The sequence below is a fragment of the Nesoenas mayeri genome (assembly GCF_963082525.1).
Source record: "Nesoenas mayeri genome assembly, chromosome: 4".
Lineage (NCBI taxonomy): Eukaryota > Metazoa > Chordata > Aves > Columbiformes > Columbidae > Nesoenas > Nesoenas mayeri.
This window is the reverse complement of record NC_137540.1, coordinates 26,605,721-26,749,899: the sequence shown is the minus strand read 5'-3', so window position 1 is coordinate 26,749,899 and position 144,179 is coordinate 26,605,721. Positions and strand designations below refer to the sequence as shown.

General features: G+C 39.4%; 2 protein-coding genes across 6 annotated transcripts; both read right to left on the bottom strand.

Annotated features, from left to right (window-relative positions):
• Window positions 1–29,245: 29,245 nt before the first annotated feature.
• COX18 (cytochrome c oxidase assembly factor COX18) lies at window positions 29,246–35,372 on the bottom strand. Of its 2 annotated transcripts, XR_013922044.1 has the most exons (7): window positions 35,063–35,372; window positions 33,441–33,541; window positions 32,767–32,930; window positions 31,547–31,659; window positions 30,410–30,517; window positions 29,760–29,828; window positions 29,586–29,640 (listed from the first exon to the last, which is right to left on the bottom strand). XR_013922044.1 is itself a non-coding variant. In XM_080343136.1 (6 exons), exons 1-6 carry the CDS (start codon window positions 35,354–35,356, stop codon window positions 29,467–29,469), a joined length of 954 nt encoding a protein of 317 aa, XP_080199262.1. In that variant the 5' UTR covers window positions 35,357–35,372; the 3' UTR covers window positions 29,246–29,466. The 2 variants fall into 2 exon arrangements, 1 of the variants encoding a protein (XP_080199262.1); XM_080343136.1 differs by lacking the exon at window positions 29,760–29,828 and having other exon boundaries at window positions 29,246–29,640.
• A 1,618-nt stretch (window positions 35,373–36,990) lies between these two features.
• ANKRD17 (ankyrin repeat domain 17) lies at window positions 36,991–134,556 on the bottom strand. 4 transcript variants are annotated; one of them, XM_080343132.1, is made up of 34 exons: window positions 133,986–134,556; window positions 89,463–89,613; window positions 88,696–88,852; window positions 86,237–86,384; window positions 85,801–85,948; window positions 84,476–84,709; window positions 81,213–81,307; window positions 75,843–76,080; window positions 75,233–75,424; window positions 74,692–74,801; window positions 73,784–73,871; window positions 72,053–72,180; window positions 71,450–71,593; window positions 70,775–70,877; window positions 68,507–69,256; window positions 61,552–61,700; window positions 60,240–60,351; window positions 59,918–60,063; window positions 57,816–57,958; window positions 56,792–57,005; window positions 55,455–55,630; window positions 54,494–54,656; window positions 53,647–53,742; window positions 52,344–52,460; window positions 49,907–50,078; window positions 48,690–49,137; window positions 48,128–48,283; window positions 47,767–47,916; window positions 45,625–47,279; window positions 43,666–43,863; window positions 42,293–42,541; window positions 40,227–40,402; window positions 39,727–39,891; window positions 36,991–37,850 (listed from the first exon to the last, which is right to left on the bottom strand). In XM_080343132.1, the coding sequence occupies exons 1-34, from the start codon at window positions 134,343–134,345 to the stop codon at window positions 37,791–37,793; spliced, it is 7,791 nt and encodes a 2,596-aa protein (XP_080199258.1). In that variant the 5' UTR covers window positions 134,346–134,556; the 3' UTR covers window positions 36,991–37,790. The 4 variants fall into 4 exon arrangements, with proteins under 4 accessions (XP_080199258.1, XP_080199260.1, XP_080199259.1 ...); XM_080343134.1 differs by having other exon boundaries at window positions 43,666–43,782; XM_080343133.1 differs by having other exon boundaries at window positions 61,552–61,697.
• Between the last annotated feature and the right edge of the window lie 9,623 nt (window positions 134,557–144,179).

The window sequence follows — 144,179 nt, the reverse complement described above, 5'->3', positions numbered from 1 at the left end:
AATGCCATTTCCATAATCCAGATACAGATTTCAATGTCCTTTTGGAATATCCATTTATTTGAAAATATCATGGAGTGTCAAAAGAGGGAGAAAACCTTTCAGTTAAAGGATGCTGATAACAAAAAAATAAAAGGGTATAAAGTAGCCAGGAATAAAATTCATGCTGAAAGTCAGAACAAAGCGTCGATACTTAAGAGGACTGAGGCTGGGACTCACTCATGTTCCAACACAAGTGGTAAGGGCCAACTTTAATGTTGCCTTAAGGTAGCACTCAATAGACTAGATAGAGAGGATAATGTATGGAAGCCTTAGAACAGACACTATTGACCCTTCCAGTGGTATGTGCCTATGAAAGCTTTCCTGATTTGCACTGTCTTACAGCAGACAATCTCCATTTAACATGGTGTTGGTGTGACGCACTCCAGTTCATCTGCCACATTGCTATTTTGCAGCACATACCAATGTGAACATAGGTAGAAACAGGAAGCAGAGAGCAGGCAGAGGCAGAACTAAGCTGTAAGTATGGCAAATGCACTCACTATTTTCACAGGCTGCCCAGGTAGGGGGGTGGTGGAGTCTCCTGCTCTGGAGACATTCAAAACCTGCCACACATTCCTGTGTAACCTCATCTAGATGTTTCTGCTCCAGCGGGAAGATTGGACTAGATGATCTTTCGAGGTCCCTTCAAATCCCTGTGATTCTGTGATCACTGGTTTGGAAAAGCAACATCAAGAGAAATGAAAAATCAGCTAAAGCTCTGCCTGATGATGGAAATCTTGACTTGACTTGGACCAACCAGAGCAAAAACCAGAACCAGAATACTATTGCTGCTGCCTAAAGAAAGAAAAGGCAACTTCTTTTCCAGGTTGCCTGTGAGTTTCTGATCAGTATAACCAACCCATGTCATAAGATAAATCTTCAATTAAGCACTGATTTTTTTCTCAGTTTTGGCAGTTAATTCTGGTGGGATAAAGGATAGAAGTGGCTGTTCTCTGAGTAGTGACTATGCTGAATATGCATTACTGCTGGCTCAATTTTGGCCAGTGAAAATGGCTAAGCTTCTAATACTACTGAGGTACCCAAGAAGTTGATTCTCGCTACTCTTATCATAAAAATCACACATGGGTAAAAACTACCTCTCCTGAGAAAGAAGCAGCAGAATCACAGAGCTGACCCATCATTTAGAATATTGCTCCATAACTAGTTTCTTAAATCCAGGCATCTTTTTTTTTTTTTTTTTTTGGGGGGGTGGTGGGGAGGAATGGTTCGAGGGGAGTAGGGGACTCTTTGAGATGACCAGCCATATAGTGGTTTTGAACCTTGGCAGGAAAAACAAAGTGCACACACTTGTATGTTCCCAGTCTTGAGTGGCCCCAGTAGTTGTGGTGGACCGTTTGCACCATATAATTTTCCAAAGCAAGGTACCACAGGCTTTGCTCTCATGTTTGAGAGCTCTCTGTTAAGCGATGCCAATTGAAGAAAGAGACCATATAAGCAGACAGAAGACACTTAATATTATTTCAACTGAACTGACAGGCTTCTGTCCCTGTTTACAAATAAAACAGGGACAAGGCTCTGACACAAACACTGCCAGATGATCAGTCATCCTTGTTCCTTCTCACTCCCCACCCCCAATTTTTGCCCATGTCATCTATCACTCTAATCAATAATACCCCAGCATGATTCAGGAAACCTCTACTAACAAGGCAGTTTTGATGCAACCATTCATCTTCTGATGTAGAAGTGTTTAGCTACAGACTGCACAGATGCAAACTAAGCTAGGACATCTGCCCTCTGAGCCAAAGAGCAGTATCTGGCTCATTTTATTTAACTGCATAGACTCAGCTCAAGGGTGTTACCTTCCCAGCTGAAATCACAGTCTGTGGCAAGGCTGGTTTTTGGAGTTTCAGTCCAGGTAATGTAGGATCATCCTGGCAGTAACATAAACTGATAAGTTTTCTGGTTACAGTTCAGTATGAGCTAGATGTTGTAAGTATGCATTTGCATAGAGGGACTGGGTTAGTATTGTTTAAATCCCAGGATCAAAAGAAAAAAAAAAGGCAAATGTACATCAAGCACCTGACTCCATAATGAAACAATCACTTTTGCTCTAAGTTCACTTTTGCAGAGCACAGAATCTGTCAAAAAAAAAAAAAAAAACAACAGCCAATACAATTCTGTCCCAAGGGAAATGGCAAAAAGGAGGAAAATAAAATTAAGAGTAGTGTTCCATCAACCGTTCCTATGATATCCAAAATCCTTCTGGCAGCTAGCAGCTAATGAGGAGGCTGAGGAATCTCATCCTGCTTCTCAGCAATGTGTCCCCAGTCTTCCTCCTCCTTCAGCTTTATATAAACCAAATATTAATTCTGTGCCCATAATATGAAATAACTGCATACGGAAGTGTAACAAAGAATATTTCATGTATAAGAAAACTCTGTGGAGAAACATTTGCTTTTTCTATTGCTTGAAGTCCCACAAGTCAGCTCAGGTAAATCACCCTTGAACCCACTTTGCTGCATGTGACAGATGAGTCTGTCTGCCTTTCTACAGAAAAAAAAAAAATCAGTTCAAATGTTTCCTAACCTGATGCTTTTAATCTGGAATTCACTCAAAAGTGTTTTGGTGTTGTTTGTTTTGTTTATTTGGTTTTTTGTTTTGTTTTGTGGTTTGTTTTGTGGTTTGTTTTTTTTTGTTGTTGTTTTTGGTTTTTTAGTTTTTTTGTTTTTTTAATGGACTTGAGGTAAATGGCTTGAACATTTAGACAGATGGCAAATGTGAAAGAAATACAGAAACACCACAATACTACAGATTCTTCAGTCAAAAAAGACGCAGCTGCACACATAGAATACAAGGCCTTTCACCATACCTGCTACCTCCAGAATGTTTGAATGCATTAAAAATCTTAATAGTAGATAGGTGGACTTAAGCAGGCTTAGACAAATCTTACCTTTTGTATAGTATTTCGGTTGAGAACTCTTAGTGTGCTGGGGTTTAGGTAAACTTTCATTAATAGGGAGGTAGGGAAAACAAACAAACAAAAACCACAATGGAAACTAATTCATAAGGCATGTCTCTCTGCCTTTACATGATGCTGCCTTCAAATTTTAAAAGCAATTCCACTGTTTGGTTGGAAATCAAAAGGATCCATGCAAAAATTTAACACTCAAAGGAGGAGAAAAACTTGCACTGTGATTTTTCAACTTGCCAAGTTAAAGGAATGTTATAGGAGACTCTCTTACATAAATGTTCCTTGACCTCTGAATGAACCAACAGGTCTTAAAAACTGCATTAGCCAAAGCAAATTCCCATAACGAAACATTTAGCCAAGCACATCAGATTTTTCTCTCTGTAGCACAGAGAAAAGTCCACAACCCAAGCTGGCAAGTCAGCATTTCCTGCTTGCGTCTCAATGAGTCCAATAAACTTCTGGTGAGCAGTTGCCAGGATCTAGGTAAGGGAATTGGAATACACTACTCCTCTTGAGTTCTCTGACAGCTGGCTAACAAAATGTTCTACTATTTTGCCTAGTAATAAGGATCAATAGGTTCTTCTTCCTCTTGACAAAGATCTCCTTCTGCATTGTAGCTGAATGGATTCAGAATAGAGTTTTAAAAGGCAAGAAAAAGAAACTCTAGAACTCTGGCCAAAACAACAGCAGGTTGTGCTGTTTTCAGTCAGGCCTCACATACACAACATAAGGATCAGCAACAGGTACCACCGAAGATTGATATGCTTGAGATAAGGAGGCATTATATTTGTGCCATTAGTACAAATTCACTTAGCAGTTGTATGTCTCCAACCTTCCTGTCTGGATCTTGAGTGTTTCCACAAGACTACACAAGTACAGATGGGCATAGCCCTAGAATTGTAAATGCTATCCAATTAGCATGCATACCTTGGTTTTGTTCAAACATTCACATTTTTAATACAAAGTACCATATCGTGGATTAGCCCTGGGGTTTACCCTGGCTGAAACTATATTTGAGGTGTGACAGAGAAGGGAAGCATCATATCAACAGTGATTTGAATGATGCAAGTTCAAATGTTTGCTTCATTCCAGTGAACATCTCACTGGCATTAAATCCAGTTTTTGTCACTTTTGTTAAATTGTGTGGGCAAGATTAAGCTGCAAATGTTAAAACATTATAAAATCATATTGCAATCATACAGTTGCACCAAATTAGGGCAATAGTTACATATCTCAGGGGTCAAATTCATGGCACACGTAACATCAATGAAGTTGTCTGACTAAATTACTTTGAGCAAAACTGTCTTCTGTACTTAAGAAAACAACTCTTTGGAGTCAGATTCTGTTTCCAGTGTTCAGTGGACTCCCATGACATGTAATAGAAAAACTTGCCTTATGGCTGTCCTCGTGGTGTGAAGGAGCACAACTCTCTCTTACCCAAAAGAAACATATTTCAAAATTCCTTAATTTCTTTTGCTTATACTCCCTGCACAAAGCTCTTATGGCATCAGAATCAGGCCATTGACATAGGTTTTTTAATAGTAAATGCAAAAGCCAATTTATTGGTCTCTAGTTTTCATTTATTTGAACAGTTACCTTAATGATGTGAGCAGTATATCAAAATGGTACCAGAAAGGGTTAAGCACCTATGTTACATAGAATCAAATAACTGGAGGGTTGAAATGACTGAACCTATGCAACTAATTTGAAGACTTATATTAGAAAACAGTAACAGGGATAAATGACACACACATCTCATGAGCATGTAGTTCCCACTTGGAAGTCACAAGCATTTTTATTGTCTGTTGCAGAAATATGAAGCTGTGCATCAAACAGTACTCAAAAAGGCAACACTAACTACACACACACACAACTACTGTGCTATAGCCTGCGTGTCTCTTCTCAACACAACATAAATCACATAATGCTATGAGTCAGAAGTTGGGAATCTTGAACTGTCTTTATTTCTTAGAACTGTATCTAAGAACAAAGTGGGACAGGAAGAAAGCAAAACTCCTAGTTTGCTAGCTTATATCAAGCAAACACCGTTTTATTTACTGTTTGTATAAAAAGCTGTGTTAGGGTTATACATCAGAAGTATTCATGCCTGGAAAGTAGACCATTTTAAACTATAAATCAAGCTGCACTTAAATCCCACTGTGAACAAATAAATTGTGATTTTTAACATGGATTAGCTTGTCAAAGTAAAGCATAGGCAGAGATAGACCCTAGTTAGGCAGCTTTACAACCAAAGTAGGCCAGATAAAGGCCAAGAAGGAAAACACAAACCCAAAAAACTTAAGTGACCACTGAACTTAGTGAAGTGATTGCTGAAGGTCACACAGCAGCAGGCTAGAAACAGAATGAAGGTCCCCAGTTCTAAGTCTATGCAGCAAGATTTTTCCTACCTCCTCTCCATTTTGTTATTTCTTGTTCAATAAAGGCATTACTGCATATGCATAAATTCATATTTAATGAACACATGAACTCTGTCAGTTTTACACATCAAAAATTACCCACTTTTCTTTCCAATCACTTGAGGGACTACTACAGATCTTTGCTTGAAACTTCTTTTAAAAAATATCACACACAGAAATAAACTTGAAAATTTGCAGTCTTTCAGCCACACATTTAATTCTAACAAACCTACAGTTTGTCCAGAGAGGACACCCACAAAAAACTAACATACAGTCTATAAAATGCTGCCACTGAAATTTGTTTTCTGATGTGGGATGTTCTGGCAAAGACAGCCCCACACCAAATATGTCATGCTGGTTTAAGTCCAAGAAATAACACTGTTTCACAGTCAGTCAGTCTAATACTTCTCTTTCTAAATAATATAAAGGCATCTCTGACATCAAAGTCACCTGTGTAATATTAATATATTCTGAAACAAAAGTAAGTGCCAGTCATAGCCACTTCACCCGTAACTTTTTTTTGGGTAAGCAGGATTTTTCTTCCCCTGCCCAGTCTACTGTAAGCAGATTAGTAGAAACAAACAAACAAACAAAAATAATAATAATAAAAAAAAATCCTACCAAAGTCTACCTGGGAAACAACACAGCTTGTTTTCGTGTGTGTGTGTATATATATATGTGTGTGTGTAACAAGATATGTTATGTAGGTACACAGTATAATCTTGTTTGAATGCAGTATTCAGTGTTCTTCTCCATTTAATATCTAGCAAAGAGAGGCCTAGTTTGCAATTATGCAGTGAGGAATTGCACTCTTCAGTTCACATTCACATTAATTCATGCTAAAGGGTTAGCAGCAATGTCACATGATCCCTTCTACCATGGTCTTCCAGAACTATTAGACTGCAATTTTTACCTTCTCATATGAAATTATCAAGTTGTTCTCTGCTTTCATTCCAAACACATTTCCCTTTTCTTCTAAACCAAAATGCTTCTAAGGATTCCAGTCCTTTCAAAGAGGCATAGACAGTCTCTGTAGCCAAAGACTTGCCTAAGATGTCACGTAATTTTGTCTTGTTTAATGTAAAGAGGACCAATGGAAAACTGTATTCTGAGACAGTTATTTTTTTATCTCAAGCACACGAAAGTACTACTAGGTGCTAATTACCCAGATTCTTCTGCAAGTCCAAGTGTCAAGCTGTAAAAATCTAGAAGTATCTGTGCACCTATAAATTGTAAGATCTTGAACGACCCTCATGCAATGAAGTACATCTACAGTCCATGAAGCATAGGGAACACATACAGAAGATACTATTCAAAAATGTAGACATAATTGTTGTTGGAGGACTTTCTTTTTCCCAGCAATAATGTAAGCTAATTTGATTTTATGTGACTCAGTTCCAAAATTATTTCAAGCACAATAGTTTGCATGAGTGCCATTATCTAGAATAAATGTAAATTTTATTTTAGCACAAAAGAACTACATGAATTATAATTTGTATTACAGATAGGATCTGCCTGGGAACCCTAGCAGTGGTTAGAGGTACTTAGTAGTAGGTGAAGCACGTACACATACTACAAAATTATGTCCATGGTTAAAAATTTACAATCTGATAAAATCTGAGAATTAAAATGATCAATAAGAAAGAAAACATGTAAAAGTTACAAGGGTTAACTTTTACTTTCTTCAAGTCCACTGCCTTGCACCCTCAATGACTGTGTTGTCAATGCTTGCCCAAGCTTGGAGGGGGCAGAGGAATAGAGAGCACTACCTTAACCAACTGCTATACTTGCCACTGCCTTATACTCCAAATATCAGAAACCACACAAATTTTCCATGAGGACATCACCTTTAGGGCAGGATTTCAAGAGCCACTGTGCCTAATGCCATTAAAGTCTCATATTCCCCACCTGCTGCTTTTGTTGAGGAATGGAGCTGCAGAGCAATATTTTTGTACAGAAGTCACAGAAATGAGGATTAACAAAGCATAGTGCATGTTCAGCCTCCTTGTCACAAGGACAGAGCTAAGAACTCCAACAAGATGGTTGCTGGGCAGGTGGAATTTGGCATGGGTTAGTTAGTGTGTCAAAGATTTCTCTCACAATCCCAGGGTATTGCTTTTCAAGGTGTACAGCTCTTGTAGGCAAGCTAGCTATTATTCACTGCTGCTCTGCTGAGGCAAGACCAATGCCCTAGTTTCACCAGAAACCTCATGCATACATACACCTCTCAACCAAGAGAAACGCATTAAGAAATGGTATTCTTACCTGTATTGAGGGTGAGTGTTGACACTGGCAGTGAGCAGGCAGAAAAGGTACCCTGGATGTAGATATTCCTTCCTAAAGCTCTTCTATAGTGTTCAGGGATAGGGATCCCAGACTGATATCAGAGGTCTCTCTCTTGCTAAGACTCTTCCATGTGACAGTGATGCAACAAAGGATGTGGATGTCAAAGGGGGAGCCAGTACTTGGAGCCTACTGTGGTAAAGGTGGTCTCTCTACTTACAGCTGTGTTTCTTTAATTAAAATCTGTTGATTAACAGTATCTTGTTACGGCTTTGAACTAAGAAAAAATACATCTGATTTCACACTGCCTTGAAAAAAGGACACCATACACGCAAGAAACAGGACAGTAATTCAGAAATAACCGGAAGCAGCGATGCAGTGGCTGGCTGGTAGTTACTGCTAATAGTATCATATTACTCTCATCCAGTGCTGAAATCAAAAGCTCGTATCTTCTGTAAGTCACCTGCTGAATTTAGTGATAGTCAGCCTTCAATGGCTGTGCAAATACCAGCATATCGGAAAAGAGCCTGGGATAACTATACAAAAAGAAATCCCAAACTTTCTGTTATTTCCCATCAGATGTTAAAAAAATAAAAATTCATTATTCTAAGTGTGTTATTACACTCAGGGATATCTCCTGATGTTTGCAAATACAAGGAGTTTCCATGTGTATGGACATACATGCAGGCAGAAATACCAATACATATGTAGTTTCATATTAAGAAACAGTCTTACTGCTGTGAAAATATTATATTTTCCAGGTTTTACTATTTTCAGGTTCTCTTATCCTTGGGTTTACAAAGATATCCAGCATCTCAACATCAAATTTTAGCAATAAAAGATAGCACAGGCTGCAAGTTTGGAATACCAATTCAGGTTAAGCAAAAAAACGGCTGCAACTTCTGTAACTGGCATGACAGTATCTCCAGATAGATTTGGGACAGACATAATAACAGAATGGTCATTGGAGCCTGATGCTAACATTCCTTATAATCCACATTTCTACAGAGAGATCTGAAGAACAGAGGTTCCCAAAACAAGGTAAGAAGCCTTTCTAAAATAAGGTATGAGTTCTGATCTGTGATAAACTTCAGACAAAGCCAATACATTTGACTTCTCAGAGTATTTCCTTTTCATCTTTGAGAGAGCGCTAATGTGACGGGTAGCTCAACTTCCTTTCATAAAACAAATGTATTTAGATAGAAACAGTAAGAAAGAATTCTACCAAGAATGCTGGGCTGGTTAGCCATAAACCTTATGTTACAGAGAAAAGTGTCTGTTGCTAAACCACATCAATGTTTTTGGCAGTCATTACACAGACATAATATAAAATGTTTCTTCTCTGTATACTCTTCCAAGTTGTAGCATAATCAAAAGCAGGAAAAAAGAATCAATCTTTGTAACATTCAAGAGCTTCAGATGCTACATTCAGCCTGTTTACCAGACATTAGTTCAGTTTCTGCATGGAGGGCTTTTTAATACCAGTAAGTATTAAAAAAACAAAGATGTATTAGTAAACGCAATACTTATCTCCAAAGAAAACAGTTCATGTGCTCTATTAGCTTCATGCTGGCTCCTAGCCACTATTAGCATTTCAAACATCTGTCTTCTGCTCCAGATACTGCTTTCCAGACAATTCTCCCTTCCCTTTACACTCAATTGTGTTTTGCTGACCAGTGGGTGGGATATTATTCACATTTGTGTTATTATTATCACCGGGAGCATGTATAGCTTAAAGAGTAGCAACAAGAAAGAAAGGCTTTATTTCTTGTAAGTTTCTTTGATAGAGCAAGTGAGCCAATTACAAGCTTAGTGTATGTTAGAAAAACAGAGCCCAGACACTAGCATAATGTCTGTTATGTTCGCTTACCTGTTTAAAAGTCTTAGTAAGTACAATGGGTATACTCATAGAAGCAAGAATAGCAAAATATTAATTCCACAATTATTGTTTATCCTTCAGAAGTTCCAGACCTCTAAACCTGTTTGTTTGCAGGATTCTTACATAAATGAAGGGCTACCTGGCAGGTTCTCCAAGTTAACAGCTGAACTGGCTTGCTGGGCTTCAGTCCATTCAGTGGCTGTCGTTACAGAAGAATGCTGCTCTTTGTTTACTTACAGACCCACTCACCAGGGGCTGTCTGTGCCTGTCTCAGACCGCTGGAATAGATTCCTTTTCCACTGGAAAACACAATTCACAATGACCATTCAAGATGTTGTTTGAGACCCTCAATCACTTACTAACTTGTAAAACTCCCTCTTCTGAAAATGTATATATTACTGTCCACTGGTTTTGTCTCTACCTCTTCCATCTCTAATGACTTCAAAATAACACAAAATTAACAGCCTAATCTGTGCAAAACTACTCAATAATAACATAATATATAATTATATACACTAAGCATAAATTAAAGTCAATGTTCTAGGTGAATTACCACATATAGTATTGTACAGTTGACAGAAAACTTCATAAATCATCTGCCACTCTCAGTACGTTACCAGTATTGAAGCCTGAAGATATGTTCTCATCGTTCAGTGCACAATTCAGCAAACCACTGTTACAACTTAAAAGACCAGTGCATTGCACAGACAACTACCATCCAAGAGAGTGGCAACTGAATTGGCTTCAACGTGTCTTATTAAAAAGGAGGAAAAAAACCCCAAACATACTTATCCTACTGAAATAGTTCACAAAATTCCTCCTGGTGTCAGCAGTTTCAAGATTTCAGAGTGTCTGGAATTATGATTTCAGTCAAGTGAAGAACAACAAAAAAAAATTAACAGACTTGGCCACCATCCTTTTGGAAGAACTTTGGAATCAGCTCAGGGTTCAATTATGATACACCAGTTTAGCTAAGGAAAAGGTCTGCATTTGTACATGGGGGAACAAGTTTAAGTTAATGCACTTTTACCTTCCTCTTTCACTGCAAGTGAAGCTAAGTTAGATTATATTGCATCTTCTGCCGCCTAAGAGTTACATATCAAACCACACTGCATTTTTACAGTTGAGTTCCTCTAACTCTCACTTCCTTGTTTCCTGACTTAGGAACTTTTTCCATAGTTACGCTCAAGAGGATTTCCAAAAAGGGCCTCAGTTTTAATTTGAACTCTTAAGGGCATTCAAAACTGAATTTCTGCATTTCAACCTTCTTCCATCTGGGATCACACTGGAATACAGCTGCTCTTTTTTTTGGCCACTTGCATTTTCCACAGATGTCAAGTATGAGAGGACTCATGAGCTGGCAGGTGATCATTTACTTTCTCCTTATCAGTAGGCTGGAAGTGGTACCTTAGCATCTCTTGTCCTGAGGCAAATTTCAGTTACCAAAGACAATCAATCCCACCTTATAGACAGAAAACGTATTTGGAATGCAAAAAGCCCCCAAAAGAAGATTCAAATAAACAAATTGCTCTTTGTAACATAATGTGTATGCTCAGCATACAGCAGGATGTTCTGTCAAGTACCTACAAACCAAACCTGCTGTCACAAGACTCATAGCTGCTAACTCTGCCATAGGTTGCTGCTGGAAACATTACAGAATGCTGGTTTGTCCACAAAAATTCAAGCACATAAATAGCATCCACCACCTTAGATAACTTCTCACATTCCTGCCAGGTTTGCTCAATTCAAGCTACTGGAGTCTTAAAACAAACAATATACTTTTCTGTAACATACATTCATATTTAAATGAACAGATCATCTCTTTGAGTATTATTCCATGGGACAATGGGTTGTGCTATCTGCCAGTGTTTCTTGGTCACTCATCTTAAAGGAGCTGAATGATATTTGCAGTCTGCAACACCTTCTGATTCTCTGAAAGGACTCTCTTCTCACTTCTGGCTAGGAGACTGCAATTTCTGCCTTCACCAAGGCCCATAATGCATACTGTATATAGACACATTCAGAATACACTTCTGCTCTGTTTCATTCCAACATATCTAGTTGCAACTGTTCGCTTCTCATGCCACAGCCACTGTCACAGAAACTCCTTTATCGTGCTGTACTACTCAACTGCTCACAGCTGCTGACAATAAATGATCGAGGGCAAATAACTGCACTTTCCTTGAGGCACTAACTATAGAGTAAGGTTGAAAAAAACAAAAACAAAAAACAAAACAGACTACAACTATTTGCAAGGCAGTAATTCCACAAGGACTGAGAGGTATTGTCAATATCTTATATTGACAGAGGTATAATCAATATCTTATCCCATGTATTTACTAATTACACCATTAGTTTTTCAGAGTGTATCATTAAAGTGACTACACAGAGAGTAAAGTTTGGAAAATTTTCTAAAGTGTACATGAACCTATAACACCACTTTTCCTTCTGCTGTCCCTCTCCTCCTCACATCCCACTTAATGAGTACATTTGTGGTGCAGCTGGAAATCTTTGCAAAGAGACTTCAGAATTTATTAGCTTGTATACCAATATTTCAACTTTATCCAGGCTTATCAAAGTACAAATCAGAACATTATCTGCAACATGAAGACATTCTTAAATATAGGGACTAATGACAGGAAAAATACTCTAGAGAATCAAACCACAGAGACTGATCTTTTGGCTCACAAAGACTAAAACCATCCTATGATAGAGTAGAGGAAAACTGCTCAGCTGTTTAGAAACTAGGTCTGCATATCTGCAAATCCTAATTCTATTTGAAAAACTTCTTTACTTGATTTGTACAGCCTTTAAGTGGAATGACATATTGTCACGGAGGCACCCTGAGGTTAGTTGAAAGGACAACAGGGTCCAAAACAACTTTTATTAAACCGGTAAGAAACAGGATTTTAGCACTCCAAAAGTGACTTAATACAGGTTTGGATATCAGTTGAGGAAAATTATTAAGGAGCAGCAACTAATAATTCAGGAGGTCCACAGTGTGCCTGCACGTGGCTTCACCCAAAACAATGCTGGAGCCGCCCCTGAGTCTGGGAAGGGTATACACTTGCCTGAACACGGTGTGGGATTATTTTAAAGGGATACACATACTCGTACTGAGTACGGAAAGTGTAGACTCGCGATTCTGCGAGGGTAAACTTATAATACACTCGCAATCCTGCGAGGAGAAATACACGTATAAATGTGCACGGAAAGTAGATACACTTGCAATCCTGCGAGGGTTAATTTTACATATGCTTGTATTAAGCCTGGAAAGTACACGTGCAAATGTGCACGGGAAGTTACATGTGCTTATGTGGAAGCACGGGAGGAAAATACACCCGTGATTCTGCGAGGATCAATTTTACACGTGCTCATATTGAGTACGGAAAGTAAATACACTCGCCGTCCTATGAGGAGAAATTTTAATCACACACGTGGCGGCAAGGCAAGCGGAGTCTCCGTCCCGGGGAGGGGGGCTCTCGGCAGCAGCATCTGGCTCGTGCTCCAAGAGATTCGCGACAAGGGGTGGAGTCTCGACGAGAGTCATGTTTTTTATTGGCTGATCAGATCTGACTGTAGGCATTCCAGAAGCTTCTCTGCACCCCTACACTGGCTGTGGGGTGCCCCTGAAGCTTCCAAATGTCCCCCATACTGGCCGCGGACACCCAGCAGCTCCCTAGTGCCTCCGCATGCCCTTCTCCTAACGGCTCTGGGGCCAAACAAAAGAAGCTGGTAGCCTCAAGTAGCAGACAGAGAGGGAGATGTGTCTACTCCTTCCATATCGAAGGAAGGGAGGGGGAGAGAGGGGGGTTTGCATCCTGCCACACATATATTTGTACTTCTAGACTATCATTTGAACACATGGTTATTTTGTAATGAAAAAGGGAAATACAAGGCAGTATGAAAGATATGGATGCACACCATATGCAAAGCATTCTTTGGGTTTTATTACAGGTCATCTTAAAATACTGAAGTGGAAAAGCAACTTCTTTGCATGCTCTAACTTGGCTGCAAAAGTACATTTTAGCTATGATCCAAAACTCCTTCTCACCCTCTCGCACTTCCAAGTATCAATTATCTACCATGGTTTTGCATTTTATCCACTCAGGAACAACTGCACACCACTTTTGATCAGCACTGAGAAAGAGTCCCCAGGCAAATTCAAAACGAACAAAGTAAGGCCCAAACTCCTGGATCTGACAGGCCCTTTTCCTCAAAATTGGCTACACTGAAGGCTGGCATTTGTTTCTAATTAACAACGTTCTTCCCACTACAACGTGTGTGGTACCCATCAACATTCCAAATGACTTTTCAACGTTTCTGGCCCCTCCACTGAACACACTTGAGCCTTGGACTCATAAAGCCAAAATCAAGCTTATGATACTATCACAAGCTTTCAGCTGTATGCCAGCAACAAGTACCGAAACCATATTTTTACTCTTCAAGTGCAGATGCAAAAGTATGATTTCTTTGAAATCAATCATATTCACTCACCAGCAAGGTGAAACAGCATAGTCTCTGCTGGGCATAATAATTTTTACTACACTTGCCTACCATCTACTGACAGACAGCTTAATACAAATCCACAACAGCAGTGGCTCTTTCTATTAAAGATCAATTACTGGCCTACAGAAACACTTCTCTGCTGAGTCTCTGAGTGGAGCTCATCAGACCCTGAGAAAGCAGCCACAATAGACTTGGCAAGACACACAATAAGGAAAGGTGAGATTTAGGAGCTGAACTGTGGCAGCTGCATAACAATCTGTTTTTCCTTAGTTTATAAAGTAAATGGCATTCCTTGTCTTTGAACATCCTCAGCAATACTCAAGTAAGTTAATGTACATTCTAGCCTGGGATCATCACTTTCTGAGTGGAAGTAGGTAGGGCTTGCTTTTCTCTCATTCCAGTTGAAATATAGTGCGATCCCAGACTACCTTGTCTTCTCATTTCTCCTGGAACTTAGGATGAAAAACATTTTACAAGTGACACATTTTCAGAAACACTGCTACAAGAATATGCCATCCCATGTGGTGCCTTACAGATATAGAAGACCAATGCAGCAGCGATACGGGCTGCAGCACAGATATCAGTATGAACTAGACCCTGACATCCAAGACAAGTGCTACCAGTGGATTATAGTCTTCTATTGGGAAAACACAACTGTATAGTGTCAAAGGCCTTTCACGAAAATATTGATTACATGATCCTGGTGGAAGAAAAATGGTGCATGCCCACCTTGATTATCTTTGCATGTGGATACAGTTAAAGCAAAACAGCGTGCTCAGACCCTCCCACAGTTGACTCTCTAGGTATGTATGCATGTTTAAAAACACTGACAATGGAATCTAAGCGAATAGCTGTAGAAATAGTTATTTCAGTGAGGAAAAAAAAAAAAAAAATCATTAGCTTCTTACCAGCAATATTTATACTGATACAAATGCTCTGCGTGGATCTAGTCAAATAGCAAAATGGTAGCTTTCCTCCACTTCACGGCTGTAAACTCCTACTAACAGAACTATAAGTGTTTCCCTGCCAACAGGTTTGCTTTTTCTCACACAGGATAAATCTAGGACGAAACTGAAATGGGGCAAATATTTATACTGTTTGCTTCAGGAGTATAGTATTGCATTCGTTACTTGTTTATGTGAAAATGTTTGCCAATCCCCAGAAGCATGTTGGTGTTTTCTAAAAAGATTAATTATCCATCTGAAAATTTGGAATGAACATTATTTGTCTCCCATTTTCCAGGGGCTTCTAAACACATTATTTTAAATAATCTAGGACAAACTATTTTTTGTCCAAGTGATTCATCACAGACCCTGCACACAAGTATATAAACAAATAATAAGATAATGTACTTTAGTGTATTTTATCATGCTACACAGGAAAAAATAATCATCAGAAAACAAATATTGGACATTAGAGTTTGAAGGAAAAAAAGAAAAAAAGAAGGCTCAAACCACAATGTGTTGAATTCAGAGGAAAAGGTTTGGTGAGTTCTAGTAGTTTCTTTAGATTTACACTAGTCTACATGGTCTCTAGCCTCTCCCTATCAGTACTATGTGGAACAGAATTTAACTACTCCAAAGAGATGATGATAGTCTTAATTCTTTAGTCTAACATGAAATTAGATGAAAATCATAGGCTCCAATTTCAGTTCTCATTCATCATAGTTGATAATACTGCTGAGTTTTTACTATTTTCTACCATGGAAATAAGTAGACATCTTTTTTATTATCTACTCTTGGTAAAAAACACAGACCACTGAATAATTTGGTCAATGAAGAATTTGCTAAACAAACTCTAGTTGGGAGGGGCAGCTAGGGAGAGCACGCTTACCAAGTTTATACATATGACTTTACACAAGGCAGCAAATTCATATCTCCTTGCAAGGAGACTCAGACAGGCATCCTCCCCACTGCCAGAAGGGACCCGTCTCCTCTTCCAGTGGAACACTAATTTCCCAAATAAAGGAAGCAGTGGGCAAAAGAAAGCCTTCTGGGTCCTGTGGCTAGCTATTACCCTCACCTAGAAGTCCAGTCCCTATAAATAAAGCAGTGGCAGCCTCTCCTGAAGGAGCCTTACCTTTTTTCTTTGCCACAGAAGTAGAGGAACATATTAAAGTTAAAAAGTTAAGTTTAACAAGTTAAAAAACATTAACTGTTACTTCAATTGCAAAGTTAATTAAGGCATTCAAATTATGAACTGGCAATTAGATAAATGAGTCTATAAAGCTCAACTCTTTCAATATGAGGAACATATGGATGTATGCACTCACCTTAATTTGCACTACAGTTAGGAACCTAATTTATTCAGGTTTCTTTAAAAATCCCTACCCAAACCAAAACCCATAGCACCATAGCATAATGTTGTGCACCAAAAACATTAATACTTTACAGAAAATGTCAAGTGACAGAGACCTTCACAGGCATTTTCACACTAAAGTACACCACATCTCTTCACTGTGTAATCATGTCACAGTACTCTCAGCACTGCAAACAAGGAATAAAAAGCTACTGGGATGGAAACTAGGAGAAAGGTATGGTAGGGAAGTAAAAACCCGATATAGCAAAATCACTTGCTTTTAGAAACCCACAGAGGATCCCTGTTTCACAAAACAGTACACCTCTTAATATATAAAGCTTCAAGGCTCTTCATAATAGATCAAAGATATCACAGCGACATCAATGAAAAGCACCAATCCCTTATTATGAACTCACTTTGTCAATTTACACATGTTCCAACTTTTTTAGCAGGTTAACTTTGTAGCTTCAGGCTTGCTGCATGCATTGTCATTCTGTGACTAACTTTTTGCTAGATCTAGTATCATCTGTCCTCCCATAGCTAACATGATGCTGGCAAGAAAAAGCCCCAATGTTAGCATGAAGTCCATATTTGTGTCCTCTAATGTGACACCAATGCAGTTGTATAGTCCAGCTTGATCTAGACCACACTTGCGCTGCTCAAAGATCCAGCAATGCCTAGTTCTGATATTACGAAATTATGTCTAAAACTAGTCCTCAAACTACAAAGCAGTGCGGAAAAGAAAAAAAAAAAAAGGGATTAAGGACATTCTCACAGCCAGTTTTTATGTGGTGCTAATTCCCCATTGGCCTGTTCCTCTTTCTTTTGAGAAAATACTAACTTGAGGAACAACAACCCTCACTTAGGAGTACAGCAGCTGCTGGTAGTCTGTGCTACGCTGAGCTTCGAAGGAAAGAGTAGTATTTTATTTAACATTAGAAATAAGTCCAATCAAGGAAATACAGGTAGTCCAACAAGTGAAAAAAGAAAGAGGACTTCTCCTCCCAGCTGGCGACATGGCTGCATACACAGATGGCTCTGCAAAGACAACTAGGCAGCAAGAGGGATTGTCCTGACATCTGCTAATTTCCCTTTGGCATTCTCAGACCTCAAAGAGGAAGCAGCTAGCAAGTTCATTTCATTATTTTCAAGATCAGCAGTGCTAAACACTGGGTTACTTCAAAGGGACACAGCAACGAGGTGGAAAAGCGGTGTACACTGCAAAGGGATGGGTTGATTAAGTTCTAAAACAGCATCAAGATGAAAGTCACAGGAAGAAAAATGTTTTTATCTGAGGCCTGCCTGCTTGCCCTAGATTTCAGAACCCTGACAGTCCAAAAGTTACAACATGAACTATAGCTTGAGCACCTCCATGTGTACAGCAGTATATTAAAAAATACTTAAGCACTGTATTTCCAGAAACTGTGGAACTGAACTGTCAAAAGTGACACTTTGCCCTTGAAAAAATTCTTGCACTTCAACTAATCCACTCTGGTAAGTCAGCTTTGAATTGAGAATTTGGATTCCCCAGTAAAACAACCACAAATAACAACTAGGTGGACTGACCAAGTCTCAAATTCTGTGGCAGACAGCAGCACTTCCCTCTAGCACTCTGTAAATAGTGCTAGATTGCACTGACATTTGCACCTCGAATGACCAACTCATCTTCTTTACAGTATTTCAAGTTAATAAGCAGAGGGAAAGTAAGAAGGAAACTCTCTCCTCCTTTCTCAAATACCAAACCTTTTATTTCTAGTGCGTTTTGGTAATTTACTTATTTCATGGTTTTTAGTAAAGCCAGAATGGGAAGCATGCAGAATAGGCAAAGAAACAGTTAAACCAAACACAGCTATATATCACATTACTTATATAACTTGTTATCATTCAGAAAGAATATTATACAGACTTTTTCAAGACACTTAAATTCTGTTTCTCGGAAAACACAGCAACAGTTTTTTTCTGATTCCTCCTCCAGAATTGCACCTCTGCTTATTTGCAAAAGCACACCCTCTAGCATGACACAACCACTTGCAAGGTCGCTCACTCAGAAGGTGGCATAAAGGATATAGTCTCTCACAGGGACTACTTCCTTTCCACAGATGGCAAGCTTGTTGGGCCTGAGACAGATTGTTAGATCTGTCTTTTCTCCAACCTTGTCTCATTAATGCAGACTGAAAGTGAAGGAATTACCTTACCATCATAGGAAGGAAAACAACAAAGCTCTGATCCTTTTCACTAGATAGATTATCAGACAACAAGATGAGGATTTTAGTACAGAGTCATTACCATGGCTGAAAAAGGAGGTAATCTTTTGAGCACACAGCCTTTTTTTGAGGTCAAAATTATTTAAACTAACAAGCAGCACAGCACTATTTCAGCATTTAGGCTGTATTTTCAAGACAGAGAATGAAACATTTATGATGTGTAAAAAACTTATACTTTTAAATTTCATTAACCTTAAACTAAGAAGGGAGTATGCAGCATGTACATAAGTAGGTTCTCCTGGCTATATGCATATACAGGAAATCCACCTGCATGGGCTAAGCAGGGGCAGCCAAGGTGTATTTAAAATGGGGCCTTTTTTCTTTTCATTGTAGATTGAAAGTATTACCAACCATACAAACTATTTTCTATTACCTCTCTCTCATTTTTGCCCTATGTCCTCTTGACTTACGCTTGCAGAATTATCTTCTGTGTTGCATTAGTATTAATGAATGCTTCATAATGGCTTAGAAAGTTTTCATGTGTGCTCTGTCTGCATCATGGGTTGGGAACAGAAAAGCAATATAGACAACGAAGGCTACAACTTCTACTCCATACAGGATTTCTCAGAACTTTTGAACTCTATCAGAACAGAACACATCCAGGGAACTTGTACTTAGTTGAATATGATCTGAGTGATTTAAGTTCCTCAAGTTTAGGAAGAAACTAAAATTAAAAAAACTCACAACAACAAACAAACAACAACAAACCCCAACAAACCAAACCAGACAAACCACCCCCCTCCCCCTCCAAAAAAAAAAAAAAAAAACACAATTAAAAAACCCCTAAAACTAACTAACTGAAACTACCCCCTAGGTAGCTGCACGATTTCAACAACCCTCATCCAGATTCAGGTTTCACCTAAAATAATGCTCCAAGAAATTAACCTCCAAATACATTCAGAGAAACCTTATTCTCACTTGCTGTGGCAGACCTTGGGTGTGATTTCATGAGTCAAGCAGAATTAAAAGGCTGCAAAAAAAATTAATAAGTGAAGATCATTTAGGTTAACAGAATATGGCACCCATATATTGCTAAAATAGCACTGAAGATTTGCTCATATGGTAGAAGCCATCAAACTGACCGTCAAAGTTCATGCTCAAGTTTTAAGTGAGTGAAAATTTTCATTTGTACACAGCTTCTCACATTTATCTACAGTGTACAGTTTGCTCAGACCTGAAAGTGAATATTTGTGATAGATAAAATAGTTCACAAAAGTCACAGACAAAGCTAGGTATAAGCTGGCTTGAGTTCAGCACAGCAATCTTTCTGCTGTAAATGGATGCTCAGGGATTTCAGAAATAAACAAGGACAGTCAAATAGTACCCGATATATCAAATTAATTGTCACAAAGCATATAATCTAAATGTTTATCCCTGCTGACAACAAAGTCCCGCATTTAAACCGGTACCTGACAAATATCTGCTGGGTCAACCAAGGATCTTCTGGTTCTTCAGTAGATACATGATTATACGCATATAGGAAAATAAATTTATGAAAATATATGGTGCAAGTTTATCTATATATCTGTATGTAACTCTACTAAACATGCTGTTTCTCTCTACACATATATGCCACATAGTGCTTGCTCCAGCACAGACATAATCCCAAAGAAAACAAAGATGATACTTCTTCCGAACCCTAGGGTGACTCAAATCTTAGAAAGCAGCACACTTTCAAATACACTGAGAAGAATGGCAAATAAAAAAAAAGCCAATTTCATGTACTGAACACTTGGTCTCCTGACAGATTTGTTGATCTGAGAGGTGTTTTTTCAGCTATCCATTTCAAGACCCTCTTTAAGCTTCCCAAGAAGTTCCATGTAAATTTTTTTACTATCAAAAAGATGTATCTGGTTTAATGCCTTGCCCAGAAGCTTCAGCATGCCTTGTTCCCAAGATGGAAACCTGAACCCATTTAAAATTAACCGTGCTGAAGAAGTGGAAGGCAACTTTGCTTCTTGAACTGCACGGAGAACCGGCTCCACCTACTGCCTTGCTTACCAGCCAAAAACTCGCTCCACCTTTGCAAAACCTTTTCTTCTAACACCTTCAGCAGAGTCAGAATGACAATATGACATTCCAAAAGATCTGCAACACCCTCAAAAAATCTAGAACCTATTTCCTACATCTGACAGAACCCTAGAAAGGGCTTTAGCTATCAGTTCTGACCCTGCACCGTGAGCTCCTTACCTGCAGTTTTTGAGTTCTTAGATATTGTTAGATAAGATGCTTTTTGCTGCCTCATTTAACTTACAGTTTCACACACATGAGGTTTTTCTGGTCTAAGAATTATTCTGGCAGCAGACAGATTTATCAGCTATATCATTGATGTTCTGAGATTCACAACCAGACAGTGAAAACATGTCCACAGGTAAAACAGCCAAATCTGTACAATTATTGGTACGTTATCTGCAGTTTGCTTTTTCTCCAGAATTGTTTTAATCAGTCAGAAACAATACTTCTGCCTACCTGTAAAGTTACAATTGTGTGAGCATAAATATATATAATCTGCAGAGTGTTGCAACATATTGTTAGTGGTACCAATTAGATCAATGTCCTCATATGGAAACTTAACTTTTGATACCCTTTTGAAAGGCTAGATTTGTTTGCCAAGGTTGCCAAAATACAACTATAGGAGAAAAAGGATTCTACAGCTCCATCACACAACAAATGGTGAAGTGGCCGACCCAGGAAAAGAGCAGCAAGATTAAGAAATGCAAGTAACAGAACTGGTGGGGATATGGAGCAATTACTTACCCTTGAGTTTGCTAAGCCACTACCACTATTCGAATAAATGCTTCATATTCTGTATTAAAAATTTTGGTCCCAATATTTTGTTCATTTAGTTTACATCAAAGTAGAAACTTGGAATCCTTTAAAAACCTAAAATAAATACTTAACTCCTTAACCTTCATTTTATCAAAGGAGAAGCTCTAAGTCAAAGCCAGTATTTACACAAAACACACAAGTCTATAATTATTTAAAAATCGTTATCATATTTTAAAATCAAGCAATTGAAATTAAACATGTCAGTTTTCAGGGTAAGGAAGGCACATACTCATAAAATGCCTTAAAAAAATCCATATACACATATTAATCTACACAATTATTATAGTGTTTCTGATCAAGAAAAAAAGCAGACAAAAGAGGTATTCGTAAATCAAAGAGGAAAAAAGGAGCCAAGACATGGATAATGTATAATTAACTAATGCTAATTTAAAGGCTTAGCAAAACAGACTAGGAGAAGTTTTCCTATAAAATGGAACATTCTCCTGTTCCTTCTCCTTAAACAGAGATGAAGTCTACAGAATTTATGTAAAAGGCAATTACTGGTTTTGGATATCATTTCTCTTACCAGTTAAAGAATAATATCCATAATATCCATAGAATTTCATCATGATTTTCAGATATGCTTCAAGATACTTTTAGTAAGCACAGTTATCAGGCTTCAGGGAGAAAGGGACAAAAATTACAGAGCAAGCAAGCTACAGAATAAAATGTTATGTTCAGTCTTGCAATTTCACATGAATATTCCTCACACTGAATGTGTCATGCCTGACATTAACCTATCAATGAGTGCTATGAGCTCATTTCTACTCTTGGCCTGTGTCATTATAAGGATAATGGCCGAAACATTGTGGTAAAACCAGTTCATCCAGCCACAGGAGATGATATATTCAGTATAGGGTGAATTGCAATTGACATACCAACGACAAGCCAATGGGCCACAGACCAGACTGGCTGACTGATACAGGAGGTGGGGGATGTGCCGGAGGGCACCTAGCTCCACCTTCTGATACGCCCAGCATGGCACAAAGGGTAAAGCTGAGACACTTCAACATGGCCCGAGACTTGTCAATCTTTTGCAATCACCCCTTCCCCCTAGACTTTTCTCTCTTTCACAATAACACCTCCACAAAAGAGCAAAAGTTATGCAAGCAGGCAACCCAGAGGGCTATTAAAGCCCACCCTGCACAAGCACTGGCGGTGCCCACCCACCATCCTGAGGACCACTCTGCCCACCACATGAACTGAACAAGACACCAGAGGAAACTGCACATCACTGGACCTGAGATTACAACTCCATCACACATAAAGCAGAGCCATAAGGATGGTGAAATATTTTTATCTCTTTTTTTTTTTTCTTTCCCATACTTCTACATTTTTACTTTCCTTTTTATACGTAACATAAGATTTACAGCCCCACATATGCTGCAAACTTTTAATGTTTATCAATCGAACCTGTAATAACATAAATCCTCCTGCTACTGAATCATATACCATTTGGGCCAAGCTGTGAAATAAAAGCCTTTTGTTTGCGGACCTTAATTACTGTGTGCACTGTTTCCTCGCTAGGGAGGGAGAAGGGGATGACCCACAAACCTGAGTCACTTCTCCCCTCACTCATACCCGAGGGCAGGACATGACAGCCTGTTATCCATTTAAGCAACTGGTGTCTGCAAAGTAAGGCTGTCTACTTGTGACTTACCTACACAAGAAGCCCGGGTTTTGTTTTAGATCTGTCAGTGTGTAGGCCTTACCACTATAGCATGTACCAATTAAACTATCAATCAGTACAGAATTAGACTCAAACTACATGGAACACAATCTCAACATTATTTTCCTTCGTCTCATGAGGTTGAAACAGGAATCATAGCTTTCTATAAGAATCTAAGCACGATTATTCAGCACTCAGTATTAGTGTTACTTTTAACTCAAAAGGAATCCAAAAAAAGTTCACTGACAGCGGGAACAATTTCTTAATTGTGGTCAAGTCACTGAACTGCCGCCACTTTTAATCTTAAAACTATCAGCTAACATTTTTTCTTAAAATCATGGAAGTGGTGGGAAAGGCTAAAAGAAAGATAGGATGGTGTGTGTGTGTGCGTGTGTGTGTATAAATGTATGTAGGAGAGCATAGGAAACAATTATTTTGCAAATATAATAGGCTCAGGCAGAATCTCTCTGTAGGAAACAAATATTTTGCAAATATAATAGGCCCAGGGAGGATCTCTCCGCAAAGCATATTTTAATAATGATTTTGCAAGACCGGGTGTTCTACCTAAAGGCAGGCACACCTAACAGGGGAAAAAGCCCCTGCTTATATCCCTCCAAAATCCCAGCTGCAATTTCCCTCCCCTGTTCTCCATTGGTTGGGTACTTCAGGGCTTACAGACTACCCCAACGCATACAATACCATTCCCTTATCAATATGGATTCCTGGTACTTCGGTTACACTTCCCCCTAAATTAGCTCATAAATACAGGTATCAGTATTTATACAGGTGTCAGTATATATTCTGGGAAGAGACTGTGTTTTACATTAAGGATTCATAAGTCCTATGTCTCTTAGTCCTTCCCCCCTGCTGTGGTCAGGCGCCAGGTCCTCAGTTACGTAAAAACAACAGTTCTTCGTTAAACATTCCTTACAGAAATATATATACTGTTTTCTTAACAAAAGACTTTTCCCTCTTTCCAGTCTTGTGGTATCTATTCTCAGACAAGACTGAAGCATGTATGAGGCGCATGGATCTCTTCAACCCAGGGTGGAACATTTACTTCCTGTCTTACAGCTTATTTTACAATTGACCTGTCTGTTTTCTTCAACAGCTTTGAGGTTGAAATCCATGTATATTTCGTGTCTAATGTTATTTAATAGTCCCTTTTTCCAGATTTTTCATCCAATATGGTGAAGTAGAAATAGTGAAACAGTTACTGAATTTTCCTTATTTCTGCTACTGTTTGAAGATCAGCTTAATGTTCTTAAGAAATTCCTGGCATTTATGGAACTTCTACTTTATTTGGGAGGTGTTGTGTTTCCCCCGCTTTCCCCCCCTAGAAAAAACAGTTTAGACATTCCAGTGCTTCTGATTGTACTTAAAAGTATCTAAAGTATCTGTGGAACAGGGTCTACTGGCTGAAGTTCAGAAACTAAACATAAATTAGAAGCTTGTTTTTATTTTACAGAACTGATTGTTGGGGAGTATGTTGACAGACACCATTAATTTAATCAAATGTAGAAATTTTTGAGATCTGACTCACTGTCTGCTCCAGCAATAAACGGAAAGACTAAGACACTTCTTCCATTGGCACAACATGAAATGAAGTACAGTAGCTACTGTAATGCAAGGGTGTGGCTAGCCATGAAGAACTATAGTCTGTATTTACAGCTAAAGCATGATGTCAACATGCATTATGCCTCAACAATGGCTACGTTTCAGAAATTAAAAACAAACAAAACTAAAACGAAACCAAAACCTGCAAACAAACAAAAAACTGAAACATCTAGTCTTCCTTATTTTTAGAGTCAGGATATTTTAGGAAATAACTCTATGAATTGACAACTTGGAACCACATCAAATTTTCCATTTAACCAGTGTTCTGAAAAACACAATTTCTGCTTTTTCTTCCCCCTCAGATATCCAGGTGCACCTCTTATTTTGCATATTCAGAAAATTAAACTGCAACAAAAGCTAGAAACTTTACTGTGAATGCAGCTACATTTTATAAAACAGAATTCTATCATTTTGGTACCTGGCACAGCCAGAACAAGATACATAGTACAGTTTATTTGTTACCAGGAAACTTGTGAACCTGCAGATAACCAAAACTCAGAGGGCCGCAAAAATTTCTCTCTAGAATTCACCTCAGTTAAACTAGCGCCTTCTCTGAGACACATCTTATGTGCACAAGCACAGGCATGTCGCAAGAAGAGCCAGAGGCCATGAATGCAATTGAAAGAGCAAGTTTTATTTTAGTTATCTCTCTACTGGGGGAATCTCCGTAGCCGCACCTAAGCTCCCAGGCAGAGGCGATGTAAGCAGGGACTCAGCTGCTGATAAGTTTAGCCCTGCTGGAAGATCGTTAGGCTGGCTACGCTCACCTATATTTAAAGGCTTAGAGCAGAGGCAGCCTCTTGCTGTGCTCTGCTCTTTCTCGAAACAAAGCAGGATCACAGACATGATAAGGTACCGTAGGGTTTCTCTCAGGCCTATGTTATCTCACACAGAGGTTCTACTTGTCAAGCACACAAGGTCAGTAAAACAATTAGTGTGATGGATGTGCTTTCTTTATACCCCAGCTGTGGGTCACTTGAGCATGTTTACCTTTCTTCTCCTCGCCCAATCTTCCGCAATTTCCATACATATATCAAAAGAAGTAGAATCCCTCTCATAATAACTCTTACATTAGAGGTACTGAATTGCCAAAAAACCCCAAATTCTTACCTTCACAACAGATATGTTAAAACTAAGTACTCCTACCTGATCCTTCAAAGGAACATAGTTGTCTTCATAAAACTCTATGTTAAGTCAGTTGTATAAACCATGATCTGTGCTATGCTCTCCACAGTGGTGTATCATAGTTCCTCTATTACATTCGGTGTTTCTGAGGAATAGCAGTTTCATTTGTGACAGTATCTGTTCCACAAAAAAGATAATAAGCCATTGTGTGCCTTGCACGTATTTTACCAGGTGTTAGCCAATTTGAAATTCCTTGGCCAAAGTAGTCCAGAATGATGTCTTTCCAAAAGCCAGGTGGTAACCAGTTAAATAGCTGTGCCTCATATTTACTTTAAAAAACAACAACAACAACAACAAAAAAAAAAAAAACAAAAAAAAAAATCACATGTAAACTAATGAGTCTCTCTCTCTCTTTCTTTCTTTCTTTCTTGTTTCAGTCTGAACCATCTGGATTTTAAAGATCTCCCAGCCTTAGTTCCATACGCATTTCTTTTACAACACAGAAACAATAGTAAACACCAGAGCAAAGACTGAATGCCCTTCCAGAGAGGAATAATAATAATATAATCACCAACATAAAACAGCTTCAGCCTTCCTGGACTTCTACCATGTAGATGTGGGATTAAGGATGTACAAATGAGACAAAATAGATCTCCACAGCTGCCTAATATCTCAGACTCTGACTACTCATAAAAGTAAGGAGAAAGGACAAAACCCAGACCATTAATATTTTCCAAACTCAAAAGATCAGCCTGACAACTGCAAATATTTTCTAAACATGAATAAGTCTTCTTGGCCATTTTATCTGAATGAGTAAATGACACAAAAGCAACTGCCCTGTCACAGAGAGCACTGGAGTTGGTCAGAATCAGCACAGAGAATTCCAACTTGCAAAGTCACAAACATGGCACAAATTACAAGCTTTCCATGCTACAAATGGCCCCAGTTGTACCCAAACTGTGTCTGTCAGTCTCCCCTGTGCCTCTAGCAGCAACCAGCAACAGGTACTTCAGAAGAAAGTGCAGCAAACAAGTAAAACAACACACATGTGGATTAAGTCACCTCCTGAGCGCTTCCTTATTAGTCCTAAAAGTCTGAGTCTGCGTTTAGTCTTGCAGATTTTTGTTAGATTTGAAAACATTCCAGACCTTTCTTATGCTTAACTCTAAAAATGCTTACATGTGGGGCAAGTTCCTATTAAATCTAATACCTTAGGGTGCTTCTATATACACTTTTGAGTTTTTATTAATTTTGAGTATTTTGTTGTGTATTTAGCAAATGATATACCTGAATGTTCTACTCAGAAGAAAAACAAAACAACAAAACCAAACCAAATCAAAATAAAAAACAGACAAAACATATATCACACAATCTACCTCAGTGAAATTTATTGTAAAATAATTATAAATCTATTGGAAATAAGAAGGGCGCTCTCCTGACATGTTTAGTTACATAAGACCAACGTAGAGACTCCATGAGACTCCAAGCATAAGAAAATTATCAACTGTGCCCCTGAGGTTTTACCCTGTTGCCATTTTAGAAAAGGAAAAACCTGCCTTTGGCTTCAATAGGAGGATTAATAAAATCACTAAATCATGCTATACTATTTCAGGCCAAAAAGCATACAAAGTCACTCTTTCTATAATTCTGTGAGCAAAATCAAGAGCACTGTATCTCACTGAGCTTCACTGCTTCCTTCCTCCATGCAGCCAGACCTGGTATCAACATTGTGAAGCAAGTCATTCCACAACACTTAAAACATAGTAAGTTCAAATACCAGCCTTCAAAATCTTGCACATGTACCTACTCACTAAAAGATCAAACTATCTTCTTGTATTAAAAAATTGCATACATGTTTGCAAATGAGACTACAACGTCTGACTGAAATGTCAAAAAGAAAGGAAATATCTTTTGAAGAAATAAACCTTATTACAGAACAGCAAGTTTGCCATTAGCCTTATGGAAACAGTAATCAATAGCAACCAAAAGAATTCAGGCCTACATATTCTGGAACAGTGTAACTTTAAACTTCAATTGCTGCTCTTCTCTAAAAATTATAGAGATTAATGCAGTATGTTATTAAACAAACTATGCATAGGGGTGGGAAAAAAAACCCATGCAAGTCAGGGATTTATAAGAAGAAACAGGTAGATAAAAGGATCACTGAGCCCCTGATATGACAGAGCAGGCTACAATCGGTCTGTTGCTTCTTAGGATAGGATGCTGCTGGAAATTCAGCATCACCTGTGTAGGACCACAAATTCACATTCTCATCTTGACCTATATAGTAACTGGCAATACACCGTCCATAATACTGAATATGCTCCCAGTTTTATGCTTTAAAAAGGTTGTTTGTTTGTTTAAGGATTTGTGATTAAGAAAAAATGGAAGTGCAGTATCACAACTGAAAGTTCATAACATGCCAAACTTTGATAAACCCCCATCTTTTGCTAAGAGTCAGGATGACAGGGAACAACCTAACCAAATAAATAAAACAAAGGACTACTTCTTTCCACTATGATAAAGACATGTGACTGTTGACTTGTTACTGTTGTCTACATCTGCCTGGTCTTCTATCTGCTTCTCTCTCCCAGTGCTAAATCATTTTCTCTAGTGACAAAAAAACCACATCATTTAAAAATCACTTCCTATTATCAAAGATTAATGAGCACCAACTTTTAAGAGTTACAGCATGAATCATCCTGACTCTGCATTATGATAACCATTCAACAGCAAAGAATCCACATGATGCTTTGCCCTCTGTCATATTTCTGCTTTTATAAGGGAAAAATGATGACTTCTTAATGAGATCAGACTTGCAGAGACTTCTGTGCATGCAGGAGTTTCACAACAATGCAGTCTGCTGACTTGAGATGTACGCAAAGCAAGGCGAAATGTGAATTGAATACCCTTACAGGAAGTGCCTATATTGAACACAGATCCTTTAAGGCATAAAATATTTGCAATTTAGCTTTAGGACTTAAATAAAAAAAATATTTGATATACAGTTGAATTAAATATTTGGTTTCTTATAATAATTCTTTCTTTTTCAAAGTGCTGCTACTTGCCTCAATAAGCATCTGCCACTCTATTTTATTCACAGAAAAAGAGATCAGGAAAAAACATAATGCTGTCACTCAACAGATGATCACCAGAAATTATAAAAGCAGCCTGTCCACCTAACTCCAAAGCTAATGCACAAAAGATGAAACATCAGTTTACTTTGCAGTCACAGGAAAACAGCTATCAGAACAGTTATGAAGGCTATCACATGAACTACTGTAATATCAAATTATTATACCTGGTTACAAATCAATCTGCACCAGTGTCTAAATTAAATCAACTGATAACTTAAGTTTAGGATATTTCAAGAGACAACCTCATATTACTGAACATTCTAACTGCAGAACCACCAGCCTTGAAACTTCCCAATAAAGACGGATTTGTGTTGAACAATCCTTCTTTACAACCAGATGATCAATGCTTTATTTGGAAAATAAATATAATTCCATTTTACAGTAGATAAGTACATCTCAAATAAAATATCACTACTTAATTATCCATGCAACTTTTGTGGGAGAGCTCTTCCAACATTTCAAATTACATCATTTCTTGAAATTGTATTTGGTAGTGAAGGCAGACACAATATCCCTGTAAGGAGTCTCCGAGTCAGATTTGGTCCTTGGTATGAAACACAGTCGACGAAAGGTTGGAGAACACAGCAACAGGTTGTGTGAGAGTCCCACGAAGCTCGAGGAAAACCAGTACAACGCCATGGACTGCAAAGACAGATAATGAGTTCAGCCTCCTCAGATGCAACGAAAATACTACAATTTTGGGCAGCTCCTCATGAACCACAACCACTGGTTACTGCCAGTTACCAAGAAAAGTAACTCACCTAAAGACACTCCACTTAATAACAATAACGACTTCCATTTCCAATGAATTTTTCACTTTCTCAACAGTTCTGGGGGAAAAAAGTCATCTACACTGAAGTTTGACAACAGTTCATGAATTAATATTAAACTTGTTTAAACATCTATATTTCAGACCAGAAGTTAATGAGCCAAACAGCTAGATGCTGTGTTTTTGCTAACCACTGCAAATATAATCAGAAATAGAACACCTGGTATAACAATGAAAGTGGTTTAAGAAGACTGTGAAAAATTTCCTTATCTAAAAACAATGTTCTTTTCCTCAGAGAGTAAGCAAACACTTAGCAAAGCTTTATTTTTATGTCCTTGTATCAAGTTTTCCTTTCAGTTTTTGAGATCACAAGAAGGATGCTAATCCACTCTGGATTTCATGCCAAGCCCTACTTTGTGAAAATGATGTTTAGAAAGTATGCAGATTCTTTCCTCTTGGACAAAAATGTTTCATATGTGTTAAGAATTTACATGTATGCACAGAGAAAACATCTGATTTAGGGCACACTATGATAGAGAGTATAGTCTATTAAATACATAAGGCATTTGGGCTGCTCTTTAAGCACTACGAACATAACAGAGTCCCAGGTTATGGGATGCACCGTGCAAACACCGTACTCACAGAAGGGACTGTTGCAGCAACAGGGATCATTACTATTGACAGCACTCGAAAGAAATTAGTAGCAAGCTTCTGGAACCTGGAAACTTCCTGCTTTTGCAAAGCAAAGATCTGAAAGAAAGGGGAGAGAGACCCACAATTACAAACAAGTTCTTTTTGAAACAAGTAAAAGGAGAAAAAAGGCAACAGAGGGGTTTCTTGTAACTCAGCACTCTAGTTCATATATTTTCACTTTCTCACCCTCATTTCAATTAATGTACTGCTACAATCTTTCATTTAACATCTTCAATGTTTTATATGTTCAGTCCTTAGTAGAAAATATTGTACCAACTTAGCAGACTACCCAACTAAATCATGAGAAGGCAACATAATTTTACATAGTCACTTTCACATATCTAAAAGTTTCAACGCCTCAGCCTGAAGCACAGCCCTCTGAGAAAGGCCATGAACAGGAAACAGACCAAATCCAGTCGATAGATAATGGAATGAAAGCAGAATCTGGTCTACACATAGTGACTTTTTCCCCCTCTCAGTCTCAGTCAACATAGAAGAAAAAGAAGTAAGAATGAAATCCAGATGATTACAGCTTGATGAGAACATCTAACAGAAAAAAACAAGAGGTATTTCCATTAAATTACCCAAAAATATAGGAAACGAAGACTTTTTTTCCCTTCTGTTTCTGTTGATTAGTCTCCCTGACAATCTTAAAAGTTCTGAATTTTTAAATTTATTAAGAATACATTATATTGTTAGTTTTGACCACAAAGCAGTAACAAATTACTTGGGAGGAACAAACCAATAAAACCCACAAGTGCTTCTGGATGCTTAAACCCCAGGAAGCTCATTAGAATACCATTAGAAGCTTCATATTCAAGACTACATTTTACTGAGCCCCAAGTAAAGGAAATAAAGCATCTGATAAATGTCACATCAGGATTTGTCATCTCTAAACAAGACACCTACACATTCAAATGCACAGAACAATTAAGTTACTTTTCAGTTCTGCCCAATGAATTTAAAGCACTCATAATCCAAAGTTATCACTATGTTAGCATGTTTTATAACCAGGTAATGGTGTCTTTCAATGCTATAAAAAAAATTATCCCTTTACAATCATCCTATTTATTCCACCCAACATACCTCCACTATCAGCAAATTCACGAGCCCGAGGGCAACTGGCAAGATCCATGTGGACTCTGGTGCCGTGAGATCTCTAAACCACAACGCTCCACCTGCTGAAAACTGTTCTTGAACTACAAGAAGAGTTTAAAGAAAAACAGAATTAAGTATGATTTGCTACCTCAAGTTAGTCACACTTGTAGCACATATTACAGTCAAATCATCCAAGTTTCTAGGTACATTTTATCTACAGGAAAAATACTACTAAAGTAGTTGGTTTAACAGATCACATGTCAAGGCAGCGTGCTATCAATGCAAGTGAAAAATGATGGGTGATGCAGGCCAAAGTCCCAGTTAGCTCATGACAACCAGCAATTCATGTAAACCAGTGAGAAAAACTAGCTTGATCTGAAGCACCTTTTTACATGTCAATGAGAAAAATATATAGTGCAGTAACCTACAGTGACTACATATTTTATGTTTTAAAAATAATTTTATTTTTCTTAATAACAAACCGATTTCTCGCATTTTTGTTCAGAAGAACAAACTACAAAATCTTTTCTAAAAGATTAAAATATCTGTACTTTTATTTAAAAATAACCCACACGTTCAACTTGTCTATAGTACTTCACATGAAACAAAAAATACAAATCAATAGAGAATGTACTGTAGCATGGGTAACATCATTTGCTACATATGTTTACCTTGTGAACCTGAAAAATCTCAAGATAGATTTTTCTTTTGCTAGTAACCATCTTCAGAAGACCACTGAACAACTGAGTGCCAGCATGATCCAAGAAAATGTTGCATTGCTTCCCAGAGCTAAGACCCAAATACAGCTTTTAAAGATGCATCTTACAAAGCTCACAACACTATTACGAACACAGAGAGCATGTATGTAGAGATCAGTGACACTTTGCATGCTGTGAATACCTGCTAAAATAGTTCAAACCAAAGAAAAGTAGAGTTGTGGTCCAGACACAAGTTCTTTGATTAACGAACTGTGGTTTAATCTAGTACACATATAATGTATCTAATAAAAATACTTGAAAAACATTTTAATCATATATTTATCTATGCTTAAACTATGCTAAGCATAAAAATCTAGTACTGAAGTAGTAATTTAGATCAGCTTATTTATCAAGCTCAGGAGACTGTGTTATTTAACCAATGAAGTATCTATAAAAATAGTAACTGAAGGAAAAATGGCCCTTAAAAGTATGTCTGTTCAGATTAATTACCTTCTGAGTCCATGGTACCAACACTGCAGTTGCGCAAAGCGAGGGACACGCTAACCCACATAGGAATCTGCACCCACACCAATAAAGTAGCTTTGAAGGGATGACAGTTGTCTCGAATGTAGAGTTCTGTAATAATCCTTCGTAGGTTTCTCTTAAAATGGAACCTTTTAGGAAAAAACAATAACAAACAAAATCAAAAAACATCTTACAATACCTGTAATAGAGTAGCTTCCCAAAATCTGAAATAAGTGTTCTACAGGCATATGAAACTGGCTTATTTATGTGTAACTAGAAAAACTGAAGTTCTTTCCTCTTTATGCGTGCCTCTCTCCTTTGCCAACTCCCAGTCCTGTTCCTTTATAACCATGCAAGCGTCAAGTTCCTAACAACATTTAGATACTCCAATAGATATGGAAACTTTAGTCACAAGAAAAGACCACAAAAGAATCCTGTATTCGGCCCTATAATCATAAGCCCACCACAGATTCAGGACTTTAAAACAGATACACCCTGACAAGCAATACAAACATACACAAACAGGTCAGGGAAGTGGTAGGAAAATCTAAGCTTTGGTCAAGAACATAAGCTATTTATAAAGTTTGTTTTTTGTAGGACTTTCTCTGCCTGCCAAATCTGGAATGGATTTATATGGGATATCCAATCAGTTGTCTTACCTGGCAACCTTTTCAGACCAACCCAATTGCCTTCCACGAACAGAAACTTCATAGCGAAGGTGCTCAGCTAGCTTTTTAATCTCAGGCTGCAAATTTTCCAACTAGCTAAAGAAAAGGAAAAATGTTTATGCATAGTTCCACGTAACAACCGCTTCCTCTCCCCACCCGACACTGTACAGACATGAAAAACAACTGTGAAAGATACAGTGCAAAGCTGAACACCTTTAATCTTTAAACAAAATTAACATATGAAGATACTAGTAAAAAGTACTTGCAATAACAATCCTACTAATTGTGCAGTAATAATCTTATTAAATGAAATAAACACATAATTAGACTTTATATTTAATTCTTAATAAACTTCTTTTAGGAACTGTGACCAGCTGTTTAATAAAAAAACCCCAAACATTTAATGCCACCTCAAAAGATTTGAAGCCCAGCAAGACTGCAATCACCAAAGTCACTATCCTGAAGAACAAGAAGACATCCCACTATACAAGACTATGCTACAATATTAGCTTTTGCAACGAAAAGAAAAAATGAACAAGTATTACCAAGGAGGAAAAACAAAAAAAACAAACACAAGCCACAGAAAAAAAAAAAAAACCCACAAAACCAACAAAACCCAAACCAACAAAGCCACCAAAAGAAACGACAAAAAAACCCTACAACCCCCTCAAAAAAACAACACACACACACAGCCTCAAACACTCTGCAAGAATTAAAATATAACTCTTCTACAGTAATACTTCTTGAACGATAGTCACTAAAGAACACCCATTGTCCAAGGAACAAGCTGCATTTACCAGCTTGACCGTTGCTGCTATTACCCATAGACCGTGCACCCGTGAAGAACAAAGATCCACCTGATTCCAAATCAGACTCAAGTTCTAGCAGCTGTCATGTACCACCCTGAAGTCCCCATAGGTCGATTAAAAAAAAATCACACAAAAAGTTCCTGTTGTCCTGCTTCATACCACTAGTTCCTTTACCACTGTAGGCACAGCATACAACTTCTTTAGTAACTTCAACTGTTTTACTTACTTTTGAAGAAAGACAGGTATTTTAAAACAGCTAGTTCACTTAAATTTTTACTGGAGCAGCTTTAGCAAGAGTTTTAAGTTAATACAGCAAGTCACAGAAAGTCCCTAGCATACACCATTTGACTCTCACACTAAAGCACCTTGCTTTACACATAGCTACTGTAAAGAAACACATCCCCATTTTTTGGTTTTATTTAGACTTAAATGTGTCCAAGGAAAAAACAATACACATTTATAAGCACAGGAAGACCTCTCATGAGTTGCGGTGCCCTGCACCACATGAGGCCAACAGGCGGCACAAGCAGATGCTGGTAAAAGGGGATACTACAGCCATGACCACACAACAGCGGTTTTGTAAAAATACACTAGCACCACACAAGAGAAACCACCCCCCTTTTGTTACAGAATGCCACCCTCACCAGGAGCTACTGTCCTGTCTGCCACAGCAGGCCACCTGCAATTCCGCACAGAGCACACTGAGAGTTGCTGGCGGTGACCGTCGGTCCCTCACACAACACAGCAAACGCACTCCGAGCGATGGGGTGCACCACCACCACCCTCAAGACACAGGGAACCCACCTTGGCCAGGAGCCGGCCCTGGTGCGCGGCGAGCGGCAAGGTGACGGCTGTGCGGAGTAGGGCGGCGCCGCACACGATGGCGGCCCACCAAGGCAGCCCCGTGGCCGCCTGCAGCGCCACCAGTCCATCTTCCGCCCAGTGCACGGGCGCCGACTGCGCCAGCCACTCGTACCCACCGCCGGGGCTCCCGCTCGGCGCTGAGAACAACGCGGCGACCGTTAACCGCCGGCTCTGCGCGCGAGCAACGGCCGCGCCGCACGCCCCCCGCCACAGCGGCAAAGTGAGACGCCACATACCTAACGGCTGCAGCGCGCACACCTCCCTTAGTCATGAGGCGGTAGCCTCACAGTCTCACCCCCTTCCCGCACATGCGCCGACTGCGCAGGCGGAGACGGCCCGCCCCGCGCCGGCCATGATGAGTGAGGGCAGGAAAGGCCCAGCGGCTATTAGCAATCAACAATGCCTCATCAACAAGGAGGGCACTGCAAAGAGCTGCAAATTGAGTCGGAGGTTGTGCCGTGCCTGTGTCTACTTACCTCTTTTCCACAGCTCATAACAGTAGAGAAACTGCTTGGAGCACACACACAACTGCTGGTTGCTGCACGGTGCTGCTGGCTTTGCAGCCTGAGTGATGCTCCATATGCACAGTCCCTCTCTCTTAAAAAAGTTTTTGTTTCTTTGTCTTAAAGACCTGCCAGGTCTCAGCAGAGTGTTTTTTTATTAATTTATTGGTCAAAAAGCATTATATGTAAAATACAAAAAAAAAAAAAAAAGAGTTATAAGGGGGAAAAAAAAGATCCTCATGCAGCCTGCCAAAAATGCCCAGGATCAGTTTTAACATGCGCAATGCCACGAACATAGCATCCTGAAGGATGGCCCCTAGCTGCAGCTTGATTTTTCAAATCAACAAAATATGGATAAGAAACCCCACAGAGTGTTGTAATAAAATACTGAGCAATATTTCTTAGTAGGATTATTTTAGAGTAAGAATGCAGGTCATCCTAAATTGAAGGGTTAAACAAAAAATCCTACTAGAGGGCTAAAAGGTCATACAGAAGCCTTGAAGGACACTCAGAGCAAGGTGCTAAAATAGAGTTTTAACCATTTTTCTTAGCAGTTCTTCAGTCTGGTATCCATTTTGCAACTACATAGTTCTTTACACAATGTATTTCAGATTATCAGAGAGCTGGAAAAAGGAGCTTGCTTTCATTTAGAACATCACCTGTGGGAATGTATATGGACATCAGTACGGACAAACCTGGACACCTCAGAAATGTCACATTAATAAGGAAGGAGGTTTCTTGGACGAGTGGTTTTGTTTCGTTTTCTTCTGCCTTTTAAAGGAGTGCAAAAATAAATACAAAATAGCACTTCCTCAATTCCAGACTTAAAAGCAGACTGTTTAGCTTACATGAGATTGTTTCTTCCCCACATTGTTTCCCTCAGAATATACAACAGAATGGTTGACTCCAAGCAACACAGCAAGGAAAAAAACAAGCCTTCCTCCACACAGAAAAAACAGCAACAGATCACACTGGCCCATACTGTCCTCCACAAAAATACATTAAACTTTTAGACAAACTGTACGGGGATCCTGAACAGAGATTTGTGCTACTGCTGACCAAGTCTGGCCTCACAGGATCCCTGAGCTGACTTCCTGTGACCGCTGTTCACCCCAAGCAACTGCAAGTGAAGAAGGTGACACCTACTGAAGGTGACTCAAAGGAAATTCTCACTTGGACGTTGCAAATTAAATCTTCACAGGACAGTGACCCAGTTCAAACCAAGATACACTCTGCTAAACCTGTGAGTCTTGAACTAACACCAAGTACATATGTATAGAAAGGTCATTGTAAGGCAAAAAAAGGAACCAGCAAACAGAAGCTCTGGGAGCACTCATGGAACAGAACAGACCTTGCTGCATCAACCCAAGTGTAAGAATAATTTTTAATAGACGCTGCAGCGTGATACATTTACCACACAAGTTGGGGAGTTCCATGTGGAGACAACTCTCAATGTGCCAAAAGGCTATTTTCTCAAGCGCTTTTTGCTGAAGAGCCTTCCACAGAAGAAAAATGTAAACTCCTTGTATGTGGTTACAACTGATGTATGCGTTCTCAAAACAATCCAATAGGTATTTGGAAAAAGCCCTCTAATAATGCCCATTTTTTATACTGTACTTAAATTACACAAGTAGAAAAGTTATGCTTATTAATAGTTTAATGTATGAAGGAAACATCCAGATTTCTGAATATGAAGGTACATATCTCACATTAATTTAAGTCTACATAAAGTAGAGCCTCTATACTGACATATTGAAATTTACTTTCTGCTTAGCCATTTGTTATGTAAACAATTGTACATTTATTTGCCATTCTAAAACTTCAGGATCATGTTTACATAATTTTGCTAAATTTCTGTGTTTGCTCAGAAGCAGTTTACAGTACTAAAACCAACCAGCCAAAGAACAGCTTCAACAGAAAGTTATGTCAGGAAAAAAAAAAAGTAAAGGAAAGAATAAAGGCTAACTAAGTTGAAACGTATGATGGTGGGGAATGGGCAGTCACAATGTTCACAGAAAAAAGTCAGTTAGTAAGTTCTTCTGCAAAAAGCCTACACACTTCAGTCAAGCACATCAGTAGAATGATCTGGGAGCACATAAACTGTTTCGGCCATTTGTGGTTTCCTCTGCAAAAAAGGAATCTCAAGGCTAGCAAGTTGATCCCACTCAGCCAAGCTGGTTCATATGCACACTGTTCATGTGAGGTGTCCAGGTTCCAGTCCACACCTGAAAGAGAAAGCTTCATTTAACATTGTACTTTGGGGCTGCTCAAAACAGTTCAGAAGTCAAACTCAAACTGCGGTGCTGACAGTTTTCACTGCACTGAAGTAAAGCCCAGCATCAGACAACACTGGAATCAAACTACACTGATTTACTTCCATCATTTGTGTTTTATCCTTTATTCAGGCGAGAAAAGAGGGAAACTGGGTTTTCATCCTTCTGCCTATACTTGTTCACCTCAGCCAAATGTTCCATCTTACTCTTCCTTTCTACTTAGTGAAAAAAAACCTTTCACCCGGCCCAACTGTTTTCCTTCAACAGTGAAACAAAAGCAATCAGTGCTATTTACACCCACTGGTTCCTCCACCACAGCAACACTGATCTAATATATTTTATAGTATCTTACTGGAAAAATGCTTCCTTTTAGACACAGGGAAAAAGTACAGCCTCCTAATATGTCAGCTCTGCCTTCAAGGAGAATTAACAGGACTCTGCATATGCACAAAATTGTTCGCAAGGACAGTGCCTCAAGACCTCCAGCTGTCAGACCAAGAGACTGACTTTCCCCTCTACCTTAGGAAGCTCACACAACTAAGAACTTATTTCCGGCATCTTTAATTATTTTCCTCCAATGCATAACACCGCCTGCAGCTCCAGGGAAACCCAAGGATAAGTAAAAGCCTTTTCTGGGGGACAAAGTTCTCTCACTAAATCAGAAGTCACATCACAATGGTCACCAGCCACTTTAGAGCGGTACATGAACTCTGGCCAAAAACCAGACTGCTGCTTCTGCACACCTCTGGTCTGCCAGAGCTGGGAGGCCCTGCTTGCAGCCTGGATGATTCTGAAGCAAATTAAGTCCAGAAATACCTTATTTAATAACAGTATAACAAAAGCTCACAATGTAATTCAACATAAATATGGGATATAACATAACAACAGCTATGGATGACCCATTATAATATTGGTGGCTGTCCTGAATATGAACAAGAGGTTTAGGGGAACATAATTGCTGTACCTAAATTATATTTCATGGACAAGCCTACAACCCAGGCAAGATCAGAGCAGTGGACAGAAAAGCTGCTTACTCCCTTCCTATATCAACTCCCAGTGTGAAGACCTCAGACCTTTCAGGGCCTAGCAACAACCCTTTAGACCTAATCACAGAATCATTTCAGTTGGAAGAGACCCTCAGGATCACTGAGTCCAACCATAACCTAATTCTACCACATAACCATAACCTAATTCTAGTTCCTAAGAACCTCATCTATTTGTCTTTTAAACAGACGGCTATTTTTTTCCCTTTTTGGGACAGGAAAGCATACATTAAGGTCAGATAAATGGGCTTTTTCACACAGAAGCAAATCAATTGTGTTTTCCCACGTACAGAAATGCACACACAGAAATCACAATCATTTAGAGTATAATAGACTATGTAAACCAATCTTTTGTATCTAGACTTGCCTGCAACACAATCAAAAAAGCTGATCTACATTAATTAACCAGGTCTCTATTCTGATTAAATAGGCAGCTTCTCTGAGCTTATCTGGGAAGAAAGCTTCCTAGTTCCCAAGGCCAAATATGTTCACAGCAGTACATATAGCACACTCCTTTAAACTACATTAACTCAGTGATGCCGATTTATTTTATTGGGTCAATTAACACTTATTTTGGGGGACGACTCAGGTTTAGAAGTTGTCAGTAAGCACACAGAAGGACTGTGTTGTAGTGAGTATGTGGGCTGTATTAGCTCCTTAGAGACATGACCAAAAGGAGAAACACTACCCTGTATTTTCCTACTTTCTAACAGCTAGGATCTTATCTTCACCACATAGTTTCTTAAGTTAAAACAAAACTGTGAGTATAAAAATGGAAATAGTACCGTCTGAGGCCCATTATTTTCTGTGGAATTTGAAACCATCTTTATCAGTGAGTTCCAAGATGGGTCAGCAGCATGAGGCCCATTAAATATAGGGCCTCCAGTACCATCTGTGATGGGGGCTACAGGAGGAATCATTGCATTCCCATACACAGAAAAAGGCATACCCTGAGGAGAAGGAAAAAAAAAAGCAAGAATTAGTATGTATTCATAAACACTGCTACTATTGCACATACAAAAAGGGATGAATGCTAAAGAAATTATCAGTCTCAAAGCAGTAATGAAACACTAAGAAAAACCTTTCTATGCATGTATTTATTACACCAAGGACAAGTTATTTTTTATTAGATCTAGGCTTGAATAATACTCTGAGGGCCAGTTAGTGCTTAGCTTACACACACTCAACCACACAGTGAACAATATCTCCACGTTGTCCGTCAGCCCCCCAAACTGACAGGGAAATTAAGCAGTACCGTACATATCAAGTCCAAGAAGGTCATTACCCCGACTTTTGGGAAGTCCATGTATCCTGCAGGAATAGGCTGATGGAATGTACCAGAAGGCGTTACGATTCCCGTGCTGTCTCTCTCCATGGCTTGGTGCGAGAACACCCCTGGATCAGACATGGGCCTGTGGATCATGTGGCTCCCCATGCCGCTGTGACACCAGTCCACTTTATCTAACACCACAGACAACACAGGAATAAGCATTAAACCACCACTTTTCCAGGATAAACATTTACACTGTACCATTTCTAAAACTGACATTTGCTCAGCTTACAGTTCTTGTGCATCCACCTGCATTAAAAACAGAGGTGCATGTGGATTGGAGAGCATCAGAAATGGCACCTGTACTTAAGAGTAACACCTGAGCAAGGAGTTATGAACAGTTACATGCAACCAAAGCACCACCTCTACAATTTTCCTTCATTTGAAAGGGAAAGATGGCATTTGTGCTAACTTCTTCCTCCTCCAAAAACCTTGATTCCTTGCCCTTTTGGTGCTGTGAAAGAGGTATGTATGCTATGAAGGCTATTTGCTCTAATTCATTAGAATTCTTTCATGAATGAACTAAGAGACAAAAGTACTTTTGAAAAGCAAAATCAGAAAATGATCAGCTAGAGCCATGTGTTCATGTTCTAATCACAGGAATTCATTAAAGGCAGCTTGGTATTGTTACCACAAGTTCCAACCTCAGACATTCAGCAAGCCAATTTTTGAAATTAAAATGTAAGCAAATTAGTATGGGAGATGACAGTCAGAGAAGGAATACAGAAACATTTATTAAGCCATCCCAATACGCAGCAAGAGCCAATCCATTCCGAACTGCAAAACAACAAAACCGCAAAACAACAAAACCTTGAAGTAATTGAATGAAGTAAAAAGAAAGCAGCATTACAAAAGCAAAGCAAAGACAAAGCACAACTTTTATACCTAGACCATACACATAAAAATACTGAATTTCTAAAGCCTTCATGATGAATAGCTGCTTACTACACAGACTGAAGAAGATTAAGAAGAGGGAGGAAGATGAGGGGAGGAGGAAGAGGGAAGAGGGAGGAGAAAGAAAAAACAACTGTTAGAGGAATTAAAACCAGCTTTGGATACATATTATCTATTTTGTATTTAGGGAAGAAAAACCAAGACAATATACTCATTGCATGCAAAGCATGTGCACAGTCAGTCTACTAAACTCCTAAGCTGTTTGGACTCCTCAGAGAAGCAGTGGAACAGGTTGTTCAAAGAAGCTGAGCAGTTTTAATCCTTGAAAGCTTTCAATAGCAGATAGGTTCAGACCCTGAGCAAGCCCATCTGACCTCATAGCAAATGTTACTTTGTGCAGGAGATTGAGATAACCTCCAGAGGTACGATCCAGCATCATCTCATGATGCCCTCCCCTCCTCATCTCAAGCAAACAAAATACCACATAAAAAAACAACCCCCCAAAACCAACTTGAAACAAATTCAGCCATCTCCTATAAAGTGGATCTAAAACTTCTGAAGTGTTTGCTGAGAAGTGCTGTCCCATCAAGTAACAAAAGTTTTCCATGAGTTCTTAAATACTGAATTCTACAGGAGAGCTGAGAGTCTTGCATTAGTAAAATGCACATGGCATAACTTGAAAGAACAAGGAATACTCACATATTAAATACCACCAATTCAGGAAAACAAATCTCATTCTCATGACAAAAAGTTGCATTTTGGCTATGAACTAAAAGATTAAATACTTTCGTACAATATCATCTATTTATCAACAGAAAGAAAATACACATTACATGATCCTCACTCAGTTCTTCCACGTAAACCCTGTGGTTTCATTTTCCCTGTTATTTCTTGCTTTGAGTAACAAATCTTCACAGCCAGGACCCCTGAGGTTTTCTGAGACCTTGTTAAAACACAATTAACTGAATTGGAAGGCAAACACAAGTCAGTGCTACAACTCCTTCAGAAAAAGCACTCCATTTTAAGGCACTCACTTCTACATCATCCTTCAGCTCCAAAGGCAAGTTAGGAAAACACAATATTGTTGGTTATCTGCAAGCACAGAGACATCTATTAGCACTACATACCTTGACTGCCACCTATACCTTCGAAGGACCAGATACCACTATGTCCCACTGGAGCAGCTAAGTTGCTCCCAATAACAGATGGAGTAGAACTTCCAGTTTGTCTAATACGTGCAGACCGTTCAGTCCCAATAGGAACAGGAACCTTTCTGTCCTGTGAAACATTACTAGATTTTTCTGATCCCAAGGACACTGCCGAAGGGGTGGGAGATGTTGCTCTTACTCCAGAAGACACCGACTGAGCAGGAGATTCTGCAAGAAAAACAATGAGAACACTTAGTAATAACAGCTAGATCTTCTCAAGTCACCATAAACCTATCCTTTAGTATCAAGAAATGCATCAAAAAAATCAAAATGGGGAGTTTGTTAGTGCCAGATTGTTACAGAAAACATTTCAAGATAATTTAGCAGTTTTACTTTCAGACTAGAGACATTCACCATCAATTTAGTCTCTCAGATAAATGATTACCATGCCCTGCCAGCACAGCTACTTGACATACACTGCAGCTGATCACAACAGAAAATTAAAAATATTAACTAAGTGTTACTTCATATTAGCAACAGAGGGTTTAAGAAGTATATCCAAAAGCATCACTGCAACGTGCTGTTGTTTGGTTGGTGGGTTTTTTATTTGTTTTGGGTTTTTTTTGGTGTTGGTTTTTGGTTTTGTTTGTTTTTTGTGTATGTGTGTGTGGTTTTTTTTTTTTAAAAATCTTCTTTCATTCTCTGTGTTTTTTTTTTTGTTTTTTTTTTTTCACTTGTTTAGTATTATCCTTGCCATGAAATCCAACTAACTTGTTCCCTGAATAAGCCATCACTCAACAGTTTATTTTTTTTCTGTCCAAAGAACCATGTAGATGAAACTGCAGGGGGCAACTATGGAGGACGGTATGAGAACTTGCCTTAAGTATCTTCTGCTGGAATACATTACACAGTTCTGTTTTAAGAATGTCAGAAACACTAACCAATCATCACAACAAAGCTAGCTGTAGTAAAAGATCATTACATAGTTGACACAACTCACACTTGGAGTATTACCTTCACAAACCAAAACCCAACATTTCAGTCACCTTGTAAGGTGACTAAAAGAACATAATTTACTTTAACAGTCCAAAGTTAATTACAAAAATAAGGATCTCCCAAATAGCACAACAAAACCATAGCCGTTTAAAAAAAAAAAAAGCAGACTAGAGATCAGAACTTCCACAGCAAAATTTTATGTCAAAAAGCTGTGACTGCATAAAGGTTTAACACATATCTAAACCTCTGAAGTTAAAAATAGCCTAACTAGAGAAGCCAATCTAAAACAGGCAGTACGTGAGTCCACTTGAGTTGTACAAGTATTCTCAACTAGTTTCCCACTGACTAGAACTCACCATTTGATGCTGATGAACATGGAGGCAATAAACTAAGTGGGGAAAAATGCTGTCTGCTAAAATTAGCAGCTGCAGGTGCTCCACCAAGAGGTGTCCCAGGTGCATATATCTGACCTCCTGAAAGGTTTGAAGCAAAATTACCCAAATGTGTAGAAGAAGGTGTTACAGAAGCATAGGGTGAATCCATACTGACAATACCTGTGAGAGAAATTGGAATAAGTGACTTCTCTGTAAAGAGGTGTCCCATAAAGAAGGAAAACTAATCAAATCAATTTTTTTTTTTCCACTTTTTAGCTTTGTGGTTTTTCTTGTTGCCCTTTTTTTTTTAAAGTAACATAAGCAACATTCTTCATTTATGTATCATGCAGGTACCTTGAATGGAAATCAATTAAGGGAATTCAATACATTTTCTGATGTAACTGGACATTGGAAAGTAACAGAGTTAATGAGTAACATTATTAACCTGTTATTTAAATTTTGCAGGTACAGTAAGTATGATTTTTGTACCAGGAACAGTGGAAATAATATTAAAGATGTGAATACTTTCTCCATTTGTTATTTATTTTACAGGAGAATAATCTCTATATACACAATCAACAGTTAAGTGGTTTTTTCCAACCATGGACCCATTTGCTTCAGAAAATTTTATTTTATTAAGACCAACTGGCTCCAGTTCTTAAAGAGCAACTCACATTAGGCAAGGAATTCACAAGAATTACTACCCCCTTAATATTCTCCTCAGTGAAGAAATGAAAAAATAAAATCTTAAAATGTTAAATTCCAAAACTGTTACACAAGCTTGCTACCACCCAACTGCTGTGGCATTTGCATCTTTCTCCGATTCATAAAGCTAATGACAGAAGATTTACAACAACCCTTAAGCAGTGACAGACAGAAGAATCAAACAGCACCTGCCTCCTCTGCATTGTTCTTTATCAAGACACAACCCTTTATTTTTTGTGAAGTTTTTTGGGCTCTCAGGGGCTACTTTCTTATGGACTCATGTAACTCTTCCTGATGCTATGGACATATCGAACTTAATTTATTGTATTTGCAGCTTTCCAAAAGAAAAATTGCTGATACAACAGCAGGAGCATGATAGAGCACTGCTTTTACTCGGGAACCAACAAGTATATGCAAGTGATACACAGCGTCCAAGTGCGCAGATGTCAAAATGCTAAGAAGTATATTAAATTGGCAAAATTCATGGAGGTTGCCTCAAAAGCTACTCAGCACCCCATTGTTCACAAATTACAGAAAATCTGTTACATCTCCAGATTCATATGCAACTTCATAAACAACTCACAGGTCCTACTGAAACAGGCAGAGATAGTACAAATTGTGTGTGTCCTTTCCAGAGGCTACAGAAAAGTTCTATGACAACTCCTTGGCCTCAGCTTGCACAGCAGGCTAAACATCTCACTCCAAATTTCACCAAGTCAAATTAACCTTATTTAATTTAGTATTTAAGACAACACACATGTCTCACAATGAATTCACATCAAAACACAAATTTTTGTCTAAACCTAATGTTTGGAAGAGGTTGTGTATTTTTCTGCAGTCTAAGGACAAAAAGCATGTTATCACGAACTAGAGTAGTTACTAGCTGGTGGTGGGGAAGGGAGGTGGAAACAACACTGAAATGTTTTATTATCTCAGCTGTGACAGAATAATAGAGTGGCATGGCAAAAAAGAATGCCTCAGCTCAACTTTCATCAAATTTATCAGCTGCAAAATAGCAATTAGATTCAACAGGTGGAACTTTAAAACAAAGATGAACTAACTTTGCTTACAGAAACAACAATAAGCTATGCAACAGCACCCTTTTTTTGCAGGTGAGGCAACAATTTACTACATATTACCACAAAAGCTGACAAAAACTGTTATGTGTTCAAAACGAAAACACACAACAGCATAGTTAAATGTTTATTAAGGTATGAACACAAAACACAGACTTACCTGAGGGACCTGGAGGTGGCCTCTGTAATGGCGGCCTAAAACCTGGGGCTTTGGAAGTATCAGACTGATGCAAAGGATCTGAATTTGGCAAAAATGAAGACTTTCCTGATAGCATAGACTCTGGTGTTGTCTGAGATGAAACTACAGAACCACCCCAGAAGGCATGAGCAGATGAAGGACTGTTTTCAAACAATGTACTGAAGGGCCCAAATGGTAAAGTAGCACTGAAATTATTACCCATAGACTTGTTTGCTGGATGGGCTGAATTATGAGAAGCACTTTGTGTACTTAAGGTAGAAGGAAGCTGCACTGAAGAAGGAACACTGTGGGGCCTTTTGATGTGATTAACATTGAGGACTGCGACAGAAGCATTTTGCACATGAGCTGGAGTCTTATGGACACTGCTGTTTCCATGGACAGGTGGTTTGATGGCCGGGGTTTCCATCTTAGCTGCAGGCTGAGAAGACCCTACTGATGTCTGAGACATGGGATAGGTCATCGGGGCATTTGTTGGACCTGCCACAGGAGCAGATGAGCTTGTCACTGCTAAATTTGGAGGCACAACCATTCGAGTATCTGGTGTAGGAACCTGAGGTTGCTGAAGAGGGGCTCTGGCCTCTTGCAGAGGAGCTCCAGGAGGCTGCTGCTGAACAGGGTGCACAGATGAGCTGCTGGTACCAGAACTGGGCTGCCTACTGCTGGTTGAGCTGCTCATTTCCACTGCTGGTGGACTACCCGCTTCTGGATCAGACGAAGGTGCACCTTTATTTGGAGAGGTTGCTGTGCAGTCAGAAGGACTGTTTCTGGAAACACCTGCCAGCTGTGCAGGAGGAGAAGGAGACGATGGGGAAGACGCAGGGTAATGTTCTTTGGCAGTAGGAATTGGATACGTGGCATTCGTAGGTGCTGTACTTGTGTTACTCGCTGTTGTTGTCACCATGGTCGTTGTGGCATTTGATGACTTCACAACTGTGACAAAAAGCTGTCTTTTGACTGAAGGTGAACTTGGACTGCCATTTGCAGAAGAACCAGGCACAGTAGAAGCTACTGAACTTGTACTTGTTGTAGCTGTTGGACTAGCTGTCAAAGAACTTGCTGAATTCACCTGAGAACCGCTGCTGTTCTGATTGTTATGGCGAGGCATCACGTGAGGTTTAGGTGAGTTGGCAGCTCTTGCAGGGCTCAATGGCCGAACAGGAAATGGACCCCATGTGGACTGAGCTGGTGGGAAAGTACCTCCAAAGTGAGTCATGGGCAACCGAGGTGGACGGATTTGCTGGAAAGTCTGAGCAGCGAGTAAAGCATGTGCAAACTGTGGAGGAGGATATGCTAATGGAAGAGAAACTTGGAAGCCAGGCCGCACATTATTCACTGGGTTCTTAATGGTTTTGTGAGTGGATGCAGAAGAAATTGCAGGCACAGTGAGTGCAGAGGCAGTCTGAGATGTTGACGAAGCAGCTACAGTGGTCACTTTGAGGCCCACGAGAGAACTGTTAGCAGCTGTAGAGGCAGCAGGTGTTGACAAGCCTATTTTGGAGTTTGCAGCTGAACTTTTCAAGCGGTTCTTTGGAATAAGTTCATCGATTTCCTTATCTGGATCTTTTATCAGAGCATTGATCAACTGCGTGGCCTGTCTTGTTGATTCCGTGCCACCCCTACAAATGGAAGGGAAAAACAAAAGCGCATCTGTAGCATTTACATTACAGCAAAGTATCTCAAACACAGACTCTGTTAACATGACAGAAGGAAGGCTGGATCCTATCTGAAAACTGCACTGGGCATGTTTTTACAGATGATGATTATTTAAGATCAAGTTGAGAAGCCTAACCCCCTAGAAACCCAAGTGGTTAAGTAGTTTGCTTCCCTATATATTTAGACAGATCTAAACAAGTTTAAACAGAGTCCTGCATTTACACCTCCTCCACTTTATCTCACAAGTCTTCTTTTGTAGAAACACGATGGTACCAACTGGCAGCTGTTCTGTTTCCCCATCCCATTTGTGTCCCCTGCCTCAAAGAACTGACTGTCTCAAAGCCATATTGCAAAAGATAAGGAGGTCAAGCCTTTTCATTTTTCTACACAGAAGCATGTGCTACAATGAAAAAATCCTTGCAGAATATGCAAATCAAGAGGTCTGCTTACCTTATAGTTATTATTCTATCACCAGTTTTGTCCTTCTGTTTGTCAATGTCTATGTGCGCTCCGGTGCACTCACGTATTGCATTGATGTTACATCCTCCTCTGCCAATGACTCTGGAAATTACAGTTGATGGAACAGAAACCTTCTTGGATCTATACAAAAAGCAAACAACATGAACAATGGCATGAAGCTGGTTAGTCAAAACAACTATATAAAGATTCAACCCATGTAGCAGCAGTTTTATGAAACACATTAAGTCTACTAGAAATAAACACATTCAGTAATCTCAGAGAGGGCTACATTAGACAAAACATTTTGAAACATGACATGAACCAGAGGGAGTCAGAGGGATGCCTTGCTCACCTTCTCACAACTTCCTTCCATCCTTCTTCCCTTTTCTGACCACGTTTAGGACTGGCAATGGTGAGCTTTCCATTTGGAGAAGAAAGGGGAGAAGAACCAGATTTTGTGGAAGTAGACAAAGAATTACTCGTCACTTCACTAATAACTTCAGACAACCTTTAAAAGAAACCAAGTGCTGTTAATATGCAGTCACACACACACACACACAAAAAATCATCAAGAAGGTTGACTTGCATTTTGCTCATTATTCATTGCCCACCTACCCATTTTCTCTTTTAGTACAAAAGCAGTATTCTTAAGAAGCTACTTGAATTTAAATGCTTACATCTCAAAACACTCCAACAATTCTCCGATTCCATATTTGTAATGAAGGTTCTTGCCTCAGAACCTACTAAGTTCAAGTTCATACTGCACACTACATACACACTACAGCAGGGACATGTTGCCTCATACACTTCCTAATAACTGATTTAAGAACACATGTCCATGAAGACAAGGGTGCAATTTTCAAACAAAGGGCAACGACCATCTTGGAATTGTATGCATGGTCACAGGAACTTACTTTACAGATGATTTGCCAGTAACTGCTTTTCTCTCATCCTTTGGACAAGTGACAAGAACTGATGGTTGCTTTTTGTTGCTCTGTGTGTTAGGAACAGCTGTGGAAGAATGATTGTCACTTTTGTGGCTGCTGTTGCTATTGCTGCTTTCATCGCTACAGCTGGAAATCCTCATATTGTCACTATCACCACTTTCACTAGTACTGCTGCTCTTGGATTCACCATTCACTTTTTCTGGTTGGCTATAGGAAATTGGAAGTTGATCATCAAATATAATCTGAACATTATCAGGGGTTACTTTGTTTTTCCTGTTTTTCCTTTTGGAACTTGCTGTGGTGATGGTATTATTCCTCTTCCCATGGGAACCTGCTAAAGTTGTCCAAGTTGCAGATATACCAATGGTGGTTGTAGTGGTAGCACTTGGAGGCTCCGTTGGGACCTCAGGATCATCTGATGGAAGAGTAAAAAAAAAAAACCCACATACTAATTTAGCTGGCTCAAGGAAGCTTGTGCAGTTTTGGTTTTCAAATCACACTTGTCCTATCCAATGACTCATTAGTAACTTTACAAAAGACTCCGAGAAACATGCAGAACCATTAACTATGCAAACATCTGTAAAACTATTACATACATAATATCCCATGGAGCCTCTCCCCCTTGTTTATGCTAACTCATAAAATTTCCCTAACATGGAACAAATGCAGCATCAATTTAACAAATGTGAAACTGAATTCAGGGAAAGACAGAGATGCAAACAATTAACAAGCACACAAAACAACAACAAAAAAACCCACTTCTTCCCTGTCTTTCAGAATGGCAGAGGGAACACAGTGAAAACCATTTCACAGTGTACATATGAAATTCATTCCCACAAGATACAAAAGAGCCAGGCTTCAATGGATAAGACAAGGATAGATATGTGCAATTTCCATGTTGCCATTTTTTTCATCTGGTTTTAAGTATTGGGACCTGGAAGCAAAACATTGTAAAGTTAACCTGAAACTCTCACTGGAGCTGATGTTAGCAGCTCCAAGTCACAGCAAGACACCAAAAAAGCCAGCACTCTGATCTACAGGCTTAATAGAAAAGGTAAATAAAAGGAATGCTCAGCAGATCACAAGAAAGGCTGCATTCAAGTTTTGATAAGAAAAAGACATTTATGATACTAGGAGTAAAATCAAGGCCATGTTGCAAAAATAAGGCAAATATTTTCAAGTACCTTCTGCTTTTAGCTTCTCTTTCTCCTGAGCAGCTTGCAGTGCAAAATTCTCTTTATTTTTTGCTTCTATTTCTTCCAGTTTTCGTCTTTGTTCTTCTTTTTTCTTCCTCCTCTTCTCTTTTCTTTTCTCTCTTTTGGCAGCCAAAGCCAGTCTCCTGCTTTCTTCCCTTAGCTACAAAGTCAGGCACACAGAACAGGATTACAATATGCCCCACTCATTTCAAGAAATGCAAATTATTTATATTTCCTAGGAAGCTGAAACTACATTTTACACTAACATTTTTATGGAACAGAAGCTAAATTCTCTATGATCCATATTTTTATGTATTTCACAGAATCACAGAATGTTAGGGATTGGAAGGGAGCTCAAAAGATCATCTAGTCCAATCCCCCTGCTGGAGCAGGAACACCTAGATGAGGTTACACAGGAATGTGCCCAGGCGGGTTTTGAATGTCTCCAGAGAAGGAGACTCCACAACCCCCCTGGGCAGCCTGTTCCAGTGCTCTGATACCCTCACTGTGAAGAAGTTTCTTCTCATATTTAAGTGGAACCTCCTATGTTCCAGTTTGCACCCATTGCACCTTGTCCTATCATTGGTTGTCACCGAGAACAGCGTGGTTCCATCCTCGTGACACTCACCCTTTACATATTTATAAACATTAATGAGGTCACCCCTCAGTCTCCTGCAAGCTAAAGAGACCCAGCTCCCTCAGCCTTTCCTCATAAGGGAGATGCTTCATTCCCTTAATCATCTTCGTGGCTCTGCGCTGGACTCTCTCCAGCAGTTCCCTGTCCTTCTTGAACTGAGGGGCCCAGAACTGGACACAATATTCCAGATGTGGTCTCACCAGGGCAGAGTAGACAAGGAGGAGAACCTCTCTGGACCTACTAACCACCCCCCTTCTAATACACCCCAGGATGCCATTGGCTTTCTTGGCCACGAGGGTACAAATGTTGGCTTATGGTCATCCTGCTGTCCACCAAGACTCCCACGTTCCTTTCCCCGACACTGCTCTCTAATAGGTCATTCCCCAACTTATACTGGAACCTGGAGTTGTTCTTGCCCAGATGCAAGACTCTATATGTGCCCTTGTTATACTTCATTACATTTTTCCCCGTCCAACTCTCCAGCCTGCCCAGGTCCCGCTGGATGGCAGCACAGCCTTCTGGCATGTCAGCCAATCCTCCCAGCTTGGTGTCATCAGCAAACTTGCTGATAGTGCACTCTGTTCCCTCATCCAAGTCATTGATGAATATATTGAATAATACTGGCCCCAGTACTGACCCTTGAGGCACTCCACTAGATACAGGCCTTCAACTAGACACTGCCCCATCGACCACAACTCTCTGGCTTCTTTTCTTCAGCCAGTTCACAGTCTACCTCACTACCCAATCATCCAGTCCACACTTCCTCAGTTTAGCTGCAAGGATGCTGTGGGAGACTGTGTGAAATGCTTTACTGAAATCAAGATAGACCATATCCACTGTTTTACCATCATCTATCCACCTGGTTATGTCCTCATAAAAGGTTATGAGGTTGGTTAAGCATGATTTCCCCTTGGTGAAGTCATTCTGACTGCCCCTAGTGACCCTCTTATCCTTGATACGCCTTGACATGGCTCCAAGGTTAAGTTTTTCCATAATCTTTCCAGGGACAGAGGTGAGGCTGACAGATCTATAGTTACCCAGGTCCTCTTTCTTGCCCTTTTTGAAGACTGAAGTGACATTTGCTTTCCTCCAGTCCTCAGGCACTTCTCCCATTCCCCATGACTTCAGATTGTTCACTCATGTTAAGAGAAGGTTAGTGTAGAATCATAGGGCAGACACTATACAAAATTAAGTCAGAATTTTCCAAGATGTATTTTCAGGATTCTTCATGTAATGTTGTATGTCTCAGCAGTACAGTCCAAACAACACCCATCTCCCTTTCGAAGATTAGAACATGAAATAATTTCAGCTATCTTGAATAAAAAGCATGCACTTGTTTGACACTACAGTCGTCCTTTGATTTTTCCATTACACTTCTACTACAGTATTATGGTTTCTATTAACATTATTAGTAACCTTTTTAATATTTAAGACACAAAACATGGTTTAGACATGAAATCCATACCTACAGGACTAGAAAATGCCCATCTATAATGCACTTGACTAAAAAATTCTACTCATAAATCCTTTTTTTTTTTGGTACAATATTACTCCAAAAAGGAAATAGTTACATTGGAGTTTCTTGATCCAATTTATCTGAGTAACAGTCAAAAAGTAAAGTTCAAAGATTACCTGAACAACCAGATACTCAGTTCTAGACACCCAAATAATGATAATTACACATATTCTTATACTTTATTAGGCACTTTCACAGATCTTATCTTGAAGGAACATGAAATTGGAATTTTATCAAATAAATATTCATTAATCCAAGCTCTTTCAACTTGCCTTCTCCAAGTCCAGTTCCTCTAAAAGAATGCTTGCATTTTTGTTGGCTTCAGCAGCCTGTCTATCTTTGGCTTGAACAATGGATTCCATACAGAGGTGGCACTTCTTCAGCATCTCCTAGAATTATAAAGTATGACAACCTACTGTTTGAAAAAGTAAGACTGCATGTGTTTGAATATATGCTCTGAAGCTTACACTTGTGATGTAATGACTGTTGCACTACTTGCATGGGAGTTTAAGGGATAATTTAAAATTCCTTCCAGTAAGCTCCTCTTTAAACACAACCTTGCAAAATGGTCACAGGTATGACATGCAATCAACAATCTATGTCACAGTGTGCTACAAACAGTACAAAGGCTGTTTATAACCAATGCCTGCTATAAAGATAAACACATTTTATGAAATAAAAGGGGAAACGTCTGAAAGGTAAAGCAATGGCATAAATAAAAATATCATAAAGTTTACTTTTTTTTTAAACACTTTGGAAATACTTTAGTATTTTAGTACTACTCACAAACCTATACTGGTTGCATAGTAGTAAAAATGTTCAACGCATAGGTTGCCTAGCATCATGGAAGCAGGCAGTGGTTCCAGTCACTGGCAATAAAACACATCCTAATTTAAACACTAGCACCTCTTCAGTCTCAACATGCCCATCAGAAGCTGACCCCCAAAAAGAAGAAAAGTCAGCTGCAGCCCAGAGAACTGGCAAAAACAAGCATCACACTCATATTTCTGCACCAGTTGCTCTTCCCATTTCTCCCACTACAAGAGTTTTTGCCCTGTTCATCTGAACTGAAGATGAAAGAATACAGGAGAATTTCCACAGGGAAAAGCAGCACTCCACTTAAGCTACAACAAATTAGTTTGCCATCAAGTTTGTTTTCTGTCTTTGTCCTAGTACAAACTTTTTTTATAAGACTGTGAATCTTCATACTTAAGCTTACATGCATTCTTAGCAGAAGTTCATTCTGTTACCTCTACCTCACTGCCAAAGCCATCATAAATGCAGTACAAATGTACTCAACAGGGAGGAATGCAAAGCTGAGATAATGACTGGGAAAACACTTGAAAATAAGTATGGATAATAACATCACCTTTACTACTGTTCTCACAGCCCTGAGGTGTACAAGTTACTGTGGCTGCATGCTCCCATTTTTTGCCTTTTTTTTCTAAAAAATTCCAAGGAGACTCATCATTTGGCTGAAATCTGGTGTGCCAGAAATTAAGACCATTCAATAACATCTACTCTAAAGCTGAAACACAGCATTATTCCTTCTCAAATATTTTTTAGCAATCTCACCTTATCAGTAATTGTTGCTATGTATCTCATGCATTCAGAGTCTGATGGAAACTGGTTTACTTCTTTCACTAGATAGCGTACCACTTTTACATGACCCTGAAAAAGAAATCCCAAGGAAGTAATTTTATAATCAAGTCAGTTGCTTCTGGTTTGCTAATAAACTCTTCAGTTCAAGCACTCATTGCAAAATATTGATTTTTCAATACCTCTCAATATTTTTTTTTTTTTTAAATAACTGTCACCTCCTCTCTAGTGCAACGTGATTCTTCACATTTATGAGGAAAGAAAACAAAAGCAATTAGAACACCTGTTGTCAAGGTTGCCCTTACTCCAGTCATACTTTCACATGCTTGTGTCTTTTATTTCAGTAGTTTTTATGTGTCTGGCTCTGGTAACTTAGAGTTGCAGGTTCATACAGTCATCTGCCATTCTTCAAGTACTGCAGTACTACACTCCCTTGCAAGCAACAATTATGTCTGGAGTCGAATTGAGCTAAAACACACTATTTTTTCAAAAATCCTCGTCCTCTCCTTGCATCAAAAACCAATTCAATATCCCAACCAGCATATTGCCCCCTATCTGCACAAATACACTGCAATTTTCACCTCTCAAAAGACCTATGAGAACCAGCCACAGTAAAGTCCCTACAAATCAAATCTCTACTAGAACTTAACACAGATATTATACAGGTGACACATATAACTATTTTTGAAGATTCAATGCCAAATACTAAAATTTGTTCACGTATTTTTAAATACGTCATTTCTGTCAGCTACATTCTATTTATTATAGCTGTGTAGGGATGATCAAGACAATACTAAGACCAAAGCTGAACTTCACATTCTACCTTTCGAAAGGCTGCCATCAAAGGAGTTATTTTCCTGTTGTCAGCAGCATCCACATCGGCTCCAGCTTGAACTAACAGCTGGACAACATCCAGATGCCCTCCATTTGCTGCTAGCCACAGTGGAGTATTCCCCTTCTTGTTACGTACATCAATGTGAGCTCCTCTACAAAAATAAACATGTTCAAAATACTGGACCAATTTTCATTTGATGCTTCAACTGGACATTCAACATAAGAACAACAAGGTGAAATTCAATGCTCATTTTTACATGTAACATATGCATTTACAGAGTGCTTCAATTTCCAAAACTACATTTTTAGCTTTTTGACAGCGTCAGAAAGACTCAACTCAGTCTAAAAACATTTTTAATACTGTAAGTCACAGTGTCAGATGTTTCTGAAGCTCCTCTAATTACTTTGTTAAATCCCATCTACCAGGACACTGTATTCTTTATTAGCTTACTCAGAAAAACTTGCAACTTTTCAAATGCAAGCCTACAAGCAGTGCTGCTACTTGGAAAATGAAATATGCAAACACTGCACATTCAGTGTAATTATGTTTCCTGAGCATTGTGACCCATCTAAAACTGAAACCATATAAGACATATCTTTTGTGCACATCTTCTGTTCTTTAAGGACTTAACACTACCATCTAAAATGGCAACGTGTCATGATTACAGGTACTATATTCGTGAACTTCATAATAGATTGTTTTATTTCTAACATTCCCAATTCAGTGAGACAGGAAAAACTGAATCAGCCCATTCAGGCAAAAGCCAGCACTCTAACACCAAAGAGAACTTTAATAACTTTTGATAAATAAAAATACACAGCAATGGTCAACAGGCACATAACCTTTTCTATTCCCTACCCCAACTGGAGAATATTATTGCATATTGGGAAAGATTAGTCTAAGTAAGGTCATATTCAAAATGTTTTTCTTCAAGCAGCAAATACAGTACCTGCTAATGAGAAGTTCACAGAATTTGTAGTGCCCTTTGTCTGCTGCAATGGTTAAAGCTGTGTCTCTTGAGGAAGGTACTGGAGGAGCATTTACATCTGCACCTTTGTCTAGCAGAACTCGGCCCACTTCTGCATACCCACCAGATGCTGCTTCCATTAATGGTGTGAGACCAGTCTGAAAAAAAAACAAGCAAGCAGGAAAAACTAGCAGATATTTGGGGAAAGAGTGTTTTTCACTTGAGAGCCAGGATTAATTTCAACTTCCAGCAACATATTTCTAGTTCTGTTGTATGGATTTCAGTTGTTACCTGGCCAATTTTGTAACTGTTCAGTGACATTATGAAGGAGAAATCATCTTCAGGCAGATGAAGAGCTTCCACTGAGCAACATAGCGCACAGGGTCCCTCTGCTGCTGCCCAGAGCTGATGAAGTCCAAGCCCACTGTCCACAGTTTCTCAAAACTAACCCAACCAACCCTTAGTGCTGATGGATCCTCATCTGTGCAAGTCCCATAAATCGTCCATGGTGTTATTCAGATAACACAAATCACATCGCTGGCCTTCATTAAGAGATCCTACACAGTAACATCTGGAAACCACCTGGCCAGGTCAATGGGACATGTAACTTCAGCAGAAGAATACCTGGCAGCAATCAGTACTATGCAGGTCCTTTTGAGCTGCTCTGTGGCAACGACTACGTACAATGGGAAAGGATAACAGAATTCCACACCTGTGGCAGGCCTCTTTCTTCTCCTCCCTCAATATTCTAGCTATTTTTCTAGGGGACAGTCTTTCTTTCAATTTAAAGAGTCAATGTCAACTGAAAGACTTTAAAACATGCACATTCACTTTCAATTCTGCATCACCACTGTTGATATAAGCAGCTGCCAGACAGAAGAGATTAGACCATGGGGAAAGGGTTGGATTCTATGATCTTAAAGGTCTTTTCCAACCAAAATGATTCTATACCTAGGCAAAGATACTAGCTTTTTTTTTTTTAATACATTAGATACTTCTATTTTTTTTTTTCCCCACTTGATGAATTACTGTGTTCTTATGCTTGTAAGCACCTGAAGCTTAATTAAGGCTTCAGAAAAAACACATTTTGATGAACTGTGAGACCTCCAAAATACTACCCCTGAGTGAAGCCATTATTTTTCTCTACAATAGTTTTTTTCTAGATGGCTTCAGAAATACATAACTAATCCATGGCAGACGTGAAATCCTCTAGTTCACTTAAGTTGGACAAAAGACAAGAAAGTAATCAGATGACCACAGAGAAGTCATGACTTCCAAGCATCTCTTTTCAGAGACTTATTCAGCTATTTGCTCTTTACCTTTGCTCTGTGTTCCACATTTGCTTTTCTATCAAGCAGAAGGCTAACCACTTCAGTTCTCCCTTGGAAACAAGCCAGAGTCAGTGCTGTATTTCTGTTGGTCTCTATCTGGGCATTTATATCAGATCCCATGTCCAGTAATAGCTTGACAGCAGCAGTATGCCCATTCATGGCTGCCAACATTAAGGGAGAAATACCCAATTTGCTACCAGTTCTGAAAGAGGAAAAAAAATAAAATTTTCGATCATAATCACATTTCTGAAATGACTTCAACAAAATAGTGAAGACAGAATACATATCTGAGACCAGAAAAACAGCTACACAGCAACTATTACTCAAATTATAACAGGTTCTTCACAGTGGCACCATTAAGGACAAATAATTCTATTTACAGATACGGTGCACATTACCTTTTAACTACTGCAAATTTAAAGGTGTCTCTTATGATGACTTTTGCTTGGCCTTTGACTTATGCCATGCATGGCTGAGCTACTTTCTACCTCCGCAACGATGCAAAAGCATTATATACATGCATACAGACAAAAAAGCTTTCCTTAAACTACAAAGGAGTAACACACTTTATTCATGCAACCCAGAACTAATTTCAAAGCAGCATGCCAACCAGAGCAAGAAGAAAGATTTCTATCTTTGAACAAAGAAGACCGATAGCATGATGCAGGAAAGAAGTTAACACATTAAGGGAGATGGGAAGTTAAGAGTATTCAAAAAGCAGAGGCAAAACCTTTAGATTCTAACTTAATGGCAAAGAAGCATAATACATACTAAACAAGACACTGTAACAGGTAAATAAGAGAAAATTTTGCTCTACATATTTGTCAATAAATCCTTTTGGAAAGGGTAAAAACCAAACACACCAAAACCAAACACACCAAAACCAAACACACCAAAACCAAACACACCAAAACCAAACACACCAAAACCAAACACACCAAAACCAAACACACCAAAACCAAACACACCAAAACCAAACACACATGAGAGAAGGGGTGAAAAGGGAACTTGCCTGGAATTTATTTCTGCCCCCGCATTTAGCAGAATCTTGATAATGTTCACATAGCCACCAGAAGCAGCGAGGCTTAAAGGTGTGTAATCAGAAACATTCCTATGCTCTTTGTTTGCCCCTCGAGCTAGCAGCAACTCCACCACCTGCAGTGTTTTAAGAAATAATATTAGGTTTTCTTCCGAACTTGCAAATCTATTCAGTGCAAATGTTTTTGAAGCCTAAATATATCACTGATATTTTCCAATAGTAAAAAAAAAAAAAAGATATTATTCTAAGTTGCTTCTCTACACACCGCCATGAACAGATGAGGCTGCAACTATGTTCCCAAAGCCACTGTACAAATCACTTGAAAAATATTTTTTTTTTAGAAAAAGGAAATCAATCATGATAACTTATTAATATGCTTAAAACATTCATACCAAGTTGTCTCACGTAACCAGAAAATATTGAGAACTTTTAATGATTATTTCAGCCATTTTTAAGACAGCCAAAACCAGAGATTCAGTTTGAAGCTGGTAAACAAAGTAGTCTTGATGTTTGTCATACAAGTTGCATACTTTTATCTTACATTCTCTATTTACACCATGACAAACTGTGTGTGGATTATATGCAGAAATTGCATGCAGGAGCCACTAGAAAAATTTAACACTTGCATGACTTGCTGGATTTCTCTGTATGTGAACATAAGCAACAGCAGTACTTATATTATTCTTTCCTTTCAGACAGATTCACAACCCAAACAATTTGCAGCTTCCCATGTTCTACATAAAGCTTAGATTCTGCAATGAAGTTTCTGCAGAAGACCAAAATACTTCGTAGCAATGTAAAATTAACACTGAGGTGAGAACCCATCTCATCTCCAGTGCAACATTTAATATACCCCACCTTCAGCTTTAAAGTGTTAAGACATGTTTAAATTTGATCCACACAGCTGAAGTCAAGGGCTTTTCAATCACAATACTTTGCCTTGAAATCACAGGACAAATATACTGCTAAATATACAAACTAGGGCAAGAGGGCACCCAACATCATCTGTGCTGCTCAAAGGCCAGTGTCTTCTAATCTTCTTTCACAAAAAACATGAAAGATACAATGATGGATTCCTCAAAAAATGCTCTAAAAAGATGAGCATAAATTCACATTTGCAGCGCAAGGTTGCCGTTTACAAAGGCTTTTAATAGGCTTATTAAAAATAGGCCTTTCCCTTCACTTGAGAGCATGTAAAGGTCATCACACTAAAGCCCCAACGTTTGAAATCTTCCCAATGACACTAAAATCAGGCCAAAAGAGCTACAATTTTTCAGTAAGTTTTTGTCTAGGGAAGCAATCACCTTTAAAATGCTATAGTACCACTGTTAAGACAACCTGCAGAAGTGGGAGAGATGTCTCCAACCTCATTAATTCCCCAGATGGTCATAGACCGGAGAAGGTGATCCCGTACCAGATTATATAGCTTCCACTGTAGCTTTTGCAATCCAAATAGCAGAAGCATTAACAGAATTATACACTCCCAATTTGTAACAACCATTAGGAAAAAAAAGTCACAAAATAAAGACAGTTTTCTTAAGTCACAGAATACAGTATTTCACCTAACATTAAAACAAATCCTTCTCTCACATTTACTTTTTATCACTCATTTGGAAAAAGTTTTTCATGTTTTCAGTCAGAGACAATGGAGTCATCTGCAGTACTCCAATATCCTATGGGCTATACAAAATCCACTAATCCACAAAATCCTCTTGGCTCATATATGGAGCTGATTCATGTCTAACTCCAGCTTCTCAACAAGAACACTTATCGCATTTGCCTTCATGTGTACATCTAATTATGCTGGTAAAAGCCCCATAATGATCCACTAGTGATTACAATTGTGAGGGCACGTGCACAGCATTGGTCCAGCTTATAAAAACCAAAAAGGCAATTTATATCAGACATGATGCCATATATAACTTAGGAAATCTGAAGCTCTTTGCATATTTTTTATAGACCATCATCATGAAACAGAATAGTGAATTAGGTTACTATAACTTTTCTGGAAGATTGCTTTGGTATACTGACACAATATGTAATCTACAAACTGCTTTTGAAGACTTGTACTTCACCTCTTGTCTCCCTCCTGAACAAGCCAAAGACAAGGGAGTATCCTTGGTTCTCTCAGACTGGGCTTCAATATCAGCTCCATTATCCAGTAATATTTCAACAACACCCACGTGGCCAGCTGTAGCAGCCAGAATAAGCGGAGTAAATCCTGAAATTAAAAAGGAAGTTTGAAAAGTGCACATTCATAACTTAAATGACTTAAGCTGAACCACCAAGAAAACAAGCCTTAAAGCTTCACAGAAAGACTATGCTTATTGTCTATTTATTTACTGTGATGCACCAGAAGACCAGAGAGGGTCTGTATTGCCACAGTGAGGTACTTACCTTTCTTGTCCCGGTGTTCAATATTCGCTCCCCTCTCTAGCAGCGTTTGCACTAGTTCTTCATGGCCACCAGCACAAGCAAGTGTCAATGCTGTGTCATGATTACTCTCAGTCTAAAAGAAAGAGATACATATCAGCAAGATAAGTATTTCCTTTTTCAATTACAACCCCTGTTATATTGCCTGTTAGCCTAAGTACAACCATACTTGTGTCAAGATAAAAAAAGCTTCTATAAGTTTAAGACGGGTCTACTGGATACCTCACAGTTATCTTCTGTGTTCAAGCTGATAACTGGATTCTACTTCGGAAGTCAGCTCTGTTGGGAGATTTCAGAATAATTCCTGACAAGAACTGAGATTCCATGTATGTTTTCTTAATTAGATCAACTTCTTTACCAGTGCTTGACTGTGACCTTTAGATGGTATAAGGAAGTTAAGAATTCTATCTTGAATTCTTAACCCTCCAGTTAAAACCCAAGGAGGAAAAATTCTTAATCTCACTACTACTGTTGCTTAAGCCTCTGAACAGTAGAAATTAGCTACAGTGCATCCACAAACCATGACAATCAAACCCAACAGAACAACTGAAAATATACAAAGGTTGGAGCTTACACTCTGCTTTTAAATTTTTGCTGTTCATGGAACTGATACACTGTCTCCAACTGGTCACTTCTAGTGGTAGATAGTTCTTAGCAATAGCACAGAGTCCTTATCAACCTTGACTCTGCCTATTAAGCCCTTGCAATGAAAAAATGTGCATTTAATTTTTTAGTGTTGCCATGGCCCATTTAAATGGTCACTAGGCTATTTGAAAGAGAAATTACTGGCTTGTATTATTTCCTCTTGTTAAAAAGTTTACAAAAAAAAAAAATTAGTTTCAGTACTTTCACATGTCTGTCAAGGTTGGTGATTACTGACCAACAACTTAAAGCACAACTGGAAAAAAAACAGAAACACTGCAGAAAAACAAAAAAAAAAACAGAAAAAACTGCAACACTTTAAAGCCTATTTGTCTTAAGAAACCAGGCCAGAAAAAAATTTCAGTTTCTGTTAGAAGGCAACTTTGCTGTTTCTCAATCTCTCTGACAATGAAGAAATGAGAAACACAAGTGTTTAGTCATTCAAAGACTTTCTATTTTATTCAGCTAGAGCACAGAGGAAAGTAGGTTGCAGCTCTCCAAGGAGTTGTACAGACTTTCTAAAAGCCACAGATCAAGTCTCCAGAACCCAATTCATTATACAGAGCTGTTTACTCTTGATGAATTATTCAGGTTGTAGAAGCAATCTGTGCTGCAGCAACAAGTGGAGCCTTACCTGAGCATCAATATCTATAGCAGGGTAGATTGGCAGCATGGCTGAAGGAGAAATGATAGGACTTGGAGTTGGCGTCTGAGGTTGGGAGACAGGAGTTGTAATGCTGTGGGTAGGAGTGTTTGACATTGCAGATGCTCTTCCGCTCACTGCTGTTGAACAGAAGAACTACACTTAGTAAAAGTAAACCACTTTACTTCAGATGTTTAACAAGACAATATATGGATACTGGGACAGAACACCCTAAATACTTTATTTTCCATGAATATGTATCTGTTTGAATTTAACAACTATGAAAAAGGTTAACTGCATTAGATTTAAAAAAAAACCCAAAACACTATCACATTGGTGTGTTTTCTACAAGCCACCACCTTTTTTTTTTTTTTTTTTTTTTTTTTTTTTAATCCAGAAAACCAAAGATCTTTCCTGCAACAAGTCATTATTTGGACCAAGAGTTCCATACCTTTAGTAGCAGGACTGCAGACCAAGTCAAATCAATGGGTATCTATGCAATTTTTCTTAAAACACTTGAAAGATTCTCATCTAAAAGCCCATCCGGCCTTCACTCCTTGCCCCTGCCCCCATACACATGACAAAAAAAAGCAGTAGTGCTAGTGTCAGGATGCTCACGTGGCAGAAATTGTTGAAACCAGAGAAATGGAAGCTTCTTAACAGCCATTTTGCAGGGACTTTGGTCAAGGTTGTTAGCATAAGCAAAAGGCAATACCACTTTGCAGTTGATGACAGTATATTGACATGACACAAGACAGCACTGACTGTCATACTTCCCTGACACTTGCTTCATATATATAACGTTTAAAACAATAAACTTAACTAGAACAGTCTTTGGGTTTTCCTACTTTTTGTTTCCCCTGGAAAGAATTAAATGTTTTTCCCCCTGGCTTTTCCCCAGTATCTCTACAGGTCTTTATCATGTATGATCAGAAAAGGCAAAATTTAAGTACCCTTCTCCTGTCAAGTTGACAAAAACACCTTTAACTGCAAAATTAAGAACTGCAGTTTCCACATATTGTCGGCATTCATCTAATACATGCCACCTTATAGAACACTGAAACAATGCCCCTGTATCCCAAACTTTTCAAGTCCTGTTTATTTTTCAAATGGGTTTAATTATCAGTCATGTCCCAATTACCAGTCACTGATAATTAGTTCCTCTACCAAATTTGAAGCTTTAAGGTTTTAGCAGATGCCACAAAAAATGTTATCCTACCATGACAATTTGTATATTCTTTCCTCTGCAAGGCTGCCACGTTTTTAGTCCATTACTAATTTAATTTCTGGACTTCCTATCCCAAATGCCAAAAAAGAAGCTACTAAATGCCATTGAAAGGAGAACAAAGAATCCCCAACTTATGACATGGAAACTATTATTAACATGGAAAGCATGATTTAAAAATAAACCAAGATTCAAACTCCTTTGATCTTTATATCAGAGTACCTTTTGAAATCTGTTCTCATCTCACAAGACAAATCATGCTAGGTGTGGATTAAAAGAAACATACAGAACTTCAGCCAAAAATAGTCCTACATAAGGTCAAAAACTATGGCCTAAGGGAGTTCTGTACAGAAACTAAATAACTGAAGATCATAATGAAATATTCAGTGGAGTATTTAGATTTAACTTTTCTTATTCTATATTCTTACTGTAAATTAGAAATATAACCTAAAAACACAACTTAGAATTAGCCTTGTTCACAAGGATAAAAGCTGACTGTTTCAACTCCTGCTTCCCTCTTAACACATATGGTCATTGACAAGTCATTTTGAAAAACTAGTGTATTTGTCTTCTTTCTATAAGTTCCAAGACAAAGTTCACACAGCATAAAACAGTAATAGAACGGCAAAGGATGCTTCACTTGATAAAGATGGTAAAATAGACTGTACAGTAACCACATATACGCTTAACTTGGATGATATAAAAATCACAATCATCAAATCATCCACACAAGAAAGAAACTAACCCTGCTACAGTAGCACGAGTATTTTTAAGAGCTGCTAAGAATTACTGCTGCAGCCTCAATACAGGGGCTGGAGAACATGTCTGCTACAGGAGGCACTATTAAAGTTGTTAGACCTAAAAAAAAACCAAACCCCACAACATAAAAAACCCACACAACCCCACCTCACCCAACAAAACAACAAAAACAATTTAGTTTGTAAGGTCTCAATCTAGATGCAGTCTTTTTTTTTATACCTATGTTGTTACAGAGAGGGGGAAAAAAATGAGATGTTTAAAAACCAACACCCCTCTATGTCTAAGAAAGCAAAGCCTTATTGTACAACCTGTACAAAAATGGTTTTACGCATGACAGTAGAGGAGAACATGCGTGTTGACTTACAGTTCTCACATGAAGTATATTTCAAGTGAGCGTCAGCAATAATTCATGGACAAGTATAGTTCATATCCCTACAGTATGTTTCACTAACATAAGACATTAATTTTTACAGGTAATGACTGATTATATTTATTTCAACATCACTTATGCAGAGATCAAATTCTTAACGAACATGCCAAGGGCAATGAACAGAATCTTTATGGTGTCCAAACCAAAACAGTAAAAGTTCAATAAGCCAAAAGGTTTTCACAACAGTCTTGAGCAGTGAAAAGAGTAACCAACTAGCTTGGTCATCAAATCTAAAAGCACTGACAGTCACAGCTTCATCCTCCCCTCTGCCACTCTTCCACGTACTCTAATAGACCAGTGGCAAAATTCAACTAGATGTCTGTATTTCGACATTAAACCATCATGACTTTATGCCTGGGTTACTGAAGTCTTCAAAGCCAGTTCACTATTAGAATATTTTAGTATATACATGCCTCAGTATGGGATGAGGTAACTGGTCTTAATCACGTTATAAGACAACATCAAGCTTCTTTGTCGGAATACATCATTCCTAGCACTGTTTGACTACTCCAGTCGCAAGTCTTTTGCATTTGTTTGGATGTCAGGAAACCAGCTCAGTGCTTACTGGTACTAGAGGCATACCTGCTCTTCATACTGATTTCTTTCTGGACACCTCAACCTTTTTTTGGCTTAAATTAAAAAAGGACAACCTCACAGCTGCTACCTTCTCCCATAAGCCCAGCAGCTCCACCATCCAGACCAGCATTTGGCTTACAAATAAAGCCCCCGTATCAGGAAACAAACTAAAACAGTCAAGCTGACAAATAAAAACAAAACAAAACCCCAAAACAAACACAAGATACTTAACATCTGAGCCAACAGGATTTTTTTTTTCCTCACTGATCTACATGTCATAAGGTGTGTCTGAAAAAAAACCTGACATTTTGAAAGGGGTTGGTCACACTGTTCCAAGTTTGCTGCTTCCTTGAATATTTTTGTGTTTTCAATAAGTCCAACGTTACAGAAAACAAGCATCTTTATAATCCCATTTCATCCTTATGTTGACCATTAAGTTTCTTACTAGTATTGTCTTACTGTGGGCACAGCATTGTTCTGACATATTTTTTCCTTATCTCCTGTAATGTCAACAGCAGATGTATAAAAGCACTGTTTCACATTACATTGGAGTAAGCCAAGATGAGGAACCAGAAAAACAAACCAACCAACCAACATTACAAGAAACATATCAGATACCTCAGATTTTTCCAACTTGTTTCAAGCCAGCTCAAAAGGCTTGTTCCACATTGGCTGCTTCTCCTCTGCTCCCAATTTCTTTCAGTATCCTAAGTTATTACAAACTATGTTGCTGCCACATATGCTTAAAACCAATACAGAACACTTCAGATGCTTACCATGCCTTGAATTATAAGAGTCAAAGTCATGTTCTGAGTTCAAATACAGACACACAGCATTACTTCTGTGCACTTACAGCACCTTGAGCAGAGCCTGAAAACCACAACATGCCTGTCGTCTTGATGATCCTTACAGTATGAAAGGCAGATTATCATAGGCTCAGTCCCATACAAAACCATCTGCCTAACAAAAGATGAAAGTCTCTTAGAATGTCATGGACAAAAGTCTACATGCATTTAACCTAAATTTCCAAGAACAGCATAACAACTGCCAACAACCAGTTGTAGTTACACCAATGCATAAAAGCTTGCATTCTTGGCTTTCTGCAGCTCCTGCACGGGTCACAAGTGGAACAAAACTGATATTTCTGTGATGCTGTTGTTTTGTCCTTATTTTCTCAGTACTGGAGTTTCTGTGAAGAACTTGCAGCCAAAGCATATTCTTTCTTATGTATTAATTCAGACAGTTACACTTAGGACTCCTCCCACAGGTAGCTTCCAGGAATTGATCTTATCAAGTGCTTCAAAAATCATGAAATTCTTTGTGAGGCTTTGTTACTGGACACACTCCTTTTAACAGTTATTTTTAAGAGAACTTTGCTACTAAAAATGATAATTCTTTTAAAAATATCCTTAACACATCATTTAATATATGCAATGTTTTAGTTCAAGAGTTAAATAAGTAACCCTAAAAAATACTTCTATTCACTAGCCTCCAAGCAAACAAAGAACTTGTCCAACATTTGAAGCTGACAAGCAAACCATTTCCTTGCCATGAATTTCACCAGGATCAGAAAAGAGTCTAAAGTTATAACCAAAATATTATTTGCTACTTTTTCAACTCACCCTATTTATTTCTTAAAAATAACGTCTAAACCCCTTAACTCAGTATGTTCTCTCACTGTGTTTCCAGGCAAATCATGCAGAGCTCTGGAAACACTAATTAGCTTCTCTAATCCCAAGAAATCCACTCAAGTCCCAGAGTTGACCTACCAACAGCACTTGACCTCTAGAGCAGTACTGATGTCTTAACACTAGCTTCTCACAACTATCAGCATGTGCACACCTGGCTCTGTTCTAAACCAGAACTTAAATTGGCAAAAATCAAACTAATTGTTTACAACTAATTAAGCCCGGAGATGAACATGAGATTAAGTCTGCACACAAGGCGAAGCTTTCTTTTTGTAACCAGTGCTTCAAGCCACAGCCCTGTGATAGAACTAAACTCATCTCAGAAACAGAGATTTAAGTCTATGGAGATACTCTACAGGGTTCTAATTAATGCAATACACAAAGCTACCAGTAAAATACATACCTGCTGCTTAAATGTTTTGTGTTACATTGAGCCTACCACACTTCCACACTAAATTCTAATAGGTAGATTTGAGCTGGCACTTAAATTGTATACTCAGGCCTGCCTGCTCTCACTTAAAATAACCCTAAAATTGACAGAAAAGCAGATATGAAATTGCATCTGTACAGTTTTTAACAGACTTGCCACAAATGCCTTCCAGAAGACAATTTTGACCTCATTCCCAATTGTACATGTGCATACATACAGTAAGAACTGAGACAAAGCAGTACAAAAACATTCACTCAAATGTACATTGGAAATACCTGACCTTTTCCAAAAAGATGTACCTGAGCACTTGGGTACTCATCAGATGACCTAAAACCAGAGATTCTCACAGTGTTATACGAAGCTGAACACATTACAAATACCTTAACTCAAACTTATATTTACACACAACTGAAGTGCACCGCACAGATTCTTAAGTAACCAAGAAACCTATTTGTTCCATTTCTTGAACCAAGTGGCTAGTATTGATACGTACCTCAGCAGCTGCATGTGAGAAAACTGTCAAGGCATGATGGATGTACTGTTACATACTTTCTAATGTATCCACTTTGTTCTTTATCCAAGAGCTTTCAAGCTATATGTCTAGACTTCAACTCGAACACCAGATTTTCAGAGGAGAATCTCTGTAGGCTTTCCTGAACATCAGGTTACTTCACTGTGTGCCTAATTTCAATTGCACAGCTTTAAAAGTGTTGTTCCATGTATTTTAAACAAACACCACCTGATGTGTTTAACTATTACCATATCTTCTATTCGCTCTGCAACATTCTTGTACTCCAGTAGCTCTGCAGTACACAGCTCCATACCTCTGCATTTCTAGGTGAAAATGTTTGCTGAGACCTGCCTTTCCTCCAATACACACTCATCTTAACATATCTTACAAAGCAGACTTGTCAAAATAGCACTTTTAAAAATGAAAGTTCATCAGCTTAACCAAGAGCATCTCAGCAACTTCTGATTTAGTGATGAGATTGTTAATATTTCCTAACAGTTAATCTATATTCAACTAAGCAGTCACGATGATTATTTCAGCAACTACTTTAACATGGGCAAAGGATTACGTGCAATGAAAGCAACTGTAAAAGAAAGGAACACTAACATCTCACATGTCCTATGGTATTTAAAACCTGTTTAATTATTTTCCTTTACTACTTTTTAAGGCTGCAAAGCACTGATGTATCTGGGTAAAGAAATCTCCAAAGCATTAAAGAATCCGGTAAGGCAAAATTTGTTTTTTGTTGGCAAGGCAGACACATTTTAAAGAGGCACAATATTACCATCTTTTTTTTCCCAAGCAGAAGTAAAAGTTTACAATGGGTAGGCTATTCCAGTCCACGTAGAGCAGCTCTCATTTAAAAGACAAACCTACAAGGTTCCTTACACACTGTAGGCTTGATGCAGTGCTATAGCTGCTCAAAGCCCACTTCAACTGCTCCAACTCAGTTCTCAGTTAGCTTGTCCAAAGTATTAACAACAACTATTGTCAAGACATTGCTCCTGAGCTACACACAGGACAAAAAAAAAAAAAAACAAACCTGTTAGACTCTAGCACATCCCCCCAAACTACAAAGAGTTTAAAATGTCCCTTCTGTTATAAAAACCTGACCAACATGCACCAGTTAACAAAACAAAAGGAAAGGCAACCCTGCAAATCAAAAAGTTCAAACTACTTTTCTTAACTCCTAAAGACAAGGATCAGAAGGCTAGTGGTACTTGCTGTAGAGCTAGCAGAAATACACAAACACACACACATAAAGAAGTGGACATAACCTCAACTGTTCAAGCAAATATTATACCTGCTCATAACAATATAAACCCACCTGCCATGATGTCATCCAGCGTGTCATTGAGCGTCTGAGCAGGGCTGGCTACCATTAACCCTTGCTGTGTTTCTGTCAGTATTCCTTGCCCCAGCCCTGCTAGTTGTGCTTGGCCCAACACTGGCTGTCCAACTATAACACCTTGCAGTTCTGTAAGATTTGCGATGGACCCTGGAGGTAAGGAACCTGCTGCCAGAGGCAAAGCTTGTGGCATGGCAAGAGGCTGAATTGGTGCAAAACCCATCTGTGCAGCAGCTTGCTGAGGATCATCTTTAAGTAAGATGGGGTCGACTTGCTGTAATCGTGCATAGTCTCCCTCTGAGAGTTGTTCTCCTACCCCAACAGGAGTCAGTAGTCCCAGATGCTGGCAAGACTGTTGCTGCTGCTGGAGCTGAATTCTTTGCGCTTTTACCTCTAGGTATTGCTTTTTTAGCTGCTGCTGAGTTTTCAGTTGTAACTCTCGCTCCACCTTCTGTAGTTCTTCCAAAATCTTTTGTTTCTTCTGAATTTGTTCCTCCCTTGTTTTGTTCAGCTCCTCAATCTTCTCTTTGGTGAGCTGGTCGGCATGTGCCAATTCCAAGGACTGCAGCTGAGCGTTCTTCTCTATGGCTTCTTTTATCCTCTGTTCCAGCTCTGTCAACTTGCCCTGAGCCTCTTCTACAATGCTCTCTGGAGACTGATTGGTGATGTAACCCTGTACATCCTGGTTGTTTGCTGGCAAATGACTGCTGGACTTTTGTTTAGAAGCAGCTGTGTGAAAAAGAAACCCCCTCAGAACCAATGGAAGTGCATATGAATGGCATCCTCATTATAGACCTACTGTTGGGATGCTAACTGGCCAGTTGTGCACCAAGACACAGCATCCATAGAAGGTCAGCGTGCACTGTAAGGCCCTCAAAGAAAGCCGTATCTGTCACTATCAATTTTAATACAGCAACCAGATTGCAATTTAACGCTACAGATTACTGCACATACATTCCAAATAACCCTGTGCTATGTTGACATATTTACTCCAACAATTGTTACCCTTTTGTCAAATGAAGTGAAGTGCCGCTGTTAACAAGTGGTGCTACAAGATAAGTGGGAAAAAAAGAAAGGAAATGCTGTCTCTTTACTTGATGTTTTGCATCTGGTATCATGTTAAAACAAACATATGGTTACAGCCCTGAAGCACAGCAAAAGCGATGCAAAAGCATCTTGAGGGACAGGTGACTTGTTCTAGGCCACCAGTTTTGTGAATAACTCAGTACATTTTTGGAAGAACTATACTTTCTATGACTATTGAATCCTTTCACTACAAGTATTCAGCTTTGCTCAGTTGACAACGCTAGAAACCAGGAGACTCATTTATATTTAGCATGATCTAACAGGGTATGTTTAGCCACTACATTTTATCCTTAGCAGACACGATTTTGCCTGTGTCAAAACTCAGCTCTCTGCCCAGGCAAGGCAAATATTTCAGCCTTCCTTTAAGAATCAGCGATGGACTAATCCATTTCATCTTTTATGAAGAAGTCCACAGTAACACAGCTGACATAGTCTGCCATACCAGTTGGAGAAGGAACAATTGGTTAATTTTGAAGGGAGAAAGGCAAATCAAAACCAAGGATTTGTGTCAGTGGAGGTGCCCAGTTTCTTCCAGTCATCCTCGCTGTATTTCCAGAACAATACAAGTGCACACACAGTATTAATTTTATGACATGCACGCCTGTATTTGCACTATTGCTGATCCTTGATAAAAAATGTTTTGGAAGAGAATTCTTAAGTACAGAAAGTGTTACATGTCAAAAAGTTGATATCAAAATGGATGCAAATTTAGTCCTAGGAGGAACTGAGCCACATCAGACTAAGTATTTTATAGTACAAGAAATTCCACCTTCAACCAAATCAGTCAAACCCGCTCCAAGACTGCTATCCTAAGTAAACACAAGTTCCAAATCAGCTACAAAAGGGAGATTAATTCTGTTTTTACAACTTCAGTGATCAAATTTCTATAGGCTTCTTTGTGACACTTTGCATTAGTCCAGTATGTCAGACTAATACATATATTAAACATTTACTTCGGCAAATTTCTTGACACTTTATGATTACAGGGTTAAATGACTGATACTTTATATTTGGTGGATAAGCAATCCTCAAAAAAATATTACAGTTTGTTTGACTGAATCCATAAACACTCTTCACAGGAACTACTCTGCCAGAAGTGCAACCCTCTATCTTCTACTAAGGAAGGATATTTAGAAAATAAGCTCCAGAACTAAGACTGACCTTTATTTCTGATGGGAAGCGTTGTAGCGACATTAGCAGGGGGTTTGTCAGGCTCCTGGGGTGGGACGACCATAGGCAGCGCCTGCACTGGTACACGAGGAGCCTAAAATGTTGGATACTAACAGATTACTTTTCTCATACACCAGTCTAGTTATAATTCAACAGAAGGTAAGCAAAACCCCTTTGAAAAGCAACCTTTCATGGTAACTAATAACATTTTACACAGTCTTTTAATACACTGAGTTCAATACTTAATCATATTATCATCCGACTTGCATATACTTTGCATTTTTAACCTATGAAATTAAGTGCCAAACACTCATCTTGGTATGGTACAATGCTACACTTAAATTAAGCAAAGACAAGCCACAATTGGATACAAATGTAGTTCTTAAGAGCCTCATTAAAGCAGACCTTTTCACTTGCTGGGATTTTTTTTCCTCATCTTTTCCAATAATAGTTATAGAGCAGTAAGAAGAACAACAAAAGCGCTATACAGTGATGCTCAAAAAGTCTTCACCATTTTCATGACAGCTCAAAGTAATTTTCATTGTATTCCACCTACAGCTCAGCAGTCCATGAAATGACATGATTGACTCCTCATCTGTAAGCTCTTGAGTAAGCTGCAAAAAGAAATGCAAAAAAACCAAAGGATCCACAGCCCTTAAATCTTACCCTATTTAAATCATGGGATGGTGGGGTCAGCTGAGTAGCATCAGGTGGAGGAGCAGAAAGCAAGTTGTTTGGGTAATCTAGAAGGTAACAAACCACACTGGTATGACCCCCTTTTGCTGCCTCTATCAACATAGTTGATCCATCCTAAAGAGGGAAAGATGACATATTTAGAAAACAGTATCATCAAAACATAACACTGAAGCAGTACAGAAGACAACACAATATAGAATTAAGACTACTTTAATAACTATTCATTCAATCTGCATTAAGTCCACATCTCAGTTTAAGGACTCTATATTAAATATTTCAAAAAAACCTAGTACTACTTAAAATTTTCCTTCCTCCTCCACAATTACAGCCTTGTAACTGGAGTGCAACCTTTACATTCACAGTAATCAACAGACAGAACTCCTAACTCAAACTTCTATAAATATGTTCATGAGCAAAATGCCTGCTCATGGCAATACTAGGGTTTGGATCTTAATCCTACTTAAATCATGACATGCTGGGTTAGTTGCACAAAATATAAAGGGAGCAAATTGGCTTGGATATAATTGATTTTAAGACCATCTCAGAGCAAAGTAAGGTAGCTGAGTGACAAACCTTCAATCTGTGTGTAGGATCAGCACCATGAGCTAGCAGTAACTCCACAACTGCCAAATGACCTCCTGCACAGGCCAGCGACAATACTGTGTGATCATTGTTAGCTGTGGTCCTATTCACATTTGCTCCTTCAAAAACAGAGGGGGAAAGATGATGTAGAAAAAGAAGAAAACTTCAACCTGATCTCCTCTTCCATAAGTGTCAGAAAGTTAACTTTTTTCTTAAATATGAAAACCTAGTTCTCTACGGCTGCCATCTTAAAACTGGTAAATTAATTAAATTGAACAGTCAATTGTTACTAGCATTGGAACATTTAACACGTCACAGTCACTGAACCCAAGGTCTTGCCAGCTGCCTAATAGTTTTAAGGTAACTCAACTCTTGGCACATATGGCTCCAAAACAAAGGGCAACCCTACCTGGACAAGCACTCCAAACCCACTGTTCATATGGCTATGGTGGGAAGTGTGCGACACCACACAGCAGGTGAACCTACTGACTTGAAGTTTGCCAGCAATTGTGCCAGAACCATGACTCTAAAAAAAGTGCTAAGATCCAACACGTGGATCCATGCATCTTAGTACCAGCAAGAAGATGACTAGTTGTAGCTCTGGTTCTTTAGTCTGCAATCTACATAGGGAAAATTACATCACACTGGAAGCTTTAGGCCAGTCCCGCTCCATACAAGGTACAAGAAAAACTGCTTAGTATCAGCTCAAGAGAAAGAAACAGTGATTCTGAGATCTGTATCAACTCCATGCATTCAACAGTGCCACAGGCTGGAGCTGATAAGTTCTGACAACATAAAGCAAGTTACAGTCAAAACTTTGAAGCAAACAGGCACTTGAAATTAAACTTTGCCAAACACAGTTCTCAAAAGTTACATAGAGAGCATGGAGACACAGTGTTAGGGAACAGACTGCCTCAGTTTATTGAATTATTGGGTATGCCACTTACAGAACTTGGTTTGAAACTGCTCATATAGAATTCGCTTAGCATAAGTAGTAAGCCTTTGAACTTTCTGCTTCATTACGTAAAAAAGGTCTCAGAGTCTTCAAGCTAGAAGATAAGGGAAGCTGTGTTCCCAGAGATAAGGAACAGAGCAGCATCTAACAGAAGCACATTTTGGCTATTACTAAGAATTTTTTTTCCTCAGCAATGGGTTGAAAACAGCAACTGAAGGTCAGAACTTCAATTGACAGTCCACCTGACAAAAATGAAAAGGTTCAATGAAGAACAGGGGACCCCAGACTAATTTTGCAATTAGCCCAGAATGACACATGGGGGGGTGAGGGCTTGGATTATGGGGGTATAATTGTCCAAGTTGTTTTTTTCTACTGATGGGGACCCAGGCAAGTTGCTGAAGCTGCTCTATGCAGAACCATACAAATAAATTATTTATTTTGGAAGAACTTATAGAATTCATGCCTGAGTCTTTGCTGCATGCAACTGAGGGAAAAGAAGCTTCCTTAACATCCAGTAACCACTACTACTGTTGCTGCTTTTACCAGGAATTTATAGACTGAAACAGAGCTATTTTAGAAGTAGTTGCAGTTCCCACTAATCTCACCACAATCCAGAGGTGATCATTACATGCTTAGTTGGAAGCAATAACCTACTTAAGTTAAATTATTTGAAACAAATCCAAGGAAGTCACATTATTAGTACTGACACATACTTAACTTCATGCATTTCTTACAGTAGGAAAACCAAAACCTCTTCACACACTTACCTTTGCTAATCAAGAACTGAACAGTGCAAACATGACCTGCCCTCGCTGCTTTCATTAGAGGAGTTCTTCCACCTTCTGATTCATGCTCCTAGAGCAGATAAAGACAGGCTTAAAATTGAAAATTCAAAAGCAGCACATGTAAAAGGATGCAATTCTGCCTTTTTGGGTTTTTTTTGAATGGAAAGACACCAGACATGGAAGAACCCAGTATTTTACAATCTACAGACAACAAAATTGCAATAACGTTTCAACTGAGTGTCTCTTGCAGATAAACTAGAGTATCTACCCACCTTTGTACAGGTATAAGACGAGAAGCATTCAAGCATATGGTGGGGACTATAGTTAAACAAAATGCATTCTGCCATGCTTAACTTCACTTTTTGGTAACATACTGACATACAACCCTACTGAAATGTAAAAATGTATTTACCTCTATTATCTTATTTCCATTAAAGTATACAATATAGATCACATCAGAACTATCAACTATTTGCTGCTTAAGGAACCAAAATTTGCAGGTCCAAATATTAACCCATAATCAGCCCAACATTTCCAACTGAATACCATTCTGGACTGCACATGACAAAAAAAATACCCCACACAAACACATTTTTCTGTACAAGAAATCTTGAATGGCTTGAGAATACTTTAGATATCTAAGCACCCAAGTCCTGCACCTCACTTAAGCACATTCAGGTAATTAAATAGTCTAAAATGCATTAGAAAAGCATCACTAATTCTCAGTTAAAAGGAAAAAGTTAAAGGATAATTTGAATACAACTATAACAATAACAGCCAATGCACTAAGTTTACAGCAATGAATATAGGACCAAAAAAACCCACAAACCAAAAAACACATGCATCATTTTATTTCCTAACTATGTTTTTTTAAGAAGGTAATGGCTTACCAGATCTGCACCTGCCTGAAGTAAGACATCTGCTACATCAGTATGGCCATTTTCACAGGCATATGTCAGTGCTGTGTCACCTGTTGCTGTTGTTGCATGCACATTAGCCCCTGAAGCAGTAGTGACGAGCATGTAAGGTTTATGGAGTTCATTACAGAAAATATGCAAGTTTCTTCATAATCTTTACCAGATCAGATAAAAACTTTTAATTTCCCCCTTCCAACCCAACTTCTATGAAACTGGTAAATTAAATCTAAAGGAATAACAAATAAATCAATAAAACTCACAAAACAACAACAAAACAAAACAAAAAAAAAAAGAAAAAAAATCCACACAGAACACACCTAGAACTTCAGTTTCAAGGGAGCTTACATCAACTCTATCTTCAATAGCTTAATTAGTAAACTACTTAAGGTTCCACAAACCTTTTCCATCAACTTCAAGAAGCTGCTAATGAATACATAATCAATACGGAAAAAGATTTTTTTTTCTTAAGGTTACATTAAGTCTTGACAAAACAGTTAACAAAATTACTCCATACCTGCAGCTAATAAATATTTAACTAGCTCCAAATGACCCTCTTGAGCAGCTTCCATCAAAGGTGTGGAACAACCAAGTTCTATGTCAGCTCCTGCTTTAATAAGAAAATCTGCAACCTCCAAAAAACCTCCACAGCAAGCCAGAGTTAATGCAGTTTCTTGCGTCTCCTCTGTTTGAGCATTGATGTTTGCTCCTTCAAAAAAAAAAACAAACACAAAGCACCAAAACCACACATGTATCAGCCTTCCAATACCTAAGGGGGGCCTACAAGAGAGTGGAGAGGAACTTGTTAACAAGGGCATGCAGTGATAGGACAAGGGGTTAACAGCTTTAAACTGAAAGAGGGTAGACTTAGACCAGATCTAAGGAAGAAATTCTTCACCTTGAGGGTGGTGAGGCACTGGAACAGGCTGCCCAGAGAAACTGTGGATGCCCCATCCCTGGAAGTGTTCAAGGCCAGGCTGGACAGAGCTTTGAGCAACCTGGTCTAGTGGAAGGTATCCCTGCCCATGGCAGGGGAGTTGAAACTAAATGAGCTTTAAGGTCCTTCCAACCCAAAGTATTCTATGATTCTAAGAACTATAGTCCACAGAAAGGAGCCCTGTAGTTACCTTGACCAAGTAACAGCGCCACCATCTCTTCATGGCCTTCTCTAGCTGCTTCCATTAGTGGTGTGTATCCTTCATCGTTTACCTCTTCCAAGTTAGCTCCACGTTCAATTAACAAAGCTGCCAGTTCAACATGCCCACCACATGCTGCCAAGGTCAACGGAGACTCAAAAGAGTCAGCAGGCATGTTTACCTGAGCTCCACTGTCCAGAAGTAATCTTGCCACTTCCACATGGCCATCCTAGGAATTCAAAAAAAACAACATCCAAAGACAGTCAACATATAAAAATTGCTATTATTCTCCAAAGCTTTAAGTAGTCACCCAGTCAAATTCCATCAGAAATCACAGGAAGCAAGGAGTAAGCAAGTCCAAAAATACAATGAAACTTGCTTAATCTTTTTCCTAAGTATTTGAATAAAGGGTAAAAATCTAGTATTGAACAGACACCTGAAGAAACTTTGAGCATGTTTTACTGAATATGCTCAATTTAAAACTGAAATACTGTGAACCACTAATCAAACCTTCCTGCCTATGGTGTAAGAAACGAGCTAGTCAACTTCTTCATATCAGGCTCAAGTTCAAGTGTTTGGGACCAACTTAGTCATGGGGAAAAAAGTAAAAAAGTAGTAAGAAAGAGCTCAATACTACTTTAAAAGCTTGCCTCCTCCACAAGAATGGTATCAAAACCCTCTAACACCCAGAATTCCTCTTCATTCAAGACTGTAGACACAGAACAGTAGAGTACCACATTAGCCAAAGAAAACAAATTCTAAAAATCAAGCTACCACTTGAATGTCTTTCTTGTGTTCTTCCAAATTTACAACTAACAACATAAGTACTCAAAAACATACAGGAGTATTAGAAGAGCTTAAATCAATCTAAAAAAAAATAATAAAAAGCAACCCCCTTTTTTCTAGGACATTCCAAGATGTTTTGATATTCTTTCCAAAACCGCAAAACCTTTCATTATCATTAAGTCACTCAATGCACTCAGTCAAAAAGAGGGTAATATTTTGTGGTTGGGTTTTTTTGTTTGTTTGTTTTAAACATTCAGAATGCAGTTCATCATTAGTTTTAAAAACAACACAAGTCAGGCATACACTTCACCCTGACATCCATTACCAGCTTTTGAGGAAGGAAGCAGAAGAGAGGATAGGGTTTAGAAGTTTAACAACTTTGCTTCCTTCCATTCTTAAAATAGCTGTGCATTACATTGCTTGCCTCTTGGCTCCTGCAAAACTATTTCACCTACTGCTCCAATAAACAGCAGAGTCAAGTTTTCACTTTCTCCTTCCTTGAGAAAAGCCAAAACAAGGCCATTTGTCTGGGATTCCTCATACATCACAGGAGCCACCTAAACAACAGACTTCCCTTGTCAGGATCATGGCAGGTTTTTCCAGGTACCACTGTCACATCGTCAAATTCATTTTACCACAACATAGTTTAGAGACAAAGAAAAAACTGAGCACATGGTCTTTGCCATGTTTTCAGTATGTTAGAAATTCATGAACTATTTGAAGTGGCTTTTCAGCTATATGTTTACACTGGAGCCCTAACAGTGACATATCCAACTGCCATTCAGTTCTGCTTTTGTTTAGACAGAGGCAGAAACCAACTTGGTCACTGTGATCCAACAACAGCACAAACTCTCCAAGCCGGTTCTCTCTGTGAGGAAGTAGTCATCATGCAAACTTGGAGTAACCATAATGGGGAAAGGCCTGACACACAAAACACAGGAGGGCTGCAAAGGAAAAGCAGCAGCTTACCAGGAATGGGAGGCTATCAGAATTTGTCACTGAACAAGGTAAACACATCTTGATTTCAGGTGAACTAGTAAGAGGCAGCAAACTGTAGTCATTGCCATCTTTGCCAAGGTAGAAATTACAATTCCCAAAAGCTCTTTTCCAGGCAAAATACAAAACAGCATCTGACACTTTTAGGCTTCATTCTCTTAAGTGTTTTATGCCTCCTCCTGATATTGAGGGAGCAGAACATGATCATCTCTCTGAAAAGTATCTAGGACATATTAACTAGGACACATCCATCTATTACATGAAATGACAATACTATTTTAGGGAAAAAAACTCTTAAGACTCCATGGAGAAAGACTCCATTTTCCTCAGGGAAATGCAGAGATGGTGTCTGAAGCATCAGGCTCTGGCAAGATAGCTCACTAATCATCCCTGAGTCATGACAAGTATGGCAAATGGCAGTATAAAGGTCTGCTTCAAAGTTTCTCACATGGGCCAAGTGGCCTTGAGAATTACTCATGTGGCTAAGCAGTGGCAGTTATTTCTACCTCTGCTTCAACAAACCTCACACTGGGGTGGTACTGTTCAGCTCTTCAACAGCTTAAAAAGCCTTGTAAATGCTATTTGATCACAAAGTGCAAAAGTACACCAATCATATTTTAAAGATCAACCATTTGTGGGCAATCAGTACTCAGCCCTCACTGCAGAAGATTAAGTTACTTCAGAAAGAGGAAGTGCAAACTATACAGCCTGCTTTTAGCTCCCACAAGGCAAGTCATATTGCCCAGCAACTCATGTGCATTAAACCAGTATTACTGCTGCCTCTAGAAAAAAAGCTGTTAGTCAGAAGTCTTCCTGAATGCCTTGTAAGACAAGGTTTAAACAGTCTCACAGGCCTGTAGGGTAAGACACACAAACAGTTCTGTAAACATCTACTCAAGTTCAACACTACCTTAGAGAAGGCAATTTTCTTCTGTTACAGAAAGGCAACAAATGTTTCTGCAGAAAAGAACATACCCAGATGAGAAACCTCTGCCCTGCTTTACATCAAACTGCAACAGAAGTTGTTCCCTTCTCTTAAACAGAGCTGAAGGTAATGAGATTCTCAACTATATCAGTTTTGAACAGCACTGTGGAAATTCCTACATCGCAATAGTTTCCTGCAGAAATAAGATGCAGATATTTTTTTTTTTCCCCATTGCTCAGTAAGTCTTTAATAAGAAAAGGATCTCAACATTTCTGCAAGTCTGATGGACTTCTGTTAGTCTGTTGGTGGAGGGAAGAGGGCAGAAGAAGGTAGCAAGGAAAAAAAGGCTTGCTCCATGGCTCCATGAAGTAGCAGCTTTCTCTGCAAATTTCTCATCTGTGAAGAAGCCATCCCAATGAGGTGGCTATTGTAACATCAAACAAGTTAATCATATTGTCACCTTCCACGGAACTCACTGCAAGGACAGCATCCTTGATATTTATATGGTTAATCTATTAAGATTTCAGATTGAGATAAACAAAAGCTAAAGTCCTGTTTATTTATATACCTTTCTTTCTAATGACTTTCTGAGAAGTGTAATGGTTTATGCCAATGATTTCCCTATCTGAAACCATTAACTTCCTTGAATGGACATAACTGGCTGATTTTAGAACGTTAGAGTTATTTCAGGAAAGGGAAGATTAAATAAGGATTTGAGTCACTCTCCTAAGACCACAGATCCACGAGACACTACACAAGGCTTATGATGTGAAAAAAAAAAAAACATGATCAATCTAGTTAGAGTGGTGGGTAAGAAGGAAACATAAAACACGAGTTTTCAGTTTTACGTTGAAGTCTATATTCAGTAGGAGGATTTAGAATATGCTGGCATAAGGCACAAACAAACTACTGACCTACATATCCATGCTGCAGCTATGCATCCTGAATAGCAGAGGAAACCTGCAGTAAGCATTGCACAACAGCCTAGTGCAATTCAGGGTAACAAAGAAAACAGAGGGATGCCTATTCCTGTTCCATTTTGTTTTGTTTTCTTTTCTCCAGCAGGAAAAGTTTCACAACATTCTCAGTTCTGCCAACCTCTCGTCTTGACCAGCATTCATAAACTCATGGTACTGTACTAACTTCCCTAAGAGGAGGTACCAAAGTCTAAAAAAATTCCTGGAGGACACATAAAGGGAATAAATGGGTACATTTATTCCATCATCAAAAGAAATCTCCAAAGGAAAAGGCCAAAACAATTGAATCCTCTTACCTCAGGTATATGTAGGAAACAGATTTCAAGTAAGATAAATGCATTCAAGATGATGCAGATACAGAATCATAGAATCATTGTGGTTGGAAAAGGCCTTTAAGATCATAGAGTTCAACCATTAACCAACACTGCGAAGTCCACCTACATTGCTGTTCAAGCCTAACAGTACTTCAAACAGAAAAAGCTATCTGAAGCCATTGATTTACCTAGTTTTCTTTACAATGAAAGCCTGGAAGAATTCCAAGTTTGGCATCAATTATACCATTCCAGTATTAAAAAGTACTCAAATGAAACCTTTGTGATGAAAAGTGTAATTCAAAAATCAGATTTGTCAGAATCTCACTCATTTTTATAAAAAGGTGATCTATTTTATGCTGTCATTGCCTCAGATGTGCAAAGCGGTAACATGGAAGTCCTCTTATTAGTAAAAAGTTAACTATTTCCTCTACCATTTCCTAGCTGCTTCCCAAACAGTTTCTGAACCTGTGCTTTCATGGAGTAAGTGGCCATGTGAACCACACAGAAACAAGTTGCACAACCACATCTAAACACAACCACCTACACTGGTAGAACAGAATTTCACTTACAAATCCCTTAAATGTGACATAGGTAGGTTAAATAACTCTAATATCCCAGTTATGACCATATTCACTATGTTTAGCACACATTAGAACTGTTAAAAGCATTTCAACAGCCACCAAGAATCTTCTGCTTCAAGTTATTTTTTTAGAGATTCCCCTAATAAAGGATTTTACCATTTTACCAACTGAAAGTTGCTCGCACAGAGCAAAAGAAAAAAGGTTCTGTTCAAATAACTTACTATTATTTACTTCTTGATATCTCTTCAAGTCACTGATGTCTCTGAACTCTGATAACAAAAATATTTGTTTCAAACCAGGCCTCCATGACTACTGAAGGGCAAAAATCAAATCTCATATAACAAAAGGAAAGACGCAGCCTACAGAAGCTGCTTTGGGACAAGTGAGCACAGCCTTGCTCACTGACTTCTGCCACTTGAGAAAAAAAATACAAGTGCAGCTGGACATTAGGAAACCCAGTTATTTAAAGGATGGGTTAATAGACCTCTCCCGTCAATGCTCACATGAAAGTTTTAGCTGATGTCTCCTAAGAATTCAACTACATTGTTAGCAATAGGAGGGACAAGTTCAATTCGCTGAATTAGGAAGTGCCCTTTTTCAGCCACGTATTTCTCCCCATCTCCCACCTAATTTCTTCTACCAAAGGACTATCAAGTAGAGTACCAAAACATCACGTGGTTAGGTTGTGTACCAAAAAGAGGCCAAAAGCAATTTCTTTGTTCATCTTCAGGAAGCAAAGAGAGAGTACATATGCCTTGCTGCTAAAGCCATACATCTCTTACCATGCAAGCCTCCATGAGGGCAGTATGCATTTCATCCGTCTTGTGTTCCTGGTCTGCACCAGCTTCCAGCAGAAATCGCACCATTTCCAGATGGCCTGGATGGAGAAAATTTTTAACAGAAACTACTTTAGCAAGTGCATTTCACAAGTCAGAGAAAACGCCTAAAGTACATAATTAAGGTAATAGATAGCCATTTTACAACACACTCAAAAATCCCATGAAACACTCTCAAAAGTCATGTTCATATCTATGCATTCAACATAACAGAAGCTTAATAGTGTATTTACTATAAATACAGTCCAATTCACTTACTTTCTAAAATCACATCTGCACTACATGCATTCCTTGAGGTGATATTAGAGCTGAGTAGTGCACACTCCAGAAATCTTTCATGATGATTTATTATGTACAGAGATATTGGGATTTTTCCATCTACAGCATGTTGGTTTGTTGTTTTTAGAGAGGTGTTGGAGAATATTTTTTCCCCTCTTCTTGCTTGACATTAAGGATTTAGGGTTACTGTTTCTATAATTGGCATTCTAGCCGGTCCCTGACTTCACATCAGCCCTCAGACCTTCACACTTCCAAGTATACTCTTGTGATTCAACCATCTGTAAGAATCCTCCCAAGATGAGGACACCTAACAGCTTTTTGAAAGTATTTGCTCTCAAACACTCCGTTTATTTATGACTATAGTTCACCACATCTCATATGTGTGCCAAGTCCAGCCAACTTCACTATACAGGCAAGACCAATAAAACATGCAAGCATATAAACCCAAGTCAAAGAAAAAAAAGTAATGGAACAGCTTATCCTTGGTGCCATCTCAAGGCATATGAAGGATAAGACGGTTATTAGGGGCAGTCAGCATGGCTTTACCAAGGGTAGGTCATGCTTGACCAACCTCATAGCCTTTTATGAGAATGTAACAAGGTGGATGGATGATGGCAGAGCGGTGGTTGTGGTCTACCTTGACTTCAGTAAGGCCTTTGACATGGTCTCCCACAGCATCCTAGTTGCTAAGTTGAGGAGGTGTGGCCTAGACAATAGAGTAGTGAGCTGGGTTGCAAACTGGCTTAAGGAGAGAAGCCAGAGAGTGGTAGTCAATGGTGCGGAGTCTAGTTGGAGGCCAGTATCTAGTGGAGTACCTCAGGGGTCTGTACTGGGGCCAGTATTATTCAATATATTCATTAACGATTTAGACAAGGGAATAGAGTGTACTATCAGCAAGTTTGCTGATGACACTAAGCTGGGAGGAGTGGCTGACACGCCAGAAGGCTGTGCTGCCATCCAGCGAGACCTGGACAGGCTGGAGAGTTGGGTGGGGAATAACCTAATGAAATTTAACAAGGGAAAGTGTAGAGTCCTGCATCTGGGCAGGAACAACCCCAGGTTCCAGTATAGGTTGGGAAATTGCACATTAGAGAGCAGTGTAGGGGAAAGGGACTTGGGGGTCCTGGTGGACAATAGGATGACCATGAGCCAGCACTGTGCCCTTTTGGTCAGGAAGGCCAATGGCATCCTGGGGTGTATTACAAGGGGGGTGGTTAGTAGATCAAGAGAGGTCCTCCTTCCCCTCTACTCTGCCCTGGTGAGACCACATCTGGAATATTGTGTCCAGTTCTGGGCCCCTCAGTTCAAGAAGGACAGGGAACTGCTGGAGAGGGTCCAGCGTAGGGCAACAAAGATGATTAAGGGAGTGGAGCACCTCCCTTATGAGGAAAGGCTGAGGGAGCTGGGTCTCTTTAGTTTGGAGAAGAGGAGACTGAGGGGTGACCTTATTTGAGAAAAAACTTCTTCTCAGTGAGGGTGACAGAGCACTGGAACAGGCTGCCCAGGGAGGTTGTGGGGTCTCTTTCTCTGGAGACATTCAAGGCCCACCTGGACATGTTTCTGTGGGACCTCACCTAGGCGTTCCTGCTCCAGCAGGGGGATTGGACTAGATGATCTTTTGAGGTCCCTTCCAATCCCAAACATACTGTGATACAGTGATACTGTGTGAAAAAGTTTGCTGTATTGTAAGTCAGCATGACCATGGCTAAACCTTAACACTAAAAATACACCTAACACCACCATGATTAGTACAGGTACTGCCCACTATGAAGCTACATTGCCTTTTCACCCTTCCCACTAGATTTGGGAGAAGTCAGTGACCCTCTTGGTCCCAAAAGCCACATGTCTTTCTACTACAAGAGGCAAGCAGCCTAATGTTAGGAGTGTATTTTTATGACCTAAACATGAGATTTGGAGCAACACAGATGCAAAAGGGATAGAACAAAACATATGTAGATAAGGGGAAAAACATAAAAGCTTCAACATCTTCGCTTCTGTTCTGTCCCATATCAAAACTAACTTATCACAGACATTTAATTTTTCATCTCTCCTTTCCAACCTCACGTCAGGATTCAGAGCTCAAGCACTTTTTCAGGGAGGGAATGTTTTGGTGTCTCACTTCCCTTGTTCACAGACTTTGCTCCAATAGCCACCACAAAAAGAAATTATGATGGCTTCTGAGGGCGTTTGGCAGCACTGAATTTATCAAGGTAGGTAAAAGAAAACACATGAAAGACTAAGGCCATCTTCTGATGTTCCACAAGAAGTACCTTTGCTGCCGACATCAATTACTCTATGATGCCAAGAACCATTCTAATAGCTCTAATAAAACAAGTCCTAAGTGACGGTAACAGCAACTTCTCAGCTGTTTGAACAGATTTGTCCTATTAATTAAACATTAACTAAACAAATTGCTAGGGTGATGCAAGATAGCTGCCTAATACTCTAAGGAAGGCAAGAAAGGTCTATTACCTAAGCACTGACACCTAAAAGGCAAGGTCCTAGATACTGTGTTTTCCAAGTGCTAAGTTCTTTAAGTAACTTCTGAACCTAGGAAATGCATCTTGTAAAAATCTAGTAACATTACAGAAAACTTACCATACTTACTTTATGATGAAGTGTGTTATTTCCTTACCTCAAAACTAATTTAATAGAAAAAAGAAAAATCTTGTGAAGAATCGTAAAGACTCTAACAGAAGTTTTATATCCTGATACCTGCACTCTTCACACTGATCATCATTTCACGTATGGTAACCAAATGCTGTGTGTTATCACAGCCAAGACAAAAGCGGTAGAAAGTGTCTATTTGTAGCCTTTAAGTTCATTTTGTCCTAGACAGCAAGGCCAAATCAATACATGTTCGAAAAGACCTTCCACACTTGTCACACTTTTCACACCTTTGTTCACAAGTTTGGTATTCAGTACTATACCTTTGTAGCAAGCCAGCGTAAGTGCGCTCTCCTTAAATTCATTGGAATGTGTATTTATGCCTGCTCCATTTTCTAACAGCACTCTGGCCACTTCCACATGGCCGGCACTACCAGCTTCCATCAGAGGAGTGTGACCATTTTCATTATGGTCCTCAATGCTAGCACCCGATTCCAGCAGTACTTTCACAACATCTACGTAGCCACCAGCACAGGCATATGTAAGGGCTGTATTGCCTAAAGTCAGAAGAGAAAAAGGTTTGAAAACAGAACTTAGAATTTGATAGCATTTCTACATTGGGAGCCTCAACTTATGCTCCATTTAATTGCTTTTACCTCCCTATCTTATGAAACAAGTTTTTTTTCTCAAGCCACAGACCAAGAACTATAGGGAGAGGAAAAAATGCAAGTAACTGCACAAAGTAGCTCAGTGCCAACCAACCGACTATCTCCACATGCATGAGGACTGTACTGATGCACTCCTCTTCCCATTTCTCTCCCAGCTAATCCCAGTTTCTGTCACAAAATCCCATCCATTCTCCTATTAATCAGCAGGGAACTAGTATGCTGTAAAAATAAAAGCTCAAAATAAGGAGTAGAAGCAACTGCTGCTTCTAAAAAAAATGCCCACAGTCTTTACAAGGAGATAAAAACAAGCTCCATGGAAAAACTACAAGAACATCTCAACATAAGTCAAAGACTATGCCTTTATGAAAGATATCTTGAAAAAAGTGAAAGGTCAAAGCAGTATTACTATTCAGAGCTACTCCAATGAAAAAAATAAAAATGACATGTCTTCTGGTATTCCAACCTTCCTCGTCATTTAGGGTCAGTAATTTATTTGTCAATGATTGCTGACTACACAGCATCTCTCCACTTCAAGGTCACATCAATTAAGAAAATTTCCCAAAACCATTTGGTCACATCAACCCAAATGCCTACCAAAGTGCCACGGTAAAGCGGGGCGGGGGCAGGAGGCGGCATCTTCTCATATTTACCATCTTCCCTTCGTTTCCTGGACCTGACACTACATAATTTTCTATATAAACAGAAACTTCACAAACTATGCTTAAAATGCTACATGACAAACAAACCCTACATATGCAAGTACCTTTCAGATACTAATTGACCTTACCCACCTTTTACATGTCTGCAACCAACTAATATTTTACAGCTTCATAAAATACAGAAGCTAAATATTAAAACCACAAGCAAGTATTCGGCATTGCTTGGCTGAGAGCCTTTCCTCCCAAATTTCCAAGGCTACCTGCACACTGCATATCTGAGGTTTTCAGTCCTTTTCAACAAGGTCAAAATCACTTATTTACCTGTTGATGACTGTGCATTCACATCAGCACCATGAGCTAGCAGCAACTTTACAATTTTGACATGTCCACCATTAGCAGCAGCCATTAAAGGTGTTATATCTCCTTTAATACCACGGTCCTCCACATTAGCATGCATTGCCAAAAGAACCTGTGAACAGAAGGGTGAACAACAACAAGTAACAAAGCAAGTGACAGATCAGCATGTCAAGATGGTTGAAGTGCTGCACAAAGCGCCCAACTTCACATACATGCAGTTTTGTGTTACATACACTTAAAGAAAGTAAGCACAAAAAATGCAGTAGGAACACTCAGCTTGTGTTTAAATCTTCATTTGCCCATTAACTGACATTTTCCACTACCTTAACACTGGAAATACATTAATTCAACACTTATTTTTATACAACACACACATAGGAAAAACAGCTAGGAAACCAACCTGTGCAAGCTCATAATATCCTGCTGAGCAGGCTAAACAAAGGAGGCTTTCCCCTTCTTCTGTGTGCTCATTCACACTCCGTCCTTCAATTAGCAACTTCCGCACAGCATTTACATCTCCTTCTGAACAAGCCTCTGCCAAGCTGCGGCTAATAAGATAGAAAGCATTTAAAAGTGAAAATGGACTATGCTTCAAATACTTGCTCTACATGCAGAGCAAAAATCCAACATACCATGGGAATGCAGTCAACAAAATAGAACACACTATCTAAAAAACTGCTAATTAAAGAGGTGTCATTTTTACACTTGAGGTTTGCCACTTCACTTTTATGAAAATTGAGTAATGTGCCTACTCAACCACTTCTGTTACCAATTTTTAAAGCAAGTTTAAAAGAGAAATCTCTGCAGGATGACCATTAACTTTATCAAATTATGTAATACATAAAACTGAAGCAAAAAACTTGTTAAGACACCATGATTTACTGCTCAACACCATAGATGCAACATGGCATTATGTCATACAGAGATACAAAGACTTTTTTAGTAATAATTTAAGAATCTGAGAAGTAATAACTTTTCCTTTTGAAAGGCTTATCATATAGCACTGCAAACAAATCACTGTTGGTTTATGTTACTAATTTCTACATAATATACAGACTCAGTCTATTCCTGCTTCATAGGTCAGTTTGAAAACACAGCTTTTGTCCCGCTCATTTTCTCAATTAAGGTTCAAAGTAAAGGAGACACTATCAGATCACAGGCAAATACAACACCATGAGTATTCCTTTCCAAATCAGCTACCGCTACTCAGATTTACATTCATGTTCTCTTTTGCCCCAGGACCAGAGGACAAGGAAATAGCCTGTTCACCTTCACAAATCAATTTTGTTCAGTACTGTAACTGTTAATTAAGCTAAAACAAATTACCTGCATCACTGTTTTCCTATAACAAAATACATCACTTCCCATCTGTCCTGGAAGATCCTGAATTTTTTAGCGCAGTCTGACATTTCACTCATGACCTTCAGTCAACTGAGCAGAAAAGGGTAATTTTCTCTGGTTTGTTAAGTGTAAGTCAGAGTACTTGTAGCTTTTGTGTCATTTTATGAGTTCTTCACTTTTTTTGACAGGAACAAAACTGAATAATAAAAGGTCTACTGGAAGCCCATTTTCAATTGCTCTGATACTATCTTCTGTCTACACTGCCTTCATTCTAAAAAAAATTATTACCTTGTGACAACTAAAATTCAAGTCTGACATATTTCTCTATTCTGGTCCAAATAACTGGATCAATAATAATAAATTACTGGCCTCATCACAGCCACTGTCCTTTGATCTCTTCTTCATTTAAGTAGTCCTATCAACACACAACTCTCTCAAAACAGAATGAAAAATACAGTAGTTGACTGAAGACTTCTACAAACTGTATTATTACTCAACATGAAGAAGAGCAATTCTTACAATACTCAAGATTTAAAAGTGGATATTTGTAAGGACTGCCTACCTCACACTTGTGTATTGTACCCAATATTTTATTTGTACTGCCAGACACCATTGTAATATATGGACAAATATTTCTCAAATACATCTATTCACTGTATTTCCCACTTTTATTTTTATTTCCCATATCCTCTTGTCCTGGTAACAACTTAGGCAACTGCTAAATTTCACAGGAAAAGAAGGAGCTGGGCACAAGGAGGAACACACACACAAGCAGAGGCAATACCAAACAATTCTGCTCTTCTTCACGTGTCCTGATCAATACACCAAGAAATGTTTCTTTCAAGTTACTCAGTATTCAAGGAGCAAACTGCAAACTAGCACAGCAGCACTTCAGTTGTTTCTGCTAACACTGTGTTTCTGTTTTATCGAAGCTGAACGACAACCTAGAAGGGAACTTTCTTTTTTGTTCCTGCAGACATAAGTAAGAAGAAAAGAAGTAAAAATAAAGCCAGAAAGTCCAGTTAAAAAGTAACAACTCTCTGGCTGAGGCTCTGTCCAAACTCCCACCTAACCCAGGAAAGCTGTACACCACCATGAGGGCTCAAGTTCCTCAAGAACGTTTTCTTTCCTCAATGAAAGAGTCACTGTGAAGTTCTCTGAAACTTTTTTTTTTCAGTCCCAAAGCTAGTTTCATGCTATTATTGAATGACTCATTTTGGGATTTGCTATTTTTTCGTACAGTTCTAAGTCACACTATTTAATAGAGTTTAGAAAGTTTCTATAGTTTGTCAAGTTAAATTATTTGGACCACAATTTCTGAATACTAAGCAATATTAACTACTTCACTTCCCATTTCAAGCCCTAACAGTCCAGGAATTTTCAGGAAGAATCACCATTGACAACTTGGTGCTAATTCCACTTGAGTAAGAGTTTCACTGTTCTGTAAACAAAAGTGATAAAAAGCTGCCTGGCAAGTGGCAAAAGACTGGAAAAAATTAAATTTAAATTTCTGCTTACTTGTCCGTCTGCCCTGCATTTGCTGTGCTTTCTGCTCTCATCCGGGTAAGTGCAGCAGCAGCTTCATCCAACGCGCAACTGACCGAAGAAGTCAATCTGCGAAGCACCTCAGGATCTGCGAATGCTTTACCATCAGCTGTAGACAGCTTACCTATTCCTTTCATTCCAATTTACAACAAATTAGTATGCGTGCCAGAAAAGGAGAAAACAGAGAAGTTGAAATTGAGCCTGAGATCTGTTGGCAAAAAGACTGCAAGAGTAATAAACTACAGCTTCCAAAACAAAGGGATTAACTCCTTACAACAGTAACTTAAAAACTGCACTCTAATGTGATACACATGAATGAAACCCTCCAATCCACAGAAGGCGTTGTTTTTCAACTAGTTACAGCTATTTCATATATGCAACTAGTAAAGCTTTGTTTTATAACAATTACTATATAAAAAGTCTCACTGAGCAGCTGAGTCTTTCACATAAGGTTGCAAGCCAGGGCAAGGTGTCAATTTTTACTCAGGCTTTTAGAAATCTAACAGGAGGAATCTGATTGGAAGCATAGCCTTCACATGAAACTCTGATTTTCCAAAATTCAAAATGCTTTAAATTAATTTCTTTCTCTTCAATGACTTGCACAATCTTGACAAGTTCAAACCACTTTATATTCTGCATTTATATCGTGCTCCTATGGATTAGACTTGAGCAAGCAGTTCCAGTATGGTCTTATATGTAACGGCTTCAGGATTAAACCTGTATAGGACACAAGGACTTACCTGCAGCTTCAAGTAATGCTTCTAATCTTGCCTGAGTTTCTGGATCTACTGTTCTCAGGTCAGTGCCATCGGTACTTGACAAAAGCAATTTAGAAGCTGTTTCCAACATAGGGTTTTCAAGATCATCTTGATCTAAGATAAATGATTCCACCTGAAAAATAACAGATCTGGTTCAAGAATAAGTGACCAAAACACACTTAAAACACAAAAAAACCCCACAGTTGCATTTGCCTTTATACTACTTTATTAGCTGAACTATCCTCAGTTGACACAAAGTGGTATTATTTCACCAATGAAAGCAATGAGGCATCTCAAAACCACATACAAAGAATGTACCTTCTACCATCTTGTCCATTTCCTCTGGGAGTAGAAGCCACATGTACTAGAAAAGTTTAACATAGATTTCACATCTCCCCACTGCACTCTACAATTTTCAAGTCCATGTTAACACAGGGAGGGAAAAGTGAAATAGATACCTCTCCAGACAGCCTAAAGGCAGTAGCTGCTATGAGTTTCTATGCAAGCTGTTCAGTTTGGATTTTTTTCCTCCCAAAAGAATTTAAAAAAAAATATATATATGACAAAGAAAGAATTTTCTATTTCACACAACCCAGTCATCTTTCAAAGGAATAACCTGCCCTCAAATGGCATTCAACTCTATTAACAAAATCCACAAAAAGAAAAAAATCTTATAGTCATCACTACTTTTGTGTCAATTGTTTTCTTCTGACTTGCAGACAAATTCTCTGCTGTTTTGCTTCCTGCAGGTCTGATGTCTCCTAATCCAAGTTAAGAAAAAACGACCGGAAACATGTTCCAGGTATGATCAACTCATATGCAACATACAAGGGTTTCACAGAAAGTTTCTCAAGAAAACACTTATTTAAAACATTATCAACATATTTTGCAACCCATTAGATCTGCTTTTTCCAGAAAACAGATGCCAAGTGGTCTTAGTTCTTTTCAAGTTCCTATTGCCATGTGTTCTCCATTTTCTGTTGTTGTGAAACACGTAGTAATTAAGGAAGAGAGCAATATTTTAGAGGGAAAAGCCATTAATACACGTTTGTTTTCTACTGCCTGTCAAAGGAAGACTGGGTCAAAGCAGTGTAGAGAAAAACACTCCTTTGAGAGTTCCATAAACACACCCCTAAGTCTATGACCTAACATCAAACCATTTATTAGTTTATAAAGATGAAGTCTAAACACCCCCTCATAAAGCTCTAACATCCTCAAAGATCCACATCTTCAAAAAATCAAATAAATAAAAAAAAAATCAAAAATGGTAATAGAAATCTAAATTCAAGACTGCTAGACAAAAAAGCACATGCCAGAAACCCCTACAATGTGATTAATACAGTTTATGAAGACAGAAATACTATTTAAGATTGATGTGTGTCTCCAAAGTTTAAAAGCAATCTCATGAGCGTCACAAGTTCAGATTCCTGCACATAAATGCCCTAAGAATCTAAATGGGCAGACAAACCCAAAGAGTGACCAGTTCATCTGAGGACTCCTGAAAGGTCTCTCTCCATCCTCCCATCTATTCTCATCAAAAGTGAAGAACTCACACAACAACTTTCCCTTCTACAGTCTGCCTGCAGCTCAAAACTTATTAGGATATAGCACTACCACATAGCTTGAACCTAAACATCTTGTTTGTGGAGGAGTTTACTTTAGTTGATGAGGACTGGGTTAGGGAGCAATTAAATAGTCTGGACACCCATAAATCCATGGGTCCAGATGGGATGCATCCGCGGGTGCTGAGGGAGCTGGCTGAAGTCATTGCTGGACCGCTCTCCATCATCTTTGCCAAGTCTTGGTAAATGGGAGAGGTGCCCGAGGATTGGAGGAAAGCAAATGTCACTCCAGTCTTCAAAAAGGGCAAGAAGGAGGACCCGGGTAATCAGAGACCGGTCAGCCTCACCTCTGTCCCTGGGAAAGTAATGGAACAGCTTATCCTTGGTGCCATCTCAAGGCATATCAAGGATAAGAGGGTTATTAGAGGCAAGTCAGCATGGCTTTACCAAGGGTAAGTCATGCTTGACCAATCTCATAGCCTTTTATGAGAATGTAACAAGGTGGATGGATGATGGCAGAGCGGTGGATATGGTCTACCTTGACTTCAGTAAAGCCTTTGACACAGTCTCCCACAGCATCCTTGCAGCTAAGTTGAGGAGGTGTGGTCTAGACAATAGAGTAGTGAGCTGGGTTGCAAACTGGCTTAAGGAGAGAAGCCAGAGAGTGGTAGTCAATGGTGTGGAATCTAGTTGGAGGACAGTATCTAGTGGAGTGCCTCAGGGGTCAGTACTGGGGCCAATATTATTCAATATATTCATTAACGATTTAGACAAGGGAATAGAGTGTACTATCAGCAAGTTTGCTGATGACACTAAGCTGGGAGGAGTGGCTGACACGCCAGAAAGCTGTGCTGCCATCCAGCGAGACCTGGACAGGCTGGAGAGTTGGGTGGGGAATAACCTCATTAAATTTAACAAGGAAAAGTATAGAGTCCTGCATCTGGGCAGGAATAACCCCAGGTTCCAGTATAGGTTGGGAAATTACATATTAGAGAGCAATGTAGGGGAAAGGGACTTGGGGGTCCTGGTGGACAACAGGATGACCATGAGCCAGCACTGTGCCCTTGTGGCCAGGAAGGCCAATGGCATCCTGGGGTGTATTACAAGGGGGGTGGTTAGTAGATCAAGAGAGGTCCTCCTTCCCCTCTACTCCGCCCTGGTGAGACCATATCTGGAATACTGTGTCCAGTTCTGGGCCCCTCAGTTCAAGAAGGATAGGGAACTGCTGGAGAGGGTCCAGCGTAGGGCAACAAAGATGATTAAGGGAGTGGAGCACCTCCCTTATGAGGAAAGGCTGAGGGAGCTGGGTCTCTTTAGTTTGGAGAAGAGGAGACTGAGGGGTGACCTTATTTGAGAAAAGGGCAATTGGACTAGATGATCTTTTGAGGTCCCTTCCAATCCCAAACATACTGTGATACTGTGAAGATAGGGCAAGAGCTACTTTCAAGATTGCTTCAAGTTTATCACTTGAACAATACTATTTTGCGGGGCGGAAAATCTCCTTTCAGATAGCTTTTGGTAATACACAAGTATATATTTCACGGGCATCTTTGAAGATTCTTGGCCCTTCTCATTCAAATCTAGGAACACAGCAAACTCAAGTGGATGACTTCTAACTTCTGATGAAAGTGGCTCTCAAGTCAACAACTGCTGATACCAGGACAGTCCTGCAGTGTTTGATATTCCTCCTCAACACTACTTTTTCCAAGTGATGCTCATACAGGCTAGAGTTTTCCAGTTTCACAAACAGGTGAAGGCAACTCCTAGTTTCCTCCCCAGTCCTAAGGAACAATTCACTCCTGCCTTGCCACAGACTTTGGCTGGTTGCTGCCAGCTATGTGCCAGGCGTCTACAACATCAGACTTAGGTCATCTGAGGACTTGCCATTTGTCTTCCTCCAAAGGCCTAAGCCTGCTGCAGCAAGAGAAAGGAACCACTCTGCTGTTCAGGAGCCAACTGACAGATTTCACCACTGGAAATGCAAACTATTGAGCAGTTGGAACTATCTTCTTGGCTCACCCAATTCACAAAATCCCTACTACTTAGACTAACTAAAAAAAAAAAATTCTCATCTGAGTGAAATTTTTAACAGCTGGTTACACTATGAAACATTTGCCAAGAAAAAAGTCTAAATATGAAAACATCTCTCCCCCACTCACATCCTCTCCCTTCAAATTAGGTCTTTTAGGCAGTCTAGGTTTCCAATGGAAAAATCCTTGTATTTTTCCTTCTAGCTAAGAATATCAGCACAGTGAGATTAAAAAAAAAAAATTATAACCAAGGAAATCTGAGATTAAAAGCAATCTACCTACGAACAATACAGAACCAGGACAACCACAAATTATCAGGAGAAAGCTTCTCTTGCAATAAAGTTTTGAAAAGCATTTCCATCTTCCATCATTTAAACCATTTCAGAGCAATGTCTCAATAAACGAACATATTAAATAACAAATGTAGACTATTTTATGACCTTAAACATCGCTGTATTCCTTTCCTAAGCTATTACAGAAGAAATCCATCTTCAAATTGTGGCTTGCAGAACCTTTGATCAAGCCTCCAGTTATACAACTCCATATTCCAATAATTGCCTTTTACCTTAAGGGTTTCACTACATCTACAGCTTCTTCTTCAGCTGGTTCAACATGACACACAATACCAGACATTGTGATACTATCACCCTAACAATGGTGAATACAGCTGTATTTTGGTAGAAGTGAAAATTCCACTTTCATTTCTCAGAAAATGCTCCCTTCTCTATAGAAACTACAAATGAAAGACAAAGCATTTCCATTTACCAGGCCAAGTAAACAGACATTTCCTTTAACAGTCTTCAGATGTATTTCCTCTAACTAAAACCCAAACCAAAACACACACACACACAAAAACACCATCCGAAACAAAACAAACCCCACCACAACAACAACATAGAATAGTTCACAAACCCTCCACCTTACATATCAGAATATTTAATCTGGGTTCTCAGTATTTTTCCCACCAAAAAATCCTCTGACATAATCCAATTGTTTAAAGAGTCCCCAACAGAAGGGCTGTCATCCTGCAATAAAAGTCTAATATCCTGTATTTGCCTAAGTTTACTTTGCCCATAATCATTTCTAGTTTATGTGAGGCTTCTACCAATCAAAAAAGCTAGGAGAACAAAACTATCAAGTTCTGACTGCTCTCAAAGATGACAGCCTACAGTTTTGAATAAGAGCATTGAATAAGAACACGGAGAGAAATTTAAAGAGGGCTTAAAAGAAACATGTTAACAGGTATATAAATCCAAAGCACACAGAAATCTCCTGCCACAAGTACCTTTAACTACCTTCCAAGTACTGCTTTTCTGGGCTAAATATTGTTCTGAATTTTCCAAGTACTATGATACTAGACTACACTTAAAATTTTTAACATCACATGTTATCACTTCTTATTAGAAAGAATTCTTCCCTACTTAGCAGAGCTTTGCAACAACATCAAATTGGGTACCACAGACTTGTCCTCTTCCTCAGAACCTCTGTTGTCATTTTCCCCATGCATGCTCTCAAGCTTCCACAGGGCTCACTTTTGTGTGCATGCCATCCCACAAACCTATATGTTTTGTTTTCTGTGTTTTCTGTAGTACAGACCCAAAACTCCACCCATTCTTTCTCCTTCCCAACTTCGGGGTAAGCTATTTGCTCCTCTTTGCTCCATTTCTTCTTCACCACTCCAGAATCAGGAGGTATAACTTACTGCACAAACTATTTTATCAGCAGGGCTGGATCTTTTCTTTTGTAAGGAATGGTACTTTTGCCTTTTTAGTATTGTTCTGCCATCTGATATTATACGTGGAGGTATGGACACCTCAACCAGGTAAAAAAGCTGATTCCGCAAAACTCATATCAATGCACCCTGAAGACAGTCCTGCAAGATCTCAGTGATTTTTTTATTTTGACTGCCAAACAGCAGATACCAAACACAGTTTAATAAATGCCAGATTTGAGCAGGGAAAAAAAAAAAAATAGAAAAAAGGCACAACACAACTGAGTTAACTTAGCTCTAACTGGCATGCCTCTTGCCACTGTGTGATACTATATCATGTGGAGACAGAATTCAGTTCCTAATGCCAACTCAAATTTTAATCTCTAACCAGCAAACCATATGCAAATATACTTGCCATCAGCATAGGTCCTCCTATATCCCCACACCAGTGTCTTCTAAATCCATACATATGCCTCCATATGGCCTCATACAAATGCAAACTAAGGTTTAACAAACTCACATAGCTTCCCTCAGGGAAAACAAAACAAAACACATAAAAAGCCCCCAACACACCACACACACAAAAAAACATTAAGGATTTGATGAAACGGAGTCAATCACCTACAGATTTCCATTCTACTACTTATAAGGCTACAGACAGATCAGTGTCTTCCTAATCTTAAATCAAGCCAGAAAGGGGGGGAGAAGAAAATACTCAATTTCACCTACAAACAACTGCCTCTTCACATCTTCCACACTTATAAAATAGAAATCCAGTAATCAACACCAAAACAACTTCTCTTGAACCACATCATCCACTAGTAAAGTTACTTTACTACCAAAATTGGAACAATACCTAAATGAACACCTCAAGTCTGAAAGGACAGCAAACTCTAATCTTCGTCTCAGTAGAATTACCTACCGCATAATTGCAGTTTAGTATGAAAGCTCTTAATACACATTAAAACATAAAAAACCGGTACTACGCTACACAATTCAACTCCAGTGATACTGTATGAATTTCATTGATAAGAAATTTTAATATTGTTTGTTGCAGTGTAACAGAAGAACCCAAGAGCAAAGCTAAGCCCTTTTGTTACACAAATAGCTTTGGTACCCTTAAAGGTCACCTTCCCACATACATATAACACTTTGTAATATTTACACTTTATATCAATACAGTTGCCCACAAAGCATTACCAGAGAGCTTTATGATGAGCTAAATTTTATCAACAGTAGAGAACAATAAAAGCAATTATTTAACACTTCACTTACAAACAATGGCAGACAACAGCTACGTTTCCAACATCCAGCACCTACTAGAACTTAATGCAGGAAGACAAAAGCCACTTATTTAGCCATCTAATCAGTATATAACTGCCATGAATACCTCTGGTCATTAACCTACAGAGCATCTCTAGCATTTGTTTATCAGTTTTACAGTTTGTCCTCAGCCACAGCTGTGTTGTAATGACAACTCAGAAGCATTAAAAAAAGGCTGTAAAAAGCCATTTTCTCCTTCCCCCTTCAGGTTCCACACCTGATTTCAAGAGCCTAAGAGTGAATTTTGCCCATTCCATTCCATTCCATAGTCTTCTTTAAGGGCATCCTGCACCCACACAGTATTTATATGCTGCTGCTTTCCAGCATTTAGTCAGAAATTAACAAAGAGTAAACATTAAAAACCCCACATTCCATATAAATTATTAAAATTTACACCATATTACTCTGACATGGACAATCTGAAAGCAGATGTATGGAGATGGAGGGCAGCAGCAAACAGTTGCTTAATTCTATGGTACATTTCAGCACACAGTGTGATAAAACCAGCCACAATACTCACTCAAAAAAACATGACAAATATCCTCAGACAAACATCCTTGGACAAACATCTGCAACATATTTCTAGCTGTGTTTCATTGTATATACTATTTCACAACCTTGAAGCTTCACATGAAGACATGCTCAAAAAAAGAAAAAAAGTAGTAAATGGTTCTTAAAGTAACAAACAGTGAAATCCAGTTTAAGGGTCTAGCAGTTAGGCTGCAAACAACAAATCTTGAAGGCTGTGAAACAGCAAGTCGTACTCATTAACATAATAGGATGGAACATTTTAAGCTTCATAAACAACAACATCTGAAAACAGATTTGGATGAACTATCCCAAGACAAATATTTTGAAAGGCCCCAAAACGCCTTTCATGAAAAAAAAAAAAAAAAAATTCTCTGTAGGTTTTTTCTTCTTCTCGAGGCTGGAGGTGGCCTCTATCTTCTAGGCTTAAAATGCAACAGAAGATTTCTTTCTCAACTTCTGCCAGATTGCTCTCATTAATTACTCACCATATTAGGCACCAATTACAATTTTAGAATTTCTTAAGTTTTTACCTTGGCAGTTGGGCCTTTGGTATTTGATATCCAGAGGTTGCCAAATAGATCCTATAAGAAGCAAGACTTGGTACAAAGCTTTTCTGAGGAACCTGGCATACAAGCAACAGCTAGTGACTGTCATATAGCAAACGTGACCACCTCAAACAGACCTTAACCAGTCTCTTTCGGGTATTTTTTATTTGCATACAAAAGGACTTATTGCCAATTTGCAAGAGCTGTAATAACTGATTGTTCCCAGCTACAAATTTTTTAAAGAGTAGTAAAAGGTTTCTGAAGACAACTGGAAACTTCAAAAGGATTTCAAGCCTGCCACCTGTTACAAAGCCATCTTCAGACTGAAACGGCAATCATTACTAAGTTAGTCAAACTTCAGTCCTGCTACATCAACAAGTTACCAGCTTGAAGAACAAGGAGGCAACAAGGAGGCTTCAGATTCTTCACCTTCTCAGCTAAAACAACTCCCATACAGTGAACAGTTTTAATTCTGATTTACATGGGGAACTCCTCATGTCAACAGCATAGCCTGACTCACAGTTATACTACCTTCCCCCTGCACCCTAGCAACTCAGATCCAGGATAATCACAGCTTTTGCCTCAATGGCAGAGAGCTCATTATTTCTGTCGCTTCTCTTCAAGACAGATTGTTTTTACAGTCAATATCATTTACTTACTGAAACCTGGATCTACAGTACTTCCATCTCACAAACTGAATGTGCAGGACTGCACAAGCAAGAAGGGAACACTTGATTAGCACACAAACCTTTTCCTAAAGATCACAGACAAGCTGATAAACATCCTTGGAGTCTGGGATCAGGACCCCTCAGGATTTTCTTCTGCATGAGCTTGTATGAAAAAAGGTCCCCAAGTATGTATTTTTGGCTGCTAAACAGTTCCACTAAGCATCTGCCGATCACTTCCTACAGCCTTGGGGATCACTGTGAAATTGTTCCAAGTTATTACACGACACTGCACCAAAAAAGAAACCCAGCCTCAAAAACACAAATAAACAAAGAAGACAAAAAAAAAAAAACAAACACAAAAAACCACACCCCAAACAAAAAAAAAAACAATAAAACAGCTATCTTTCATTCAAATTTAATTAGTATTTCTTTAAAATAAAAAATTTTCCACTGCTTGCTTCATTAATACACTCTACAAGTCTGTTTTACACAGAACAGCAGCTTTTATACTGTTACTTTGCAACTGGAACACACAAGAGGAAATAAAGTCTAACTCTGACTAATAACTACTTAAGATTTCACTGCATACCTCTATTACTTTCAACATACATGAACCCATCTCAGTTGAAAGTCATCTTACTGAAAAAAAGACCAATCTGAAACATTGAGCCAAAGTAATCAACTTAAACACATCTTGAAATAAATCACTGGAAATGGATTTTGACTTTATCCAACAAAACTTTGAGGCCAAGTATATGGTTCAGCTACGGCTACATGTTTTCAGGTGAAATTGACACTTAGTTAACACAGGTCTGAAGCCATTTTAAGATGTCAATCTTCATAGCATTAGTACATATGAAAAAAATTTCCATTTTAAGTTTTAATGCAGACAAGCCTCTGGAATTACTTGTCATTTCTGTGACAACAAAACAGAACATGACAAACAGCACAACCACCTAATTTGCATGACATAGCTCTGAAGTAATGGTTTACTGGCCTTTTTTTTTTTTTTTTAAACACAAGACACCATGTTCTTTAGATAAAGATCAGCTTTCTGGTTACTGAAAGGAAAGCAGACACCAAAGCAAGTGAAACAGACCATTTTGCCCATTCAATTTTAGCCTTACAGATTCTGTGGCTTTTTTTTTTTTTTTCTTAGAATCTGTCTTGAACCGGGAACAAGCTGTATGATTCTCCGTTAGCCTACCCAGCTACTACAGCAGCATTGTCACTGCAGACACAAAGTCTTACAGCAGCATTCCTTTCCCATACAGCAAGGATTACTTCCAGTTATCTTGGATATATAATCACATTTGCTGTCTTTCTAACATGCAATAACCCTCCCCAAACCTAAATGAAGCCTTGTTCAGCAGAAATCTGAAGTCCAGCAGCTGGAACATCTCAACAGTGTTGTCTTTCATTTTACTCCATACACCCCATTTCTCTTGCTGCTGCTAAAAACAATTAAAAGGGGTAGGGAGAGGGAATGGTAAGAAGAATAACAGGCCATGCTGCTGAAATGGCATAACACCATCCTCATGACCAGCACCATCAGTTTCTGCTGCAGGGACACCTGCATTATAACTGCAGTGTGTTTCTGGATACAAGACAGGTGCTGATGTATTCACATGAAAATTCTCTCCTCTGTACTCCTATCCTCCGCATTACAAACAACCATAAGAGGAGAGAAACAGGCAGACTGATATGTATAGCTACAAGAAGGCTGTGGAACTACAAGGAAAGACTTTTTTTCCATTTCAGATCTTCATTCCAAACACTTGGCATACTTCCACTTTAAGCAAATTTATGCATTAACCAGTATTCAGCTGCAATTGTTTGTGCAAGAAAGATTTCATGCCAACATAAAAATAACATCTCAACTTGTTATCTTATCAAGTTCCCTGTTCCAGTTTCCCATTTATGTGGGGAAAAAAAATCCACAAATTTTGTCCTGTGACATGAATAACAAGATTAAAAAAAAAACAAAAAACAAAAAACAGCAAGAGTAAACTGCCTGCCATCACACTTCTGAAAATTCAGCTTCAAACAATACTTCCACAATAACAGTAAGAAAACTGACACATTGACAGTCCAACCATTTGAACACAAGTATGCATCTTCTTTTATCGCCCGCTAACTCTCAACAGAAAAGCTGAACAATAACTTTTGATATAAATGACCTCTTTCAGAGCAGGCTTGGGAACAACTGACCACATAAGCAAGCAAAACTTTCATGACTGCCTACGAATAACTCATTCAGATTGTTGCTGTCTCTGGACCAAACCCAAGATGTGGCTGTCTCCATCAGAGCCACTAACAAATAACACCTGTAACAAAGGCTGTTCCCATACATCACACAATCAAAATGGAAACCACTTTGTGCAAAATAACCCTGACAACCGAAGGATAGTAAACAGACAGCCTGACCCTGCACAGGCAAATTTTGCTGCCTTTAGCAAGTAACTGGCACATTTTCCCAAACAATAAAATGTTTATCAGAAACACACAGCCAAAGGGGCATGTAACAACCATGAAGAGAAAAATGGATGCAACTGAGCTTCCTGGAATCACCCTCTCCCCTTATTGCCCAAATCATAGAATCATTTTGGTTGGAAGAGACCCTTAAGATCATCAAGTCCAACTGTCACCTAAATCTAGTACTAAACCATGTCCCTGAGAGCCTCACCACATCTTTTAAACACCACCGGGGATGGTGACTGCACCACCTCCCTAGGCAGCCTGTTCTAATGCTTCACAAACCCTTCCGGGAAAATATATTTCCTAATATCCAATCTGAACCTTCCCTTGCACAACTTGAGGCCATTTCGTCTCATCCTATCACTTCCTACTTGTGAGAAGAGACCAACACCCTCCATGCTAAAACCCTAATGTCACACTCCAACAACTGCAGCCCCTAAGACACTCTCTCAAGTATCTGAGGTAAGCATCACTTAAGCTGCTTAAGAAGTTACTTACAGGGCCACACAAACCGGAGCCTACTCTCTACAGCTGCTGTAAAAAACTCAGAGGGGTTATGCTGCTTCTGACCACCCGGGCATTTCTCCAACCAGGCTGTATTACAGGCTCTATTAAGACAAGCCTTCTGGCTCCGTAAATGGCATATTAACTTTTTCCCACCTCTCCTCCTCCTGAAGGACAGTTCAAGGACTCCAAGTTTCTCTGAGTAAACTTGCACTTAACACACATCCTGAGGACCATCACCACAGACCCACACTGACACAGCCAGCTCTGATGGATCTAATAGTAAGAACTAAGAAATACAGAGAACACAAGGAATATAGAACAGCTTAGCTATATGAGAGTTCTTTTAGTCTTGTCTTTGAGTACATAAAAATTAGGAAGTGTGACCCTGCCCTTAAAAAAAAAAAAAAAAAAAGATTTTTGGACATCTACCTGAATAGCACCTCAATTCACAATAACAATTGCATCTCTGAACATCACCTGCACTACTGAGAAAGGCCTAAGCAGACCTACTGTGCACTGCTACATGCTACTCCTTGCTGGCCTACTTTCAAGGGAGAAATTATTCTCTTAAGCCTTGTTCAAGGAAGGTGAGCACATAAGAATGAACTCCTTCTCTAACAGTTGGTCATGTTACTTTTCCACCAGCCTCACCTTTTGCCTTGACTATATACTACAAGGATAAAATTTATGGATGCATTCTCAAGACAAGCATTTCCAAGCCACAATGAAGCACCTTGCTACACTGACAGGTCCATGTCAACTAATGTAGAACCCTGAAGTATCCTCCTTTAAAATTACACTTAAGTAAAAGGTGAAAACTTGTAAAAAATAAAATCCTGAACTGTCAAAAGCAGAAATGCATTGTTTGAATTCTGCTGTCTCTGTAAGATACAAGCTTGAAATCCCAACAGTAATTTATTCTCTTTATCACTGGTTAACTTCAGGGGACTTGTCTGCTTCTTTGTTGCCTGCAGATTCTTCAAGAAGTATCTTGAGCCTTCTTTTCACAGCTCAATGAGTAGTCATTTCTCTCACTCTCTCAGGCTTTGTTCTAACAGATCAAGACCCTTAGGTAATCCTTTGAGAAGGGAGTTTGGAGCAGCTTAGCACAACTAAAGGTGGCCAGATTTCTCACAAGCACATTTTCCCTGGAGTATTTTTCACCTTTTCCATTTCACTGGCCCAATGTTCTTTGAAGCTTCAGTTCAGAACTGTGCACACCTGCCTAATCTGCAGCTGAAATAAGTTGTTATTCTAAGGTCTGTAGATCAGCACAGCTCAACAATGGAAACACAACATCTTAGTTCTATGTAGACAAAGCTAGCAGCAATAAAGACAGATGCTGCAGGGCCTTGCCTTCACCCAGACTTTATAACAGCGTAGTTTAGACCTGTAAATACAAGAGATCTCTTGGATTTGAACATGTTTGGTTTTTTGCAATGAGGCCAGGCCTCAAATAACCCAAAGCACGTTCTCTGTAGTCCATGCCAAGAAAGTTGCTGAATGTAACAAACTATGCAGACTTAGAGAAAGAGGACAGGCATCAATATATATTCATGCCAATCATAGGCAAGACCAGTTTCTCATCTCTTAATCTGTCATTTAAAACACAATTCTACAGCCATGCAAAATCAATTTCCAAAGAGAAAGCTTCCACATGGTAAATTTTCACTGACAGATTATGCTCCATTTGTAAGGTTAAGAAGAGGAAAACCACTGACCTGCCCAGTCTTCACTAAGAGATGCTTCAAATTCGCTATGCTAAGTCTGCCAGAAGGCATTTCCCAGTCATTATGACTTTCAGCAATTAGCCTAGTCAGCTAGGCTTCATTCCTCCCTCCATCTGCAAGTGACTACAGTGGTGGCAAATCAGCTACAATTCCCATCAGGAGTTTACTCCTAATCCCTAACTGTTGTCAAAGGACTTATTTCCTCACATTTCCCAACTCTGATCTTAAAGCCTAACTTAACCCAAAACAGAGGGCAGCTCACACGCTCATTTATACCACAGTATCTCCAAACAGAAGACAGACTACTCCATTGCACTTGCTGCAATATACATGCACAGGAATACCTCCATTCTCTGAAATTTTTTGCATGTGGACAAGCTACTAAGATGACAGAATTTTACTTAACATCAGAGGGCAAGTGATCCGTGTTTGTCCATGTATTTTCAATCCCAAACATAGATATTGAAATATACAGATTGATCAGATCACAGGACAAGAGAAATAATGGAAAGAGAAATAATAAGGGATTAAATAGTTTGCATTATGCCACAAGTTACTATTACCCTCAGGACTAAGCCTCAGAACACCTAATGCACTTCACTAACACCATGTCTCCCGTCTCTAAAATTACCCCCCTCCCCAAAACATCATAAGTAATAGCTTTGTTTTGCTGGAAGGAGGCCCTCCCCCTGACAGCACTGGTAGAAACCCAGACCCAGGGCCACGTGCACATGCACCTATGGCTGCACACCCAGCAGGACCAGCTGTCCTCAGCTCCACAGCCATGATGAACACCACATATTCTTGTCACGAGAGAAGGAACCCACAATGCTATGGTTTTGACCAGCCAAATCCAATACACATTTAAAAGGCTCTCTGCATCACACCAATTTGCTTTAGCATTCTATTACTGAATTTGGGTCAGGGTGCACACAAAAATAATGCTAAAGAGACCTCACTTTCTCCATCAGAAAGTTGTTCAGTTAACAGCAAAATTAAGGAAAACCAGTTTCCCAGTTGCATGAACAACTGAAGTTTTCTTCTTAGTGGCACCTTAGACTCCTTGCCATGTATAAAAACCACCAGGTGAGTTTTCCTCAGTCAGAACAGCTTGCAGGGGGGGTCACCCAAATGCTGCGCCACAAAGCTTTTAAAACCCTAGCACAAGGTCAGGCTACCATCACTTAAGCAAAGACTCTCACAGCTTCGCCTCCCACATTTTTTTTCCTGCTCTGGATCAATAATATATACCACACCTTTGCATGAACTGCTTCCCAGAGAAACCACAGCAAAAGCTTAGTTTTTCAATAGCATCCTGCCTGAAAACAACTTTCCTTCAAGGAGAACCAGAAGTAGTACTGCAAGAGTACCTGTCCAGAAGAGGCAAAGAACAGTTCTATGCACCAAGGGTTTACATGAATGGTCAGCTTTTCAGAGATGCTTTTCACAAACTAGCACTAGTGGCATTATGTTGCAAGAATTCCAGTTATTTGCTTTAACATGCTGTTTAGGGTGCTTGGGGTTTATCTGAAGACACATCATGAACTGCACACCTTGATTACATCAGCTGTGGCAAGGTATAAAAGAAGCTTGGGGCAGTTATACTGATACCACGGTATATAACCTTGAGAGACTTTTTACCAAATCACACAGTAATGATGTTGTATACCAAAAAAAGTACATTTCTGAGTGGAACATACTGAGCAGTAAAGGTTTTTTTTTTACTGAGCAGTAGAAGTTTTTTTATAACAACAGAACCCTATATGGAAGTTAGTATAAAGGTTCACTAACCACAGCCAACTTGAAATTCACCATTTGTAGGATGATATACCAGCCTCAGGGTAGTAAATCAGCATTCTGTGGCAGCAGCACAGTGGGTTGATGAAGCATAGGAAATGAAAGCAGGGCAGAGGCCTTTCCAGCCTCAGGTGAGGTACATACCTCACTGGACCCACCAGCTCTCTCCTTGCCCTCTCTGCCACAATGTTAGAAAGGGTACACATCAAAACCAAGAGACTAAAATACCACCAGGGACTGAAAAAACACTGTTGTGCACTACAGAAGATACTGTCACACAATACACTCTAAGCCCTTCCTATCTGTGCCCTCCATGGTGACAGACTGTCTCTTTACTTGCACTCACAAAAATGAAGATCTGCTTTAGGAGAAAAGACAGACAATGGCAGACATATCTGCCAGCACAGCAAGAAAGAAAAGCTGTTTGCCTCCCACTCCAGTCTGCCTGTTTTATCCCTTACGTACAATCTATATTCCCCTCCAGAACTATTTTTCTCTTCTAAGACAACACAAGGGAATAAAAGTCTTGAAAGAAAATATTGAAAAATCAAAGCTAACAAACACTTTTAGATAAACAGCATTTCCACTGCCTTCAATGAACAAATGAAGCTCAGCAGCACTACCACTCCTGTTCGTCTAAACAGTCTATTCCTCATTGCTCCTGCTAAGAAAAAAAAAAAACACAACACATCAAAAAAACCACAACAAACCACACCACAAAACAAAAAACCACAAACCCTCTAAGATTATCAGTTCTGATCATTCCTGCACATCCTCCAACATGGGCATTTCAGGCATCAGGTCCACAGTCCCCAAAAGGGCATGCAAGTTTATTCTGTCATTCACTGTGGCTACCAAACATAAAATATAAGGAGCAAGTGACCTGAACTGCATAACACTGGTTGCTTTTGAAATAGAAATAGTTTTAAGCTGCCCACATGTTTTCTCACAGAAATTTGTCAGGAAATCATTCCCTTCTGTAAGTAGTTTTCATCAGTTATTCTTCACACTAGCAACCAAGTGTTCTGCAATGAAGTATGAAGGAGCAGAAGAGAACAAGAACATGTGGAAGAGTGACAGGATGAATGTAAGAACAGTTATTCTGTTTCAGTCCAACTCAGAATTCCCTTTAGCATGAATGAAATACTCCTGTGCATCTGCTTCTTCACAGCAATACAATAACTTGTGTGAGGGAATGTAAAACAAAATGTAGAAACACTACAATTTTTTTCCTTCAAGCTATGCAATGTGAAGCTTAGCTTAGCCACAGATTTCCCCTTCCATCGTCAAAGTGATTAGAGGATCAGAGTACACTGTACAACTCTACAACAACTCCACCCCTCTCTTCATGGTATTAACACCATGTCCCATTTCCAGGGACTAAAAGAATCAAAAAGCCTTCTTATGCACATCCTCAAATTAATCTGTTTTGATGGTGGGTGACAGTTCCTTTAGTCAAGCCATGTTATGTTAAGTGATCAGCAGGTAAGACACAATGACACTAATGCACCTTAGAAACAAGAAAAAGGATACAATACAGTGAAAACTATACTTACTAGAGAGACAGAGTTTTCAAGCATTTCTCTACTAATAAAAAGAGAACAAGACATAGCAGACACTTGCATTTTGTTTCCAACCTCCTCAATGTTTACTAAACAATATAGCAATTTTACTTAAAGACAGGCTTTGCTGCCATTCCCTTCTACCCTAGCTTCCAAAACTAGGAAAGAGCAAAAAGACCAGACACACTGCTACTTCTTAAAATCCATGAGCACAGGAGAGCCAGAAGAATGGCTCCTTAAGGGAAATGCTTTAAGTCCAGATGAGAACCAAGAAAACGGTTCATCCCAAGCATATCAAATGCTATATGCCATTCAATTGCATAACAAACTGTAGAAATACTTTTTTTTTCTTGTTCCTGCATAGATGACATTAAAGAACTTGTCCCGTACACTGCCTTCAGAATTTGTGCAGTCTGCAGCCTATTTAACTCATCAGTAAAGGCAAAGTAAAATCTAGAGGTCCTTAGAGGTCATCTGCTTTTCTACATGTAATTGTCCTGCTGAAGTCACCCTTCACTGTTGCTCATCATGAAGAATATCAATTCAAAGTATTATGTAGGGACATCTATGAAGGTAAGCAAAAATAGTTCGGCAAGATATGAGTAGTTAGGCCAAGACATTTGAAATTACTCAAGTCATTCCAGTTTTGTTTATTGGTTTTTATTCTCACTGTATAAACGGAGAAACAGCTATGCTGCTGTCCCAAAACAAATAACCACGCTTATGAACATAAAAACTGAGCCAAATAAAAATATGAAATGTTATACTCATTTCCTTTCCTTTTTTGGCATTGACAATGGAATTATTTTTTTCAAAAAAGGAACTGGTATGGTCTAGTTTACCAATGTTCTCTTCTGATGAGAAGTGAGAGGATAAAGTTACAGGAGGAGACAGTCTAGTTCAGTATCTGAGTAGAATTCCTATTGTTAACACCTAGGGAACTGATCACAGAGGGAATTATTTCTAACAATTTCAAATCATTAGGTTAAAATTCAGACAAACTTGAAAGTCACTGAATTTTTCCTTCAATACAAACTACTGATACATATACTTAATCAACGAATTACCCCTTTTTTTTCCCCTCTAGTTGGCATACCCAACTGAAAGCATCTGCATATCCAAGAGATTTGGGCAGTTTTTAAATACAGCAAATTATGAGACTTGTGAAGCTAGCAAAAGCAATGCACAGGTATTTGACTAAATCCAAATATATCTTTTTTTCCTCTTATCAAAAGAGGTCTTATTAAAAAAAAATAAAAATCAAGGTTTAATGGCAGAACAAAGCAATTTTAAATGAAGTCTTTCCTTTTCACTATTTGCTTCAAATGCTAACTATAAAAATTACGTGCCAAGTGTCTTCAAATCACAATTTCAATTTCTAATCTCCCCTTAATGCTTCTCAGCACTTCTGTTCCATGAAGATATTTTACCATATTTATTCCATGTTTATATGAACATAGCTCCAGTATCAGCTTCTCAGTAAGACAAGCTGTATCATGGATCATTTCCTCTCCTTCCTTCCCCTGAGCACAAACTACATTCAGCTACACTGATACCACAAACTAAAGTGCTAGTACAAAGTTCCTTTTCCTATTAGAACACAATTGTCCACAGTGAGAGACAGGAACAACCCACTTCTTCCTAAAACACCACATAAGATATTCAAGACCATCACCTACCAGCAAAGATGTTGCCATTTTAAGTGCAGGAAAATTGAAGAAACCATGCACAACCTGTGCAGCACAGGAGGTGATGCTCATAAGGTTATTCAGATTTCCTTCTTGCATTATTTTGATGCTGAGGCAGTGTAAGAGGTTGTTTTAAGTGTGGGTTACATCTTTAGAGCATGATTTCCTATCAGACAACACAGCCAGCAAATTCCAGCAAGGCAAAGATTTGAAGAGATTTTATACAAATGTAAGAAAAAAGGTATGAATACTTCAGCCACAAAAAGAACCTTTTTATGTACTTCTACATAAGTTTAAGGAGGGGACATACGGGGGAAAAGTCTAAAATAAATTAACCTGTCTAAAACATGTCTCAGTTTTTTCATGAAGTACCTGACTTAAGCCAGCTGCTTAAAAGACAGCATAGTCTGGGTTAGAAGATACCTTTGCAGACCTTTTACTTCTTGCTTGTCACAGAACTTAAATCCAGCAGCTGAAAATTTGGCTCCTTGCCCTGCAAAACAGTCTTACCAAAAACTGTCAGGGAGAGTGTAACAGAAATCAAAGCCAGTATTTGCTTTTCTAGAAGACTCAATATACATGCTTGTTCTGATCTCTTTGCCTCACACAAGAGGCAAATGGGCCAAAGCAGTATTACAGGGAGAGCACTTTCAAAAGCAGGGGAACTGCCTTACATTTTGTCTGAAAACAATACAGATAGTTAGGGAATCAGCCAGGAAGCATCAGTCTGCTTTGCACTCACCTTCATGAAGCTGCAAACATGCAAGCTAGCAGGGCTTAGGTAACTGCCGTCACACTTTTCAGTCACACTGACACCATTCTGTCAACTCCACCCTACCAGGAGAAGCAAGTGGCAGCACAAAGAGTTTCTTGCTACATAAATAGCTGTATAGATCTGTAAGCTATGTAAATATCTCAGCCAGTAAGCTCAGAAAAACTTCAGAAATGGACTCCTCTTTCCTCCAGCTGATACAAGAGGGAAAACAAACCAACATACAAAACCCAATACAAACGCCTTATGTGATACTACCAGCCAAACATGGATATGGTACAAGTTCTAGCATCCTGATCTTCCTTATGGGACAAACCTGAATACAAGACAGCTGACAGATTTTAGTTTCTTCAGTTACGATATTCACCTCACTTGTCCTTCTGCCAGTCCTCCTTCCCGAACAACACTTCAGACAAAGCACATTCAGCTACATTGAGTTCTTATTCACCCAGAGAGAGCTCCTAGAATGTGTTTACCTCAGAACAATTTAGTCCCACACCTTGAAACGGCAACTATGGCGTGATCAGCTAGCTATTGTCTGACACAAGTATATCAACACTGATCAGATGCATTTGACTAACTGAACATAAGGTCATACCTACTCTTCCGCTGAACATGCATCCCAGTAAAGCTCATTTCTACTTCAGACTATCAGACAACAGCACAACTTGACAGCCACACCACATTAAGTCCACCTCTTGATGTACTTAAGGCACTCTGTATTGCATTCTTGCTGCCTTGCCACCCGATTCAACTTTTCAGCATCGTTGAGATGGGCATCCTCGCAGCATTTAAGTGGGGGTCCTCTTTGTAGCATTGGTTCAAGATTTCACAAGAGCAAAACTCAGAAATTCTACTCCTTTGGATCCAGTCAGGAACATAAGCTTCCAATATTCGTCACCTGGCTAGGGACCCAACTTAATAATGATACCTTAATAAAAGGAATACTATTATACAGCAGTGCTCCAACTCACTTGAAAATAACACATGAAGTTGCTCTGACAAACCACGTGGGAACAACTGCAAGGAATCACTAGGAAATGCTGAAGCACATTAGTAGCCAGTGCTGTCTTCATATAGGCAAACTCTTTAAAGACCTGAAAACAGGTTAAAAATGAAAGACAAGATTACTAAGAGAAACTATGAGAAACAAGGAAAGAATTAGCCTGCTTAAGAGCTGGATCATGGGAAATTTACTAATGCCTTAAACAGAAATACTGTAGAATAAACCTGATTTTAATCTTCAGACCAGGAGTTTTGCAAAGTTTATAAATACTAAAAAAAAAAAAATTATGTGCCAAGTGTCTTCAAATCACTACTCCAGTTTCAATTTCTACTCTCTCCTTAATGCTTCTCAGCACTTCTGTTCCATGAAGATATTTTACCATATTTATTCCATGTTTATATGAACATAGCTCCAGTATCAGCTTCTCAAGAAGACGAGCTGCATCATGGATAAAATAAAAATTAAAAAAAAAAAAAATAAAAGCCTTCTGTTAAAAAAAACCAACCAGCATTGCAGAAGCCTCCTTGATTATGCACTATAGACATTAGCCTTGTGTAGTCTCTGCCATATAAGCGATTATCCTCTGCAACTTGACTACTGAAGGTATAACAGATGATCCTTTCATACCACCTCACCTCTTACTGATGACAATGGCTGCGACATACAAAGCAACGAAGGTAATATCTCAAGGGTTATTAAAATTTCCCCATTACTCTACAATAAGACTAAACAACCACCAACCACAAAAACCCAAACAAACAAACACACAACAACAAAACACAACACCAAATAATACACTTCTGCAGGTAGGAAATACTCCTAATAACACAATAAGAAATACAGGTTTGCTCACAATGACTTTGAGTTTCAGTTCTAGGTAGATGAAAGATACTTATCTTAAGCTAGAAAGGTAAAGGATTTTTTTTTGTTTTTTAAATGCACATGTTAAGGACATTAATAAACTGCCACATGTGAGGGGCCTGTATTACACTCGAGTCCATTTCTTTTAAGCACAAACAAGCTTTCAAAGAACCTGAAGGGCAAAATACATGGCTGCTTCTCTTCAAAAGTCTCAAATCAACACACAGAATATAAATACAGCCCTCTACATTCATAAGTTTCCTAAACCATTTTCTGCACTGTCAGTTCTAAGTTCAGCACAATACAGACCATATCCTCATCTGTAAAGATAAAACACACCTCCTTTTCTCCCAGCTGAGAAAATTTTTATGTTGACTAACTCAAGCAATAAAAAAAACAAGTCCAGGTTTATGCCTTTCTTTGAATATCACACTAAGATCTCCCATAATATAATCACTCCTTCACTAACACATATGAGCCAAAAACTGACAAGTTACACCAACAAAAAAAGGCCTTGTTGTCAGTGGTTACAAATCAAAGAAGTATGGCCAAGATACACATATCAGAAGAACCAAATGAGCAGAAACTAACTAAAGATGAACCCCACAAAACTTATATCTTACTCAACTGTATCACTATGCATTATTTTCCATGCTAGATTCTAGTGACATAGCCAAGACAATGTCCAGTGGACAGAAGCAAAGCCACCTCAAATTCTCCATTAAGCACACCTTCTTCGAAGATGGCATAAACACACAGCAGCCAAGAAGCCACATGAAATCCTCTTGGCTAAGGACCATTTTTTGCCTGGAGTTGCCTTAAACTTCCTGAAGAGCTATTTTAGTTTTACCCTCTGGTAATAAAGAAGTATTGGGGGGAAAAAAAAAAAAGTCCTAAAAGAGAAAAATTTAACAATGTGTTCATGGTGTGTGTTTTAAGGTACAATAGAAACGAGCCTTGGGACAATCAATTTTTACTTCTGAATCCCCACCAGGAATGCTAGACAATTCCAATTCTACTAGGGCACTCAGAAATTATGAACAGCCTCTACTGCTATCAGAGTATTTCAGAGATTCATGAACAACTAATTCAGTCATAGTTTAAATATATCTAAAGTCAGACAAGCCATATGGTAACTTGATTTTTTAAGTGCGTTTTACATGGATACAACTGGTCTTATGACCATGAAAAGAATGTGTGATGAAATTATCAAAAATCACTGCATCCTACCTCAAGAAGCAAACCAGAATTGCTTAGTTCACATACACAAACCCAGAATACTGCTATACTGACACAATTAATTTGTGAGTTGCCTTTCCAAACAACAACATTAAACACCAAGTATTTTACTATTTTTACATACTATGGAGCTGCACATGACAGTAACAGTTGGAGGGATGAGTACGTAAGCAGGCGAGAAGAAAAAGCTTTCAACATTCAACAAGTGAAGCACCAAAATGTTGGTCTGGTGGCAGAAAGCCCAGTTTGGTTTTGGGCTTCCTAACTCACCAGACACCTAGTGACACAGGTAGAAACTGGTAAAAAACGTTCACCCATCTCTATCAGTTTCTTAAGCACAAACTGAGAAGTTGTATAAACATTTTGGATGCAATTATGTTAAACAGTTCCAATGTTCACAAGGAAGTTAACACCAACACTGAAGTACCTCTGTTGCTTTAATACTTCAGAACAACATAAAAGCAATGGAAGTAAGATCATTAAGAAAACTAAAAAACTAAGGATAAGCATTGCTGAAAGCACTGTTTTGTCTGAATTTTGACAGCAGCTAGTAGGGTAGCAGCTTCTTGTCACCGTAAAGATTACATGCAAATATTCTGAAAAGTCATCTGGCAATGAAAACATGTTTTTGCTTGCAAAACCAGAAAAAACACAGCAGCAGCAAAGACTTCCTTGAACTATTACAGCTACTACCTGCTAATACAATCTGGAATCAAGATCTGTTTCACTTTAAACAGAAGTTTCACTTTAATATTCCTAGGTAGGTTTCCATCATTTGGCTGAAAATTTTCAAATTTCAGTTTCAAGAAGGAAAAATGCCACGTATTTCATTATGCAGGATCTACTGCAGAGGAAGTAAATGCAGACTGTACTCAAGCAGATTGGCAACACAGTAATTGAAATTATACAGTCCTAACACATACTCAGTGCAAGAAGCAGAAGTACTGGCAAAAATATGACAACGAGTTGTTTTGCAGAAGGCTAAAGGCTGTAGCAATCTTACTGCAATGTCAGCTTCAACACACACAGGGACTCCAGTTTACACTCACTGATCATGCAGCACTCCACAAGGCACAGAAGGCCTCTCTCCTCCCCCAGCGGCACTCCAGTAAATGTAACCTCCATACACAGTGAATACGTGGAGCACCGGTGTTCAGCCCCTTCAGCCACCCAGCTAAAAACCGACCACAGACACCGTGCCGGGAAAAGCCCCGAGAGACGAGGGGTGGGCGGCCGTCGTGGCGGCACCGTGCTCCAACCTAGGCCCCGAGTGAGCATTTGCATCCAAAGCCAACTCCCGGCTGGCTGCGGGGCCGCAGGGGCCCGTCTGCCCTGCGGCGGGAGAGAGAGCGGGCAGCCGGGCTCCCCGCGCCCCCGCTCCGCGGCCTAGCCTCGCCTCCGGCGAGGGCCCCGCGGACGGGTGCTTTCCCGAGGTTCGGCCGCCGCCTCACCCAGCCGACCCCGCGCACCCCTTTGTTCTGGAGCCCTCGCCCGTCCCTACCTCCAGGATGTCCTCCAACACATACGCCTCCATCGCGGAAGCCGCCACCTCCGCCGTGCCTCACCGCCCGGCCATGACCCCCTTCTTCCCTCCCGCCCCCCGCCGTAGCTGGGATGGGCGGACGGGCTGCCGCCTGCAGCACGCTCGCTCCCCCCCGCTGCCCGCACGGGAACAGGAAATGGACTGTTCCACCCCGCGCAGAGTCGGCACCTACCACTCTAGCGCGGAGGGTGCCGCGGCGGCCCCGGTACAGCGCCGTTCCGTTCCCCCCGCCCCAGGGAGCGCCCCGCCGGCTGCCCCCAGCCAGCGCCTCCGCCTTCTGCTTGGGTCTTCCAAAGCGCACCTGAGTATTTAAAAAAATAAAACCCAAAAGAACGAATAAGGAAAAAACCCTAACGAAACCAGCCTCCCTGTAGGTTTTTAATAATACATTTCACCACCCTTCCCTAGTCATTAATTCAGTGACTGATGCTTCTCCTGATCTACCCCCTTTGCCATCCACAGGTCCAGCACAATGGGCCTGCCTTGACTCACAAACACACAGAAGGAAGAGCTTTTAAATGTTGCAGAGGTCTCAAACGACTCACCCAGTGGCCACCAAAACTGGAAGCGCAGTCTCACCCAGCTGCATCCATGAGGTAGATCTCCCAGCTGGAGCTCCACAATGTCTCCTCCTGGTACACAGGCCTGATGCCAGTCTTGCTATGCTGAGTGGGTCTGACAGACCATCTGTGTACACATCAGCATTGCTGGAGCCACTTTACATACTAATTCTGACTCAATAAAGTTCACAAATCCACTTTGGGTGGTGTTCCTTGAGTCTATTTACTGCCATCCTATTCTAACCGCTCTTGATAACAAAACAAACCCCTCAAACCTGTTCAAGAACACCAGCTCTTAGATTAAGCTGATCTATGGCATGGCCCACATTTTTTCTGTGCTATGATCTGGCTAACCACTACAGCAAAACCTCCTAAATCAACTAACCCATCCTAAGTGCAGCACCATCAACTATTTGACTGCATTTCCAACCACCCCATCCTTTTCTCCTCTACTGCTTGAGAGCAATGCAGGGTGGCCAAGGATTCTAGAAACAGCCTGCAACTCCAATAATAAAGGAAAACAGTCAAGTCACCATTGAACAGAGAAATGAATCACTTTCAGGTAACATTATGAACATCACATCATGGGGACTACTAGGATCTAACAAGCCAGCTCCACCCAAGTGAACTGGTAGTCAGTTAAGAAAGGTTACCCACACACCACTCCAAATAACTGCTCCAAGCCTCACTTCATTGCAGAGCCTCAGAGACAGTGACATCTCTGGGGTTCAGAAACAGGCCTGCACCCTAGGAAAGACCATCCTCATGGAAGGCATGACAGGAAAGTGACAGCGGACAGGTCAGCCAGGATCCCCACTCCCTTGTTCCTCAGGCTTCACTACAACTGTGGTCCTGCCCAAGCACCACCAGCTTTAATCACAAGGTATTGACCACATGAAATAAGATCTCCATGGGGTGGTTTCAAGAACCATCATCATTGCCACTTTAGGAAACACCTCAGATTTTACACTGTTTTACTAGAATTAATTCAAGGAGCATCTCCTCTATGGGTTCTTTGTTTTTGACACCAACTTGTCTTAAGCCTGTTTTCAGAACTTATGTCCTACATAATTAACATCACAGAAGAATTTTTATGCCATTCATCAAATACCTTCCTGAACTCTTGCTTGCATTTTGCCTGTCCAGCTGGTCAGGTTTTCTTTCAGAGGTACTATACTGGACAAGTCTACTGATAAATCCAGCCATTACTATTTTATCTGCTATTCAGCCAGCTGTTGGCTTAAAAAAAAAAAAATCTAAAAAAAACCACACAAACACACACACAAATAGATACTGACTTATCCTTGTTAGAGGTTGCCTCCAAGGAGAAGAAAATTGCCAACCTTTACAGCACACCTCAATCCACTCAGGTTTAACAATAGTACTTTACGCAGGATCACTTCCAGTAGTGCCTTCCTGACTTCCCAGGAAGACAAAGTCTTTACAAAACTTTAAGGGGCACGTCTACCTATGAAAGTGAAGGCTCAGCAATCTTGCATTACATAGTCAAGAAGATTCACAGAAGACTTAGCTGCCTTGAGGGAAATGCATCATACAACTACATATCACAGCCTACTTTCCATAGGAAACTGTTTTCCATGCAAGGAATCACAGGACAAAATTCCACAGTTCCTTTCAATAAGTGCTTTTAGGTCAGCATTTGTAACACCCTTAGCAGCCCCTTGCAATGGATCCTGTGTACATACAGCCTAGCAATTATACACAAATGTCAGTCTTTCAAGTATCAAAAAGAATTAACAAATACCTTCTATCACAGAAAATGCAGAAAACAGATAACTCAGCACTAACACACTTTACATACAACAACACTGAAAACATTTTCAAATGTAATGATAGCATAACACAGTATACTAGGTTTGCATGGCAAACTCAATTTTTACAGAACAAATGGAAGATGAGAGGAAGAGACAAGCTCACCTCAAAAACTGAACCACCTCCAGTCCCACTTGGAAGAGGACAGAGAGTTCTGTCTGCAACAACATAAATTAACTTACAAAACTATAACCAAAAGTTCAGAGCTTCTCAAGTTGTGTTAACACCATCAGAAACACCACAAGTAGTCAGGTTCTACATGTGAGCAATGAGGGCAAACCTAAACCAGCTGAAAGCAAGTCACACTCAACATCTGTGTTTTAGTCACACTAAAAATCCTGATACTTAAATCCCATTTGTGCTCCTGTTTCCTCACCTCCTCCTCTCTCCTGGCTGACCTTCATCTGCAGTCCCCTGGTTCAGCCTAAGGAAGAACCATTCATTTGCCACATAGCATCCACTTCTTCACTTAGTAATTAAAAATTATTTGTAGCATGGAATACCAAGTTCCAAAAAGCCCATTCCCAAGTTCAGTAAAACAAAGACTTTAATGCAGGCTTCCATTCCTGCAAGAAAAGTATCAGCAGAGGAGGAGAAAAACAAATACCCAAAACATGAACAATAAACCCTCAACCAAACACAAAACCAACAAAAACCCTATTTAGATGTCCACAAGTAATTTCTCTTGTATTTCTACTGTGTTATTTTGGGTCTTCAACACAGATATGTAAGTATATTTTCAAGTTTTGCAAAAGTAACCACAAATCTTTTTTTACCTTGCTTTCAAGCCCAGCTCTATGAATTGCTTGAATTAGCTGGTTTTAGGGAAAAAAAAAAGTTATCTTGCAGAAACATCTCAGCTTCTATTTGAAAGCTTATTACCTTTATTTTGCATTACTATGAAGGGCATGATCTACTCAGCATTCTCATCTACTACTATCCAGTAATAAAAAGCTGCCTTTTCTTCTAAACACGTGGTACCTTAAAACAAAGCAGCTGTCCAAGGCATGCACATGCATGTTTTTTACTACCATCCCTTACATTCTGCAAGCCTAAACCACAGAAAAGCCCTTATGTTCCACACACAGAAGGCAGGAGAGGTACAGCTTGAAGAGACAAACTTAGCACAGCACTGCTTAAAAACAGGGGGGAAAAAGCCCTATTTCACAATACACTGAAGTGTGTTAGACCAAAGAGAATCCTGAGATAATACTGAAAGACAAAGCCAGGGACAAGTATTAATCAAGTTTGGTTTACTCTATGCTGTGCTCCCAATACAGCACTTGTAACTAAAGCCTAGTGAAAACTGTACGATTTGACCAAAGAATAAAAGCATCCACTAGAACACAATTGTTCATGCAGGATAAAGTACATAAATGCTCAAGACCTAGCAGACTTTTTTTAAATGCCTAGTTCAATCTTCTATTATCTTCAAAGGCCACCACTAAACTTGAAATAGCATCACTCAGATTACATCACCCTGAATCACCAACATTTTGACAATTGATCCGAGACAGATTCTGGCACTCAGAAATATAAGCATTTAAACAATTGATCAGACGATTCCCACACTTACATCACAAAAGCACACTTATCTAGTTACAGCTGATCAAGCAGTACTGGTCACCAACTGTCCCAAAGCATATAAACACACTTTTTGTGTGCTTTCAGAGACACAGAGCTCAGTGTCGAGGTTGGGTTGTTCAAACTGTGTCCAACACAGATGCTAACACCTTATTCAGCAGAACCATGAGGTGCATTAATTACTAAAAAACCCCAAATCATTTTGAGAAGGCAACAGAGTTTAAAATAGCCCTTAAATACAGTATAAAGTATAATTCAGTTATGGCCCTCAGCATGACGTTCCCAAGTATTTCTCTTTCCAGCAGTAAGTAGACAGTCCTAAAAAGATGACCTCAGATAGAATCAGTTAAGTTGCTCAGACCATTCAGAGCAAAAATTAGGGTGGCTTTCCAAAAGAAATTTTGTGACATCCCTATTTTCCACTAAGTGTAGAGCATCAAGATGCAAAAACCCCACTATTGTCAATGAAATGCCTTGAAAACTGAAGCACCTATTGCAAACAAAATACATTTGAAAATGCTGAATATGACATGATACACTTGCAGAGAGAAGACTTAGTTCACATAGATTAGAAATCCCCATGACATAAGGAAACAGTCTACATAAGGGAAAATCCCATTATTAAAACTTCTCAAATGAGCGAGTTTCCTCTTCTAACACAAAACAAAAATACGTAAGACACATAAGCAGTTGTTTATATGCTAGAGAAGCATTCAATGGCACAACTACCATTCAGATAGCTTTTCCAAGGCTGCTCCAAACTTCTGTTTGAAGGATTATGTGGACAAGAAGAACATCCAAGTCAACAGCAGGAAAACAGTAAATAGGGCGATACAATACAGAGAACTCAACCTTTTATAGCTTCTGTCCCAAGCTTCATCACTGGTAGCTGAAGAACACTTCAGTTACTGCTTAAGGGGAGAGCAAAAAAAACCTGTGTAGGACAAGAAATGACCTACAGAGTAAACAACAAAATGAACCCAATGTCTTCACAAGTCATCGCACTCCAAAGGGATGATTTCTTTTTTTTGTAGTCTGGACTTATTTTATTCTGTCTTAGAGGCTGCAAAAGTACATCATCAAAATAGCACGTAAAATCAACCAACCTTACCAAAATCTAGGAGCATGTGTCTCCCGAAAACGTATCACAGTGGTGGCTGCTGGGAGACCTCATTGCTGTCGATGACTACCTGAAAGGATGCTGTAGCATGGAGGGTGCTGGTCTCTTCTCCCAAGTAGCAAGTGACAGGACAAGAGGAAATGGCCTCAAGTTGCACCAGAGGAGGTTCTGATTGGATATTAGGAAAAAATTCTTCATGGAAAGGCATGCCAGGCATTGGAACAGGCTGCCCAGGGCAGTGGTGGAATCACCATCCCTGGAGGTGTTTAAAAGGCATTCAGACAGGGTTCTTAGAGACATGGTTTAGTGCTAGAGTTAGGTTAGGTTATAGTTGGACTCAATGATCCTGAGGGTCTCTTCCAACTGAAATGATTCTATGATTCTATTCTATATTAAATAATACAATGCAGTCACTGTAATCATCTTCAAACTACCACAAGAAGAGGAAAAAAAAGGCAAGAAACCTACCTTATCTGGAGACATAACTAACAAGTAAACAACTCAAAATAACACACAATTATACACCACCTACTGGTGGATCTCCTTCTCCTCCTGCTAATACTAGCCTTAAGACTTGTGTTTGGTCCATTTCTTCACTTTTTAGAGATTAGACTTCTACCCACATTCATTTTGCTGGACTTAGCCAAGGTCTTCCAATCTGCTCTGAGAGTAAATATGGAAGTTTTTTCAAAACCTGCTAAGTCAGAATTGAATGTTTCCCCAAATAGGGTACATAACTCCCCCAGATAAGCTCAATGCCTAATATTTATCAACCTTCATTTGAAACCATATCCTCATCTGTGCACACACCTTTCACCACTCTATTAGCTAGTTCAGATAACCACTAAGACACTAAGCATGTTCTTCACTCTGCTACTTCTGATATCAATTTACTTTTAATTTTAAATATTTTAAACTATAAAAGCATGAGCTCTACTTAGTAGTAGTTTATAGAAAATACACAAAAATATGACTAAGGTTCCTCATATGTCAATATTAAAAAAATGCTTTAAACATATTGTTGCCATTTGTCTCTCCAGACAGATTCAAACTCCTTACTCTTGATCCTCAGTTGTGATTACATAAAATCAAGTCAGGCTCAAGCCAAACCTCAGGAAGTCATGACCATCATGTGCTTTTACTATTTCACATAGCATCTTGTTTTCCTTTACTTCACTTCTTCCAATTATCACATCTTCACAGTTGTCAGGCAGACCGTATTTCCAACATCCTTCATGTAGTTGCTTTAGTGAATTTAAAACTAATGAGGATCTACTCTATTCCTTTATGTTTTATTGTTGTGAGAGGTAAATTTAACCTGATAAAACCTACCAGTTTTAATACACAATATTAGTCTAATTTATCTATTTATCTTTATTCTCTTATCTTCATAATTTGGGGGGCGGGGGAGGGGGGGGGGAAGGCACTTCAAACTTTTCTGCCAAAAACTGCAGTGAAGCACTGAGTTCTACAATCAAAAGATGATTCTTTCTGCCTGTCCTTATTATCATATCACCCTTGTTTCAGCTGTTGTCTCCTCCCAGATAAGCAAACCTTTCTATAAAGAATTTGCATGTTTTTCTTCTGAAACAACTATGTAACAACTTCTTGACTGTCCAAGGCTCTCACAGAAAAAATAAGCTTTCTCCCAAGACATATTTTTATTTCTGTCCAGCATATTCTTTACCCTGCCTACCAAGGCATTTGAGACTCTCCTGCTTTCTGTTCATTAAATTTTACTCATTTTGCTAAGCATATAGAGCTGGACAGCATGAAATTATATTCTTCAAGAGGCCCTAATGTGGTACTCCTGAGACCTAGGTTTCCCACAGCCCCAAGTAAACTAGTATCTTTGAAAGGTCTCTGTACTATACTGCCTCTAAAGGTACCAAGATAAACACACCAGGAGCTTTGTACGTCAATTTAGAAGACTACAAAAAAAACATAAGGTATTAAGACTGACTGTTGACAGACTTGGATGTTCATAACCTGTCTGATGAGATAAAGCTGTCCCATTTCCTTCACACACCCCTCCTCAGATCTGCTCTCCCTTAACAGAAGCACTATTCTAGCAAAATATACTTGGCAGCCTGCATGCACTATCAGTTTCTGGTACAATCAGGGAAGATGATGACTCCACATCCAGAGAGAATCCTTTTCATATTTTCTCCTCCCAGTAGTAGTCGAGCGATTTTGGCACTCACACTGCAGTACTATTTCAAAGATTTCTCATTCAAGGGTCAGTAAAAAAAAAAAAAAAGGTAGTCACTCCCACAACTTAAAAAAAGTTGGCAACATAATGCCAGGAAGGATCAGGAAACTATAAAGATTCACCAAAAGCAGTTGTAAGCTCAAAGCAAAAGCATTCAGCTTACAGCACTTTTTCCAGGAACTCTCAAAAAAGAGATGTCAAAAACTAGCTTTATCTAAAGTGAGATTGCAACACTCAAGTCAAGACTCACAAGTTAATAGTCTTAAATTCTATTAGCAGCCTCTTGTCCTTACACCATCCATCTCTAAACAGAAGGCCACTGCACAACATAAAAATATTTCTGAAATGAGTCTTCATCTATGCATAAATGAAACCAACACCTAAATAGAGTTCTGTAGTCTAGTAAGCAGCATGCTGGCAGAGCAAGAGAAACCCTTCAAATCAGCTAAGAGCCTTCCTTCCCAGTAAGTGTTTACATCAGCCCTATTATTTTGGATTTCAATTCTCTAAGGCAAACCTAAACATGGAAGAAGGAGGTAAGAAAATATCTTTATTCATACATAGCACTGCCCTTAAGATCGACTAAACTAGAATATCATTAAAAAACAAGTAGGGCAAGAAATATTCCTGCAGATTCGTCTCCTTATTTATCCAGTGCATTTTCTATCTGATTATGAGAGAAGTCCCTACAATTTCCTTAAGGGGGAACTGCCCATGCAAATTCAAATAAAACTGACACAAAGCTACAGAAGTGGGACAAACTTACATAGCATTAACTAAGCATTTAAATAGTGTTTTCCATTTGAAGTGTAAAATTATTGGCACAATTTTTTATCTAAGAGGAGCTTCCTGTAAGAAATTCCTTTCAGTTCTTCACTTCAAGTAATCCATTTTTTCAGTAGGTAATACTATGTTCCAAGCCTTTAGTCCAAGAACTTCCAATGCACTGAAGAAATCTGGCTTTGGGCTAAACACATGTAAGACAGCAAACACATTCAGCAAAGACAGCCATTTGGGACAGGGAGGATCCTTCTTCAAATCAAGTAAAATATACTCCTTTCTCACTTCACATGTGAAATAGTGGTGACAGGAATGTGATGTATAATGTAAGCAGTATTTGTATGGCCTCTAAACAGAATAAAAATTTCTCACAGGTGGGAGTCATGTACAGTTCAACAACATCCCTACTAGCGCTTCTTGAATTCTAAGCTAGGTACTAATGCAAGAAATCTTTACATTAGCATGTGAAAATTTTTGTACAATGTCCAAAACCATCCTCTTTGAACACATGATATATCTGGACACTCTTTGGTACACAAGTAGGAGAACACAGCTACTTCAGGCGAAGTTGTTCTTTATTTTCACCTGGTTAATATTGGTAAGCAAGGTCCAAAATATAGAGGTTCTCTCTTATAACTGCTCTAACATGACCTATTTTGGCAATCTTAGCTATGCACTCTCAGAACACATTGAACAAATAATAATGTAAGACTCTATAACCATAAAAAGGACTGAATGCAACATGCAAGCAGCCAGTTCCTTATTTCCAGTTCTTCAATTGTGAAAACACATTGGAACTTGTCTGATGTTTTAAATCTAAGCACTTTTTACAGTCAACAGCGGTAAGCCACTGGAAGCTCCTGAGTAGTTTAAGTGCAACTACGTTCCCCACAAGGAGTTACGAAGCCTTGAACCAGAATAAGCCACTTTCTAGATCAAAGTCTCATCCTCCTTTATAAGTGGCTAAATCCATCATTTTCTTCTATGCATAATAACCTAACCAAAAGAACATTGATATAAAGTAACTCTATGTCAAATTTTAATCCAGAATCTGCTGTATCAGGATGCTCTTGTCTCCACTTTCCCAGCTGTAAACCAGACAGTTAACAGTTCTACTTTCAGGTGGGCTGTTCATAATGAATTTGGACTTGGTTCACATCAGATTGAGATCTATGCTAGCATCATGGAAACAAGTTTTCTTTTACAAAGCTCCCAATAATCAGTTACTTTGCTGGCATCTTCAAGTTCATGGACTAAACCCACCAAAATACCTACTCCACTAATTGACAGTAATACCAAACCTAGAATATAACAGAGAACCAGCTGTTAGAAAAGTCTGAAGGAGAAATATATCAACTGAATAAAAACAATGAGAGACTTCTGTGCCCACTATATTATTTTAATATGATTGTTCACTTCTTGTTTCATCTGAAGCTACTTGGAAGATCAACAGAGACGGCAGACTGCACAGTGGAATACACAGCATTTACTGAACACAGTAAACACAGAGGACTGCACAGCATAGCTTAACCAGCTGCCAGCTTGAAATACCTCTAGCTCAACAGTGCTTGTTCACTGGAGTTCAATGCCTCCCATTCCCCATCTCTGCTGGGTCTTCAGAAATAAAAATCACAGATTCAGTTCATCTTAGATTACCAGAATATTTAAGAAATCACAAACATCTGCCCTCCTCAATTCAAGATGTACTTGTAGTAAGAGCCTGATTTTAGCTGAAAACTAACCATAAAGGTTTTCAAGAGTCCAAAACCAAAGAGTCTTTGGCAGTCTTCAGCAGCACAGCTAGACAACACTCACCACCCTGACTGCTGAGGATGAGTTCCCCTTTCAATCCAACACACATGCACCCCCTCCCATAGCAGAACCTCTACTCCACTGCTTGTACTTAAATTTTAGCATACACACAACATAAAGGCATTATTCTACTAAGACAAACAACAAATCTTACAAAATGCTTTGGAAGTTAAAAAAAGTTAAGAAAAATAATTTTAATATGTCCCAAACTGTGTACACAATACTTTTGTTACCACATACATTGCTGAAGTTACTCCCATTAATAAGTATTCCAATGAGTTGGAAAAACTGCATACTCTGTAATATCCATCTCAGGATACCAATGAAAGCCACCACCAAAGACATCTGCCTGTCTTAAAAAGATTTTGGTGATTTTTTAATACATAGAAACAGGGGTTATTTATATTAAGTCCATTGAGAATACTAAGCTTATTTCAAGTCTATTTCACACCAGCAAATGCTAACTAGGTAATACTACTTCAGAGCTTCTTCAATACCAGTAATGTACATGAAATTAATGAAGATAATCTGCAAGCTAATCAAGGCTTTGGTCATTCACTGACATAATTAAGCAATGCTGGGAGAGGACAGCACACAGTAGTTTCAAACCAGAGAAGGAATTAGCATCTATATCAACTCATATAACAAACGCTGTGCTTGGCAGAGTTGTTTCATCAATGCTTGGCTGAAGACAATCTATGAAGTCCAATAAAAGTGAACAAGGCACATCCTGACCTGATGTGACACCTCTGTTCCAGACTGAAAAACTAACCAAATAAAAAAAAAAAACTCCACACAGCTCTTTTCCTTTCCCCCTTGGTACCCACTTCACTACCTTCCAGACAGATCACAGGCCGGTGACCGACTCCAAAGACAGCTGGCAAAACACAAGCAGTGTAAATGCACAGATGGGAATAGCTCAAAGGAAGAGATTCCCCCCTCTTAACAGAGCTAGGTTAGGAGATCAACTAATTATGCCATCCTGTATCCTGAATATCTTTGCAGAATCCAACTTCAGTGCACTTAGTAGCACCTTTCTGAAAACCCACCTCAATTCAAAGACACAAACAAATTTACAGTGATTTTACACATATGTTCCTGTAGAAGCACATATATTTCCCATGCACATGGGCTCCAGAAAAGCCCTTTTGAAAGTTTAGCACATGAAGTTTGCCACTGTATTTATCACTGAGGAGATCCTTCATCAAGCTGATGCTTCACAAAAATACCAGCATGCTGTTATGCCAACTTTCACTTCTGTTAGTGACTGAGATGGACAGAAGGCATATGTTCATCTATCTAGCGGACTGTTAATATGGAAAGCACTCTTTTTCTTTAAACTAGCTTGGTTGTTTGTATTACAATTACCATACCAATGACAACCATGTTTTGTGACTATTTCATGCTAGACGGCATACTATGTGACTCCTTTGCTGCACTGCACTAAGTGACACAAAAGCAGCGATGGTGATACTTAAAAGTATGGCAACATTTTAGGAAAAGACTGCTTTGTTCCTCTTTCTCCCTATCCTCAATACACTGCTTTCAAAAACCTTAACAAATACCAGAGACAAAGAAAAAGAGTCAAGGCTGATTTGATGTCAAGAAGCTTTCCAATTTTAAAACTCTATGTAAAAGAAATTTCTACGCAATTTATCTTTCCAAGACTGTACAAGGTGTTTTCAAACAGAAGATCCAAAGGAACCATCAAGAGGACCACTTATCCCTTTCATGCAAAAATTTGGGTCCTCAAAGATGACACAAGTATATCTTTGACAGGCATTTAAATTAATAGCTCCTGGCTCTTCCCTGTGTCAGCACAAGCTCTTGTGCAACTGTCTGACAAACTGGATCAAGGAACTGATTGAGTGTAAACATGTTTTTTCTGTTGCTGAGCTTTTTTCAACAAGATTTTTTCCCAAGTGGCTGGGAAGAGCAATGAATGTTGGGCTTTTTTTGTTGTTTTGGGGTTTTTGTTTGTTTGGTTGGGGTTTTTTTTGTTGTTGTTTTGTTTTTGTTTGTTGTGGGGTTTTTGGGGGGGAAGGGAGGGGCGGTGCAGCAGTGTGTTGACTGCAACATTCCTAGAAGCATGATTCCTCCGACTTCAGTGGGATTAGTATGCACACTGATACAAAGGCTGAACAACAACAAACACTTAAGAAAAAAGCTAAACTTCATTAAAGCATTGTTCACTGTTCTGTGGAGGAGAACCATTCACACCTGCAGAACAGCATAAAAAGGAAAATTCCACTGGCAAAAAATTTCAGGACAAGACTGAAACAAACAGAGAGGAATACCTAAAGTTTTGAAACTGTAAAGCTCAGACACAGGAAAGCATGTGAGTCACCCAATACCTGCCAGACATAAATGTACTTAAGACCTCCAAATTCTCATTTTAAAAAGTATTTAGTTCTATTCTTGTGTGTGGAAAAACTGGCAGGATAAAAATGACTTTCCTTCTCTTAGCTCTGAACCACTCCCTGCCCTAGAGAGAGGTTTCAGATGTTCTCCTGCTGAGGCTATATTCCACAAAACAGTTCCTGCAAAGAAGGACAGATGTACAGGCTTACAAACAATCACTGTGTTTTCACTAAGTGGAAACAAATCTGAGCCCAAAGACAAGGCAACCTCTCCAGCAGTAGAAAGAATCACAGAATGTTAGGGATTGCAAGGAACCTCAAAAGATCATCTAGTCCAATCCCCCTGCCAGAGCAGGAACACCTAAATGAGGTTACACAGGAAGGCGTCCAGGTGGGTTTTGAATGTCTCCAGAGAAGGAGACTCCACAACCCCCATGGGCAGCCTGTTTCAGCTCTGTCACCCTCACTGAGAAGTTTCTTCTCAAATTTAAGTGGAACCTCTTTTGTTCCAGTTTGCACTCATTATTCCTTGTCCTATCATTGGTTGTTACCTAGAAGAAGTCACATTACTTTGTGAAAGATACCTTTAATTTTAACCTAAAACAATGAATCCAGACACTCAACTTCTTAACTATTTCAAGTTGAGCTAGAGGAGAATGGAAGCCAAAACCCCAAACTGATACCCTAAATAGCAACATTTCATTATACTTCTTAATACTCCAAACTTCTTTTTAGTTTCACTTCTATCATCTGAATAGCTGCATATTTGGACACATTACCCATTCTTGATGATTAACACCACAGAGACCTAATTCAAGCTAAGATATTGTGGAAGGGCAGGAAAACTGGGGGGGGGGGGGGGGGGGGGGGAAACAAACAAACAAACAAGGTTTTGCTTATTTCCTAGAATACACCATTATACTCCTAAGGCTTGAGGATTCAGCTATAATACAGCAGAGGAAAAACACCTGTACATCAAAGACCAGTAATCTGAATTTGTCAAAACCTGTTTTGAGTAACACAAACAAAATCATCATAGTTACAGTATTCAGCCTAAAAGAAAATATTGCAAGCACAAAGATATAATAAAGACATACTGGTTTGGTTTTTTTAAAGACATCGTTTCATTGCTGATTTTTTTTAGCCTGGTACACAACTATTAGCTAACCACACATTAAGGAAGACTTCTTTTTTTTTTCCCCCCTAAATGACCTTATCCAAACTATTTGCTAGCATTAAGTCCTTCCCCCACCTACACACTTAGCATTCTTTGTCAAAAAATCAAAAGTCACTGACATGACAAAAACCCCACACAGCTACAGAAGCTCTACAGTTACAGCACATGTTTATGACACTATTTCAACTTAGTCACCTAAAATACCATACCATTAAGAAACCTGAAGCACATCATTTCAGAAAAAAAAAAAAAGCACAAAGCCTACCAAGGCAGCTACCAATGCTGCCTCAAATAGTCTAATAGAGTATAAAAAAAAATACAGCAATTTGATTATTTAACTCAAAGTGAAAAGGCCTTGTTTCTTTAACTTTGAAAAGAAAGCCTTCTTACTGATCCTGGATATGCAGCATTGACTTTTTCAATTCTTAAATTCAATTTCCAAATCAGCCATATCCTAAACAAGCACAGTAGCTTTGTTTTTAAAATGCAGATAGAGGAAAATAAAACATGCATAATCTCATTTGCCTTCAAATCTGACAGATGAGGAAATTATCTCATCTCCACTAAATCATGATCTAGTAAACAGACTAGAGTTGGACCAAGGGTTGGACTCGATGATCTCTGAGATCTTTTCCAACCCAGTCAATTCTGTGATTCTGTGTAAAGAATTAAATTATTAACATTAAATACTGGGTGTTTGGCTCCTGCCTGCACACAGAAGTTAGATTTATATGGACATTTCCTGAAGAAATATCTGAGGAAGTAAACAAATTGACATGGTACCACCAATACCCAACTCCACTTTCTGACATGGTCATTTTATGCAGGAGACTTCTTAAACCCATATATTCACTAATAACTTCAATTAAGTAGACAAAAAAACCAAACAAACAAACCACAAAACACACTTGTATTCTACAATATGCTAAGTCTAACCAGACATCATCTACTAGCTCTACATACCTAGACTCTTGGTCATGCACATGTAGGCACTAAATCTTGCTTAGCACCTCAACCAGTAACAGTACACTCAATCTCCTAACTAGCATATGAATTCTATTAATGTAAATCTGTAGATAAGAGGCCATATCATCTACAGGGTGATGCCAATAATGACTGAAAGACGGTTAGCAAGGAATGGCAAAGCCAGCCAAATCATTATTCCAGTATTCCAAGCTGATTTTGCTGGAATTTACTCTAGTGAAAAAGGAGGAAGGGATATTAAATATTTTGGGCTAATGCCTCCTGTGGTTAGTTACAGCAGATTTCACTGTTCTGAAATATGGTTGCAGGATTCACCTACCAACAGCCTTCTCAGCCCTGTTAAGTCAGGGGTTTCTGAGAAATATCCTTCACATGTTTCCAGGCAATCTCTAATTCTACTCATCTTCAGATACAGCTAAACTCCTAACAGTTATACTACATCATATAATACTTACCATATCCCTCATGCAAGGTAAACCAAAAAACACTCACTTGAAGGACCTACTTAGTTAAAATATTTTCTCTAAGAGTGGGCTTTGTGTTGGGAGTATACAACATAGAGGTTATTTCTAGTGATGGAAAAGCAGTTTGCCATGAACGCCGCTGTGCCTTATCTGTTTTTCCAGTCATGTCAGTTCAAATGATGTATGGTAAATATTGCTATACCATGTTATACATTGTACTAACTATACATTGATGAGGAAAATTCCAAAATCACCTTAGGTCTTACACATGCTTGCTTTTTACCCTAAAGGATTTTACTATTATTTCTTGTTTTGAAGGGAAGAAAAAATGATACAGGGAAGAAAAAATGATACGGGGAAGAAAAAATGATACGGGGAAAAAACTGTCAGACAAAAATAAAAGAATTACAGCATAAACGAGTCAGAATATGAGACTGTGTGTACCAGGATGTCACACACTAAAAAGGCCAGAGCCCAACTAGTTGCGTATTCTGTCTTGTATTTGAAGACACAAGAAGATGAAAGTAATGGTAGGACAGACCATGTATCATACAGTGGTCAAGCATGACTTACTGGCTCTTTAGCAGAAGCCAAAAGCCTTACTCCAGGATTCTAATTAAGACAGTTGGGATTAAAAAAACCAATAAGTTATAAAATCACATCTTACATTAACACTTAAGCTGTTAAAGTCTTTTACAATTTAAGTATTACAACCATGTGCCTGTGACGTTCTTGAAATCACACCAGTAAGCCCATATTTTCAGATTAACACTTTATATGTGAAGCTAAAATAGTTAAGAGTACCTTCTTCTGCACAAAGAAATTTTCAAGGACCAGTAGCATATTGTTTTATTCATTTCATCTAATTTAGTTTAATTACTAATTCAAATGCAGCTGAAAAAAAACCTGAACTTTTATTTGCAGCAGCCATGATGTCCAAGTAAAACCAAGAAGGCTTAAGAAACAACCAAGAAGTCTAAAAAACATCCTTTGCATAAGGTAGCACTTTCAGGTATGGCTAACATTATTGAGGATTATGTTTAGGAAAGCTCATTTGCATGTCATATGAGAATCCAGTAACAAAATGCACTAGTCAGAAAAAAATGACAGAAATTACATAAGGAAGCACACACAAATCCAAGACTACTCTACATCTAATCATCACAAAACTCTTTGCTCAAGGAGAAAACCAAACCTACAAACTATTAAAATGGATATATTAGGAAAGGCAATTACAAACTTCACTGCCACAGCACACATTCTGTAAATTCAAATACCTGAAATAAGCTTGTAAACAGATTATTATTATACAATTACACCTTTCCATGTTTAATAAGAGAAGTCCTAATGCACCCTAGACATCAGATTTTTAAGGTTCGACTTGCTACTAGGGCTTGCTCTTTATTGAATACAAATGTTGAACAAAATCTGTACATACAAGAACACTATCAAGAAGCCTGCAATATGCATGTTTTTTTATTGGGGCTTGTTCAGAGGAACTGCTAAACCATGTTTTCACAAAAGCCACCACAAAACGACAAAAAACACCACCAATAACAAAACATAAACAAAAAAACCCCACACAGAGAGCAAATAATAAAGTTCTCAAACAATAATAATGTTCTCAAGCTCCATATTATATGTCAACTTTCATTCATCTAACATGCTCCTCCCAGCCCCAGTTTTTTTGCGTGGGGTTTGTGTGGGTTTTTTGATTTGTCTCCTGAAAATCATTCTTTTAAGAAGCTTGGAAGTCTCAACCTTCGACTTGACCAAAGGCACAGTTTCCTTTGTATTTGTTTCACGTATTTTTGTAGTAATAATCAGCTATGATAAATTGGGGGTGGAAGGTAGACTGTACCAAGCCTCACTAAGAAGTAAAAGCATCTTCCCATGAGGGACGCAATGAAAAGACAGGCTCAAGAATACAGTAATCTTCAACAACACTCTTCACACAATTCTGATTTAAGAACAGAGGTGCCCTTTCATCTCAGTCTTAAGCATCTAAGATGTCACTGCCTGAATGCACAGACTCTGTGAGTTATCACCTGATCAAAGTGGCAGTGCAGTCCTATTTAACGATACAGCTCTTCAAACAGTTTATGAGACTACCTCTAGGAAAACAAAACAATTTTGCTTGTTGTACACAATCATTGATAAACTAAGGCCAGAATTCTACCAGGAAGCATGCAAACTGGTATAGATCTTCTAAGGTAATTTTTCTCTTACCTTAAGATCCTTCTTCCTGTGTGCTGAAAAGAGTTGCCATCCTTTTTATTATTGGGCAGTTAATGAAAAGACAATTTGCCATTTACAGACAATACTGGACTGTGCTACCTAGAACGTTGTTTTTTGGCGAACAGTAATTTGCTGCAATTTCAAAAAGCAACCTTGAAAGTTGTCAGGAACACTGTAGCAGGAGCTCATTAAGTTGTTGGTATAAAATTTCAGTTTAGCTGAAATCAATTTCAGTGCTTATGCTTCCACACTGAGACCTAGGAGAGTTTAGAAACTGATCAAGATGAAAATATCTGATTACAACTTTTCATTCCATTCTATCGGCTCAGCAACAACTGAGCCAAACAATGTCTTCACACTTATGGGTTTTTTGTGATTTACAGTCTTTCCAGGTTTTTAACTCCTTTGACTTGTTGCTGCTATACTCTTGAGTTTTAAAAGCTGTCTCATTAGCAGTCAAATCTAGAAGTACTTCACTTGAGACACTAAAGAACTCTTTATGTGTTAAGCACGTAAAGGGCAAAAAGTAGCCTAAGACAAACTGTCTTAAGTTTACAAAGATAATGAACTGAGCAGTTTGGAGGTGTGCCGATTGTGGCTGGCATAGAGGTAATTTTCTTCAGAGTAGCTACTATGGGGCCATGTTTTGGATTTGGACAAAAACACTCTGGATAATACAGAGACGTTTTTATTATTGCTGAGCAATGCTTACACAGTCAAGACCTTTTCTGCTTCTCTCACCACCCCAGCAGTGAGAAGGCGGGAGGTGCACAAGAAGCTGGAAGGGGACATGACCAGTATGGCTGACCTCAACTGATCAAAGGGATATTCCACACAAGATGACATGACGGTCAGCAATAAAAGCTGGGGGAAGAAGGAGGAAGGACAGGATATTCAAAGTTACGGCATTTGTCTTACCAAGTGACTGTTACTCACTGCGGAGCCCTGCTTTCCTGTAGATGGCTGAACACCTGCCTGCCCATGTGAAGTAGAGAATTAATTCCTTGCTTTGTTTGCATGCACATGCACAGCTTTTGCTTTACCTATTAAACTGTTTTTATCTCAATCCACAATTTTTTTCACTTTTACACTTCTGATTCTCTCCCTCATTGCAATGGGGGGGAAATCAGCAAGCAGCTCTGTTGGGGCTTAGTTACCATGACAGACAGAACACAATCTTATGCTGTGTTTCCACAATAGTTTCCATTTACAGAAAAACAAAAAAATTTGTGTGTTTTTAATTTTGTGTGCCTTCCAGCTTGCAATCCAACTGCTGAAAGCTATACAGGCTATGCATATGTCAAGTTGGAACTAAAAAAAAAAAAAAAAAAAAAAAAAAAAATCTCCACACAAAAATTCCACAGCAGAAGCACAAACTATTTTTCTCTCAAGCTTATAAAAGCCAAAATTAAACATCAGGTTGCTTTCAGACAAGGAAAACTCCCTTTCACTGAGAACACTCAGAACACATTTCCTTCCCAGGAGCCACTGGGAACTACTTTGAAGTTAGCTCCTCCACACCATTAATCAGACCATCCTCATGTTCACATTCCTGAAAACTGTGATTTCAGCTGTGCCTATTCCACTAAGCTGCATCATTTCATCCTGGTCAGTGGAAGACTAGAACAGTTTTTATGAGCAACCTGAACGATCAAGAAAAAGAATTATTATTAAATGAAGCACATAGCATACATTTCACATATCCTGAACTTAATTAACTCAATTAACAGTAACTTCTTTATCAATTAGTTAACCCTGCTTAATATGTAATTGCAGACCATCCAGACTAGGAAAGCATTCACTTGCTATGAGTAAGAGAAAAACGGCAGGGAAGCTTCCAGATGCCAAAACTGCCTTCCCAACTATTAGTATCTAAACCACATATCATTCCATCGAACACAAGTTCAGTGTTCTTTTGCCACACCATGACATTCTAATGATCAACTTTTTTTCATTCTGCATTTCTTAAAGCATATTAAATAGGTATCTATAGCTACATATGGCACAGCACACAAGCCAAGGTGCACATTGCCTACAATTACACATATTCCTCAGCTGTCTCTGTGTTTCTCATCATGCCATACACAATACCATTCAAAAGCCACCAGTATAAGGTACCATTTGGAAGAGTGGATATGGACAAGAAAATAATCTGCACAAGATTTTGCCTAAAAGTTGCACTTTACACAAATTCTGTTGAAGGTTGCTCTCACATACAACTCACCTCAATGCTTAACTGTCAACTAATGCATCTGCTAAATCATTAGAGGGCCTTCATCCCTTCGCAACACACTGCCACAGCAAAACTCAACAGACTCTATTCAAGAGTAACAGAGTTCTTCAGGTATCTGCACGACTGCTATATGGCACAGTCCAAGACGTACGTGACCATGGCTGCCCATCTTACAAGTCCTACACTTCAAATACTTTTACCTAAATGATAGTATTCTCTTCCCTAAAAATAAATATTACAGAAACAAAACAGCAGGCATAACTACTTGTTAATTGAGACGTGCTCACTTTGTGCAATCTTTCTGACCAAAGTTGGATAAAACACTTCTTGCATCAACTGCAGCAGAAATAAAACGCAGAGTGCTTCTTAACCATGGAAAAACCTGTCACCACCATAGCCCAGCCCTTTCCTAAAACTATCAGACTCTTCCTTCTCTTTCTTCCTGCTCTTTTTAATTTCTAACACAAAAGTAGATATACCACTTAAAAGCTGAACTACTTAGAAATGAAATTAAAAGAAAAGCTTACAAGCTTGAAGTAGACTTTTTTTAAGGACACTATTCAAAAAAGGTAGAAGTAAATATTCAGCTTAGAAAGTTACAGAATTAAAACTATCTCAGCAAAGCAACTGTGTGACTATATATGCAAATAAGAAAAGGGCTTCAAGTCTCTATAGGCCTTTTCCAGCAATCCCTACCTGAAAAACCTAACAGAGAGAGCAAGTGAACAATGCTTCCTTCAACATTGCAATGAAACAGTGCCATCAGGTTCAGAGAATGCATTGGGTGACAGCAAAATGCCCAAGACTCTAAGGCAGCGTTGGCTTCAGCTGCAAATTCACCTGCCTTTATTCAAGATGATCTATTCCCATGATTCAGAGAGCAAACAGCTTTCTAGCAACACACCCAGAGCTCAGGCCTATCTCCAAAGCTGGTGTTCCAGGCTCATTCCCCATGATCAAGCCCTCCTGCTCCCAGTTTTGCTCCCAATTAAAATATGGCACATATAGGTACAAAACACAACTTTGAGGGGCACCCTTCAGCACAGCCCAGCAAAAACTACACGACTAAAACCAGAGACAAGGCCATTGCCTGCAGAGGCTCCTAGGGAGCCTCCACCAAGCCCCGGGGCAACCCCGAATCCTTTCCACAGCCCACCAAATGGACACCCCCCTCCTCTCCTCCCCCCCGCAGGACACAAGGTGAGGCGGTGCAGGCGGGCACTGGCAACGGCTCCCGCCGCCTTTGCCGAGACGGGGGGCAGGCCATAGCCTCCCACCAGGCCAAGTTGGGCAGCGGCACCCCACTGTGCCCGAGTGCCTGCTTGCTGGTCCCGCCCCGCCACGAGGCCGCCCCGGGGCGGCGCGGTGCTGCCCCCTTCCTGCCTCTGCGGCAGATCCCCGCGGGAGGCGGGGGCGGAGGAAGCGGGAGCAGGGAGGAATTATGAAACCGGATCAGTAGGGCAACCCCCAGGACCTCCGTCCGCCCTCACACTCCCACCCAGCGGCCAGGCGGCGCAGCCTCCCCTCCGCAGCCTTCCCACGGCCCCCGGGAGACCCGTTCTCCCCATTCCCGGGGGCGCCCGTCCCCGCGGTACCTCAGAGACCTCCTCTTCTTCTTCTTCCTCCTCATCTTCCTCCTCCTCCTCCTCCTCCTCCTCCTCGCTGCCGTTGTTGCTGCTCTCGCTGCCGCCGCCGCCGCTCTCGCTGCTGCTGGCCGGCCGGCCCGCCCGCCCACTCCGCTTCGCCTTCGTCGGCACCTTCTTTCTCAGCAGCAGGTCGTACACCCTCACTAGCCCCCGAGGCGCCGCCGCCCCAGGCGGGCACGACGGCGTCGAGATGCCTGCGCCACCGTTCAGCCCCTCAGGGGGACCGGGCCCCGCCGTGGCGCTCCCAGCGTCGCCGCCGTCACCACCTCCCTCCGCCGCCACCGCTGCCGCGCCGGCCGCCTTCTCCATGACCGCCGATCCGCCTCGCTCAGAGCCGGCGGTCCGGTCGGGAAACAGGACGAGGCACTCGGGGCCGCCGCCGCTGTCTCGGTCACCTCTAGCGCCGGCGCCGCGCCACCTCTCGCGATACTTGTCGCCGTCGCCGCCGCCTTCAACAGCGATGGGCGCCTCTCGTGCTGCAACGGGCGCCGCTGCCTCGCGGGCGCCTCTGCCTCGCGCCCGCCCCTCCCCGCGCCGCCACCCGGCTCGCGCGGCTTCAGCCCAGCGCACTCTCAGTCTCCCACCCCGCCTTCCCCGACTCGCGCCCGCTCCGGCGCGGCTCCCTCCTGGCAGCGACCCCTTCCGTGCGTGCCTCAGTCACTGCGCCGGAAGTGCCAATAACGTCATCACCCGCCGCATCGGCACCGTGCGGCCGTTTCTTTTCTCGCCACCGCCTTCGCCACGCCCCCAGCGCGGGCAGTCTCGCGCCGCGCTCTCTCCCCATCCCCCCCCCCGCGCGTGCGCGCGTTTCGGCAGTTCTGTCAGGGGCACAACTGTGAGGACACGTGGGCGCGCGACGCGGCGGCAGTTGGCGGGGTGGCAATGAGCAGGTTGGTGGCGATCTACCCTTCCCGCAGGGCTGTCGCTGCTGCCGAGGGAAAGAGCAAGGGGAAAGGGCGGGGGTGTTGCCGCGCCCCGCTTCCCTGGTGGGCGCTGGCACCCCGCGGTTGCCCCCGGCGAAGAGAGAAGCTGGTTTGGCGGGGCAGCTTCAGTCGGAGAGAGGCGGCGGCCAGGCCTCGTGTGCGAACTATTGAGTCATATGATCAGACTAAATGCTGGCAGAGCGGTAAGACTTGGCGTTGTCCAGCCCCATAGTCTGCGCGCGGGAGTGGGTGCAACAGGCGGTAAACCTCCTCAGGAAATCGCCAACGCAACTACTAAGGCCTCAGTTCCACACCGTCGTGAAACCACGATGCCAATTAAAAGTGATGCTCTTTTCTGCACTGTGGACTTGCTGGACACTGTATTCAAAGGCAAGCTCCTGAGCCCTGCTTTAAAAGAAAGCTGGTAGATTATCACTAAAAAAGTAGGAAACTTAAAGATGCTTGTGTCACTTCGACCATACACTTGAATTGCATCCTTTAATTGTGTCACTATATCCTGTTTCTTAGCTCAGGCCCCCCATCCCACACTTTCATCCCTGACATTAATACTCAACTGTCTGGAAAAACACTATCCCCTCCATTGGTGCAGGTCAGGTCCTGCAAAAGTCTTGTGGAAGGTAAATATAGGCAGTTAATGCTTGCTCATTAAAGGAATGGGCTTTTTTTTCTCTCTTCCCCTTTTAGGCCTAATCAATCAACAAATAAAAGATTTTTAATCACAGAAACGTGATTGTAAAGAATGGTAATGACTCTAACGCAGTGATATACTATGGCTGTCTTAGAATTCGTGTTTCAAGCCAATGGTGCCTCTTTCTGCTACACATATTTTCCAGAGATGCAAAGAGCTTGTTATTACTTGATTTTGTTAAGTGTTGTCTTTTGTCTTATTTGGGTAAAGCCAGAAAGCACCTGTCGTGTCTACAGCACCTTGGAAATGAAACAATGCTTTTAAAAAAACTTCTCAAAGAACTACTGCTCATTATGAAAGCAAGTCTGCACATTTTCCCTCCAAATCTCCATGTTCCTTACATCCTACCAAACCTATTTCTGTTGCATGTCTCTGTATGTTCTTAATAAGAGACTGCATTAGTGGTAACAGCACCACTATTAAGTTACATTATTTCTAAGTCATACAGCTATAACTGTAGTTCTTCTGATCTTCAGGAATGAGGTCTAAACTGAACAAACCATTCATAAATACCTATGCAGATCACAGTTTGATGTGATCCAGGAGGAATACATTGAATGTTTCAGCCACCTACCTGGTATGACTGCACGAAAATCACAAAACCAAAATGTGACAACAGGTCAGTGGGAATAATGGGTTTGGCCTCTGTGTCAAATGCATTGATTTTTACTCATTTACAGTGAGATACAAGCACAAATTACTTCAAGTATCCATTTAAGTTGGTAGGCTTGGAAAAGGTCTTTTGAGTCATGCAGTCCAGTTTCTTGCTAATGAAAGCAACTGTATAATTTTATCACTCTCTTGTATTCTCAAGCCCTGAATCAGTTGGAGTAGTTACAAACCACCACTTTGAATGGCACAGGCTAAGTGGCCTATCTGAGACAATTTGTTCAGTTACTTTTATGATGGTGACCTCTGTTCTGATCAGAGAGTTGCTCCTTCTAATCTTGCAGCATACATCAAGTAAACATTTTTATAATATGCGGTTTATTCCTGCTCTCCCTACCACACTTACTAGTTTGAGCCTTCTGTGAGTGCACCTTGTGGTTTTTAGAGAAGCTTAGTGTTATGTTCATCAAGCATGTAAGCTTTACTTTTGTCATGGGGAAAAGCTGCTAACGAAAGTCAGCTATGAATCTTGTGATAGTTTGAAAAAAAGTATGTTTTGGGAAGGCATGAAACTTCCCTGGGTTGTGTAACAGCACTTTGTATTTTAGAAACCCAAAATAAAACATTCTTGTTGATATCATGATAATCAGCAAGACAGGCTTATAATGAAAGAGTAAATAATTAAGATCATTTTTTTTGGTATCCCAGTTTCCATGTGGGTGCATGACCTAAAGCTGCGTTTCCTGTTCATGGCGCTTTTAGGTAATGGATTAAATAGTAAGGGAATGTCCATGTAGGCTCTAATCAGGAAAGTAATACTGAACAAATATGTTTCCTTTTGTGAAACTGTGAAGTTGATTAACTTCGCACATTTGGTTTTGTTGCTAGCACAAACCTGCAGGAAATCTTAAGAAAAATAATAGTCCTATGTTATCCCTTTGATCAGTCAGAACTTCTACTTGAGCAGAGGTTACTGATCACTCCACCAAACACTCAGTATGAATAGTGGGAAAACCTGAGGTTTGACTTCAGTGAACACTTTCAGGAACTGCCCTGTAGATTCTTTGAGAAGTTCTACAGGACAACTCACATATTTAAACCTATGCTGTGGTTAAATATCTGTATGGCTCTGCTTTCAGTTTCATTTATAACTACTGGATGCAGTATCATAGTCAAAATCAGGAAGCAGGGATATTGAATTTTGTTTGCAATTATACAGGAACTGAAGAAAAGTTATTATTGGTTCAAGTTTTAGTAACCCGCCTGAACACATACACAGACATGCACACCATGCATATTTTCACACTGTGTAAGTCTGACTTTTGCCTCCACCTACCCATCTGTCCTGATTTTACGTATGCACCCTCTCCTTCTTGGTTCCTACATGCATCAGCTAATTCAGACCAATTAAATCCAATAAATTTTAAAAGCTGGAGGATCAAATTGCATGTGTCAAATTGCATGCTCTGATTCCAAGTTTTACTCCTCCTTCAAACTGGTAATAAGTTTCATTTTTGCTTTTGTTCCCCTGAGTCATCTGTAGCATCTGATGTCATTCTTTATATATTTGGTAACTTTCCTGAGGCCACCAGTACTCCATCTCATATCGTCCAGCAGCCCAGAATACACTCTGTTCACATTCAACTCTTATTTCTTAGGTACTTTTTCACCTTAGGGGCTCCTGAACAATGATCAGAACTTCTGAAATTATCAGTTGAGGGCTCAAGAGAAAAAAGGGTGAAAGAAGGTGTCTCGTTCTTGATATGCAAAGATTAAATAATCTAGCTTTTAACTTCAGTAACTTTTATTGTAAGTACACTGAAATGGCACTCCTGAATCGCTGAAATAGTTTTCTTTTTTGCAGGTAATGAATGTATTTTCTCTCTGTATTTGTTTTTGTGAAAATGTTTTGAATTTTTAACCCTAAGTCAGGACTGCTACAGCTGCCACAAAGCTACCTCTTCCCATTGTCTCCCTTTAGCCAGTTTCAGTACTGATTTTTCTCTTTTTGTGAATACAACTGTTTCAGTTGAGCTCCTGTAAGTGGTAAAGAGCAACTGCCTCATAAAAGGGGTGAATGCTGTCAACCTAAAACCACACTCCCGTTTTTGTTTCTTCATCTCACGACCGAATACATCTAGTTTTGATATTTGTCACAGTGGGAGGAATGTAGGAGGAGCACAGAAGGTATACACCTCCAGAGGCAGTGGTTATCCAAATGAACTATGAGATTAATCCATAAACCAAATTATGCCATTCTCACTAGTTATAGTATCAGCGAATTCATTTAGTATCTTTGATTCATACAGTTTTGTGGTTGTTGCAGATTCTCTTATGTGCTGTGATGTTTTTATTCATAACATTCTGGGAATTGTGAACCCCAAATTATTGTATTCCTTCAACATACATACCAAAAGGACAGGCTCACTGAACCTCTTCAATACATAAGCATTGTCTCAAAAAAAATGGAAGACCCTTCTGAAATGGGAGACAAGATAAACTAAAATTAGACCATCATTGATGATTTTCAACAGAAGTAATAAAATTGTTTAGCAATTATGCTCTTATTGCTGATCAAGTCAGAGGGAGAAAGAAGGAAATGAACACAAACGTCTCTTCATTCAGAGTACTGTTTTCTGTGATACATATTTTACAATTTGTTTAAAACACTCAGTTTTAACAACTGCAAATTACACATGGAAAAGAATTATTAAAAATAGTTTTTATGCAGCCATGGCATTTACTTTAAATTAAAGCTTATTTAATATCTGTATTTCTCCATTACTGCAAGTTTCCTGTGAGCATCTCAATTGGTGTGGCCTTGTGAATAAAGAAAGTAAAGAAAATCCAGACGATTCAGAATGTAATGAGCCGTGCTAGCCTGGAAGAACTGCTTAGAGTTTCAGTAGCCCTGTTCTTCAAGGGACAGCACCTTGATATGTGCAGAAGGTAAGGCATTTACACGAACGCTAACACTCAAAAAGACCCAGTATGAAGCCCATTTGGGAGTGACTTCTGCCCACCTTTGTTGTGTCATTTGCTACACTTATCTGCATCAGTGCCAGTTTGAAATACAAAACCTTTTAGAGATTAATTTGCTGAATAAATATGCAAGTGCTCTGTTAAAAAAAAAAAAAAAAAAAAAAAAAAAGTTTAAGTCGTCTTTGCTAACAAGGACTAACCTTCTCCTTGTTGCTTCATGGTGTCATCACTAGAAATGATCAAGTCGATCTCAAAAAGTGTTGCTGGTCACACTCATTCACCCACAAGACATTGGAGTCCAGAGTAGTGTTTGGTACCAGAGCATTTGCTGGGAGGCCAGTGTGAATGCTGGAGACTTGTAATGGCATGGAACAGTTCTGGTTTGAGGCTGAATGTGACCATGTCTATGCCTGTAGTTGATTCAGGTTTAGTGGGACTAACTGCTGCTTCTGGTGTGTTTTTTAGGGAAAGCACTCCCAGCTTTGAGATGCAGTTTCTTTCTTCTTGCTGTTCTAGCTGGAGTGTTTGACTGGAGGGATGCATTTTAAAAAATACACTTATTTTGTAATATGTTTAGTACTTTGGGAGTCTGTATCTTATTTAAGAAATGGCTTAAGTACATGGACTCATAAACTTATTAGTACTCCTGACACTTATATTTTTACATGGATAAATGATTTTTGAAAGTAGGTTTCAGGTTCCTAATTTGCTTCACATGTTTTCAACTTACCTTTGTGAGTATAAAATTGAAAAATACCATGGCAAAATGGGGCAAATAGCATCTGGATGAGATTCTAGTGCTGTAGAAGATAAAAATAAAATAAAACCAAGAGAATAAAACCAAGAGAGGTTTTTATGTGTTTTAGATATTATGGATCTGTAATCCAGAACTGTGAATAAGACCTCTAAAGCCACAACAACCTGTACTTCAATATCAAACTTCACTTGTCGAAGTAGTGTTTTGTTGGTGGTGGTTTTTGTTTGTAATTACTATGTTTAAATTAGCATCAACTGTGGACTACACTAGAATCAGCTAGGAGGTTAAACATGTCTTATATTTTATGTTTTGCTTGAGTCCTGCCAGTCCATATTGATAATTTCCATAGTAATCACTTTTTAAGTAAAGAATTTACTAGTTCTCAAATTAGTCCTTTATATTGCTTATCTTTGTGCAACTCAGATGATGTTAATGCAATCAGCCTTCTGCTGGCATGTAGAACAACAAGGTTCAAACTGATGTTTTTCTATCTTCATATGAAGTGTCCCTAGAAAATATGTAGACTAACAGGCTAGTTTATCTCTGGACAAGAAGGGGTGAGGATCTCTGTAAAAGTTTGTAAGACCTTGGTTTCAGTAAAGGCAATGTGAAAAAATTGTTTGATATCTCAAAAGGTATGTAAAGGGGAAGAAAAATATATTTTGCAGAGTCCAAATGATAACTGGAAAAATTGTCTAAAACCCCTAAATCGTCTAAAATTATCTAAACCTCTCCAGGATCTTGTGAAGCCTCTGTTTCTCAAAACAGAACCTTCTCAACCTTGTCTGTTCTGTGCTATTCTGCTTATTGGCTCATGTTATTTGCCATTTTGTCTTTGCTTCAGTTCTTTTGCTTTCAACAACTGATTCCTGATCTCCCCTCCTATTTGAGGATAGTTTTTTAAAACGAAGAAAGCTTTCTGTTACTTCAGTTAGACACAGTAGATGGAGCTAGAAGCTGGCAATCTGTCTTCATCTAAAACTAGTCAGAATTGAAAGCCATGAATGACAAATTCTTATTTTTTCCCAGCATTCTGGAGGTGAAAAGTCACTAAAGCGTTTTATTCTTAAATATATATATATCCTATTTTTTTTTTCTTTCAACAGTACATATTAACTGTTTTGTTTACAATGCCATTGACTTTAATGAAGGCTAATTACAAAATTAGGTGCTACCTTGAATAGCTTTGTGTTCCTGAAGTAGTGTCTTTTTCACGTTCATGGGAGGAAAAATGCTGACAAGGTGAATTTTCATTTTATCACCTGTCATTCTCTTATTTTCTCATTCATGAACATGAGTTCATGTATACTTCTAAAGGAGGACATACCACTAGACGGTAATTGAAGGCTACAGAGTACGTTAAAATGAACATTTATGTTGTGGTTGAGATGGACAAATGACACAGACAAAGTTCTTATGTGCAAACAGCAGTTTAACTTTATTACAGCAGATGTTTTCTTATATACTCTTTATCAGCACATGTGTCTTTTTGCTATTGGTTACAGGCTGCGATAACAAGATATCATTGGTTAATTTTGCTTCTTTCTTCATACCCTCACTCAGGGGATCTACGGACCCGCCATAGTCCCTCACAATTCCCCCTTTTTGTATTTGTGCTAAAATTATTGCCTTCATTGTCCACTGCAGGGCCCTTTGCAGCAGAGGAATGATGCGTGGCAACATCAATAACACAACTACAACAATCATTAAAACAATCAGTCTTGTTTTCACTACTGACAATAACCACCCTGAAAGCTCCTAGCTACTGAACAGTTTAGTTAACCAACACCATCCACCATCTACTTGCAACTTCTGTACTCCCTCTTTCAGCAATTGTATACGTTTATGAATTGTCTTGGAGTGATCTGATAAATTCATACAACACATGCCATCAAAATCTTCACATCCATGTCCTTGAGCTAATAACAAGATATCTATTGCTGCTCTGTTTTGCAACGTAGCATGTCTTATAGAATCCACATCTAACAAAAGCCAACTTAAAGCTTTAGAAGTTCTGTTAGTTTGCTTAGCTAGCCAACGTCCTAATTTTTCCAAGGTAGTTAGTGCTTTAGCTGTGCCAATACCGAGGATAAGAGATCCTAAGACTTTCAACCCTTGCCCTCAAAATTCTACGTTATCATCACGTTGCAACTCCATGTGTAAAGCATTTTTCTTGCCATGCTTTTCTGTAATCTTTTATCATAAATGTATTTGGAATTAGCAGCGTCAACCACTCTAAACTGCACGGTCCTCCAACGGCATTAGAAGGAATTCCTGGCCAAGCCCTATCTCCACAAATCAAAAATACACTGTATGGGAGCTTTTGAGGTCGCAGCCTTGTGTTATCGACTAGGACGTTAAGGACCTTGACAAGTGACCATGGGTCCCATTCCTCCAGGCACAGTGGGGCACAAAAGGTGCTAAAGAGCCATCAATGGCCCCATTGGAGGCTCCAGATCTCAGGGGAATGTGCAGCTGCCACACAATCCATCCTGTGACCACAGTCATCTGACGGGCTACTTTGGAGTGGCGATGGAGGCACCTCTTGCCTCCAAAGTCAAAAGGGGGCATTCCATTGGTGAGTTTGAATACCCACCGTGGATCATCATACTCTACATGTCATTTTCTTGTTATACATTATTATTACAAATCAACCTACAACAGAATAGAGTAATACAAATTACAACAATTACAGTTGTTAGCAAATATTGGAGAAGACTGGTTAGTTATCCTGATAAGGAAAACAAATGCATGGAAAGTTTTTTCACCAGTTAATTCCCAGTCCAGATAATGTAAATCTGTACCATTCTGATATGCTGGTGCCTCTAATTTACAGGGAGCCCAGTACAAACTCAAAACATCTTCTGTGGTTACTTTAGATACCTTGCATGTTAAGACCCAGAATGGAAACAAAATCCAAGTTGCTCTGAACCACCCCTCCATCCCCCATCACTGATAAAACAACTGAAACTTCTCTGACAAACAGTTGTTAATTGGTTTCTTAGAAATACATACAGGAGGGGTCTCAACAAAATACTATTGCATTTGATTTAATTTAATCCAATCCTTCTTTTCCAGTAATTGACCTTCTGGTGGTACCCATACATCACCTACCCAGTGTGTGTCATTGTTACTGCACTGTTGCAGAAGATGATAGCCAAATACGGTAAGAAGGTATTAATTTGAGTGAGTGGCCTGCTGCTGCCATCATAGTACATGTGTTTTGCTGTAACTTCTTTAGCTGCCCCAGGTAACATCACTGGCCTCTTCCTTTGGTCTCTTTTGTTTCTTCATTGCTGGCATTAGGTCCTGCGTTGTGTTTGTCCAACTCATAGAAAGGTTCAACCTATTTCACAGGAAGCCACTTTGGTCCCGTTGGAAGAAGAACACAAGAATACCCTTCCCCAGGTGATTAACTCTACAGGCCCTTGCTATTGACTGTTGTACAGGGGATCCTGATACAAAACCTTAGATTTCTGAGACAGTGATTCTAGAGCACAGAAGTGTTTTTCCACTGCTGTGATAGAGGAGGGAGGCATAGCATGATTCAAAAGGTGTAAAGTATATGTTACATTGTCTAATTGTTCTTGAGAATCCATCAGAAATATTTCCAATGAGGCACAGTCTGCACTTTTTCCTGTGCAACTTGTAAACCGTAAGGTTTTGGAGCTTGAAGTAAGTGTGTCACCACACTCTGCATATAATCAGATTGTTCAGCACAAACTAAGATGTCATCCATGTAATGATATGTTATAGCTTCTGTGAATGCTTCATGTGTAGTCTGCACAGCAGTGCTCACAACAAGCTGGCAGATTGTGGGGCTGTTCATCAAAGTCTCTAACCCCATTTGACTGTCATGTTTATTTGATATTGTTTTTCCTTACCAGATCAAAGTCCTGTTTGAATTCTATCAGTGTAGTGTTGGCTTTACTGATGCTTTGGCTGCCCATGCTAGTGGAAATACAGCATCCAAAATTTGCTTGGAGATTTCTTGCTTGCACCAAGCAGATCTGCACCTTCCAAGCATCTTCTTGTGGGACATGCAACTAAACAGAATTCTCGGAAAAGGTTATTTGAGCTTACAATTTACTTAACAAATCTTGACCCAAGAGAGGTATAGGGCTTTCTGGCAAATACAAGAATTCATCTGGTAAAACTTTGTT

Excerpts from the sequence above, each read along its gene's own strand:
- ANKRD17 (XM_080343132.1), bottom strand. The coding sequence starts at position 134,345 with ATGGAGAAGGCGGCCGGCGCGGCAGCGGTGGCGGCGGAGGGAGGTGGT. Across the intron at positions 57,959-59,917 it reads GTTCAGGAGGGAGACAAGAG|GTGGTGGAGTTGCTGCTAGC; the intron begins GTGAAGTACAAG and ends AAAACACTGCAG. Across the intron at positions 49,138-49,906 it reads AGAGAAGCTAAAAGCAGAAG|ATGATCCTGAGGTCCCAACG; the intron begins GTACTTGAAAAT and ends CTCTTCCATCAG.
- COX18 (XM_080343136.1), bottom strand. The coding sequence starts at position 35,356 with ATGTGGCGTCTCACTTTGCCGCTGTGGCGGGGGGCGTGCGGCGCGGCC. Across the intron at positions 33,542-35,062 it reads AGGGCCGGCTCCTGGCCAAG|TTGGAAAATTTGCAGCCTGA; the intron begins GTGGGTTCCCTG and ends TTCTTTAGCTAG. Across the intron at positions 29,641-30,409 it reads TTGCTGCAACAGTCCCTTCT|TCCATGGCGTTGTACTGGTT; the intron begins GTGAGTACGGTG and ends CTGTCTTTGCAG.